The 120,932-nt window shown below is 43.5% G+C and overlaps 5 protein-coding genes and 1 long non-coding RNA gene across 11 annotated transcripts in view; 3 read left to right on the top strand and 3 right to left on the bottom strand.

Annotated features, from left to right (window-relative positions):
* Window positions 1–36,940, top strand: part of CNOT4 (CCR4-NOT transcription complex subunit 4) — a 78,072-nt gene extending 41,132 nt beyond the window's left edge. The window contains exons 4-13 of one of the 4 annotated variants that reach the window (XM_042026894.1): window positions 2,584–2,670; window positions 3,195–3,296; window positions 4,045–4,170; window positions 8,767–8,891; window positions 12,944–13,099; window positions 15,748–15,805; window positions 16,271–16,520; window positions 18,351–18,848; window positions 34,536–34,748; window positions 35,527–36,940. In XM_042026894.1, the coding sequence (XP_041882828.1) occupies window positions 2,584–2,670; window positions 3,195–3,296; window positions 4,045–4,170; window positions 8,767–8,891; window positions 12,944–13,099; window positions 15,748–15,805; window positions 16,271–16,520; window positions 18,351–18,848; window positions 34,536–34,748; window positions 35,527–35,828 (1,917 nt within the window). In that variant the 3' untranslated portion in view covers window positions 35,829–36,940. The remainder of the gene's footprint in view (window positions 1–2,583; window positions 2,671–3,194; window positions 3,297–4,044; window positions 4,171–8,766; window positions 8,892–12,943; window positions 13,100–15,747; window positions 15,806–16,270; window positions 16,521–18,350; window positions 18,849–34,535; window positions 34,749–35,526) is intronic. The other 3 variants (XM_042026912.1, XM_042026904.1, XM_042026922.1) reach the window with 3 other exon arrangements.
* An 8,774-nt stretch (window positions 36,941–45,714) lies between these two features.
* On the bottom strand, window positions 45,715–53,389 carry LOC121663998 (sushi domain-containing protein 3-like). Of its 2 annotated transcripts, none has more exons than XM_042026955.1 (5): window positions 51,903–53,389; window positions 50,139–50,327; window positions 48,943–49,078; window positions 46,929–47,105; window positions 45,715–46,615 (listed from the first exon to the last, which is right to left on the bottom strand). In XM_042026955.1, the coding sequence occupies exons 1-5, from the start codon at window positions 52,078–52,080 to the stop codon at window positions 46,384–46,386; spliced, it is 912 nt and encodes a 303-aa protein (XP_041882889.1). In that variant the 5' UTR covers window positions 52,081–53,389; the 3' UTR covers window positions 45,715–46,383. The 2 variants fall into 2 exon arrangements, with proteins under 2 accessions (XP_041882889.1, XP_041882880.1); XM_042026946.1 differs by having other exon boundaries at window positions 45,715–46,618; window positions 51,903–53,388.
* Window positions 53,390–58,412: 5,023 nt separating this feature from the next.
* LOC121664016 lies at window positions 58,413–59,407 on the bottom strand. The gene is made up of 2 exons (XR_006015842.1): window positions 59,324–59,407; window positions 58,413–58,731 (listed from the first exon to the last, which is right to left on the bottom strand). It is a non-coding gene; the product is annotated as an uncharacterized LOC121664016 (long non-coding RNA).
* Window positions 59,408–59,614: 207 nt separating this feature from the next.
* LOC121663989 (solute carrier family 23 member 1-like) lies at window positions 59,615–81,651 on the top strand. Its single transcript, XM_042026937.1, has 12 exons — window positions 59,615–59,697; window positions 63,245–63,394; window positions 64,672–64,829; window positions 67,882–68,041; window positions 69,325–69,506; window positions 72,877–72,997; window positions 73,338–73,494; window positions 73,680–73,933; window positions 76,968–77,132; window positions 77,932–78,040; window positions 79,071–79,166; window positions 80,327–81,651. The coding sequence occupies exons 1-12, from the start codon at window positions 59,644–59,646 to the stop codon at window positions 80,593–80,595; spliced, it is 1,875 nt and encodes a 624-aa protein (XP_041882871.1). The 5' UTR covers window positions 59,615–59,643; the 3' UTR covers window positions 80,596–81,651.
* Window positions 81,652–84,944: 3,293 nt separating this feature from the next.
* STRA8 (stimulated by retinoic acid 8) lies at window positions 84,945–99,256 on the bottom strand. Its single transcript, XM_042026969.1, has 8 exons — window positions 99,055–99,256; window positions 97,263–97,338; window positions 95,745–95,829; window positions 95,193–95,345; window positions 92,002–92,284; window positions 90,622–90,698; window positions 88,821–88,932; window positions 84,945–85,263 (listed from the first exon to the last, which is right to left on the bottom strand). The coding sequence occupies exons 1-8, from the start codon at window positions 99,160–99,162 to the stop codon at window positions 85,189–85,191; spliced, it is 969 nt and encodes a 322-aa protein (XP_041882903.1). The 5' UTR covers window positions 99,163–99,256; the 3' UTR covers window positions 84,945–85,188.
* Window positions 99,257–100,225: 969 nt separating this feature from the next.
* On the top strand, window positions 100,226–118,913 carry WDR91 (WD repeat domain 91). Of its 2 annotated transcripts, none has more exons than XM_042026988.1 (15): window positions 100,226–100,396; window positions 102,091–102,270; window positions 103,266–103,473; window positions 104,317–104,399; window positions 106,541–106,665; window positions 108,587–108,764; window positions 109,033–109,191; window positions 111,229–111,443; window positions 111,883–112,033; window positions 113,502–113,596; window positions 113,916–114,084; window positions 114,788–114,896; window positions 116,357–116,469; window positions 117,206–117,403; window positions 118,270–118,913. In XM_042026988.1, exons 1-15 carry the CDS (start codon window positions 100,274–100,276, stop codon window positions 118,432–118,434), a joined length of 2,271 nt encoding a protein of 756 aa, XP_041882922.1. In that variant the 5' UTR covers window positions 100,226–100,273; the 3' UTR covers window positions 118,435–118,913. The 2 variants fall into 2 exon arrangements, with proteins under 2 accessions (XP_041882922.1, XP_041882928.1); XM_042026994.1 differs by having other exon boundaries at window positions 100,230–100,396; window positions 111,244–111,443.
* Window positions 118,914–120,932: the final 2,019 nt, after the last annotated feature.

Consider the following 120,932-nt stretch of genomic DNA (forward strand, 5'->3'; position numbering starts at 1 on the left):
TTTTCTTTTTTTTTTTCCTTTTTTTTTCCTTTTTTTTTTCTTTTTTTTTTCTTTTTTTTTTTCTTTTTTTTTTTTTTTTTGGCGGGGGGAGATGTTGTTCTTTGTATTTGTTTAATAATGGGAGCTTGGTTTTTAAGGTAAAAATAAGCATAAGGACTTTTTAGGTGCTCATTTTCCTAGGTTGGATCTGCTGGCATTATACAGCTATATCATGAATCACCAATTCTAAAATGGGAGCTTGGTTGTATTACAAATAACTGATACACAGTATCACACAAACCTGTAGGGACAGAAGAAAAAAGCCAACACTTGGAAGTATACACTAGGAAGGAACATAAGGATGATGTCCTTAAGAAGTTGTGGGGGAAAAAATTAATAAGAGGAAGACCTTGGAAAGAGTTGGTTTGCTACTCTGCATCATCAGAAATAAGGTTTTCATCTGAGAAAACTGATTGTGTTTAAAATGTTTTATTTACTTCCATCATCGGTCATAGCTGCAGGCGGCCAATGGAATAAGTGCTAATGAGTGAAAGTATCTTGAATTAGAATATGGAGGAAATGTACTACAGGATAAGATAAATGTCTTCAAAATTATGGTGCCAGATTAAATACACCTTATCAGACTAAATTATCTAGAGAGCTCTCAAACAGAAGTGGCTCTTTCTGAGGTCTCAGAGTATGGTCTGTACTTTGGTAGACCAAAGAACAAATGTAAAAAGCTGCTTTTAGTGAAGGAGGAAAAAAACAGGATAAGGGAAGAGAAAAAATCAAGTTAAAACTGATCTGGTGTATAACACTTCAGTATGTACTAAAATATAACAGCAAGTATTTGCAAGCAACTGTCAGCACTGGCTTGGGGCTATTTATCATTGAAAAATGCAATATGAATTTGTTATTGAAATTTGGTTTCTTTGACCAGATGGAGGATTTGTAATTAAGAGAAATAGTGGTAAATACAGTTGATTTAAGAAACTTTTTTAAACCTCAGATAATTCTACACTGAATACTTGAAGTAACTAGGAATGGGTTTATTGGGGGATGGGGATGTGCTGTATTAGGTATTTTGGTAGCAGTATTCTCAGTGACATATGAGAAAATGTGTACTTACTGAATATTGAATATAGCACAAGGTGACTTGATCTCCAAGAAACCTAGCCTGAGAGAGATGAGCTAAAAAAATATACAATATATTCAAGTTTTCTACTTAAGCAGGCAAAACTCTTTCATAAATTGAGATTATTTGGAATGGGAGCTTGGCTGTTATGTGCTGTTTCTGGAAATAGGTCTGTGGATCATAGTGGAGTACAGGTGGATGCTCTTGGGTTGACATGCTCTTACGAAACTTGTGAAGGCTATGCTGTCATATTGTGCCAGGATTATAGTCTGCAATATGCTTGAGTAAAAGGGAAGTTTCTTCAGGATTGTCACTCTCTTCTGGATGGATGCCTGGAGGGTGGGTGTAGTATGTTTCAAGAGGGTGTAGACCAAGGGAAGAGCAGTCAGAAGAGACCAGTGAATGACTGGTTGTCTATACAATGTGCCCTGTGGTTCTTTGGGATGTTCCAAGTGTGATGCTCTTAGTTCTTGAAGATATTGATGCTTGCTTGGGAAGGGAGAGGTGGTAGTTCAGTTCTTGGATCAGTACAGTTTAACTGCCCTATCCAAGATGGAGTAGGGGAAACAAATCTTCCTTTATAACCTCTCAGATTATTGTCTAGAACTAGAAATGCCCTTATTTTGTCTAGCTTCAGTCTGAGTAGTCAGTACTTTTGCATCTTCTTCCATCACAGAAATGGAAAAAAAAAGGCTTTTGGTGTAAATGTGTCAGATAGTTCATTGGCACACAGGTAACGGTTATTCAGCAGAGTTGCTTAATATGCTGGTGATGTTCTTGCTTTGCACAGGGTGCCTAAATGATGTCTTAGTACTAACTGATTCCAGGAAGGGCAAGACGGGTATTTTTTTTCCTTTACAGGTGTGATAGTCACTCATTCATTTTGGCATGATGTTGATTCTGAAATGTTTTTTCTTGCCCCTGGAAATTTTCCTATATTGTCGTCCTCTGCTTAGTCTGGTCTTTGGAAAACTTGTGACCACTTGAGCTAATTGGTTTACTCCCTTTTTCTTTGGAGTGTGGGGCAAGGCAGTCAGGATTCAGCATTTTGTAGCTAGTAATTAATATAGCTGGATGCAAGTTTAAGGTGTATGGTTATGTGGAAAACTAGAATGAACTAGTGATTTTTATTTTTTAAAACAATGTATAAAATAGATATATACAGGAACTTCTTATGCTGAATGGGATATATTTTGCCAGTGTGGGGTTTGGGTAATCAGAGTACTGAAAGGATTTTTTTAAAATACAACGTAAAATGTGGGATATTTGTCATTAAAATTCTGCAGTGGCAACACACTTTGTATTGCAAGTAACTGTTTTTACGTGGGAAAACAAATCTAAATCTATATGCTCCTCTTTGTAGGAGAGACCTGTTTTTTATTAGTTAAAGGTTTTTAGCTGCACAGTTTCACAGAAGAATAAGTACACCTCTGTAGGAATTATACCACTTGAACTTTCTTTTCTTGCAGGTTTTGAAACGACCAGAATATTTTGGGAAGTTTGGTAAAATACATAAAGTTGTCATTAATAACAGCACATCATATGCAGGCTCACAGGTAAGTCAGAGGGCTTTGTAGTTTTTTAATTTTAATTCCTTTAGAGAATACACATGTGCAGAGGGAATCTAGGGCTCCCTATTTCTGATTAAGCAATAGGTAAGAGTGAAAAAAAAAAAAGGCATTGCAAGAATCAAATTACTGTTAAGTTACTGGGGCATTTTCCAACCAGACTCTCAAAGCTGGATGCAAAATGCAGCACAGAAAATTGGGAGACAGGGTGAGAAACTTTAAAGCAGCAGCAATATGGCATTTAGTCACTAATCTGCATTTTGGGGGTAAAATGCCTTTTAAGTATTTTTAGAACAGTCATGCAACATACTGATGCATTTCTTCTTTTCTTCATTCTTTATGCATCACATACGAGTTTTTATGACTTCTGCCTTTTTTGTCAGTTTCTTGTTAAAAACATTGAGCCCTGAATATACCAGTTTATGAAGTGAGCGGCTAAGAAGGTGACTCAATGATCAGATCCGTCTGGGGAAAGAAGAATAACAAGTAAATAGTGTATGTTCTCTTTCTAGGGTCCAAGTGCCAGTGCATATGTAACCTACATCCGGTCAGAAGATGCCCTCAGAGCCATACAGTGCGTCAATAATGTGGTGGTAGACGGCAGAACACTTAAGGTGGTAATATTTTTATGTTTTCATGTGTATGTTCGAGACCACTAGTATCAGGGCATCGTATACAACTTTGTTTGTGTGGATATGCTTGTATTGCTGAACAAGAATGTCCAGTGCATTGGCTTTTGACTTCTTTTCCTGGTAATAATCTCAAAGTGGGAGTTCAGTGAGCAACCAGCAGGCAGTGTTTTGGTGGGTTAGCAGGTAACTTCTTAAAACAAAGTTTGAGAGAAAGATATGTACCTCCTCCCCATCCTCACAGTGGCTTTTCTGTTGTATAGCATAATAGTACAGTGTGAAAACTCACTGTTTGCTTTTACAGAACATTTTTGCAGTCTATAAGCCATACCTCTCAAAAGCTCCCTGGGAAATTGATTTTTTTTTTTCCTTTTGGTGTCTTTGTAAACAGGTGTTCAGGCTGATTTGGCCAAATTGGTGGCTATAAAAAATCTAGTTAATATTTGTTTCCTGACCCTGCTGCTTGTCTCCTTATGATTATGCAAATATTTACTGAGGCTCTTACTGTGGAATTTATTTAGATTGGATGAAAATAAAAATGCATCCTAATTATCTAATCCTCAAGAATATGTAGATTTCTTACAAATGGACTTTTTATTCCATCTGCATCAAAAATGCATTATGATGGAATTTCAAATCTTGAGGTAACTTTTTTTAAATATAACTTTTTTATCTTATATGGTTTAAGACATTCTTAACCTCCAGTACTTAATTAATTTTTTTTTTCCTTCAGGCATCATTAGGTACAACAAAATATTGCAGTTATTTTCTAAAAAATATGCAGTGTCCAAAACCAGACTGCATGTATCTACATGAGCTAGGTGATGAAGCGGCCAGTTTCACAAAAGAAGAAATGCAGGTAAGTGTAGTGAATGGGAAACGCATGAAATGTGGCATGGATGTTTTACTGTCTGTGATTTAGTCTAATGTGTGCAATGTGTTTGCTGAATGTTATGGCAGTGCTGAATTTTGAACTCCAAGAGGTGATCAACCAGTTGGATATTGCAAAGAACAGGTAGTGCAATTTTTTCTATTGCATGCTGTTTTTAAAGTCTGAGAAGTCAGGTGAGTATTCATGAGGCAAAAAGATGGAGATTAAACTCTTAACCAAGAATTCAAATAACCTGAGCTAACTGCTTCCCCTTTTTTCGTACTAATGTAAGGTAATGTTATTTTAGATCTGTATGAAAGAAGCTACTACAAATATGGGTTTTCCTGTAAAATTGGTGTGTGTGGACAGTTACCATGGATTGACTCTTGTGCTGTGATTGACCATGCTGTCTGAATCCCAGTAACCCTTTTAGCCTATGAAGTGTTTAGAAACCATTTGCAAATAAAACATTGAGGGTAACTATAGTAGTACATAAAAAACAATGCTAAGATTTTTTTTTTTACTATCTCAGTATCAAAATACTTACTGTCTAGGGTAGGGAACCAAGTAAATGGATAGCTTTACTGTCTCAAATGTGGTGGATTCTGAGGTCTTTAGGGTCTGGCTCTGTCCCTCTACATGAGGTATGGTAAAGCTTTTAAACTCAGTCTCAGGTATGCCAGCCTTTCATCCATGCTGTAGTTCTTGCATGTGGTCTGTCCATGAAGCAGAGAGTCTTCACCCCTAGTGCCAGCACAAATGTTGTTCTAGTAGAATTTTTTTGATGTGTTAGGCTGCTGTAAGCCAGAAAATAAGGAAGAATGTTCATATCTTTTAAATACTTTCTACAAATTATTTCTGAGGATTTCAGCAGATAATTGCAATAGAAGGAAAAATTCCAAGGACAAGTTGCAAACCAGGCCACCTTCCCTGTTTGTTTCCCTGTATTTCTCTCACCACCTAGATCTGTTACGTAGACATGTTTGAGGGTATGTTCTGTCTGGTCGTCTTAGTTTTTTATAGAGCTGTCAGCCATGAATTTATTTAATCCATTTTGAACCTGTTGGTACTGCCAGCCCTTTAGTCTTTTGTGGCAGCAAGCCCCAGAAATTCACCAGCTGTTTTGTAAAGTGCTTTCTTTTGCCAGTGTTAAACTGCTCTCTAGTTACTTTTGTCAAGTGTCCCTTAATCTTAGCTTTGTAGTGCTTGCTGAAAGCAAAACCCCTTATTCACCTTATTCATTGCCTTTGTGATGTGGCAAAACTTCATCTAGTATCTCCCACCTTTCTCTCCAAATCATAGTTTCTGGGCTTTTAAACTTTTTTTTAAAGCAGTTGCTTCATTTCTGTGATAATTTCTCTTGCACTGCTCTGTATTTTCTAGCTATGTCCTCCTTGAGATGCAGAGCTCAGATGCATGATGTGGGGGAAGCCAAGTTTAATTTCTCAGTTCTCAGTGTCTTATATGTAGTGTGATATGTGCTTCTTAAAAATTTTGGTTTAGTTTATTTGAAGTGGCCTTTTTAATGATACCCAGCACATCTTCTGAAGCTAGTGCATAATCAACTAACAGTTTCAGAGGTCTGTTGGCAGTAACCTCAGCATTTTTTTTTCTGAGCTGTAACAGCCAGTTCACAGACCAGTAGAGGGTTACTATCATCTAGACTGCTTTTCCCTTCTTGTGTCATCTGACATGTCCCTGGTGAAGCTGATTTGCCACCGTTCGCTTGTTTGCCAGTTTCTCTGTGATTCTTTTGGAGCTCTTCATTATCAGCATGGCAGTTTATTACCCAAAAAGCTTGATATTGTCAGCAAAGAACTTGCTTTTCAGTCCTTTCTCATGCATGCTGATGGTGTTGTATAGAACTGACACTAGTCATCAGTCCTCATTGCTTGCTTCTGCACCCTAAGAGTCTACCTTTGAACCAGCTTCAATTCACACAGGAACCTTTTCTCTCTTCCATGGCAGATTAGTAAATAACTGGTGTGAAACCTTATCAAAGATGTCTTTTAAAGTTTTGTGGATCCTCTTTATTTATGCTTACTGACTCTATAAAGAATTCATGTTAGTGAAACAGGGTTTCCCTTTAAAATAGATATTCAGATTCAATCCCACTGGCTTGTGTTTACCCATGAACTTCTATTTTAAAAAATTATTAGTTAGTAACCTTTGGAAGGATGAAGATTTACTTAGCAGCCTGTAGTTCATAGAATCTTTTCTACAGCCCTTTTTGTAGGAGTCAGTGGCAAACTGTCAGTCCTCTGGCCTGACTGCTGGTTAAAATTGATAGGCTACATACCTTGGTCAGGATTTAATTTTCATGTATGAGTTTCTTCAGAAGTCTTGAGTGGATTTTACTTCGTCTGGGTGGCTTGCATGAATCTTCCTTCCCTGTTCCTTGTTATATTGCTTAAACTTTTAAAAAATTTCTTATTGCTTTCTTAAAAGTAATTGGAAATTACACAACTGCCAAGTACATTGTTCTTTCAGTGTGCCAGCTTTCCTGCATTTGGGTTAGTGTCAGTGAATTTCCAGGTCCATTTAATGAGATTGAATGTTCATTGTTGCAGACTTTGACTCTGTATTTAAAAAAAAAATTGTCAATGGATGAATTTGTATTCTAGGTTAAATAATTAATAGAGCTAAATATTGTAGCAAACTAAAAAGAATTGGTTGAACTCCAGGAAGTGTCTGAAAGTGAAGCTGGGAATTGTAGGTGGGTTGGAGTTGCTAAGTTTGGCCTCTGGGTTGTCTGTTATAAATAAAACGCAATTACTGCAAGCTCCTATATAGGTTTTTAATCTTGTTTCTTTCTTGCATTTATGTGGCAAGTAAATGAATTTAAGACTGACCTCTGATGTACCTGGCCGTGATATTCAGTCTTTTGTCACTGAAGCAAGTTGAGAGATCCAGAGAGGTTTCTTCTTACTCAGCTGCTTAACGTTTGCAGTGCAAATCTGTGCATCAACCTAGCTGTAGTCATAGTTGGATGGTGAAAGAAGCTTTTCCAGGGTGCAGAATATCTCAAGGTGTGCGTTTAGGTGAGCCATACTATAGAACCACAGTTTTTCCTACTACGGGTAGCAGCTTGGGTGTAGGCACTGACAAAGCGGGTAGGATGATGCACGCACCGGTTATTTCAACCCTTCCTGAGAGTTGTATAAGTTGACTACATAAGGACATTTTCAGAATCAAACAGTAATGGAGAACTGGACAATTAAGTAGCAAAAGAATGGAGGTATAGATAGTGTTTAACTTGAAGTGTTCCGGTGAGATATGCAGTTGCTCTTCTAAAGGAACCCATAAGGGAATATAGTTTATCAGCAGTACTATTTTTTGTATTTGTCAGATATTCATGCTTAATTTTTTAAGAAAAAACATGCTATATTTTTAGGTTGTAAAATTTTTCTAGGGGTATGTCCATGTTGCCTGTGGACTAATTCCATTCCTGTTCCAACAAAATATTAAGGAATTCAGTAATGTAAAAAAAAAAAAGTTTAGTTTTAGAAGTACAAGTAATGTGAGAGCTTTTAAATCAATACTGAAAATGTCACAGATAATAACTTCCGTGTTTCAGACTTAAGATTCAGAAGACCTGACCATAAATCTTGGCACTTGTTTCCTTTGCTAGAGGACATCTTCTAGTATCTGGAAACTAGATAAAAGCTATTGACAACTTCAAATTCACTGTTTTATTTTGCATCTTGATTCAACTCATAACAATACTTCACTTGCAAGTAATAATTCTTAGGTTGGAGTGTCATAACAACCTACAAAAACCATGAATGCTCATCTTGAATTTCAGATGTTACTTTAAATATTGGGGGTAGAAGTAGATCTTGCTGGTTTTATTTTATATATTAAGCCACAGAATGTTGTCTGCAAGCAAGACTAAAAAATACTCTCTTCACTTGTCAGATTCTAGTATTTGGGAGTTGGATTGGACCTCCTCAATTTCTGAAAGCAAAAAGTTGTTCTCAATTGATTCAGTTAACTGAAAGAATATTTCAATTCCTCAGCTATTAAAAATGATTTATCAGTTATTGCTTAAACCTCAGCTGTTTTATTAAGCCAATATAAAATTACTTTCATTTTGGAAGAAGTTTTTGTTTAAAAGGAACTCTTTGTTCCTTCCCATCTTCTGAAAAGCTTAGTATGGTTGATACATGAAACACAGACTGCCTTAGAGATGTAGCTGTTTGTGATTTCTAAGGTGTATTTGTGAAGGTCTTGATTAGAACTGAGGAGCAAATTTTCATAAGGTTGTAGGTGTTTTTCTGCTTTAGAAGTCTCAAAAAATTATAAATTGGTAGGTACATCCAAGTGATTTCTAGGCAACCTTTAGAGCCATTGAGATCACATCTGTGCTGAGAGTGAGAAGCACTGTTTTGAGTTTGAAAGGAGTGACCTGATGAGTTATAAAGGCTAAATTACTAAGCTTTGGGACGTATTATATATATGGGCATATTATTTATACTTGGGGTATATTATTTATACTTGGGTATATTATATATTAAAAAAATTATAACTGTAAAAATATATATTAAACCAGTATTCATTCATTGTGAGTTTCTCTTTCCTTAGGCGGGAAAGCACCAGGAATATGAACAGAAACTACTGCAAGAATTATACAAACTAAACCCCAACTTCCTCCAGTTATCTACGGGTACAGTTGACAAGAACAAGAACAAAGTGACAGCACTGCAGAGGTATGATGTGTAACTACTGATGCTGGACTGCCTGGTTATGCTTTCTGATTATTCCAAGGAAAACTTTTATTCCTGTTTGATCCCCCAAGTTGCGTACTCTTTTAAGTACCTATTATATTATAAAATCTGACAGGTTTTCTCTGTGGAGAGACATATTGTTGTTTAGGACTGGTATTCTCCAATTTAGTGTTCCCACTGAAGCCACTCCAAACCACACACCACTTGCTCACTCCTTCCACTTGCCTTCCCCTGCACCAGACAGGAGGGGAGAATTGGAGGCACAGAAGGTAAAGGTCAGAACAATTTCCTGGAAACAGCAATGAGATAAAAAAACAGTAACAGTACAAATGACAGAGGGTACAAGAAAGGAGTGAATGGTTCACAAGTGATTGCTCATCCTATGGAAACCCCCAGCAGTACTGACCACTCCCTCTGCCAGGCTATGCTGACCCGTAACAGAACCCTTCCCCAGACCCCAGAAAATTACCTAAGGTGGTACAGAATTGATGCCTCCCGTGTCCTAGCCATGCCCCTTCCTGGCTACTGCAAAAATTTAACCCTGTCCTGGCCAGAACCAGGACACATGCACCACTTTGTTTTAAAACAAAGTGAGTGTATGTCTTAGGAAAGAAATGTGTTTCTGCATTTGGATCAATAGTTCAGAACAAGATATTCTTATTCTGGAAGAAGACCTTGTATTTTATATTTGCAAACCAAATGTATTTGTTAAAGACCAGATGCCTACTTTCTTGGTATGGTGTCATTATGAGTGCAGTCTGTATTCTTATTTCTGAGACACCTTATAATCTTGATATGCTTTTTTTACATCATGATTTATAGTTCAGTCCATATATTTTTTACTATGTTGTAATTACAGATATCACTTATTATGGCTTGCTAAAATAATATTCTGTTGAAGTAGTTTGTTAAGTAAGTTGTGAAAAGATTTCTGTCCATACGAGTATACAGTCACACAAAGATAAATTAAAGTCTGAGGTTACCAGTCCTTAATTATTCATTCAAATGGCATATTTAAGATAAAGAAATAAAAACTGTTGACAATTTCTTCCACTCATTTTTGTAGGATTTTGATGAAGGAGATGGGGAGAGTGAAATGTGAAGGTTAGACTGCACTTCATACGTACCTTGGCCTTGTATTCAGGGTTTGTGTTGTGTGCCAGTTTATGCACTACTGAATTTTTCAGACAATAGTTTGCCAGTGCACTGCTTGCACAGCTTGTACAGTGCACTTGCTTGCACAGCAGTCTAAGCAAGAAAGTGGGTACTGTATCTAAAATAATATCAGTGGATCTTGAATAGGCAGAATACAATTCTGAGAACTGGTATTCCCGCTGGTGTACTGGGGCTATTTTCTTTAATTTCTGGAGGCTGTGTCATACGCACTTTGACTGCAAGTGGTCAGGGCTTCTAGAGGGATCTTTTTTCTTAAGGACAGTGCTGCTCCTTGTTTCTCAGGCACTGGCTCAATATTGACTTCGAAGGTAAAGTACAGCAAGCAAAACAAATACATCGCTTCTTGAATTTGGGAATTGATTATTTTGTTTGAAATCTGAACTAATTTTAATTTGAAACCTAGTTAGATCCCAGCAAAACAAATTATACCAGCGAGGGAAGAATGCGCTATCTGAAACTACAGCAAACTTTTAAGCCTTTAGGAAGCAATTAAGAGTTGGAGCTTGGCCAGTCTGTGGTGCTAACATTTAGCACTTATGGAAAAAGTGGGATGTTGCTCTAAAGGCAACAAGTGGTAATTTCTGGAGGTAATTTCTCTTGTCAGTTGGACAGCATAATCACAACATGGACACTGTTCTTTGCTAATGCCTAGGTACCATCTTTAGGGTTGTAAAGTGAATTTCTTGCAGCTGAGATTTTGACATATTTCTTCAAGACCCATCTCAGTACAAAGTGTAGCTGGTGCACTGGTGAATGCACATTGTTCTTTCACAGTTTCTACCCAACTGGATTCTTGTTTTTGTAGGATTCATTGATATGATACTCATATTTGCAGCAGTTTGTCAGAGCCTCTGACAAATCTGTACTGGTTCTTGTGTTTCTGGAGTGCAGGATTTCTGTTTCGTTATGGAATTGAACAGAAGTTGAGTTCTAAGTAGTAGATGCTTAATTATAAATATCCAATAGTAGAAAACAGTTTGTTAAACTCCGATAAGTGTTTTTCTACAATTGCTCTAATTTGAAAGGTCCTACTTGCGGACCTTTTTGTTCCTGCTGAAGACACCTGGTAAAATCCCCTAGGGCCACTTTGTTTACTCATCTCTTGGTATGTTACTTGAAAGTCATGGTGACTGCATTCTCTTAAAATTGGAGGTATATTCCATATTTAAAACAGATCAAGCTTTTTTATTTTCCTGATTACGTTTTTCTGAAGAACTGAAATGAACATTTTCTTGTGCTACAAAAACCAGTTAAGCATGTGCTGATCTTTAGGAGAACAGCCCTTCGGAGATACGCAGCCAGAACTTAACCAAAACAAAAAGGCCCTCCCCCACACCCAACCCCCCCCTGCAAACATAAACCAATTTGTCTCTTTCCCTTTCTCCTTGGATCCAAAACTGACTTTCAACTGGCATTTTAAAGTTAGTTTTAGTATAGAGATGGCTTTGCATGGCAGTGAACATAAATTTGGATATTTAAAATAAATCTGTTAATGGATTGACAGTTGTGATATATCTGGATTACAGTTCATTTTTGTACAAGTGAGAATATTAAATGACAGACATGCTGCTGCTGTGTCATCATTCCCTGATGTTCTATATCTAATCAACTCACTATCTCTAACTTACTCCAAATGTGTGCAAAGCCAAGATGAGATCTGTAAATCAGGTCAGGATTCTCATCTATGTACATATGGTATAGGTAGTTGGGAAAAGATGGATACAGAATAGCAAATCTTAAAATACTGAGATTTGAGGGTAGCTACTATTACTGATTTTATCTGAATAGGAGTAGGAAATGTTTGTGTTGCTATAAGCAGTTACTGAAATTTCCATGTTCTGACTGTGAAATCAGTAAATTGACCTAAAGATGTAGAGTAAATGTTGGACCATGTAATAGGAACATACTAATGTAGGGGAACATCAGGAGGGACATACATGTTAAAAATTTTTCTTTGTTAAAGCTGCTTCCTTACAGGACTTGGACACTAAAACCAGCTCCTAATAGAAGCAAATGAAAAGCTACAGTTAACATAAAAGAACTTGAGAACACAAAAGCAGGTCTTTTATAATAAGATTGCAGGGTTAGCAGACAACACTGTATTTGAATCCATTTGGTTATAGACTCTATTCCATTTTGCTTACATTTGTACAGAATATAACTATTTACAGCAAAAACTTGGGCTTTGAGTCCTCTCTTGAACTTTCTTCAGTTCTAATGTGTACTCTAAAATGAAATTTAATGTTAATTTATAAAAGGGAAGTAATTATGGCTTTAAACTAGAAATGAATGGAGCAGTAACTTGAACAGTGTGTTTGTCTGGCTGATCTCATGGTCCGTTAGCAAAGCTGTAGACTCTTGTGTAGGTGTAAAACATAAAACTTCATCTGTTGTGGCCAGGCTTGATAGGGCCTGGAATAGAAAACATATATTAAAAAAAGAAGGACTTAGCTTGTGACTTACAGAACTTAAAAATAGTTATGGGCTAAAGCAAGTAATTCTAAATGAGGTATGCAAAGGTCTGGACACTTGAACTGTTGATGGCATTTTTCATTTTTATTTACATTTTTTTCTTCTCCCCCAGATGGGCACATTTGAACTTTAGCATTGGCAAAGCAGCTATCTATTCAGCAAAGAAAACAGACTTCCCTCTGGTTTTCTTTCTACCCTACCTATCCCACTAATTATTTTTTAAGTCATCACCATTTAAAATCTGAAAAATAATATCCAGATAAATCTATTCTTATGGATTGTCTGGCACAAGGATTTATTTCCCCAGTGTTTACAATTTTTAAAACACTTTCTTCATAACTTGAACTCTTCTATTTTTTTTTTATTTTACTCTTGCCTTTTTCCAGACCCAACAGTAATAGCAAAGATGCCTGGCCATCATTACAGAGTTCAAGTAAATCAGCCAACGGTTTAACAATGGAACACAGGAAAACGCCTCCTATATTAGAAAATGGCACAGACCCAGAACACATGACTCCAGATGGTGCAGACTCAGATTTCGGGTAATTGCACTGCCTTTTATACTTCAGATAGCTTGCTTTCTCTCTCACTGATTGGTGTGGAGGGAATGATTCTTCAGTCTCTCTGGTTGGAGAGCTGGATTCAAATCCTGATCAGGTCACAAAAAGCTGGGCTTAGCATGGCCCATGTTAAAAAGACTGATTGGCAGACTGTGCAGGGGAACCCTAACATGAAGTTAGTAAGTGACAACACAGGTAAGAGCTGAGTGGAACAGAATAACCAGGGGATCAACAGCTTGTACAGCTGCACAGTCCCAGTCAGAGCTGAGCCCTTCCTTTTTTTCTATACAGAAGCTTTCACAAAAGCACATGCTGTACATCAGGAGGCTTGTCACTTGGAAAAGCTTCAGTAGAGGGAAGTTAAATGTTAGGGCTAAAATATCTGTCGTTTTCTTCTAGTGATGTGTTCCAGAAAGACAACTCCAGAGCAAAGGGTTCCCCAATTACCACTTGGAGGGACAACAGGGCAGCAGATTCAACTGAGGCTTCTTTGTGTAGCGGAAGTAATTCATCTGCTTACAGTAACCTCTTATTGCCAGCCAACATTTTTTCTTTTTTGATGCCCTTCTTGAATAGAACCGGTGTCCTCTTCTACCTTACACATCACTTGCAGTTCCAGTTTTAGTCTGTAGTTGTGCTGGTTTGTTATTTATGGACCCCTTTAGGTAATACACGTTTGGCTCATTCAGAGGTTGGATGGGGGAAAAGCAAGGTAAACCCTAATATTTCAAGCAGTGGTGCTGCTGAGTAAGTAGCCAATCTTCATTTTAAATCAATATTGAACCCATGCATTAAAATAGAGAGTGTTGCTGAAAGTGGTACCTTCTTGTTAGGCTAAATAGCAGTCCCATTGAGGAGTGATCAGAGAGCCTGTGAATTGCCTCTCAGTAGCAATGTGCATTTTTCTTTTCTTCCTGAAAAGAATGTATTAAATGTAAATAAAAATATTATAGTCAATAAGTCTTGTTCGTTCCTGAGGGCTGGAAGTCTGTCTTGCAAATAAAGGCTCCTTAGGCAGGTTCAAGTATAACAACCATTTTCATCATTTAGATTGTCAGTAAAAGTTGTCTTACTCATAGCTTTTTAGACTGCAGTATTGTGACTGTTAGCTGTAGGGAAAGAATTTGACTGGAATATCAGCTCTACAATCAGAATTGATTGTGTATTGAAGAGTCTACAGCAAATTTCTGTGCTATAGGTATTTAAAATTGCTAACCAAAAGCAGTTTGTTTCAAATGGAAGAGCTTTATTCATGCTGTGGGACCACTAAGTAGAGAGTATTTGTAAATCTTCACTGGAGTAATGCAGTGGTTTTTCTTTTGTAGTCATAAATATTTCATAATTTGTAGTCATAAATATTTCAGCTTAATTTATCTGTTTGAGATACTGACCCAATCAGTGCTCTTTTTTTACAAAAAAATTTATTGATGATTACTCTTACACAGTTTCTTTTAGAATGGAGAAGTAATTCTGCTGGGTTTCGATTAGTCATTTTGGGGTGAGGGGAAGAATTATCAGTGGAAGCAATCTTATGAATTGTTGACCTTACTGTATGGCTGTATGCCGTAATTAAACTTTGCAGCAGCAAGGGCTGTTTGAAAACAAAGTGTATCTAGAATCTGAAGTCTGCACCCAGGTAAAAGAAATTGTTACATATATTTTTCCTGTGCTAACATCGTAACTGTAATTTGACTTGTATCACATTGGGGCCTCTTAATGGAACTGAAATTCAAGTTCTTACTTCTGGTGCTTGTTTGTAGAATCTGTGTATTGGCCTGCGCAGCTTGATGTTTGTGCATCTTTTCTTACGGGTAGATGACAAAGAGAGTACCTTGAAGTTGTGAAGCAAAGATTTTAGTGTGAACTTCAATAATACCATTTCATTAGTGCGGTATTTAGCATAATTAAGGCAACTCACAGATGCCCATAAGAATCTTGAATCCTGAGATGTGCCATTTATTTCAAACAATAATTTGCAGTGAATGGCTTTCTGAGGTGGTTTTCTGCTGTATCTTAGTATTATCCTTATTATTGGCAGTTTTTTGTGCTATGTTTTTTTTCCCCTTCTGTCATCTCAAACCTCAATTTTTTTAACTTGGGACTAATGTCTGCTGGTTAAAATCTTAAAGGCTGGTGGGAAGCTTAACTTGCCACCAAGACTAAATCGTTAATTTAATGTTTTATCTCTCCCAGATTTATTTAGGATTTGTATGGAAACTGAAAACTTGTGTATTTGGAAAATAGATATTTTCAAGTTTCTTTACAGGAGTATCATAGATGGAACTGACTGTTACAAAATACTGCCGTAGGATAGAGTTCTGGCTTTTTGTATGGTATAGAGTAGCTACGAACATGTTCAAAACTTTTCTTTTATTCCTTAAGGTGGTCAGTAAGCAGCGTGGAGGGTGGTGAAAAGAAGTATTACAGTATATGACAAATGATTGGAATGCTTATGATTAAAAAAGCAGTCTCATAAAAAAAATAAGTGGACTTTTTTCCATCTTAATTCCTACTTCTTAATTTTGCTTTGTTTTTATTTTAAGGCTTGTCTTCCACTGCAAAAGCAAATGTTGATTTTTCATGTTAAATACTTGAGTGTCTTACTGTCTTTTTCCCTTCCACTTTTGCAGCCCTATCGATAAACCTTCAGATTCCCTCAGTATAGGAAATGGTGACAGCTCTCAGCAGGTAAGACACAAAGATAAGTGCTCTGAAAGTAACAAGTGGGTTTGAGGACTTAATGCAACTTGCAGTTGGAGAAGCAAGTATTTTCTGAAGTGTATCATAATTGGGCATTAATCCATTGGGAATGGATTAATGGACCAGGAGGTGGTGGAGTCTCCGTCTCTGGAGGTGTTTAAGAAAGGACTGGATGTGGCACTTGGTGCCGTGGTCTAGTTGACAAGGTGGTGTTCAGTCATAGGTTGGACTCAATGATTTCAAATGTCATTTTCCACCCTAGTTTCGTCTGTGATAATTTTAAATAAAATTTTAAAAGCCTATCGCTAAGTTGATGTTTTGTTTGACCTTGTGCTGAGCTTTATCTTAAACCCAATTGTGGCCAAAAGTTTTGAGGAAATTTTTTATCTGAATTAGTGAATATTTTATATATAAACTCATGTCCTAATTTTTCTCTTTTTCTCTTGCCTGTAGATAACAAACAGTGACACACCTTCACCACCACCTGGTTTAACAAAACCCAATCCAGTTATACCCATCAGTTCATCTAATCACAGTGCACGGTCCCCTTTTGAAGGGGCTGTAACAGAATCACAGTCACTCTTCTCTGACAACTTCCGGCACCCTAACCCCATCCCTAGTGGGCTTCCTCCATTCCCCAGCTCTCCACAGACTTCAAGTGACTGGCCCACAGCACCAGAACCACAGAGCCTCTTCACATCAGGTACATCCACAAGTTACATGGCTTGGTATTGCAATTGCTTAAACTTGTATGGAGTTGTACAGGGCTTAAAACTCTGTAGAACCTGAAAGTCTAGGACTTATTCCATACTGTGTTTTCCCCCCTTAAAAATGGCAAAAAGATTTGTCACTTAACTGCAAATGAATTGCACTGACCTAAGGGTTTCTTCTTAAAGAAACTTTACAGAGCTTTCAAGCTGCATGGCTGAATTGAGAGTACTTATTTTAGTTTTTCTTAGCAACATGTATAGGATGTCACATGTATGCTTTAATATTTAGTGTTACAGGTTTTTATTGAGAATGGGGAAAATATAGGGTATCAGTATATATTGGTGTGATAATCTGTAGTTCTAATATCAGAAGCTGTTCTGTAGAATTCAGAATTTTCTTTAGTATCCTGCATAGTTATCTGAAGGTGCCTAATCTTTCTCTTTCTGAGGTCAGATTCTATGAATTCAGACAAGTTATGTTTAATTTCATCACCTGAAAGATACCTGTATTTTCCAGGTACTTTCCTATGAAATACCATGTCTCATGCATGAAACATCGTTTTAGTTGCAATGATAGTCTTGGGAGTGGTTAACAGTATTTAAGAGCTCACAAATTGTAAGTCTGAGGGAATTGTTAGAAAATTAAATTAAACTGTATCAGTAAAAAATGGAATTCAAACAATGTTATGACAGAGTTGGTTTACTTAGTGATTAGTCATCTTCTGATGTTTATCTTGCTCCTGGATATCATAATTTTGTTTGTAAACAATATTTATTACCAAGGAAATTACTTGCTGCTAAGGTACTTGATGCAGCAATTTTGTGAGGACTAAGTAGCAGCGAGAGACAATTTTCAGGTAGTAGAGATCATAGTTAATATAAAGTTGGTTGCTGTTTAAAGGACAAGTTCTTGTTGGTCTAGCAACTCTTTATCTATCAGCATGGATTTTAGAGTGAAAACAGAAGCGTAGATTCCTTCTCCAAGAGGATACTGAACCTCCTTAAAGCGGCAGACCAGGTCCCTACCAGCAGAGGGAGTTAATGTTGCAAGTGATGCTACCCTATACTTAGCAGCTTGCTTGACCACAATTTTGAGGAAAAATACTTTGAAGATAGACCCAGGCCTGAACAAGAAACTTAACGCTATAATGAAAAGAAGTAGTAATTGAAAATGAAGACAAATTCTGATAATATTTTTTGCAGCACTGCATCACAGTATTTAACAATATCCTGTGATGCAGTTCCCTTTTTTATTTTATCATTGGGTCTCCTCAAGAATTTGGCTTGCTTCTCTTCATAATGGTAGACAGTAAGGGATTTTTTGAGGGTTTTTTTGTTTTGAACAACTCCTCTGAGGCCCTTTCTTTTGAGAGGGAATGTCCTGCTTATCTTTCTTGCACAGCATTAATAGTGAAAGCAAAATACTGAACTGAGTAACAACTTGATTTAAATTCTGTTTGTTCACACTTCCATGAAGTAATATGGGATAAAGAAGGCTCTAAGCAAGTGTTCGTTGGTCTCTTTCTACTTGGGGTTATTCCTGAAAATACTTAGGATAAGGTTTTTCTATAGTTCAAAAACAGAACAGTTCTGCAGTAAAAATGTTATTTGCTAGTTCTAGCACTTCACCTTTAGTAGAAATCTGTGACAGTTTGTTCTCAAAATGGCATTCTAAGGTGATGAGTAATGTGTCTTTGGGGAACGTATAAAGTAGTATTATGTGAAAGATAATAGACCACAGTCAGATACACAGGCTGAAGTTTTTATATGGATAAATAATTTCTAATTCTCGTTCTAAATCCTGTTCCTTTCTTCTCCAACAGAAACTATACCAGTATCCTCCTCCACAGACTGGCAAGCAGCTTTTGGGTTTGGTTCCTCCAAACAGCAAGAGGACGACTTAGGGTTTGATCCCTTTGACATCACCCGCAAAGCCTTAGCAGACCTGATTGAGAAGGAACTGTCAGTCCAAGACCAACCTTCCCTTTCGCCCACATCTCTTCAGAACCCTACCCCACACACTACAACTGCCAAAGGGCCAGGTTCTGGATTCCTGCATCCTGCTGCACCCACAAATGCCAACTCTCTCAGTAGCACCTTTCCAGTCATGCCACAGAGGTTTCCACAGTTTCAACAGCATCGAGCAGTTTACAACTCCTTCAGTTTTCCAGGCCAAGCAGCTCGCTATCCTTGGATGGCCTTCCCACGCAATAGCATCATGCACTTGAACCACACAGCAAATCCCACCTCAAATAGTAATTTCTTGGACTTGAATCTCCCACCACAACACAGCACAGGTCTGGGAGGGATCCCTATATCAGGTAGGTGAATAGGGACAGCCATGAATATGACTTAATTCATGCTCTCAGCTTCTCTGAGTCAAAACAGGAAAAGGGAATAGCCAGCAACAAGCAGTAGACCTAATCTCTTGACTGTCATACTAGGTTTATGAATGGAGGGAGGAATGTTGTTTTAAATAGGTCCTTTCCATTAAAATGAAGTAACTGGATATTTAGCCTTGTAAATACTGAGCTTTATAAGGAAGGTGGAGTATTATGTGCCCGCTTAATTTTGTGCCAAAGCAGATTGGTATTTTGGTTCTTCACTCTTGCCAGACTGGCTTTACTTAAGAATAGGCCCTGGAAGTGCATTGTGACTTTCATGTTGGCATGCAGATGTTGACCAGAGTTCTTAAAGTCGTGCAAAAAACTGTAATGATGGTAATTTGTGCCAGATGTCCCTGCTGAGTTGTTCCCTCTTGCACATAACCGAATGGCCGCACAATAAACATTCAGTGCTGTTCATTTCTGTACTTCAGATGGCCTTAATATTATGCTAATCTTCACTGAATGGATGCTTGCAGTGTGTGTAAGAGGATTCATCCTGGTTCTGAGGGTTGTGATGTTGGAGAAAAATAAATGTGCAGTCAGGCCAGTTCAGGCTGCCCTGAGTGGATTAATAGGCTCTTGCATCAAACATTACAACTAAGGAGCTAATTGTAACAATAATTGTCTTGATTAAAAATTCATTTCTGTGGTTTGAAGTCCTTCCATACTCCAGTTTAGCTTGTCCCAAACACTCTTCTTGTAACAGGGGAAAAAATTGTATTACATGTATAACCAACTGCAGGTAGGAAGTCTCTGTTAGCTCTTTGTAGCCTTGAGGTAGAGAAAACTGCCTCTTGAGATGTTGCCAGCATTATTTTCTTTTCATGGGCTTTAGAAGTACTAGCTTTATTATAAGAAAGTGACCTAGAAAAAGTTAGTGGTTTTTTTGATGCTGTAGTACAAGAGCTAATTTTGGCTGTTACTTTCCTGTACGTTGTCCTCTTTGAAGGCTTTTTGCAGCTACAGTACTGCTGTAGGGTCTTCAGGCTGATTCAAGTATAAACCTGGTCCAGACTACAAATGCAAGTAGTTCAAAACTCTTTATGCTGGCAATGGCAAAGTGTTTAGCCTAAAATGACTGATACTGGTTGCACTAAAAAAAAAAAGTTGTTTCTGGCATGGAGTAAAAAAGTACAGCATCCACAGCTGCAATTTTGCTCACTTTCCCCTAAACTATGTAGAACTTTCAGAAAAACAAGAAGATACCACTTTTCAACTCTACTGCTCAATTGTAAAAACTTCTACTTTGAGGAGTCAGTAACAAGACTCTTATGGACTGGGGGACCAGAAAAATCCTTTAGTGTTGAAAAAAATGTGTTCATAGAGATTGATTCTAGGTTTGCAAAAGTATTGCATTATTTTAAGTGTAGTTAACAGTTTGAAAGCGGAACTTTTTCTGTTTGTAGAAGACTTGTAGATCTCTTGTTCAGCTTCTGAAGAGCAGGTTGTGTGGTGCTGGTTGATGCACAGCCCAGGCCATGCACTTCCCCCATATGTTTTAAGGTAACAGAATTGATATTTATGTTCTTTTTATGTGTGCAACTGTAGAACCAATTAATCTAAAAATATTTTTGGCAAACACCGTGCTAAAACCAGAATAAACATCAGCTGTAGTAACTATGGAAAGATCCTTTGAGTTGGTTTTAATCTCTTGTTATGGAAAACATTGTTAGTTGACTGGCTGACAATTAGATAGCAGCAGTTGCTGCACTGCAAACACTTCTCAGCTGATCTACGTGTCAGCTTTGATATATTTTGGAAAAAGAATCATTTGCACAAGGATAGATTACTTCGTCTTTTTTTGCTGCCAGAAATCAGCTGAAGTCTCAGTTCTGGTTTAGTTTGCTGGGTTATGGGTTTGTATTATTTGTATTTATTTTAGTGCTCTAACTGCCTCAGAAGTACAAATAATTTTAAAGTCAGGAGATGACCTCATAACTCATTTTTTGTGTGCTGACTTAATAGTTTCCAATTTATTGATTATTCTTTTTTTTAACCTACATCTAGAGTACAGGTCTCTCAATGAATCCCTTTTATATTCTGTTTGAAAAAAATAATTCCTGTTCTTTGTTTGCTTTTAATCTATCAGTAGCAAGTAGATAATTACAGAATTTTCCTAGTTTCCTCATGTAATTTACAGATACAGCTCTCTGGTGGGGTTGGGGAAAGAAAGTGGTTTCCAAGTGCAGAGAACTCTTGTGTATAAGACTTTATTTGCAGTAGTTTGTAACATACCCTAGCTGACCTGCTAGAAAGGCTGTGTGTATCATAACAGCTGTTTAGCAGTATGGAGCAGTTAGTTGTAGTACACCTGAAGCTCCTTTTTCTTGGCTCTTTTGTTACTGCATATTAGGGTGTTTTAGTGAACTTGGCTGGTTCAGATATAACAGGAAAAGAAACCAAGTGCAGGTGAAACTTCACACTCTCTCTTGTAGCAGAGACCCCTCTACTGCTGTAAAAGTCACATGTTTCTTAAGGTCTTTGATCACAGTTTTTCACAGGATTATAAATTCCTAGAGTAGCTAATACTGGACCAGTTACTGGTAAAAAAAAAAAAAGGCAGGGTGAGAACAGGCACATTAGTCTGTCTGCCTGTTCTATTTAATCAACCCTTTTGAACCTTTTTATTTATGTCAAAACAAGCAGATTTAATAATCTCTATAAATTCATGTGTTAGTATAGTATTTTCTAGGCTTTCTAAACTCGAGTTGATTTCACTAAGTGTATTTGTGGTATGGAAGCTTGTATGAATGAAGAAAATGGTGTCTTTTAAACTGTTGCTGTTTCCGCTTTAGGCATCATTCACATCACTTTGAAATGCTCATGTGTGACATGTTAAATGTAATTTGCTGAAGCTACCTTTTGTTTATTTGAGAATCAGAGCTGTGCTGTATTCATAACCCCACAAGCTGCAGGCAGGGCTGTTTTGTGATGTGTACCCAATTGAAATGGAGGAACACAGGCACTACCTTTTTTTTTTTTTTTTTTTTTTTTTTTTTAATTAAGTTCTCATTTAAAGGTAATTTCTTTGTGGAATTTGGTTGCCTATTTCTCAGAGGAAGTAGTATTTATTAACTAATTCTGTGGTTTCCAGTGGAATTACACAGTGACACATGATTGACTTCATAGATTTATTATGCATGTACTTGAAATGTGTCATATTCATCAGGCGTACATTTGTCCCCAACCCATATTTAAATGAACTTTTTGATTGATTGATTCCCAAATAAGTTTTTATTTTTTTCCTTCCCCCACCGTATGGTTTTGTAAACTGTAACAGATGTTACATGTTGTTATTTTCAGGGACAATTTAAGCTTATTGCTGCTCTCTGGAGTGGGATTGATTAGATGGTTTACTGTGTAATTGTAACTGTGCTTCAGGAGAACAGTTCAGTGACTTCTTCATGGACAGTGTGATTGTTGCTACAAGCAGTCTTACCCTAGATTGTATGCAAACTGTCCTAAGAATATTGGCCAGTAGCTATGCTTTGTTCTGCAGATAATGCCAAGGGAAAGATTGATTTACTGACAGCACCGTGGGTGGCTGTATGCCTTTATTTTTGTGTTACTATAGGATAACAGGAAACTCTTTGTAATTTGATAGCTAGTACACCATCATCTTTGCTACCCTACTGCCTGTGGTGTGTTCAAAAATAATAGGTATAGTATGAGATCATAGAGTAAGGTAGGAGTCACATTAACAGTGTGTTTTGAGACAAATGCTTACAACCTGAGAAGTATGCATATTAATAATTTGCAAATAGAAATGTATAGTTTTATTTCTTGAATTTACTGAGTGGTTGGTAGTCATTGATTTTGTTAGATGGAAATATAGTAACAAACTCAGAGTTTAAAGTATTAGGAAAAAGTTTAAATGGTTAGTCCACTTTCCCATCAGTTTTATGCAGAATGAAGTACTTGACATTTTGAAACACTGGCTATTACTTCATTTATTAATTTCATAATTATCCTGAATGTGAAAGTTAATTGTAAGCTCTCTATATTTGATAATAATGAGGTACTTCAAACTCTTCCAAGACTACTCCTATACAATAACATGTATATATTCTTCTCAAACAAATCATTGAAACCCCTGAGTTGGAAGGGACCCACAAGGATCATCAAGTCCAATTTCTAACTCTGCACAGGGCAGCCTAAAAATTAAATCATAGGTCTCAAAACACTGTCCAAATGCTTCTTGAACAGAGGCAATTTATGTATATAATACATACATTAAAAACCTAAGTTAGAGGAAATTGTCAGGTGGACACAGATAGAAACCATAAAGAATTAAACCCTGTTTAGGATAGGGGGAAAAATGTTCTACTCTGTCTTTGAAGATAACCACTGTAAAGTTCATCAAGATATTTTAACTATGCAACTGACTGATATGGAAACTGCAATAGGTTTCTGTGAGCTGTTCCTGAAATTTCAAAACATGGGGGGTTGAATGTCATAAGTCTGTGTAATAGAATGTAATGAAGAGTCAAAATTTTATTCTTGTAAGACCTTTTAGTTTTGATGTTGTAGCTTATATCTGTTGAATATGTACATCCTTATTGATGGTATTATGTATATTTTAAGATGAGACAATAAATGGGCAGACAGCTCTATTAATTTTGGGTGTCCCCCAGCAGTGTCCGTGGTAGTGGTGTTGCATTCCTTATCCAGACATAGATTAGCATGTGCGTTTTTGTGTCATGGCTGCCTTTAGGTTTTTGTGAAGCAGTAGCTGGTAGCAGAGAGGACAAAGCAATGACAGTTTTATTAAGAAGGCCCAACATCTTCCCACTTATTTTAAGTCCTGAGCTCTTCCATTTCTGAGCAATTTATGGTGTTGCATCTGCTCCTGCTTTAAATTTTCTGGGCTCTATGCCCCCAGCCACTGAGCTTGTCTTGAACATCAAATCCTTTCTGGCCTAATGCTACCTTTTGGACAAGATTTTAGTGAAACAAGGGAAGATCCCTATATGTTGGCTGTGGTCATATTATTTAGAGACTTTATTTACAAAAAGGGATGAGATACCAGAACAAGGATTAACATGCTTTCTCTTTAAGATTCCTTGTCTGACTTGATATTTTCCCATAACATAACTGCATTTCCATTTGAGACACACATTTTTAATTTGGTCTTTGTCTTTTTGACTTTGCTCTCCCTGGGTTGTTTCTATCTCCTGAAAAAACGCAAACACATACCCCATACCCTACAGTCTTGGAAGGAAACAAAGAATTTGTGGCATAGCAGCTGACATTTTTCTGTGGTCTCAGGATAATAATTTGCTATGGGGTTTTGGGTGTGTTCTGCTACTGTGCCTTTTTAAAAGAAGGTTTGGGCCATGTGGTGTGGCTGTTGAATTCAGCATGCTGTAAAAATTAAAATTCTCTAAGTGCTGTGTAAAATATGCATTTAATCCCATACCCTAGTAACAAGCAATGTGACTTAAACAGTGGTGCCTCACATCCCTTTATTTTGATGCCATGGTCGAACATTTTCCTGTACTTTTCCTCTTGACCTGACAATAAACCTGAAAGTTTTAATGCCTGTTTTAAGTATTGGTTTCCTTACTCTTTACAGTAAGAGAGGCATTAGTCCATTAATTTTGTGACCTAATGTTTTAAAGAAGACCACTTGCTCACTTGATGGTCTTCCTTGATATTTAGCTTTCCAACAGCAGCTGGACAGATAGCATGGCAGCTGAATGTCATCTTTTCTGTGCCCTCTGGTTAGATCTATAGCTGCCTACAGCTGAAGTCTTTGTCTGATTAGGTATAAATACTGAAAATAGGAAATCCGGTGAACATCTTGGCTGATACAACTCATAGTTATAGGTGCCACATATGGCATTTCCAAAGGCTTGTATCTTTTCCAGAGTGCAGAGCAGCTCCTCTCAGAAGTGGATGTTGCCGTGATAACAGGGTCACTCTTCATTTGAAACTGCTCTGAAATTGTAAAATGAAAAGTACTTTCTGTAAACAGCCCTCAGCCGTTACCATTATTGCTTTTACTGATTCTTGCATATCCTGTTTTCCTCAACAAAATGACTGTTAGTACAGCCTTTGCCATTGAACATTTTGTTCTTCTTATCAATCCTTATGCTCACAGCACCCCATTTTTTCCATGGAGGTTCTTAGTCCTCCATCTTTCCTCTTCAGGAGATGCTTTGTGTCTGTGTGTATCCCCACCTTGAAATTCACTCTCCTTTAACTTCCCATCATAACTAATTTTCTATTTCACTGGTGAAGAGGAAGTGTTTGGCACAATATGGAACTAATCTATTTTGAAAAGAAACTTTTGGCTTGCTCATTTCTGTTTCCCTGGAGGAGTTTGGTGGGGTTTTTTATGCACCCAGGTTTAAACTAAATTAAATTGAAATGGGATTTCAGATTAATTTCCAAAATACTAAATTGGTGTCAAGATTGAAATATCCTGTGGATATTCCTTTTCTTAGCTCTGGTGTCTTGTCCCTTAACTCCCATACACTTCCTACATTCGCTATGAAGGCCTGGCTTCCTTGGTGTAATTTTGTCATGATCTCTGAAAGAACTTCATCCACAGCACCTGTCCTTTAAGTCCTGCTACTTCTCCATCTGTTTCAAAACCTCATCTCACACAACCCACCCTTCCGTCCAGTGCCTTTTCAGTGCTAATACTTCAACTGTTTTCTAAATCCTGCGGAATTTTTTTCCTATGATTATATAGGTGATACTGTTTCAAATAAGGCTTGATACATAAATATCGGTCTTCATCTCTCTAGCTTGGTTTTAAGCTCTTACAAATTTTTTTAAATCTTTGATTGCAAGATTTTTTTTAGGCATGACAGTGAAAGACAGGCATCCTGCTTTTTTGGGTAGCAAGATGACTATTTTTAAATGTGTAATTTTATTTTGGAAAAAGAATATGTATGTGACAAAGGAAAAAGTGGGAAAAAGTCCTCCAACTTGCTCGCAATGTATCAGAGGAATGACTAATCACATTAACTCCATTACATTTGAAATAAATTTGGGGTTGGCTGAAATAGGTGGCTGGAGTAGCTGAACCAATTTGCATTCTGGACGATCAGTCCTGACAGCTTTTTTGCTAACTTTCGAGAAAAGGGGAAAAGCCAAGCAGACAGGAGGTATTTCATATCAAATTTCACGGCTGTTTGTGTCTGTAGTAGTGTCACCAAAGGAGCTTCAGCTACACTAAATGTTGGATTTTGCCTGGGTTTTAGGGATGAGAGACTGCATTTATTGTTAATAGAACCTCTTTGAGACTGGTTCACCAAAATTTAGCAAGGTTGTTTCCTTTTCCAGGTAACTGGTAAGATCTTGGGATGGCCCTGCAGTACTGTAAGAGGCAGTTCTGTTATCTTAATAGAGTGTCTCCTTCCTCCAGCAGGCAGGTGCTTAGCCTTGGGATGCTGTGTTCTCTTAGATGCTTTTCTGATGTCACTTCAAACTATGCAGTAAGTCACTGGCATGAGTTAAAAGGTGCAGCTGTCTTAGTGATGTTAAAAACATGGCATTTTCCTTTTAAAGACTGGAAACGAGTGCACTTGGCACTGCCACCTCAGTGTCTAACAAAAGGCTGTGCCTTGGCATGGACCTGAAACTTTGGCTCTTTCTAAGTCCATTTAACAAAATACCAATAATGACTGGTGCATTTCAGCAAAAAGTACAGGTAATTAATTGGCTTTCTGCATAAACTTTTTTTTAAGTGCACCAGCTTGAAAAACAACTGAAAGAGGAAACATAATCTTTATTTAAAATTGTGTTGGGGGTGAAGCATAAATGAATCCTGAAGGAATAGCAGCAACTAAAAAGAGCAGCTCTGCAAATAGTGTTCTTCCTCCTAGTACTGCCAAATCACATATAAGGGCAAAAAAATATTTTCTTTTCCCCATCCTATGCCATCTCTTGGTTCCTTCTACACAGCCTCGTTTGAACTTCATCTTTCAGAGAAATTACCTTAAAAAAATCCATCTATTTAAAAAATAGGTCGCTTCTATTAGAAGACAGCATCTAGTAATCAGAATGAATTTCATGTCATGGAAGGTGAAAGCTTGGCTTACTTGCAGTTTATCTAATTTTCCCACAGAATTATTGAAATAATCTACAAATATATATCAGACTTAATTTGTCAGACTATGCTTTCATTGTGCTAATGCTGGTCTTGTGGTCTGAAGTCAGAGGGTTGGTTGATTGGTTGGATATTCCTGGAATCCAGAATTTCTGTAACAAGATAGGCTCCTGCTAATTGTTACTATAGCTTTGAAGATCTGATTTTTTTTTTCTTTGCTATTTCTAGTTATTGCATTGCCCATAGGGCAAATTTCAAATACTTTGTTTTCATTTATGCATGTATCTATCCATGTACACACAAGTACATTTGTACATGGGGGCTTTTCATTTGAAGTCAAAGTTGGTTTGTTCTATTGACAAACAGGGTCACCTGGTGAGATTGAACCCTGATGCATGATGTGAGAGGAAGCAGTTTAGGTTAAAATGAACCTTTTTTTCTCAGATGAATGGAATTGCACGCTTTCTGAGCTTTTTTATCAAACTGTTCTGTATGTAGGATTCAAGTATCTATTTCAGTTGTTTCAGTATCTTAAGTCTTTGTGCACTTAGTTTAGATTCATGGTAATAATAAAGATTATCAGCACCAAAACCTGTTTTCTTATGGAGTCAGCAACAAAAAATAGTGAGATTCTCTGGAAACATTTTGTAGAAAGTCAGGTATGTTTTTCAAAGCAACTTAGAATCTCAATTTGAAATTTGCTTATAGATTAAAATTGGGTTGCTGGCTGCCATAATTATGGTTCGGTCTCTTGAGTTGTGGTAAATGTAAGTCAATCACAAGAACTCTCCAGAATACTTGATGTGAAATTGCTTTTCTCAAGCCTAATAAAATTCTGACACTGTACATGCAAGCAAATATGAGTCTTCTTACTGTCCCCATACCAATGTTGTAGAAGGGATTTCCCCTGAAAATAAATGACATTTTCTGACTCATAACACTTACTTAGTCACAGAAAGCTTAAAAGTTGTACTGTCAGATCATCATCAAAAAGGAAGTTTATTTAGAAAATCTTCTTTTTCCCCTTTTAAGTGTATACTTTAGAATTAATATATTCTGCTTGATAGTTTGGCTAACTGGCAAGTTAAGTTGCAGTTGGATTTGACATTGAAGAATAGTGTGTTTCTGTTTACATGGCTGTCTTTTAAATTGATTGGAATTATTATAACCATGGAAATCAATATGGTATAGAGATAAAATGTGCTTTCTTAGCATTATTTTAAAGCTGAGGGTAGACTGGTGTCTCTATGTGGCTTTTGTCAAGGCAGACATAAGAGCACACACTAGTCGTAATCCATAGTCAAGAGAGGTAGAAAGATTTTTTATTTTCTTTACTGCTATCCTTATACCTCTTCACGGTGGCTGTGGCTTACTGAGATTGGCTGCTTAGCAAACAATGACAAGGCTGTCTAACAAACAATGACCATTCAGGCAGTAAAACAATTAGCTATACAAGCAAAAGTATAGTTGCTACATATTATCCACAAGTTGTTCTTTGTACACTCTTAATGTCCTATAACAAGAACATCCTCTCCTTGTGTCCAGAACATCTTCTCTTATTGATTATCTTCTTGGCCTTGTCTGTGAGTTTCACTGAAGCTGCAAAATTTCACTGTAATATTCCCACGAGTAAATTCTGACTGGTTTCAAGTCTGATTCTGTAAGACTGTCAGTCCAGCTGTCACTCTCATCATCTCTTGTCTACCAAAGCCAATTCTGTAGGTGTGTGTATGTACATAAATTGTATGTATTTGTGCATCTTTTGTTTCCCCAGCTGTTAGAGCTCCTGACTGTAAGACTTTCATTTGAAATTTGCACTGTGAAATGACACTTAGAAAGCTGGGATTTGTGAATTGTCGATTTGTTTCCCATGTACAGACAATGTTTGTGGGGCTTTTAAAAGTTCCCTGCAAACAGCTTTACTTTCTAGTGCTCCTGTCACTTGACATCTCCCTAATATGATGAAGTGGCTACTTGTATTCCTGACAGGCAGCATTGCTGTTTAAATGTGGACAGTTTCCATCTTCTCTAATCTACCAGTGACATTCTTAGGCCTCTGTGAATGGATGAAACTTCATTGTTTGGTTTAAGCATTGTAGGATTACTAGGAATCGTAGATATAGAGAGTCAGTGAAGTCTGAGAGAGAAATCCTTCAGGTCATAGAAGTTTAAATGGGATTTTATTCATCGTTTAAAAAATTCCATGAGCAAACAAGCTTATTATTCATACTAAAGTGAAACAGGTATGGTTCTTATCATAACTGTTTTGTTGATGTTTACGCATACAACCTTTGGATGAAAGGCTTTTGAGTTTATCTAATGTGGTGGTCACAGTTTCTTTTTTGGATGTGACAAATTGTCCTTTCCTTCTCTTTCCCCCTCAAAGAGAAGTACTGGACAACTGTTTCCAAAACAGAAATACCAATAGTGGAAAGTTATTTTGAGGTCAAAATAGAGAAGCCTCAGTCACTTCTTAGAATAGGGCAATGGGCTGTTTCAGGGAAAACACGTATGATCTGTGCCATCTGTGAACATGGTAGCTAGTACAAGGTAGAGACTGGGACCAGAGATGTCAGCTTGAAAGAGCATGCTTCTCTGATGGCCCTATTTGTTTCTAATTGAGTTGAAAGACTCTTGGTGAACTCCTTCTGGTAGTCTTTCCTGTTCTTTTTTTTTTCCTCTCATTTTTCTTTGGCTTCAAAATTTATTGTACAGTATCCTTAAAGATTTCACAAGGGCCTTTTTACAGCCAGGTTGTTGAAATAGCTATTCTGTTACTGAATACACCTCGATAGTCTCTTGGCTTCTTTTGTTTCCATTCTTTGCAGTCAGGTAGGTGGCATTGCTTAGAAGTTGTTTTTTTTTTTCTCATATGATGATTTTCCTCTGATTTTATTTTGTTTATTTGAAGCTTTTCTGTAGTTGACACACTGTTGTGTGTCTTGGTCACACACATGACATACTTAATGGGTTCTTTAAATAAATAATTGCAACCTAGATTTTCAGGACTGCTTGCTTTTTGGTGGGACTAGAATATTGAAGACTCTTGGCATAAAGGTATTTAATGGTTATACTCAATTAGCATAAAATTAGGCTTTTGTAATGCCTTGGAATATAATTTTGATAGAGCAAAGAAATACACTTGCTTTACACTTAATGTAACAGTCTTGTGATCTTTCCTATTGGTCATATTTACTTAAGGATGTACTGGGTGAATTTTGCTTTGGATTTTACCATAGGCTTGTATCAGAATTGGGGCAATAATTTGAAATGGTCTAGTCACTGTAGAATATTCATTTTAGTGGGCTTATCTCACACCAAGAAAACTGGAAGTTGTGCTGTCCCATCAATAAAAAATACAGAGTATGTCAACGTCACTGAGTTTGAAACACCTTTGGTCTTCATTGCAGTGTCATTGTCAGAACTTTGAAAGTCACGGAGCAGCCCCTGTCAGTGCAGCAGATGCTTGTGCAAGCATCTTCAAAAGTACTGATTATGTACAACAGAACAGTGTTCTGGCTTGGCCATTAATCCTTGTCACTGCCTCTCCCCCAAATACACTGCTTTGCCTGATGTGAAGAAACAACGTTAAGGTATTGCAGGTAGAGAATGAGGTAAAGCTACCGGCCTGTCTGGTAGGATGTGATAATGGAGCAATGATTTTATTTAGAAATTCATTTAATGACTATTTTTATACAAATTAATGTTCAGGCTTCTCAGTTGTATTCTTTTTCTTAAGTTAACTTCAAATATTTTTTTATTCGGATTGGATGGACAAGTTGCATTTGTGATGAAGCGCTTTTTTCTTTTGTTTTCTCATTCTAAGACAGTGGTTGACTTTCCAAGTTTTACATATAAATGCTTTTATTTCATGTTGACATACCACCTCAGACACAGGAAAATTTCAGTGCTAGAACTGTGGGATCTGTTCACCCCTGTAAACAAAAGTTTCCACTGGACCAGACAGGATTGTGAAATTCACATCAAGGGAAGACCAGTGTTCAGGGTGTGTATTTTGAGACTGTTTTTCATGCGAACAGTGGTGCTTTCATTGGTTATTCTCTCTTTTGGGAGACAAAGCTAGGGCATGAGGGGAGGAATCTCATATTTATCTTGGTTTATAAGATACTTTCTTTGCAGTCATCTGGGTTTTACCTTGTTTTCTTCTCTGTTTTCCCACTATCAGTAGGCACACTCCTTTAAGCCTTTTAAGATTAGCCTATGGAAGGAGACAGCATTTCCACTCCTTGAGCGAGGGAAACACTGTTGGATTGGTTCTCACACCCCTAGGTTGTAATGTCCAATTGAGAAGTCTGCTAATAGTCAGAAAATTACTCCTTCCAACTCAGTTACATTTAGAAGTAGGAAAGGTAATAGGCAAATGCCCTTTTTAATAGATAATTTGTATTAACTGAGAGCTAGCCTTTTCTCATTTTTAACTATGGTCCTAGCTTCATCATGAAGCATAGACTTATTTAATAGGAAGAACAAACTAGCTTCATCATGAAGCATAGACTTATTTAATAGGAAGAACAAACTAGCTGCAGGATGAGTAGTGATTTCTGAAGAAATTACTTTTCTTCAGTTGGTAGAAGTAACTTTTGTTTCTGGAGTGGATTTGCATTTTCACTTAGGCTGTTTAAAACCTGCCGGACTCCAGCAAAGACATGCTGGTTTAGTTGTTCGGTTTGGGTGTTGGTGTATGATACCTGGAGACTGCTCACGTTCTGTCTGGGTGCTTTATCTATCTGGTGTCCAGTAACTGAGGCCTTGGAGAGTAGTGCAGGGAGTGTTGAAGAGCACTACGTTCCCTATTGGTCCCATCTACTTCAGTGCCTTAATGCATTTTAATCCTTTAATGTATCCCATATTACAAAAAATAATTGTGTCATTTTTTCTTAAAGGCTGAGAAAGCTTAGATCAGGGGGGTTGGATTTGGTTTGGTTGGTTAGGGTTTTTTTTTGTTTTGGTTTCATGTTGTTGGGGTTTTTTTTAGCTCTGTGCAATTATTAGCCAAGCTGGAAAACTTTGTTATAGACACCTGAGTAACATGATGCTTGGGCTTTTTTGTGTCAAGGGACAATGTTTTTGTCCTAGCTTGCCTTGCAGCCCCACAAACACACCCGTTTGGGAAAGACAATAAATTTTTTTTAATTCTCTGTTTTGTCACTTTTGTACCCAGGAGCACAAGATTTTATTAAACTAACTTTCTTATAGCTAGCAAACAATAAAGTTTTGGTAGATACTGAATGCTTTTGGGCCTTTCATCTCTTGACTTCTGTGAATCCAAGCAGATTTTGTACAGACAGTTGAGGTAAAGAGCAGTCTCCCTCAGCTTCTTATTTCCTGTTGTTCTGTGTTAGAGAGGGTACACAGCAGTGGTGCACTATGCCTGCCTCTGACATCAGTGTCTCTTCACCAGAAAGTGCCAGCCTTTTCCATTCCATGAGAGTCTTGTATCTAAACCACTTGCTACCTTTCTTGACCCTTATGTGTGCTGTATTGTCTCTTTTGAATAGAGAAAAACATGACAAAAACATACATATTTTCTTAGCCCAAGGAGGCCTAATGCCCTGTGACATTTATTTTCCTATCCTGTTCCTTATAACATCCTGCAGGCTTTGTCTTCATTGGACTTCCTTGATGACGTGTTGCAGGTGTGTCGTTTACTACATGTTTATTTTCTTACACAAGAGTTTTGAGGGCATGTTGCGGGTTAGTGAAGTCTGTGATTGAGACCCTTGCAGATCCCTAGCTCACAGGTATTGAGATGAGTATGTTTGCTCATGCATGGACTCAGTAAGCATTTTTTGTGTGCTTTTTGCATTGTAGTAGAAGTGAATAATTAAACAGAGCTGTGTTTCTTTGCACAAGCTTTTTAAAGCAGTGAGGAAAAAAAAGTGGAAACTAATGGTGTACAGTGCAGAATTTGTTACAGTTATTTCTGTGATCATAAGCTGGCTACTTTTGTTCCAAAAAGTTAATTTAGGATTTGTCTCGAATGGGCTTATGGATGTTCAAGAGGATTGTGAGCAAATATCTCTTGAGGACATTTTCTACTAATACTTTTAAAAATTATAATTTATTATTTTTAACCTCAGGATTTCAGGTTTCAATGAAAAATGTATGGCACAGAATTCTTTAAAAGCATTTATTTTGTGCATTAGTACTGCAAAGGAAAAAGCAGAAGCTGTGAAGGACAGGATTTCAAGAAGTAGGTTTTTTGTTTGCTTTGGGGGTTCCCCCCCCACCCCAGTTATAAAAAGGTAATTCCTCGAGACATCACTTTTTTCTGAACATTCAGCTTTACAAAAACTGCCAGGGCAGGTTTTGATAGCAATTGAGACTGCTTTCTTTACTCTCCAACATAAGGTTGCAAGTTAGTGATATCCTCTAATTTTCCAGGAAGACATAAATCTCTTCTGTTGTTGAAGAGGTAGCAGTATTGTGAACGTATCTCTTTATAACAATTTTGATTGACATCAAGGTCCTTTCTTCAATCAGGATAGGCAGAGATGTTTTAAAAAAAAAAAAGGTTGTATTGTAGGTATTTGTCAAAAAGACAACCATGTGCCAACATACTGCCTAACACTTCCTTTCCAAATAAAACTGACCACAAGTTAATAAAGTATGACTTCCTGTAGTGGATGATAAATACTGGAATGCTCATGTCTGGTTTGTCCTGCTTTGAGATACTTAAAGCAAGAGATGGATCGGAGAACCGGATAGTGTGTTCTAGATAGCGTGGTGTAACTTTTGTATTGAGGGATCATTTGCTGTAGTGCTAATAGCCACATTATCCTGTTGTCCTTTCTCTTAATACGTCTTGAAACTTTTAGGCAAGTAGTTGAGACTTGACTGCTTTGGTGTCCAGCTGGTTTGCTTCTTACCAAAATTTTGAGGATATTGCTATGTCGGGAATTATTCTGAAAGGTCTCTAAAGAATTTTCACTACTGTTCTTCAACTGCAAGAGGAAATTTCACTCCCTCCAACTTCATTACCATTTCCTTCGGAAGAACATCTCTAGGGCTGTGAATGAGCAAGCTATAACAAAACAAAAGACTTCTGTGATTTTCCTCAGCCTCCCTGGTTTCTCACATTCAGTTTCGATTGCAAAGCCCTACCTAGCCTTTCTTCATTTTGATATACGTCAAACAAAACAACCCTTTTGAGCCTGCTGCCCATTAATACAGCAGCCGAATTGCAACAGAGATATTCTCATCAAGTACCTGGTAGACTTTCCCCTGTTAGTAATAGAGGGAGAGCCACTGTGTCCTTGATTATTCGAGTCTCTGAACCAAAATGGGGAAATATATATTGGGGGAGGAGTTAAATCTTTCTCCCATTCCCTTACACTTTCTATAAAACCTGCCAGCCCCTCTGAGTAATTAATCAATCATGGAAACATTGACCCTAGTTTTTGGACAGGGAAAGTATTAAATGCTTAGCTTAAAAAGTAAAAGCAAAATCCCATACCCCACCAAAGACGGACATCTGTTTCTAACTTCAGCTTTTTATTTTTTTATCTTTCATTTTTTTTTGTTGGTAAATCTCCCAGACAACAGCAGTTCTGTAGAGAGTTTAAATATGAAGGAATGGCAGGACGGGCTAAGGGCACTTCTACCGAACATTAACATCAACTTTGGTGGACTGCCCAATGCTTCTTCCCCCTCCAACGCCAACCACAGTGTACCAACGTCCAACACTGCCACCACCGACAGCCTGAATTGGGACAGCCCTGGCAGCTGGATGGACCCCGCAATCATCACAGGTAACCGTTTCTCACTCCTTCAGCTCCACTGGCAAACCATCAAATGGGTATTTGGCACAAACTGATTTACATCTGAAAAAAAAAAAAAAGAAAAAGTCAGTATGCGGTGGTCTCTTCCAGCTTCCATCCACAAAACCTCAAGGGTCCAGGAATTTTTGTGGAATCTCTAGGTATAACAGAGCGTCACTTAGGCCTTTGCAATGCATGCCCGGGACCTTTGCAGGCAGTCAGGTGGATCAGCCCTTTCCTGTAGGGTCAATCTATAGGTGTCCCTTCGGCTGGATGGCATGTCCGGTATGTGCGTCGCTGGTCCTGAGGCACTGAAGGCAAGCACTGGACTTTGTTATTTAAAAAGGGACATACTCCACTTGTTTATAAAGCTCTCTTTTATAAGGCTGTCTGGTTGTGTTTCCCTGTTAGAGAGGCTGAAGCATGATTCAAGTAGGCAGAGTAAAAGGTGAAGCATGTAGTGTACTGGCAGCTTGGTGTGGTAAGGTCACAGTGACAGGGAGGCAGTTCTTGAGCAGGATGTGTGATAGAAAAATGTGTGTTTTATGAAGAAGTGCTCTGAGGGTGAACTTTCTCCTGTCTGGATTTAATGTTAAATGTTTTTGCGGGCAGGGCACTTACATGTAATAATGTAAAATGCATTTTCTGTACAAACTAATCATGTTTTTTCATTGTTGCTTTTTGCTAGGTTAAATTGACCTCCTTCATGGTCAATTTATTGCTTCTCCTCTGACTTGCCTGTATCCCTGTTTTTTTCTTCTTTTCTTAGGTATCCCAGCCTCCACAGGAAACAGTTTAGACACCCTTCAAGATGACAATCCTCCACATTGGCTAAAATCTCTTCAGGCCCTCACAGAGGTGGACGGCCCCAGTGCAGCGCCATCACAGACGCACCACAGTAACCCCTTCGGCACACAGATCCCTCTGCACAGAGCCAGTTGGAATCCCTACTCTCCTCCTTCAAACCCCACCAGCTTTCATTCCCCACCTCCAGGCTTTCAGACAGCCTTCAGACCCCCCAGTAAAACCCCCACAGATCTACTACAGAGCTCAGCGCTGGATCGTCATTAGGAAAGGAGGAAAAAGAAAAAAAGAAAAATAAGACCCAAAACGTTAGAAATGCAGGAAGTGTCCCACCCTGACTCCTCCCCATGCCCACCTACTGTTCCCTGTCATATCTTTCTTTCTGAAGAATCCAGTTCCTGATCAAACTTCCCCCCCAAATGCAATGCCATCACAGGGTCATGACCATTCTTTTTGTTAAGTTTCTGCAGAACCAGTGTTTGAAATACACTGTTTGAAGTACTTTCTAACCATTCTAAGGAAAAAAAAAAAAAGAGAGAGAGAAATCAAAATGCAGTCTCAATGCTTAAGGAGAATATTACTGTCTTACGTCTTTTGCACATGAGTATTTCTGCCTAGTGGAAAAGTGTCAATCTGCAGTAGGGGAAAAACTGCAATGCAGAATCAAATGCAAGAACATGAAAAAGGTATTTAATTTAAATGAAGTTACTGGACATGTGGGGCAAGCAGTGGCCCAGCATTTATTTTGCATTCAGTGTGGCACTACACAGGGAAATTGCTATGTTGGGGTTGGTTGGTTTTTTTTGTTTTTGAGCAGGGGATTTTATTGCATCAGTCAGAGTTTGACATGAAGTGTGTTGAAAGACAAAACACAGCTATGAGTAACTGGCATGTTGCTAAAGAGTGGTTTAAAGAGGGGAGAATAAGATTTTTCTTTAATTTTGGCTTTAGATTTCAAGTAAACTTTAATGTTTTAAAAGTATTCACAGATTTAATACCTAGCGTATACGTAATATAATTATAAGCAGCTGAAACATGAGTGATATTTACTTCAGTCTTTCTGTCTCCTCTATCAGTCTCTCTTTCTTTTTTTTTTTTTTTTTTTTTAAGAAAAGATTCACCTGATTAGGGCACTCTGGGATAGCACTGCATTGGGGCCACATGATCACCATCAGGAGCAACCTCTGACCTCCTCTGCCTGCAGCTTTTACTTAACCCTGTAGTTTCTGGACGTTTGTGCAGTATTGAAAAGACAGGAAAAAAGAAACAGATAAATAAACATGGTTATAACCTGACGCTAAAACTAAAACCAAGGAAATGTACCTCTTTCTTCAGAATTAAAACTAAAATCTTAAATAAAACAGAAAACTTGATGATGACTTCATGTTTGCTTTTTGGTTTTTTTAACATTGGATTTTTAATTACTGCATCTGGTAAAAACCGTATGCACTTGCATGTTTGGGGTTTTCTTCTTATTCATCTAAACCAGAACTACTTTATCATTGGCAATATTGCTTTGTATGCTAACTTATGTATTGAAGAGTGGAAATAGCGTAACACTTAAACCTTTTAAAGGGATTTTGTTGTCTTTACTCATGGCAATGGCTAGAGGCTGTCAGTCTAACTGTTACTGGTGGTATCCTTTTAAATCAGAAGCATGAAAATCTTGTTTATATTTTCTGAATTAAATGCCATGGCACTCAGGGTAGATAGTATGCCATAATATGCCTGAAAATATAGCAGAGAATTTGTTATGACTCCCTGGTTAGTCAGCAACCTTGCATAAAGGTGTAAAATATTGTCACTCCACAACAGGGGATGAAGAGCTCTTGATGTACAGGCCTCCAGTAAGCTTTTATAATTCCAAGCAGACATATTTAAAACCTGCAGCCTTGTGGTTGGGCTGCTGATTGATGTAGCTTACGAGGGTGGCAGAGAGCGTGGAATTCTAAAGATGCCTGTGCAGAAGGATTTCTCATGTGGTGTGAGCTGTATAGTTCAGGCTGACAGCCTGATGAAAATGTTTGCTGCTGGTAGGGGCAAGGAAGGGAATTTCCACTGATGAACTGTAAACACCTAAATGGGGATGTGGCAGGGGAGGAACTGGCTTTCAGGAAGTGGGAACAAATCCTGAATCAATCACTGGACAGAGAAGCCAAGTCTTGAATCTGCACAGTGTGTTTCTAAATATCCTGTTATGCAAAACATCACTTGGTGACTATGTGCTTTTGCTCTTCTCTCACCTGCGTTGCCGTTTTAGTGCTGTATTTATTACTCTCTGTATTATGGGCCTGTGTGTACTGTTTCTGAACTGGCAGCATTGCTGCACATGAGTCATGTGCCCTGGTTACTTGAGGGAATGTGCACACCCTTTGATGCCAGTGCTCCCCCAAAAGCAAACTATGTTTTTGTCACCCAGTCATCCCCTGTAACTGCTGGTGGTGGAGAGAGAAGTGCTGCAGGCTGGAATGGCCTCATCTGTGGCAGTGCCTATTGGTGCCCCTGAACTGGGGGTGCAGCCCAGCAGGAACTGTCAGCTGGAGGTGCTGGTGAAGATGTAAATGATCTTTGGTTTGGGGCTTTTTTGTGTCTCCTTCCCCAGTTGCTAGATGTTTTTCCACCTTTAATACTCTGTTTTAGAAGGGTGCCCTTCCTGACCCTGAAAATTAGCAAGCCTCCCAAAGTAGTTTGAACTGCTTTCTATGTACCACAGCAATTCCTGAAGCTGCTGCCTATTACAGTTTTTTACTTATCCCTTTGTTGCAGTTTAGGAGGTGCTGTAGCAACCCTGTGCCCATGGTCTGCTGCCACTAGAAGCCAGGCTTTAGCTGCTTGGGAGACGCTTACTCCCTGCTGCCATGCAGCAGCTTGTGTGGTTGGCCTACCAACAAACCCTTAGCCTTCAGAGAAAAGTTTGCAACGAGAATGACGTTTTTCCTTATGGTGCTGCTTTCCCAAGAAAGACTTCTTGGTGGGTAACATCAGCATTACAGCAGCAAAGTATATCAGTGATCAGACTGATGTGTGTTGGGTGCAGTTTCTGTGACTTTTAGCCTAGTTTTGTGTATTATCTGATGCGGATTCCTGCATCCCCTCAGTTGGGAACCAACCTGGTATTTCACTTTGTTCAGCTGTGTGAAGCTCAACTGGTTTTTTCTGAAGTTTTGGGTTTATTTGGTTTGGTTGTGGGGGGGAAAGAGGGGGGAGGGGAAGATGGGTTTTGGGGTGGTTTTTTTTGTTTGGTGTTTTTTAAAATTAATTGATGGAGTTTTCCTATGACAAGAATTCTGTACAAGAACGTTTATTGAAAAGAGAACATGATGTGATCGTCTCAGTGCATGGTCTGTTGTTCTTACATTGTACGGACGCTTGCAGCTCTTTCATGCATTAAGCAAAGAATAGTGCTTGACTGAAAGGCTGGTGACCAAGGATTAGCAACACATTTGGTAGATGATGTCTGGTGAAGACAGAAGATGGGACAGACTCCTCTTCCAAAAAGTGTTTGGGTGTGTGTTGAGGGAAGGAAGGGAATTGTTAGCCATGAAAATGTTGGTACGAGAAGCTGTGTGGCATTTTCAATAAATTTACAATTCAGGTGTAGTAATTTGAGGGTGAGCAATGCTGGATTGATAGTGTAAGGGTTCCTGCCCTGTGGCTTCACCCCCCCCCCCCCCACCTTTTTAATATCTAACAAGAGAATGATGTTTTTCTAGATTACAGTAAGAAATAAAATTATACCTTCTGGCTGAGGTGAAGAGCCATTGTATGCATTCCTTTTCCTTTAACAACTTTCATTTCCTACTTGGAAATCGAGTGTCAGCAGGTATGTGCCATTGTAAATGCAGTGTCTTGACAGAGCTGTTTTGTTCACACTTAAAATAGAAAAAATGTAGAAGGGAGAAAGAAAAAAAAAAAAGCTAAACAGGGGAAAAAGGTTAAATGTTGGGGGAAAAAAGAGAATTAAAGCCACTTGCAGCTGGCACATGCTCAGCATGTCCCGGGTTATTGTGAAGTTCAGTGTTCCTCCTGTTGTGAGAGCTTCTGGCAGTGCCCTGGACTCCCTGTGCCTGGCACCAGGAGTCGGGTCTCAGCCGGTACCAGGTTTTGACCCAGCCTGATGCCTTGAGCAGCAGGTACTGGCAGTGAGGGAAGGTCTGGTTATCTGCTGAGCTGATCCCAGGTGAATTCACCCTCTGGCACCCCCTGCCTCCTGCAGCTTCTGAAATGCTGTGGCAGTGACCCTGCTGGAGCAGGCATTTCCCTGGTGCTGACCACAACTGACTGGGTCAAGCTGGACCTTTGCTGTCCCTGTTCAGGGACTTCCTGACCTCTGAACTTTTGTTTTGCTTCATCATAGACTCTGTTGTCCATTAAGTTTTTGGGGTTTTTTTTTCCCTGAGGTGCTCTTTTAATCATAAACATCAGAGGTGTTGGATTTTAGGGAAAATGGGGGATGGGTTTGGCTTTGCGGTTTTGTTTGCTCTGTTTTAGTTTGGGTTTCTTATAGTTTGGTAGAGCTGGTCATGCTGCTTTGGAGATTTTTGGCTTTTTTTCTTCTGGTGGGAGGGAAAGGGTCATGCATCAATTGCCGTTTTTATACTTGAAAGGGAATTTAGAAAAATACACTTGAAAAGTTTGTGAAGCCTGGGTGCTTCTTGTTCATGCCTCTCCTCAGAATGTGTGGAAGTTGCCTTAGTTGCAAAGGAGCTTGGCACCGGTGTTGGTCTCTAGCACACATAAATCCATTGCATGGCAGGTGTTGTATTGCCTGGGACTGATTCCCTCTGGGGAAAACTGTTGTGCTGGAATAAAAACTCACTGCTCAGAACTGAGGTGTGTGAAGAAACTGAGAAGTGGCAGGCACAGTGCTTGAAGGGTTGGGGGATTGGAGTTGTCACTGGCCCTACTTCAAGGGCTTGTAGGTACTTGTAACGTCTTGAGGGGGATGAACTCTCCTCCAGTCCAGCTCTTGGTGACACGAGTTTTCAGTGTGGCCAGAATGTGTACTGTAAAGCGGTGTTTGGCATGAGTCTGTGCTTTGAGTGGTTGTTGCTTTACATCTCCAGCAGCACATGGCTGCATGGTCAGCTGTGGAAGTGCTTTCCACTTCATTGGTGTATGGTCATCTGTTCGAGCTGAATGCTGATGCAGGAGCTGTAAGAGCTTGTGCTCCTTCCTCTTTGCCCAAATCTCAGTATCTTTTTTCCTTCTTTGGGATGTTCCACTGATACTCATGCCTAACGATTCTTAGCTTTTTCATGTATTTGTAGCTTTGCAGATTTTTAAGATATAGTTGTGTGGTGGCCAATTGACCTGTGGTACGAGAGAGAGAGAGTTCTTGATAAGACAATCTCTGGTGCCAAAGACTTAGTGGTTATGGTGAGGGAAAGAAGCCTCTCCCAGGATGCCTTGTTCGGTTGTGGTTACGTACCCCAATTCTGATTCCCCGGTTGGCTCCTGTGTTAGCCACAGCCCTGTACTTAAGCTCGAGCTGTCACGTGTTCAGGGTCATTTGCCTTTAGAACCCTTCACAAGTTGCAGCAATAAACTGCTTTCCGTGGAACTTTAAGCAAGGACCCTTCTCAGCTCCTTGCCGTCGGCTTAATATTACTGAAGCCATCCTGTGTCTGTGTGCTCATAAGCCACAGAGCCATAGGGGACTAAGTAATAAGAGGTGCCCCACGTCAGGCACCATTTAATACCGTCCCTGCCCGGCTCCGTGGGGTCCCGCGTGCCCCCACAGACGCTCGAGTGGGCTCAGTATTACAGTCGGTAGCAAAGAGTCGAGAAGGGCATTTGTGCAGCAGGAGCATTTATTGCTGCTACACTGTCAAACGGTGCAGAGGCAAATACAAACATGATCCCAAAGCTCCCAGTTTTATCCGGGGGCGGGGAAAAGGCAGGACTAGGGAACAGGGACCAATGGGGAGCTCTGGGGGAGTGGCGAGGGGGTAGAGGCCAACAGCCAACCGGGGAATCCAAACTTGGACAGATTAACACGACAGAACAATGCATCCTGGGAGAAGCCCCCTTGGCCACCCCAACACAAAGTGGCTCCTGTGGTACTAGGGACCCGTCTTACTGAGAACTCTCTGTCCTTTGTAATGTATGTTCACATAATTGTATGGTTTCTAGTACTTTTCCTGCCCTTTCTCACGTTTTAGAATAATAAGCGAAACCTTTCTAACACATTCTTGAAATTCTGTTTAGTCTTATTCTTAAAAAGAGAATTTCTGACAAGGACATCTTGTTTTCCACCAGAACTTAAGAGATGTAACAAGAAATAGGGCAAAGAAGCCCCTGGACCAACTCCAAGGGGCTGACCTAAGGGTGAGTTACTGGAGCAATTGATCTCCTGCTGGATGTGCCTGCTAGATATACTAATTAATTAACCTTATAAAAATTATAGAAATCCTTTATCACGGGTGTGCATATAGCCATATCTGTGCACCTGAAAGCTTTCATTAAAGAATTGCTTTTTATCTTACCACTCTTAATATTGTTGGGAAAGTTGTCGTCTTTTGATTCCAGGCAACAATAGGAAGGAGCTCTTGAGTTGTGGTGACCATAAACTCTCTTAATAGTGGTGACCATAAACAAAGCTTCTAAAGAGTAAAAAAGTGAAGTATCATCATAGCTTTGGGTTGCAGTGTAAGAAAAGGCATAGCCTCAGCATGCTGTGATCTACATGCAAGAGTACTGTATGTGAGCAAGATCTTCATCTTCCCTTCTTTCTGGGCTTTGCCTTTTTTGCCCTAGACATACTTCTGTAACGTTTTTGTGGCAAAATGAAGGCTCTTGAGATGGAAATCACTGTACAAAGTTGTTGCCATATAAATTCAGGGAGCTAGAGTGATTTATGGGGATGCAGGACTCCAAATTGCTGCATTGTGGAGGTTTGAGGGGAGTTGGATGACCTGGCAGCTACCGATTTGTTACTGGCTTTACTGATGAAAAGCAGTGGTCTAGGGTGGTCTGATGCAGTAACTTAGGTGTGGAAGTCATTTGAAAAGAGGTGGTGTCACTGGAGAGGAAAACAATACAGAAAAGTCCTTTTTAATCTAAAATCCATGGGAGAGTGATCTGCCTGACATATTATAGTCAGGAGGTTCCATCTCCTGCAACACAGATGAGTCTTTCAGTGGGATACAGGCATCACATAGTTACTGTTGGTGTCTCCTGTGAAATCTTGCTGGATTGCTGTTTCTTTTTCCCAGTCCTCAGACTTAAAAAATTGACAAGTCATGTGTCTGTTTGAGGTGCATGGAGAGAGAATGGGACTTGCTCAGCTCTCTCCTCTTCTTACCAGCACTTAAAATGTTACTCTAGAAAGCCTGTACTGCTGGGAAGGTGGCCATTCTTTTCAAGCTCACAATGAATATCTTTTTTAGAGTTTCATGACTTTAGCATTTGGATGTTACAAGTCCCAGCATTAATCTTGGCCAGATCTCCAGAGGGTCTGAGACCTCTTCTGCCAGTGCTAACAGTCACAGGAGGCTGGTACACCGACCTTCACTGGAGAATTTAAAGTTGTGACCAAAACTTGTTCAGCTCTTTTAAAATAAGCATGCAGGCTAAGGTTTACAGTGTGAAGTCTGAAGCTTAAAATCCTGTTTTAAAAAAGAACCAACTGAGGGTGCTTTGTTGAGACACTCAGCAGAAAGCTACTGCTTGTGAGGTTTGCCTGGGACAGAATGGGCAGTGAGCTGGCCTTGCAGCTATCTCCATCCCTCTTCAGATGGTTTCCTTCTGTTCCAAGGTCTACCACTCTGTAGGATATTGCACGTATATAATTTAAATCAAAAATAAAAAAAGTGATATATATATATCATTAAGTGGATGGTGGCTCCAACAGGAACCTCTGAGTAACATGGTAAGAATGCATGGGATTATAGCCTAAGAGGTTTGCTTCTTTCAGTTTACAAATTACTTAAAGCTTGTATATAGTTGCCTTCCTTCTGCCTCCTCCTTTGGTAAATAAATGCAAACTGTGCTTCTTGTTGCCTCACTGATGGTGCCTTCCTGAGTTGAAGCTGGGGGTGGCTCTTCACACTTTAACTCAGCTCTTTGCTGTGCTGGTCCAAGGAATTGAGGCAAAGAGTAAGAGGTCGATAGGGAAACTTGTAGTAGAGCTGATCTTCCTGCCCTTAACCTTTCTTCTGTTGGTTGTCCTGCTACTTGAGATGACTTTTGAGGAAGACCTGGCTGTGTGCTCTTCCTTGCTGGAGAAATTTGGCTAAGACAATGTTTTGGGATCAAATAGTTTTGTTAGGAAGCTGAGCCTTGCATACATGCAGAAAAAAAAAAAAGTCAGGAAAATGTTACTCCAAGGAAACTTCTCAATTTTGTCAAGTAAATAATTTTTTAAATATCAGTTGTATAAAATGCTTATTTCAAGTTGGCAGTTTTCTCTGTGTGAAAAACTACTGTCAGTTTTTTATTGAAAATGGTAACTTTTTGTCATGACACTCAAAATCAGCACCTTTCTGGACATGTTTGGCAAAAGATTTTTGTATCTAAAATGTGCATCGTTTCGGTTTGTAGTGAAAGCAGTTGTCAATCTCTAATATCATGTAGCAAAAAAATCACACTTTCAGTTTCAAAGCCTCACTCAGATCCAAGGAACAACAAACTGAGTCCCAAATGTATTTTTTGAACAAAAATCTCTTTGGAGAGAGAGAAAATTGTAGTGAGGGTTTTTGGATTCATTAAAACATAACAAGGGAGAGGAACAGAGAAAGAAATGGATAGGAAAAGTCTCATTCCCATCCTATTCAATGTTTCTTCTGGTTTTTTTCCTGATTTTGTCTCTTAACAAAACAACTCCTCCTGAACAAGAAATTGGGGAGCACTGTTGCTACGGCAAATCCTGGGCTGAATTCCCAGCCATGAACCCTATTTCAGTGCAGCAGAAGTGGAAGCATAGTCCATGGGTATGACACCAATGTACTCATGAGAGCCCAGAACACCTACAGCACTGTGTCCAAATTCACGGCTTTTCCATGAGAAGTCTGGGCAGTCTTGTGAGCAGCTAGGAGGGGACTGAAGAGCAGCTTACCTTGAAGCAGGATTATTCCCCTCCCTGTGCATTAGACTTGGCTGGAAAAAGAGGGAGGAGAAGGTAAGGTTAGGATGTGAGCTGAAGGGAAGCTCAGAGCAGGTCTTGTTTTTCCTGTCCTTTCTAAGGCATCAGTTGCCTTAAGAGAATGAAAGATTGAAAGATTTTTTCTTCCTTCTTGTGCAGTTGCTGGTTAATGGCCACTGTCTGCATCATCATTTTCCAGGGATCTGTAAAAGTTTTACCACCTGCTTTCTCCCCCTTTAAAGCCAGCCCCCAAAGCAGACTTTCCACAGCTTTTCCATAAGTCATGTGAAAAAAAATGACATAGGAGGTGAAATTGGGATAGATTCCTTTATTATTATTAGAAATATTAGAATATTAGAAATATTGTCCCTAGCCCTCACTCCAGGGAAAAGTGGCAGTGGTATCAACATCTACTATCAAACCTTGTCTTATCACGAGGAGGTGCTACCCTGCATCTTTTTAAGGCTTCTTTCCTTGAAATGTGATGCAAATGTTAACAGAAATGAAACTGACTGAGACTCCCAGCCTTTGTAGCAGGATTGTTGAGTATTGATTGTTTAGATCCTTGAGCAGACAGGACGTGCTGGGGGTGCCCATTCTTATTCCCAGCCCCATGCATGCAACAGTTCTTGGGGCTGCTGGCACCTCCTCTGACTGACACCACAGTGCCTCCCGAGATATCAACAGCATCCCTGTGCAGACGTGATGCCACATTACTCAACAAGTCCCGTGTGCCTAGAGTGCCTCGGGCATGCTGCAGAGGCATAGGTCTGTCCTGGGGTGCAAAGGGGCGAGGTGTCCTGAAGCTGTCTGGCCAGGCTCTGCATATGCTGCCTGGAACGTGCCCCTGGCCTTCCACCCAGGAAATGCTGGACAGAAATATGGGGTCACTGCTTTCTGAACGCAACTGATGGCACTTAGATTAGCTCTTTAAGTCTTGCTATGGGTCCTGATACACGTGATTTGAATTTCTAATGCTGGAGAGAAGGAATGAAAAACCCCCAAAAGGTTTGTTGGGTTTTGGGTTGGTTTTAGTTTTTGGGGGTTTTTTTGGTTTGGTTTTTTTTTTTGGAGTTGGTTGGTTGGTTGATTTTTTTTTTTTTTTTTTTTTAGAGGGCTGTTGTTTTGTTTGTTTGCTTTCAGATGTGCTAGGTTCTTTGTATTAAAGATAAATTCATGTTTTCCCCTTGACTGGCTAGCTTTGCACTCTTGTCAATACATCTTTCATGTCTAAGATTGTCTGTATAGAAGTTGGAAGATATGGTGAGTTCTGAACGCCAACAAAAAAAATATTTAGGTCTCCATCTATATTCAAGTGCAATTAATTGTAAATGCTTCCAGGTATCTAATCTCATTCTTTGTTCCTGGTAACTGTTTTCACTTTGAGCCTTTAAAAGAGCCCTAAACAGAAAATCAGACTGATGTTCAAAACTGGAAAGTCTGCAAACAAACTTTAGGTTAAAATGGGGTTACTCAGATTTGGCTTTATGCAAAAATAATCAATTAAGAAGCTTATAACTCAGAAACTCCTGTTTGAAATGTGCACTGCTGGACAGGGGAGGGAAATAAAAGGATTATATAAAAAAAGTCTTTCAGCATGAAATGTCATTTGTTCTCCATTTGAAAACCCAGGTACATTAATTGGCTCTTCTGAAATCCTTTCTTCCTGAGGTCAAGGAGTTGATAGCGTTAAAAGAAAAATAAAAAGGAAGAAAAGCTGAATGGCAGTTTAAATTCTCAGAGCGGCTTCCCGCACTCGCTGAAGCCCTTGTGTTCCTCCACGCCGCTGCAGTAGCGGGGCAGCAGGTCCCTGTGCGGGCGGGCCGGCAGCAGGGCGCTGCCGGGCAGGTGGCCGGGCAGGTGGCCGGGCAGGCCGCTGGCGGGGCCCGGGCCGGGCGGCAGCGGCCGGGGCACAGCCTCAGCCCCGGGGCGCCATCTTCCCAAGGGCAGCTTCGGCTGCTGGTCAGGGCTGCTGGGAAAGGCAAGCGGGAGAGGCCATGGTAAGGGGGCTGCAGCCCACCCCGGCGATGCTGAGGCAGGGCCAAGGGGAGTCTTGGGCCTCTGGCTTCCCTCCCCCTTGAAAAAGAGCAGGTGCAAGGCTTCCACTGCTGATAGGTGCTAGGTGGGGAGCACGTAAGAGGGTGAAGCAGGGGTTTGACTGCCCAGGAGATGTGAGCTTTTTTACAGCTGGCTGCTCCTGCCTCCGGGTAGTCTGGGAGCAGCTCTTGCCCTTGTGTGAGGAGCTTGGGGGGGCAGCGGCAGGGAGAGGTGCTGAGCGGTACCTTTGGAAAGCCAGGTTATTGCAGCCTGCGAATGCCCCTGGGAACACAGAGCTGGAGAGGGCCGAGAGGTGGTAATCGCGCCGGTGGTAGTGTTTGAGTCTCCCGAAAGCATTCCTGCCCCCCTCGGGGGCGGAGGGGTCACGCTTCCGTCCTCTGCCTTTCCTTCGGTGCTGCTGCCTGCAGGGTGGTGACAGAAAGATGCCCATGCAGATGCTTTCCTTGTGCTCTGTGGTCTGGCTTTTATTTACTCACACCCCTGGAAGGATCTGGCATGTTTGTATCCTAAGACAGCTTAGGATGTCACCCAGTGATTTTTACTCCCTTCCTCTGCTCCCAGAGGAAAGGCCTGATGTCGTTTCAGCCCTGCACAAAAGGGTTGCATCACCTAGGGAAGAGCAGGCCCGTGGGGAGAGGTATGACTGGTGCCTGCTGAAAGACTGAGATGCTCTCTCTTGCTGGAAGGGTTTGGGTTTTTTTTCCTCCTTGTCCTTGTGCACTTCTGATAATGAGTTAGGCTCTTGATTAAAGGTGCATTCCTAGGCTGCACGGTCCCTAAGTGTTACTTAATCCCTTGCCCAGGATACAAAAGAGGTCCTGCTGGACTGTAGGGTAGGCCAAGAAAACTGGGCAGTGCTGCTGCAGAGATGATGCTCTGTGAGTGAGGTCTTGGCACCTCTGCTTGTCCAATCCTGCTCCCTACCATGACTTTTCTCCCAGTTCTTTCCAGAGGAGAAAGCTCCTTCTTTCCCTCCCCCACCCTGGGCTGTGTGCAGGCAGCTGCACTGAACTTAGCCTCCAAAAAGGGATACTCCTATCAACCATCTTCCATGTATTGTCAGTTCCCTTCTTCCTCTGATAATGGGGGGCTTTGTGTAAATCACCAAGCTAACAGAATTGTAGAATAATTTGGGCTGGAAGTGACCTTTAAAGGTTGTGTGTCCCCACTGCAATGAGCAGGGACACCTTCAACTAGATCAGGTTGTTCAGAGTTCCATTCAATCTGACCTTGAATTCAGGGATGGGACATCTGCAGCTTCTCTGGGCAACCTGTTCCAGTGTTTTACCACCCTCGTTATACAAACCATCTTCCTTATATTCAATCTTAGTCAACTCTCCCTCACTTTAAAATAATTGCCCTTTGTCCTATCATAATGGGCCCTGTTAAAAAGCTTGTACCCATCTTTCTTGTAGGGTCCCATCAAGTACTGGAAGGCTGCTGTAAGATCTTCCTGGAGCCGCCTTCTCTGCAGCTGGAATGCCAGCTTGCAGCCTTTCTCATAGGAGAAGTGCTCCAACCCTCTGATCATCTTGGTGGCCTCCTCTGAGCCTTACTCAAACAGGTCTGCATCCTTCTTACTTTGGGGACCGCAGAGCTGGGTGCAGCACTGCAGATGGGGTCTCAGCAGAGCAGAAGGGCAGAATCCCCTCCCTCACCCTGCTGTCCAGCTGCTTTGGATGCAGCCCAGGATACAGTTGGCTTTCTGGGCTGGGAGTGCACATTGCTGGGTCATGTCCAGCCCCTCACCCACCAGAACCTCCAAGTCCTTCTCAGCCGGGCTGCTCTTGATCCCTCCATCCCCCGGCCTGTGTTGATATCTGGGGTAGCCCGGACCCCGGTGCAGCACCTTGCACTTGGTCTTGTTAAACTTCACGAGTTTTCCATGGTCTCACTTCTTGAGCTTGTCCAGGTCCCTCTGGATGGCATCCCATTCCTCAGGCATATAACAGGAGCACCCCCTCTGCAATCAGCAGCAGCATCCCCACTGCCAAAAACCCCTTCCAAAGTCAAACATACCTTGGCTTTGGAGCAGTGGTTTAACTTCTCTTATGCTTGGTAGTTTCAGATGTGTGAGCAGGAGGGTTGTGAAAGAGCACGGGTGGGTCCCAAGTGTCCCGAGTGGTCGCAACCCGCGTGTCTCAGCAGATGGCAGCAGCGACACTCCTTCAGCTCCCGCAGCTGCTCCTCACTCCTGCGAAACCCACCCCACCGCTCCCACACCACCTCCATACTCACCCCGCGCGGCTCTTCCTCGCCCTGTCCCGCCAGCAGCACACGGCGAAGGAGACGGACAGTGCCAGGATGACGGCTCCGCTCAGCAGCGAGGCGGCCACCGCCACGCGGGACCCGGTGTCCGAGGGCTGCGGGGCGGCTGCGGGCAGGGGGCGGGGGCGGTCAGCAGGGCCGGGGAAGGGGACCCCCCCTTACCCCCGGCCGCCGTCCCCCTTGCAGGTAACCCCAAAGTGATGTTACAGAGAGTATTTATTAATAACCCTTAAAAAAGCTAATGGTGAACGTGGGTGATGCCATGCCGGCTCAATACACCAGAAAGTTAATGGAAAAAAACCCCATATTAACACGTCATATTTTCTTCAGATAATTCATATAAAATAATAACACGGGGCTGAAAATATCAAGCATTTGATGTGGCTTGCATAAAGCGTAAGGGTAGTAGAAATTAAGCCCGAGAAAATGAAAAAAGGTTAAACAGGAAAAATAGAAAAAAAATTAAAATGTAATAAAGTTAAAAAGGGAGAAAAGTTTAAAAGGAAAAAGGGAAAAAAGTTTAAAAGCATAAAAAGTTAGAAAGGAAAAAAGTTGGAAAATATAAAAAAGGCATTTAAAAGGGACAAAGAAAACAGCTGAAAAGAGAAAAAAATTAAAAAGTACTAAGGAGGGCCACTTGCAGCTGGCACATGCTCAGCATGTCCCGGGTTATTGTGAAGTTCAGTGTTCCTCCTGTTGTGAGAGCTTCTGGCAGTGCCCTGGACTCCCTGTGCCTGGCACCAGGAGTCGGGTCTCAGCCGGTACCAGGTTTTGACCCAGCCTGATGCCTTGAGCAGCAGTTACTGGCAGTGAGGGAAGGTCTGGTTATCTGCTGAGCTGATCCCAGGTGAATTCACCCTCTGGCACCCCCTGCCTCCTGCAGCTTCTGAAATGCTGTTGCAGTGACCCTGCTGGAGCAGGCATTTCACCGGTGCTGACCACAACTGACTGGGTCAAGCTGGACCTTCGCTGTCCCTGTTCGGGGTGGCGGGGTCACCCCACGTCCTTCTGCCCTCGCTGGCTTGGTCAGAGTGAGGCAGCCCCCGTGTGAGGGCCGGTGGCTGCACGTCCCCACCCGAGTTAGCGAGTGTATGGCGCTGCCCCCGCGCCCCGCTGAGCCCCTGGGGCTGGGCACAGGGGCCGGCTCCCGCCCGAGGGCTCCTTACCCTGGCACTGGGGTGGGGGGTGGCTCCAGGACGAAGTACTCTCCTGGCGGAGGCAGGCGAGCCTCTCGCTGCCCACCAGCTGGTATCCCTCCTGGCACCAGTACACGAGCACCGAGCCCAAGGAGACGCCTGAGCCTCCTTCCACGTAGTAGTATCCATAGCGTGGCGGGGGGAGAGCTGTGCATGGCACTGGGGGAGAAGGGGACACGTTAAGCGTAGGTGGTGACAAAGACCCCCCCCAGTGATGCTTTCGAAAACGCTGCCAGGCCCTGTGTCACTCCTGCGGGACCTGCAAGTCTCTGGGATTTTTTAATTGGTTGGTTTTTGTGTGTGGGTTTTTTTTTGCATTGTCCATAGGAAATACATTAGAAACTCTAGCAGCTTTATTTGAAAAATAAGTTTTTCAGTTGCAGACTCTCCAGTGTGAGCAGCTACTGAACAGCAGAAGTGAGACTGGAAAGGTAGAGGTTGGGGAGAGTATGCAGAGAGCAATTTTTAGGAAAGAAAAGAAGAGAATGTTTTTTCATAAGACAATATTCTGGGAGAATATTGTTGGTTGGAACTCAAATCAAAGAAATATTACTCTCTGCTAGAGAGAGCTGCTTTTTTCATCCCAGCCTTTAATTTTTTAACTAGTTTGTAACCCACAGCTATTCAGACCTACTTAGTTATTTTGCTTAGACCATCTCTTCTGCATTGCACTAATACCTAGGGAGAGCCAAAAGTGAGGTGGGCTTCAAAAAGAATGCCAGTCTGACTGGGTGCTTGCCAAAACCCCCCCTGGGTATTCCACCGTAAGGCCAAGAAAATTTGGTTACAGGTATCGTGGCTATCAATATCCTAAATGAAAGGAAAATGCTCTGATCAACTCTAATTTAATCAAGCTTAAAACCTGCAGGCAGAAATGTGCTTTATCTAGCTTAGGGGGAGCTTCTGTGGGGAATTCCAAGTGGAATAGTAAAGCTAATGTGAGAAAGAGGTTTCCCTCTGCTTTTACTGAGGTGGTGAAGGCTTCTACTCCAGTGGGGCTGATAAGAGACACGTCAGGTTGAGTAAGATCAGACTATGTCTAATTTCAGCAGTGCTGTTAACGGGTGGTGCAGAGGTCTATGAGTTGATTCAGCGGTGCCAGGGAGGCTGCTGAATGCCTGGACTGGATCTCTTCTATGGTTACATTGTCCAGCACTGGTTGCCAGGACCTTCCCGCACAACCACCGTGATTTGGAGTATGACATGGGCTCTCTGAGCTGCTGCCAGCCCTGGGTGGGTGGTCACCCCACAGCAGCCCTGAGGCTGTGTACCACTCGCTGGGGAATGGTGTGTGCTTTGTCCTGGAAAGTGGATTAAAGAAAAATAATCACCCTCAGCATTTGGAGATTATTTATGCTTTAAAAAAAAAAAAAAAAATCTCCATTTCTTCCCAAGGGTCCCAGCTCAGCCTCTAGGGATAGCGATGTGTTCAGTGCACCCATACCCTGAGCAGACAGCTGGTCCATCATCATATGCATAGATGTTAACACGAAGGAGGACTTTACTTTCAAAGGAAAACATCAACTGTTGAGTTTCCTCCCTGTGCCTTCTGACGGCTTCTGATGTGACACATCTCTCCCATATCACAGAAGCTTCTGTGGCCCCTACGCATGCCTTGGGAGTGCCGCTGTGCCCTTCATCACCACGTCCCTGCGCCCTTCCCCCTGTGTGCCTGCACCGTGGGGCCCCAGGCAGCCCGCAGAGGGAGAGGCGGGAGATCGCTCATTTAAGTACCTGAGATGTTGCTGCGCACATCGGTCCCGTTGGCAACGTCTCTGGGCAGCCCCTTTCTGATGTGTCCTGCACCGAGTGAGGCGGTCCCGGGCCCAGCAGCATCAGTCCAGGCAAAGCTCAGGCAGCTCCAGGGCAGCAGGCAAAGGATGATGCATTTCCCGAACCTTTGTCCCGTCATGGTTTGGGGAAACACAGCACCATTGGGCGCCTGGCCGCCCCGAGTGCCTGCGGTTTCCCTTTGCGTCTGAGCAGGAGTCAGCTGGGCTCTTAGTGCATTAAGCCCTGAGCAGCAAAGCTAGCAGCCGCTCTTCCCTCCGCGTCGGCACAAGCCCTGTGTCCCTGCTCCTAGCACTGCCAGCCGTGCTCTGGCCACTCGGCTCCAGAGCCCCGCGGAGAAAGAAAACGGGTGTGGGAAAGGGAGTGAGAAACAGCAAACCCGTAGGATCCATTCTTTACAGCCCCCTCTTGCAGGGACTGGCTGTTAACCTCTTTCCAGGTGCTGGAGCTGCACATCAGGAACCCTCCTCCTTCTCTTCCTCCTCTACCTGCCAAAATCCATGCTCGAGCTCACTGCTGAGACTCTTGAGCTGCAGACCCTCCTGTGCTCGTCTCTTCCTTCATGCCAGAACGTAGGGCTAGTTTTCTGTGGAGTGGGATATGAGCCATGGGAATCAAAAGGGTATCATAGCAGCAATTCTGCCAGCTTTGCCACTATGGGAACTGCAGAGAGATCTGCTTTTCCTTTTCCTTTTCTCTGCTTGGCATCTCTCTGCTGTCATTTCAGACTCTGATTATTTTATGATGTTTTAAAGCTGGAGGGGCTGTAGTAGCAACCAGCTCTTGCCTCCTGGAATGTAGGTTGCTCCTACCTGCCCCTACTTGCCTGGTCACTTGTGTACACCCATGAAGAGAAAAGACACTGCACGTTGCCGGAGAGCTTAAGAGCAAGATGTTTTGGAGCAGGCAATGCCTTTGTGCCAAGGCTCTCCCCAGAAGCCAGTACATCAGCTGTGTGACCAGCAGGACTTTGGGGTGACTTTTGGAGCATCCCCTGCTGTGGCATCCCCTTCCTTGCATCCCCTGGAGCTCCCCTGCGGGTGTCCTTTGCCCCTCCTGTACTGCATCCTTGCCTGTCCTGGGCCAACCTAGAACTTCCTGCAGGAATGAGGATTAGAGGCTGTTATTCACTAGTAGCATTGGCACAAATACAGCTGTGCAGGGAGATAGGTCAGTTTTTGTTCATTTCTCTTTTTATATCTGTGGCCTTTAGCTGTAGCCCGTGTACTTGGCTGCCTGTGGCTGCCCCAGTGGGTTCTGAGGGGGGGAAATGTTACTTGGGATGTGTGAGCAGCTTCTATTTCTAAAGCCCAAGAGTGGTCTTAGTGTGCTTTACATCTTAGTGTGCTTTACTGTAGTGCATAAAGGAGAAATAAAAATGTCAGACAGGCTCAAGCTCTTGTCACATCCCATCCCAACACAGGCATGCAGATGAGGGTGTCTGCAGAGTGGAAGGGAGTTGTGGGGCCAGGCAGTGGCCGGACCTTGCTTGCCTTCCTCCCCAGCACTGGGACCTGCCCTTGCTCCCACTTGAGGTAGTTCAGCAGTACTCTGGCCTCCTTGCACTTGCAGAGAGGTTTCTTGTCACCTCCATGGGACTTGGCACGTGGGAATGCCTTAATCCTGGCCTGTTTGTCCATCCATCTCTCAGACAGTCCTTTGTTTGGTTTTGGTTGGGCTGGTACTTCTGCACTTCTCTCCAAGGGATTTACTTGATTTCAAAATAAACCTGTTTCAACCTCCCATGACTCATAATGATCTGGCTCAGAAACTACTTTAATTTCTTCACTTTTCTGGTTAATCCTTCTTAAACAGTGACCTTTCCTTGGCTCCCCCTGGAGAGCAGACCAAGGAGGTATGTTCCTCCTTGGCTCAGTGAATACTAGTGGTTTCTTGGGGGATTTTGGTTTTTTTTTTTTTTCTTTTTTTCCGTCTGACTGCAGGGATTTTGCAATGTGCAAATGTGGGTTTTGCTTCTGCAATGAAGGTAACAGCTTTGAGGCAGACTGGGCTGTGTGACAGTGTAACACTGACGGTGGAGGAGCCTGCCTTGGGGCATGCCCTGGGTGCAAACCCTGTCATCTCCTGGCAGCCAGGAGCTGGAGCTCAGGCAGCCCCCTGGGCTCTGGGAACACACCTGTCCAGTTGGACAGGACCGACCCTGAAGTGGTCTCTCTGTTGAGCCTGAGCCTGGAATCTGTGTACCTTCTCCTGCTGGGGCTTAGGAGCTGGTCCCTCTGCTGCCGATGGCTGGAGGACAGTGGGAAGAGCCTAAGGCAGAGTCCCTCCCTGCTGCTGGGTGTGTCCCTGCTAAATAGCTGGGGACTGAGCACATGCCAAAAGCGTGGCCTTCAGCAGGGGCCGGCAGCAGTAAGCTTTGTCACATGTGTGCCAGGGAATGAACAGGCTCAGCAAAACCCCCGTGACATGATAACCACGCTTGTGCTCAAAATGCTGAGTAGATGACATGGATTAACCCTTTGCTAATGCTCTTAAGAGCTAGTCCTGGGACTGAGGGAGATAAAGGGGCTTATTATTACAAAATCAGTATCCTGCTGGAGTGGGATTTCAGTGCTGTTCCCAGTTCCTGCTTTCCAGAGGCAGACATCTGCATCAAGCAGGAGAGCTGGGCACTAGAGCAGGGCACCAGGCTGATCCTGCAGGGAGTGACCCTGGGCTCAGGAGAGGAGCCTGTCCATGCCTCAGGTCAGCAAGCCCTTTCCTTGTGAGGAAGGCTAAGAGGAAGGAGGAGCTAGTGGGGAAACTGTCATGGCCATGAGGCTGCAGCTGTCCTAGCTCCACGGTCTTGGCTGGGGTTGTCCACCTTTCCGGTATATTCCCTGTGGGTGATCTCCTTCAGGGGCAGCTTCTCCATCACAGCAGCCTGTAAGGCAAAGCTCAGCTGATGGTTTTCAGAGCTAATTCAAGTATCTCTTGTGTTTGCACTCATATCTCCCTGCTGGCTGATAGGGCCGCACTGAGGGGTAGAGCTTTCCTGAGGCACAGTGGCATTTCCCCCTACCTTCTCTTGTGCCCCTTTGAACCTTTTAAATCTCCCCTCTGCAGAAGTGCCCCTCTCACACACTCCCACTACTGAACTCTGAACTACAGAGAAGTTGTGGATGCCCAGAGAAATTGTGAATGCTCCATCCCAGGAAGTGTTCAAGGGGTTTGAAGCAACCTGGTCTAGTGAAAGGTGCCCCTGTCCATGGCAGGGGGCTTGGAACTAGGTGACCCTTAAGGTCCCTTCCAGCTGAAACTACTCTAAGATTCAATGAACACACAGGTACTAATTTCAAGTCAGTGACCATGGGTATCCTCCTTCCTTGCAGAAGGTTTTGCAGACAGAAGGACATAGAGGTGTTTTATTAAATTAGTAATTGCAAGTCACTTGCTTAGCTCTCTTGCTAGTCCATCCTTTGTGCAAACCAGCCAGGGCTAGAGCTGTGGAAGAACAAACTGTTCTCCAGAAAGATGATTGCAGTCTTTGGTGTTTTGTTGGAGTTTTTTTTCACAAAGTCTCTAAGACATGCCTCTTCTATACTGCACTGCTTTTATTTCATAGCCCTGAGTTCCCTTTAGACACACCTTTATTCAACTCCAGTAGCTGGAATTCAGTGCCACAGGTCTGTGAGAGCACTGTGGATGAACCTGCTCTCTCAGCAAGGGCCTTGGCACAACTCAGTAAATCTGCACCTCCCCGGGTTACATGTGCACAGCCCCGCATGGAGGGAAGCCTCTCCTTCAGCTTTAGACATCTTCATCTGTGCCAGTCACTCCTGGTTGGTTCATAATTTGGGAAAGAATATGGTGCTAATAACATCAAGGTTGTGGGTTCAATCCCCATATGGGCCATTTACTTAAAAGTTAGACTTGATGCTGCTTGTGGGTCCCTTCTAATTCAGAATATTCTGTGAAGCTGTGAATCCATCCCACTTGGGACTCCAATTTCAAGGTGCACTGGAAGTTTTAGGGGTACCCACTGAAGGCAAAGGGAGCTCCTGTTATCAGTGCCTGCACTGCAGTTGCTTAAAGTCAGAGGGAGGATTTTCAGGCACCAAACCTGCCTGTAGCCACTGGTAGTGGATAAATCTGCCAGCATGCTCAGATTTATCACCACACAGATCTTTTAAAAGGATGGTGTGAGGCAGGTACTTGCCACATCTATATCAACCAGTAGGGCCTTGGAAGTTGCCACGCTGGTGTCACCCCAACTGCAGTTAGGCAATCTAAGGAGTGAGGGAGACTTCTTGACTGTGGAGGCACAACCAGGGACAGTTTAGGTTTGCATCTCAGGGTGACATTACAGGTTGATTCATTATGGAACATGCCCTGGAGGAAGACTTAGAGGGAGGAATGTAGCATAAGAGAGAAAAATGGCCCTGTCAGGAGAGTTGGGATACATATGGTCCAGGCACTCCTTGTGGAGACAGGAGACTTGGGATCAAGCCTGAGTATTTGCACTTTGTCTCCCATGTTCCTAAGCTTGTCCTTGATTAGCTGCTTTTAACAGATAAGTCTCCATGTGTTTATGCCCCTGAGAGGCATAAACTGAGCCAGCTTTTACTGTCACGAGCAGCTGGCCAGATCATTTGACTGATAGCAAGAGATATGCCAGGCACACAAGTCTAAAGGCACTCTGTATTATATTTTTTTGTTATCTTTCCTAAAACATTATGAATAACTTGAAAAGGGTATACCTGCCCATTTATACTTAAAAGTCATTTGTACAATGAGTAGGCTGTTGTCAATAATCATTAGTTCACAACATTGCTGTTCAAACATGTGTTTTTGGTAATTGAATAACTCCTTGTTCTGAAAAACCTCACAATTTAGTAATTTATTGCTAATCCTGTTATATATACTTAAATATGCACCTAAATGTGCATATATACGTTATGTATACAAACATTTGCCTGTACACAGAGACTTCCTACTTTTCTTGCTTATTTCAGAAGGCAGGATATTCCAGGCTGGGGCATTTCACATGGACCACATAAATTTCTACTTTGACATGTACATTGTACTATTTCATAACCTTCATCTAGATTCCAGATTATTAACCTGTTGGCCAGAGGCTGGTATTGTTGAACTTTTCATTCCTAACAGGCCTACTCTAATGTTCAGGCTTTTGGCTATGTAGGACTTACTTCTTGTGTTTTTCATTAAAATCTACAAACTCAGTACTCTAAGAAGTGCAATTTTTGCACTGCAGGATTTCCCGGGAGGGCAAACAGGTTTTCTGCTGAGCTTTTCTTGAGAAAAAGGATTGTTGTTGTTGTTATTATTTTGTTCTTCTCATCCTGTTCACTTAATTCTATTTGTGTGGGCAGTTTCACATGCTAGTCTAGATGACACAGGTGTTGTTATGCACCCATGCCTTTGGGATGTTACACCAATTTATACAACTTGTTTAAGAAGCCCTGGTTACTGAGTACCTGGGTCTCATCTGAAAACAAGGTTATGGCAGGACTGAGGAGTCATTGAACAGATGCTGGGCTGAAATTAGGAGGTAGGAGACTTTCTTTAATGGGAGGTTGCATAAAAATTTACTGGGAAGATAGACTAGCCCCGGAGGAATACTGTGCTGTGTCTAGAACTAGATGATCTTTAAGGTCCCTTCCAACCCAACTCATTCTATGAGTCTATGATTCTATGATCTTCCAGGTCTCTTCTAATGCTAACCATCCTATGGTTCAATGATTTTGATGTCTTTGAATTTATCTGTCCAGCAGGTCGTAACTTCACTCAGTGTTTAGGGCGATGTTGTCCTATCTTTAATGCAGTCCTGGTCTCAAGAGAAGATCTGAGAGTACCAAAGGTCTGTAGAAGAAGTAGGGGCTGGGATTTATTTCAGTTCCACTGCATCCTTTGTGGAAACCAGATGTTGCCAATGGCTGGTCACTAAGTGTGGGTGATGACATGCCCCTCTCTGAAGGAGTTTTTTGCAACTGGTCTGGGAAGCTCACTGCCTTAGGAAGCCATTAAATTAAACAGAATTTAATCTAAGCAGGGGAGGGGTGGGGTGTCCGGAATGGTTTGATGGAGCATTAATGCCATTTGCTAATTGTTAAGAAATGGGTAACTATGCTTTGGGCCATCTGATGGTCGTGAGCTAGGATCCTTAGCTGCATGGGGATAATCAGATGACCTGAAGTAATCTTTTTTCAGTCTTATGTTTTCTGTACCTGTCTGGTGTCATGTTCTGATGACTTGTGTGAAAGGAGGAGCCGCTGCCTGAGCATTCCAGGAGTCACACATGCTCACCCACCCCTCACCCAAGACTATAACAGCTGAGACCAAAGTCATTTCACAGTGAGCAGCTCCATGAGCCAATGGGTGTCCCTTTACACACACACACACACACACACACACACACGTGCTCTCAGGTGCACTTCCTCCTCATTCAGGCTCAACCATAGGTTTCCCACAACAGAGTCGCAGGCATCAGAATTTATAAAAATAAAGAATTTAACAGAATGGTACAGCAACAGGTCAGCTTGAGCTGAATGCCTTCAGAGAGGGACCATGAACAAAGAAATCCCCAGGCAATTATATGCTTAAGATTGCATACCTGCCCTTCATATGCTCTTAATGCACTTTTTTAGTCCAATGGTGATTTTTGGTCTGTGTCTTCTAATATCTTATTGGATTCCTTCTCTGTCTTCATGCAGGCAGGCCATTGCCTAATTTTATTGAGTTGATGGTTGTAGCATCTTTATCTTCTGTTTTGCATTTCTTGTGCACCTGTTCTCTGGCAGAACATGGGTAACTAAAAAAGTGTTAGACTCAGGATAAATATTACAACTAAAGCATCAGGGTATTATCAATATTTTTCTCATACTAAAGACAAAACACAGCACTGTACCAGTTACTAGGAAAATTAACTGTTTTTCAGCCAAAAGCATATGTCAGTGAAAGTCCACAGCTTGTGCGCCAAGGCTTCTGTAAATCTAGCTACTCATGCTAAGCAAGTAAAGCTAAGCAAACAGCATTCTAAATCACACAGTATTACAACTATGACTCATTCTATTTAAAACTTATTTAAGCTAAACAACTAATATATCTCAACACGTGATCGTTGATTGCTGCCATAAATAAATTCACAGAAAAGCTTCATTCTTTTCAGGCTGTAATAGGAGTACCCCACAAGATGACAGTGTTTGTACTTAAGCCAAAATACACAGTTATTTACATATGAAGGAAGTGAAACTATCTAATAATTGAATTTCCCAAAGGTGATGACAAAGATCTTTAAACAGGCCCGACCCACACAAAAAAATGCAAGTTGCTCTTGAAACAGTAATGAAGCAACAATTTCCAAGGCTGTGCAGTATGCCTCTGATATCCTCTAGCATCCTTACCTATGGATGAAGTTTTTTCTGTCGTGAGGTACTGATTAACTCATTCCAGGGAAGGGCTGCTTCCCAGTTTGATGTGAATGCCGGTCCTCTAATCAGCTGGAGGAGTCGCTTATCTAAGCCAAAGAAAAGGAAATGCTTCTGCGATACAGCTCACATGAATAGCTAGGACTGAGCGCTGTTTGGGTCCTGAAATCCAGCTTCTGCATCTTCTCACCCTGTTTCTTTTAGAGTGGTTTTGACTGGACGGAGTGGGAATTTGGGAGGCTTTCCTCTTCTGACTGGTTCTTTTTCAAGGCAGTCGGTGAAGGCAAGTGGAAGGCATGACCCCCTCCTCAGACAAAGATCTCAACGGGCTAGATAACTCCAGCTTTGTGGTGAGTCTGCTCTCTGAAGGGGAATTCTTGCATAAACAGGTGCAAGCCCTGTGAAAGGAGAAGAAAGGGAAAGCCGGGGGCTCGGGCTGCTGCAATAATTCTGGTGTGTGCTTAACTTCTGTCTTGGCTCTTAACTGACAAGAATCTTATTGACAGGAATGATTTCCTCACTACAGCCTCTGCTGCTGCTGCAGACCCAGCATACTTTCTACTCTCTGGCACTCTTTTAACTTCTTTACTCTCCATTATTTCTAAAATGATAATGTAGATTAATGGCAGTGCAAGTGTATCTGTACTGAAAAGCAAGTGAGCTTCTGGCTGTGTTCCTGGGTAAAGCATTTTATGTATTAATTAGAAAAATTATAATAGAAATTTAGCCTAGTAAATACCGTGTTTCTTTGTCTTCTGGACCTATTTCCAGTGAGGCGAATTGTCAGAAAGGTGGGTGAAGAAGGGATTTGGGTGTCAGCTGTGGAGGGCACCCTGGAGAATTATAGCAGTGTAGTAAAAGCTGTAAATGATGTACCAGTGCAGGGGTGTGGGGTACACTGAGAATGCTGCTAGCTATAACAGCCGTGAAGCAAGGTCCTGGGGCATGGAAGCCCCTTTCCTATCCCACAGCAGGGGTCACCTCCATTAGAAACTAAAAACTTTGCTTATTTCCTGTCAGCAGGTGTGAAGGAGTGGGGTCCTGCAACCATCTCACTACCTTGGTACAGACCACCTGTCTATGCTACCTTGGAGGAAGCATTTAACCTCCTAGTGTACAAATCACACATTTCTTGGGTAGCCCTCAGTGAGTTTGCTATGTGCAGTGAAGGTGTTGTGCCAGCTGTGAGCAGAGCCTCAGGGAAGTGCTCAGAGCCAGTCAGAGTTTTCTTTCCTTATTTTTAACAGGCTCTCAATTTCAATTTGTTCTTCCGTAACACGTATCAGACTTGTGAATTCTTATGGTCTGAATCATCCTAAAGAAGGTAGAAGACAAAGGTCTTTTACCTGTGGTTCAAGCAGTTCAGTTCCTGACTGCCTTCCTGATGCACTTACTTAAGATGCAATTGAGGGCCCTCGTGCTGTGTCTGGAGCCTGAGGCACATGGAAGACGTACTGGTCCCCTGAATTCATGGGAGCAGCTGGGCTGAGAACCCCCAATAGTGGTTTCCCTTCCCTGCTCCAGACTTCTCCTGCTTTGTCCTCCTGACAGCATCTCAGCATCACAGGCTGGCTGAGGTCGGAATGCAACTCTGGAGGTCACCTTCTCCAAACCCCCTGCTCAAGCAGGGTTGCCCAGAGCCAGCTGCCTAGGACTGTGTCTAAACAGTTTTTAATATCTCTAAGGGTGGAGAATCCACAACCTCTCTAAGCAACCTGTGTAGTGTTTGGTCACTGTCACAGCAAAATAATGTTTTCTGATTTTAAGATGATACCTCCTGCATTTTGGTTTGAGTCCCTGTCTCATCCTGTTATCTCCACTCCATTCTTTTCCTGCTGAGCCCTGCTTGCTCCCCTCCAGCTCCTGGGTAGGGTCAGGCCCTCATGTGATGATCATGCAGGGCTGTTACTGGCACAGGCTCTGCCTGGCTGGAATATGCCTCCTGGTTAATATGGGGAAAATTGCAATGAAAAGAAAAGAGCTTACTGCTGTCTGCCTAGCTTAGCATTTGTCTACCTATTGTGTTACTCAGGAGTTGTCCCCAAATAACCCCATGCATGGGCAGTCTTAAGTACCTTGCTGTACATTTGTTAATCCATGGCTCAGGCTCTCTTGTTCTGAAATGAAAATGTCTGCACAGGGAGTTATTAAGGAACACCTTTTGCTCTTGAAGTTCATGCTCGAGTCCCGTTTGAATTAACTCTGCTGTCACCTATCTATTTTGAAGTATTTGTAATGCTCCCGGTTTGCCTAGGCTGGATAAATACATTATGTTGTTAAAGAGGCTTCTCTACCCTAGGTATCCCATAGCAGAGTCTCGGGCTTTGAGTTGATTAAGGTAGTTTATTTGAGTGGTACTGCAGTAGAAACAGCTTGAGCTGCATGCCTCTGGGGAGGGACCTTGAACAAAGAAATTAATGAGCAATTATACCCTTACAACCTGAGTTTCCCACCCCTCACACGACAGTTCAGATCAATAACAATATTAGGGTCTGGAGTCCTAGGGATTACACGACCTGTTTTCAGCAGCGTGATCTAAAATGGGACTTTGGAGGCTCAGCCAAGAGAATGGAAACCTGGAGGTGTCAGGCAAATGAATTTGGTGTTAATCTGCCACACCTGCAAAATTTACAACAGAACGCAACATTAATTTTATCCCCGTTCCCTGACCACAGCACTACCTGTTTGCCTCCATCAGTAGGTAGGCCAGGAGTGTTTCTGCAGACACTTTGCTGTGTTGGGCATTTTGGTGTCTTCGTGTTCCCACAGGACTTGGATAAAAAAACAAAAAGAAGTTTGGTGCAGGCAAACTGGTTGAGCTTCTCCAGACAGCAGGTTTCTGTCCCTGCGTGACAGAGCAGGGCATGTCAGCCCAGAAAAGCCCTCTGCTGCCAGCATGCTGAGGACTTGCTGGTTGGAGATGGGTTGATGAAACAAATGCTTTGGGATCTTAATTAGCTTTTGCATCTGGCTCTAAGTGTTGCAGTTTCCCAGGCAGCCTCTCTCCACCCCACTTGTGTGAGTGTGTGTGCGCACAGGGGTCAGGGTGGGCTGGAAGGAGGAGTGAACAACCAGGAGCATTTACTTAACTTAAAAGCTGTTGCAAATGAAGCAAAGCCATACTTTGCTTTCCTTGGCAAAGTGCACCTTTATGTAAGTAAACTCTGCAAGGCATACAGCTCCCTGGGAAGCCCTGGGGCTTCTGGCTGCCTGGGAGGAGACCGAGCCTTCCTGGGTAGCAATTTCAGTCAGCTCCTTTGGCATGGATGCTTGGATTTCCCATCTACTGGTGTCTCTGTGTTTCACTCAGTTCCTCTGTAGGAGCAGGGTTTTCTAATAAGACAAAAGGCAGGTGTCTTTATCAAGATGGAACACTGGTAAGGGTGAGCATAAGGAGATTGGAAGGAGAAGACCAAGGAAGTGAAATATAAAATGTGTTTCTACTCAGTAATTAGTGGCAGCCAGGTGTTTTAGCTTATTTCATCAAAAATGCTGTTTGGGTGGAACTGCTGGGAGGGAGAGAGACCAGAGGACAGTGCAGCTTTCACTGATGAACCCATTGCACACTCTTTCTTGCTTCTGGTTGCAGTTTCTTCATCCTTAGCTAGATTTTAATGATACTAATGCACTTTGTCCAGATGTCCCTTTGAGATTGAGACACCCTCTACTGTTTCTTGAGGCCTAGACACACTAGTGCATACAAAAATTTTCCATATGTGTTTTGTGCCTCTATTTTAATTTCCCCTCCATAATATTATTTTTTTTAATATTGTGGCATTGTTGAAAGCTACATAGGAGGTGTTCCTGCCGGATGTGGAGTGTAGCTGCAAGAGAGGCAGCTGCTGGGCATCTGCAGGGCCGGGCTGTGGCTAACGAAGTGTTTCTCCTGTTGTCCAGGATGAAGATGGGAGCCACTGCTGTTCCTCATCAGCTTGTGCTGCCTGGGGCCCAGAGGAAGGTGGGGGCACTGGCCCCAGTGGGATCAAGCTTGGCTACACTGTCATAGATGTGCCTCCCTGGTATCTGTGCATCTTGCTGGGCATTCAGGTGAGATGGGGAAGAAGGTGGAGGCTGGGAGTAGGTAAAAGTTACATGGCTGTTCAGCCAGTTGATTGGGGTGAAACCTGAATTTGGGAGTGCTTTACCTTCACTGGTCTTGACTGGAGCTGTGAGGGTGGATCTCAGTGAGCTCAAGTCCTTTGGTCCACATCCTGAGCACTGAGTGTTATCATTGTGCCCACAGCTACATTGCACCCTTTGAAGTGTAAATGGTCAGGCAGAGTCCTGGGGCCGTGTGTCATATAGTTAATACAAACATGTTGGGTACCTTGGCTGAAGGTAGCCAAATGCTTCTGAACTTCAGCCTTCCCATGGCAACAAAACCTCAGCAGAAAGGCACACACTGTTTTGGCTGGTCTGTGCCCAGGTGTGTTAAATGACCCAGTGCCACCAATGCCATGGCCAGGTAGGGAGCCTGGGGGAAAAAGAGACCTCAGAGTCATTAAGATAATGATGGACTGTGCTTGGAGGTTGGTAGAATTTTGTACTTTGTTTCCTTAAAGGGAAATCTAGAGTGCATCAACCCAACACATCTGCATCATAATTTTAATAAAGCATGCTTCTAATGAATACAGTGAGTTTCTGAGTGCCACCAGTTCCACCACTGCAGTCCTGTGCTCCAAAGTGAGAGTGACCAAAAAAGGTTAATAATTAAAACAAAAAGAAGTGTGAAAAATTATTTTCAGATTTAGTCATTAACTACAGGTCATTATAGAAATATGTCTGTGACTCTTCTGACAAATACAAGGCCAAATTCTTCCATTCTTTGGCACTCACTTTTTATGGTTATCCATAACTGCACTGTGAGAAAAGCTACTGAGGGCAAAGAACATGTAGCTCCAAATTCCCAACTTTTTACGCCATCCTTTGTGGTGTAAATAAGACGGACTGAAATATTTGCATTCACTTTGCCTGATTGCTCTCTCCCTGTACCTTGGGATGTCCCCAGCTTCCTGGAAAACTATGTCCAACAGCTTTGTCTGCAGGTGCTGGGGATAAACTGGTTGTGTCTGACAGTGGCCAGAGCACTACAACAAGTCTTTGGACATGTAAAGGAGGAGACATTTCAGCGGGTGCATTGCAATTCTTGTAGGTGCTTTGGAACAGCCCCTAACGGAGCATTAAAGCTGCCAAAAAAAAAAGAGAGAGAATGGGTAATACTGGTATTGCCCAAGCACAAATCTGTGAGTTCTCTCAACAACATGGTAATAATATAGAGCCAGTTCTGTGTCCTTCTTCACCCAGTCTTTCTCTGTGGCTCCTAGCACTTCTTGACAGCCATGGGAGGTCTTGTAGCCGTCCCGCTGATCCTGTCCGAAGGGCTTTGCCTCCAGCATGATCTACTGACCCAGAGCCACCTGATCAGCACCATCTTCTTTGTCTCAGGAATTTGCACCCTGCTGCAAGTCCTCTTTGGAGTCAGGTAGGCCAAATGCAAGAACTGGGAATGTGAGCAATTACTGTGTGCTAGGCCATCACCTTGTTGTAAAGTTTATCAGTGAGAGTTGTTTGTTACCCTTGGGCAATCAGGGCCCATGCCAAAGCACCATGAAACTGCTGAGAGCTTTACAGGGCTACCTTGCTGTTCTGAATTTTGCATCTCCTGATACTTCATATACCTTTTGTCGGGCCTTTAAGGAATCTGTCCTCAAAATAATAGAGCATTGCAACATGCAGTAAAAAGTACCTGCTTGCTCCTTACTCCAGCAATCCTCCAGATAAGGCAGGAGCCTTCTGATTTGGACCCAGGGTCAAGAGAGCACAGATTCTACAGGAAACTCTAGGGGAGGGGATAATTAGGAGAAATTGAAGTCCACCTGCCACCACTTAGGGACGAGCTCAACAGCACATCCTGTTAGGTGGTGCCACTTCCCATGCTCAGGGATTTGTGGCATAAAAGGTAAATCCTTTGCTGATGGGCAGTCAGCAGTGAGATGAGCATGGAGTTGCCATTCAGTACCCAGAAAATGAAGCATTTAATGAGAGAGATGACTGTAAGCATTCCCTCTTTCCAGAAAGACCCTGTATCTTTGCTGACCTTGAAAAATTTCTTCTGTTCCCCTTGTCATAACTCTGGGCTTCCTCTCTCCTTCCACAGGCTGTTTTTAACTCCAGTATGGTGGGAACCTGTGTTTGTTGCTTTAAAGACAAAAATTACACATTCTTTGGCTTCTGAATCTGAAGGACTCTGGTTAAAACTTCTGCCATCAAATCACTGGTCAACTGTCAGCTCCACAAAATGTTTTTACCCCTTCTGCTTAATTCATTACTGAAACTTTTCTATCTCTGTCTTAAGAAGTGTCTGTAGACAAACTTCCTGGAGGGTGCTCCCCTCCTACATTGTTACAGGATTAGTGGAGGAAGGAGGGGCACCCTGACCACAAAAAACAGAGAAACTGGTTCTTCAGCTAAATTAAGGCTGGGGTGCATGACCATTGCTGCTGGTGCAAATCAGGAGTTCTGTGTTCTCCCAGGCACCCTCCAAACGCCTCGGTGAATTCCTGAGAGCTGTGATGTCCCCTGGTCTATTGGTAGCTGAGGATGAAAGAGGAGCAGGGAGCCTCTCTCTCGCATGGCTGAATAGCTAATTGAGGTACTATAGATCAAATTAAATGGTAAGGAGTTGTTCCCATGGGATAAACTTGAATGGCTTCTGCCGTGCTGAGGGTACAATTGCCTTGTTGCTGACCCCAGCTATAAGGCATGAGGATATTCATGATGCAATAGCCAAGGGAGAAGCTGACCCACTGCAACCTGCAGCTCAGTCATGTTACACAGCATGAAAAAGCAGCAGGGGGTCCCAGACAGTCACCAGAGCCACTATCAGAGGCTTCTGAGGGGAGACACAGGTCACTTGCCGTTGTGGTGAGCCTTGCTTAGTAAATGCTTGGACATCATGTATTGATTATCAAAACATAATATTGCCTTCCCTAATTCTGCAGCTTTCCCTCTTGCAAACCCCATAGAAAAGAGTTCAGTGTGCCCCATAAGCATCACTTTGGCACCCCATTTTCCTCTGAGCCTACCCATGTCAACACTGAGCCCACCCATGCCAACACTGGCTGTGAAATAGCTTAAGGACCAACACTGCAGGAACTATAAATCTATTGTTAGATTCTAAGTCATGACCCTGAGCCTTCTCTGGTTTTTTTTGTTTGTTTCTTGTGCCTTGCCCAGCAAAATTATTTCAAAGCTTTGACAGTGCTTCAGTTGTGCATGACTGATAAAAATATTTTTTTAGGTGACAGAGACACGGTGCTGTTACAGCTGCGCCATCTCTTGTTTTCAAGAACTGTAGAAATGTCTCTGTTTCAGGGAAAGCTGTGCAAAATCACTCACATGAATTGCAAATTGCTGTCCCATGGCTTGTCTGAGCAGGTGCCATGAGAGCTCCTGGCACAAGGAGAGGTTGCTTTGGGGTTCCTCCTAGGGGTGCTTCCTATACGGAGGAAACACAGGCACCTTGGAGGTTTCCCTTGGCTGTTTCAGGACTGCTGTGCCAGCCCTCAGGCAGCTTAGGATTTTTCAAGCACACTAGAGGAATGGTTAAAAAAACTTGCTCTGCAATGGGGGCAAAATTGTGTGGGGCTTTGAGGAGCCAGTCAGGCCTTTTAGGTCTCTGTCTTCATTTCTTTGAGCATGGAAAGAGAAAAGGCTGGTGTAGCTCAAAGGAGCATTGCTTTGCTGTATAAATTTCTGCATGAAGCTGGTGCTGAGCTCCTCTGCAGATGCAAGCTCCTTGCCAGCCTGAGGGATTCCCAGAGGGAAAGATACTCTAAGCCAGGAGGCATGTGGTGTGGGGGGAGAGCCATGGTCTCATCCAGTCAGTGCCCACAGACCCCTCCATGCAGGTTTTCTTTCTAGTTTCAGTGGAAATGCAGAAGAGGAATTGGCATTAAAACCCTGGTACTAAAAGCCAAGTCACATTTTCTATCACCCTCAGACATGATCATTGTGACATGGAAAATAGTTAGTGCATGTCCTTGTGTTCATGAGCAGACTGTGAAGAAAACCGAAACAGCCAAAGGGGACAGAGGAAGCAACTGGATATTGGCAAGAGTGATGCTGAGCTTTTCTTCAGTGTCTCACCATCTTTATTCCTTGGTGGTTTTCCCTCCTCCAGATTTTTCCTTTGGTTTTTCTACTCTGTGCAGGTCTGTGGTCTCATTGGCCATTAGGAGGACTGCTTTTTCCTTAACAAAGGGTAGCAGGGTTGGACTGTAGCACCGATGTGCCCCTCCTTTGCTGGTATTTGAACCTCAGCTCTTCCCCCATGTCACTGCTCTTGCATGCAATGGGCAGTAATTCCTACCCATGGTCAGTGATGGTGACCTGCCACAACATTTCAAAAGATAATGTCAGAGGCCATGGACAGACTGATTTTTAAATTTATTTAGCTTTCCTTTCTCTCACCCACATGGAGCTGAGTTTCTATCATTCTCACTTGTCATTTTTTCCCTCTGCTCTCCTTCTAGGCTGCCTATTATTCAAGGAGGGACTTTCACATTCCTGGCCCCCACCTTGGCAATGCTGTCTCTTCCCACTTGGAAGTGTCCTGCCTGGACACAGAATGCCACCCTGGTCAATGCCTCTTCACCAGAATTTGTCCAAGTCTGGCAGACACGGATGCGAGAGGTATATTACCTTTTCAGTGGCACCTGCTTTGTATCAGGGCTGTTTGCTTTCAGTAAAGTGCCTGACCATGTCATGACCACCACAGCTGGAGAAACTTCTATCCCCAATGAACCTTGGCCCTCATGCTGTTGCAGCTTCCTAAGCATCAAAAAAGCTGCTGAACAGGGGACATGCAGGCTTCCTCATGTGGTTTATGGTCCCTGCAGTCTCCACTGGTCCAGTCAGATCCGTTCTGTGTGAAGCATGGTTAGCCTTGAAGAAGCAAGGGAGGGAAGATATTTTCAAGGAAAGAACCCTGTCTGAGCACAGGAAACCTAGTTTAAAAAAAAAAAAAAAGCAGGGCAAAACCTACTGTAAATATTAAGGAAAAGGGCATTCTTAGGTAATCAGAAGGGAGGAGGAATGCCTTATTCTACATTGATTGCCTTTATCAGAGCAAGTGACTAAATTTGCCTCTATTGATCCATTTGTTGGTGTGCTTTCCAAACCACTTGTAAAGTGTTGAAAGCTCACAAAGGATTTTGCTGTGCAGCACAGGTTGCTCTCTACTGATACACATAAATTTATCACAAGGGCATGGCTGACATCTCCTTTCATTCACCCAGCCCCTGTGTTTCTCTTCCTTTTGGAGCTGGGGAAAGGAAGGTGCTCAGCACCACAGATGTCCCAACCTGGGCTTATCACCAAATCTGAGAAGGCAGAGAGCAGCCTCACCCCTGCCTGAAGCTGACATTTCAGAATGTAATTGCTGGCTCCTTGTCAGTGATTGTCAAACACTGGGAAGTTCAGGGTGATAAATGTGTTCCCGGAGCGAAACTGATACTCTGGAAAATAAAGAGGCTGTAATGAGTCACTTGCCCCACCAGTGTGCTGAAGAGACCCAAGCCCTTCCCAAAAGGGAGATCAGTAGAGACCATGGCCCTGCTCCTGTTTTTGGGCAAGAGCTTTTCCCCTGCCTTGGACGAGGAGGCAGGAGAGTGCAGGGCAGGTGGTGCATGCTTGGGTGGCCCAAGAGGATGGGGAGGAGGTGATCTCTGGAACAAAATTAGCCCTGGTGAGGACTAAATCCATCAGCCAAAGAGGCAGTTGCTGTGCTGCTGCTTTGGTGGTCCTTCCCACATGTAATTCTCAGCCAGATTTTACTGTTGTCAGCAGGAGGCCTCTATGCCAGTCTGTCACTGGAGACTGAGCCTGGCTCTCATGCTGGATTTGCACTAACATGAAGAAAAGGCTCAACAGCTGGAGCTCCTTCCAACCTCTGTTTTTATCCTCCATTTTCCTAGGTGCAAGGAACTATCATTGTAGCTTCCTGCTTTCAAATCTTCGTTGGATTTTCTGGCCTGATTGGATTTCTGATGAGGTTCATCGGCCCCCTGACGATTGCCCCCACCATCACCTTGGTTGCACTACCTCTGTTTGAGTCAGCTGGGGATATGGCTGGGCAGCACTGGGGTGTAGCATTCATGTAAGTCTCACATCTCTGTGGGAAAGCTGAGAGTACACAAATCACCTGCCTCTAATATGAAACCAAGTGTCGCCGTCTGTAGTGGAATTCCCCTGGGCTCAAGGTTTATTTGTTGAGCACTGACATGTGACAGGCTTGTGCAAGGCAGCCACGTGGCATAGTCATTCTCCTCCAACCCCCAGAAGGCTAAAGCCCTCAGCAACACAGCAAAACCCAAAAATGAGTTAAAACCCCTGATTTTTGTGAAAATCCAAAGTTCATAGGTCAGTAGAGATACAAGCCTTTCCCACATGTGTGCAGTCTCTGTCACAGTTGTCTACACACACTGTCTTACGCACCCGTTATTTAAGTTGAAAAGACATCCTAAAATGACAAAGTTGAGCACTCAGAGTTAGGTATTCTATGTTGAAATAGCTGGTGCTTTATATATTGTCTTCACATGAATAGGAGCAATTGTTCTCTCCAGAGAGGGCCTGGGGGGCTCTGGAAAGGTCTATTTGCACATGTAGCTTTGCAGCAGTGAGTGCTCTTGCAGGGACATTTGTGTGCCTGCCCTTGTGCACGAGTGTAGACTGCAGCAGAATTTCCTTGGTATTTCAGAAATGAGTTAAAAAAGGAGAAATGCCACTGTGTGGTTGCCTTGCAGACTTGGCACCTTCAGCTCCCTAATTTAGACTTCAGCATGGGATAGCATGCAACAGGAGTAAGTTGTTAACTTCTCTGTGGGCTCCCATTATTTACTGGTGCTTTCAGAGCTGATTTTGAGGACTCGAGACACAGGCTTGATTGTAGCCCTTGAAAGACAGCACGCTGTTGGGAGGACATGCGCCAGTACACTTCTCTCCTGGTCTCTTCTCCTCCCTGCACCTGCCCTCCCAGACCCCAAAAGCCACCCCTCTTTTCCACCCCCAGTTCCTCACCTATCTGGTCTCTTCTACCAGCACCCCGTACAATTCCAAGCCCTGCTCAAAACCTAGCTGTCTTTTCACCAGTGTTTCTCCCATCATATCCCTGGCTTGTTGTCCTGTTCTCCAGCTCTGGTGATTTGTCCTAACCCCTTTGCTTAGCCAGTGTGAATTTTCCTCTTCAAACTGTATGTCCTTGCCTGGACTATCTCCTTTCTCTGCTGCTCTTCTCCAGCCACTAGCTCCTAAGCTCAGATTCATGCTTGACTCTTCGCCCAACTGTGCCACTCCATTAATGGGGTCCCAGTCCTTCAGCCTGTGTCCCTACTCTCAGCCCAAGTCACCTTTTCTGTCCTGTTCCTTTGTGTCCCATCTTCTACCTGTGATAATCCCAATCCATTCTTTCCTGACTCAGACACCTTAGCCCCAGCCTGGTCATTGTGCTCTGAGCCATCCCAGATGTGTCCTCTTTTGCTGCCTTCTCCATACTCTGTGGATGTCATTAGTGAAAGAGGGAGAGCAGGGATGGAGAAAGAGGAAAACAGGAGCCATGTGGTCTCAGGCTTGTGTTCAGCCCCACCACATCCCAGAGTTCTTGTGATGGAAGGTCCCCATTGTTGCCACAAGAAACTCCTCTAGTGTGTGGTGACTTACTCGCTGGTGATGGTGCACATACAGTTAATCACTGGGCAAGGCCTGGACATACTCAGAAGGCTCAGAATCTTTATGGTCTGCAAATGCGAAAGCCTGAGATGTTTCTGCTGACTGCTTGGAACCTGGAGTCATTGTTGCAGACTGAGCATACCTGAGCAGATTTTTGTGAGAAACATCAATATCCTTTTCCCCAAAGAACAAGTTCTACTAAATCTCAGATTTCTGCTCCAGGTCATAAGGAGATCTTGTTACTGCTCAAGGCAAAATGACCTTTTCCATGCAGGCTATATGCTATGTCTATTTCCTGAACGTCACTCTTTGAAATAGGTTTGATATATATTTTTCCAAAAATATTTGGCCTGAGGCAGATGTTTCCCATGGAAATTTTCATCCTGAATGGGTAAAGTTAGGTAGAACTATAAGCAACTGAAAATAGAGTTTGCTACTAGATTGTGTCAGGCAACCTGAATAATAAGCAGTGACACCTCCCTGAGACAGATGAGGGTTCTGCAGTGAGTTGTAAGGCTGCTGAGCACCTTTGTTCATGCAAATGCACAAAATGTGTGCTCACACAGTCTCCCTGGGATCTGTAGCATTAGAAACCATGAATGGGAACCAGTTCCTCCTCAGACTTTCTGCCTCCAGTTATCCAGTGCTTTGAATTCTGATGGATAGATAACCTCTGGCTGTATGTTGTGGAGTATCTTTGCAGAGAACCGAGGACAGCATTTTCTTTGCACTGTTGGAATTCTGCCTGTCCCTGAATATTGCACCTACAGTTCGTCAGCTTTTCACATGTGGAAAACACTGTCAGTGCACTTCAGCTGGTACAATTGATTTCTCACCAAATCCTATCCAGATTAATTCACTCAATGTACAAAATTTAGATTTGTTATAAAATAATGAGGAGCCCTTCAGAGGCCTGGCTAACACAGGAAATGTCCATGGTCTTCTACCAGCTCAGCAACTGAAATGGGATGCCCAGTCCCTGACCTCTCTCCATATGTGGTAGCCTCCAGCTTCATCTGGTTGGCCTTTCTGGGTAAAAGGCATGGGGGGCAGGCTGTGAGTGCACCCAGATGTGCTGCTGTTCACAGGTGTGTCCTACAGAAGGGATGGGAGAGGAGCTGCACCTGCAGTTACTTCCACCAGCATGAGCCCCAGGTGCTGCTGGGGGCACATGGGAGTACCTTGCCTTGGAGGGCCCCTCCATCATGCAGCCCTTGCAGACATAGGGCCGTGCTCTCCCCTTCTCGGCTGGCTGGGAGGGCTCTGTGGGCACCATGTACAGCCCCACAGTCCCACTAAGTTTTTTTCTTTTGAAACAGGGATTTGCACAGCCAAACCAAATCCTTTTCTTTTACTCTGTGTCACAGGATCTTTTTGCCCCTTGAAAAGCAGCATAGGTAAACCTAAAATCAGGAAACAATAAATCCTGTATTTCTAGTGTATCTGAATTATACAGGCAGGACCTGAACCTTGCATGTCTGTCAGGTCTTTCTTTTACTTAGGAATCATTTTTAACCTTTCTGCAACTGTGTCATACTCATTGATGCACTACCTGGGGTGTCAGTCTTGAAATAATAAGGAGAAAAGAGATAATTGCAAATGTGCAGGAGCTATCAGTAGATTATGATGGAAAGCTTGTTCCACCTCTGGCTTGGTGAAGTGGGGAGCCACCCTCTGCTGCTGAGAGCCTGTTTTTATGGGTCCTCTGAAGTCCTGGGCTCTTGGGTAGCAGGTCTTCACTTAATGTGGGGACAGCAGCTGGGCACCCACTTCATTTATGGTCTCATTTTCCCTCTTTCTAGGACTATTTTTTTCATAGTTCTGTTCTCTCAGTACCTGAAAAATGTCGCTGTGCCACTGCCATCTTACCAGAGAGGCAAGAAGTTCCACTTCTCTCCAATCTACCTCTTCCAGATCTTCCCGGTAGGTTGGGGTTCCTGGATACCGGGGGATTGTGATGGGGGGACTGGCCTCACCCACCACGGGCTGCCTGGGCTCTTTCCACTCGTGTCCAGATGAGTTAGCACTTCCCAGCCGAGCCTGGGTGGCAAGAGGCAGAGGGGAAAAGGTTCCCCATGGCCTTGATCATTGGGAGGGAGGGAGGGAGAGAAGAAGGAAGGGCCACCAGGAGCCCCTGCTGCGTCTTTGCCTCCATTCCGTGTGCAGGGAAAAGGGTCGGGCAGGGAGACACCTTGTCCACTCCAGCCGTGCTGAAGACACAGCCTTACTCTAACCAGACCCCACTGGTGCTTGTGATGGGCAGGTGCTGCTGGGGCTCTCCCTGAGCTGGCTGCTCTGCTACGCGCTGACAGTGACCAGCGTCCTCCCTGCGGCCCCCACTGCCTACGGCCACCAGGCCCGGACAGACACCCGTGGGGACGTTCTGTCACAGGCTCCCTGGTTTCGGCTGCCTTACCCAGGTACCGCTGCCCCCGCTTCCCCATCCTGCCTGCTCCTGCTTGCACCTCCACTTCTGATTACCAGGGGGAGATGAAATGTCAGAAATCAGGCAAACACCCACGGGCATTCCTGCTGTTCTTCTTCCCCCGCAGCAGATTCAGGGCAAATGTGCCCCACCCACCTGAGCCGAGCTCTTTACTTGCAGGCCAGTGGGGAACGCCAACGGTGAGCCTGGCCGGGATCTTTGGCATCTTAGCCGGGGTGATTTCCTCCATGCTGGAGTCCGTGGGAGATTACTACGCCTGTGCCCGCCTGTGCGGGGCCCCGCCGCCGCCGAAGCACGCCATCAGCCGCGGGATCGGGGTGGAGGGCATCGGCTGCCTCCTGGCTGGGGCCTGGGGCACGGGCAGCGGCACCACATCCTACAGCGAGAACGTGGGGGCCCTGGGCATCACCAAGGTGAGCCTCGCTGCAGCAGGCGGCTGTGGTGGTGTGTGTACAGGACAGTGGTGCACATGAGTGTGTGCTGGACCTGAGAGTGGTCTTAGCCCATCTCCCGAAAGGCACGCTGGAAAATTGTGCCCTGGCACACTGGTGGCCAGCTCAACAGCACTAAGAATGACTTAACAGAGGTGGGCAATGCTTCCCTTTCTCTGCATCTGGTCTGCATAGGGAATTAGTGCACTCACTCGTAGCACCTGGCCTAGGTGAGGCTGAAGAGAGCATGCTACATCTGAGCTAACCTGGACAGGAGAGGAGAGGGAGAGGGAAAGGAGAGGAGAGGAGAGAAGAGAAAGTGAAAGGGAGAATATTTAATAGGGCTTCAAAGTCCACAACTTTTATAACCCAAGAATGTCAATCATGTGAAAGGTAGACTATTTCTTTGGGGTTATAAAATGGGATAGCAAAGGTTTGGTTTTTTATGTCTCTATAAAGTTTTGTGAGTTCCTTGAGTGTATTAATTGCTCTTATAAGGGAAAGAAATTTCCAGAGATAAGCATGAAAATCAGATCATAGATTTTCACTAAGCTTTGCAGCCAGAGGATAGGCTGATAGACATCTAGCTGCTAACTGGACAACATTTTCAAATCATTGCCAAATAAGCAATGTCATGCCAGAAGAGCTGTGAGTCAGTAAATAAATGTAGAATTTAACATACAGCTTCCACTCTATAATATTGCTTATTTCACTGGATTTTATAAACCTCACTCACAATAACCTTTTTTCTCACATTGCAGTGTTAGTGTTTGGCTGAGGTGGCTGCCTCAAGTACCAAGGGCTGTCTGGATGTCTGCATGGAGTCCAGTTTAGCCTGTCACCACTTGTACCTTGTCGCTAGGAAGTCTGTGCATACGAACCATTTACCTGAGCCAAGTCTTTCCTCATGTGTGCTGCACTGTATGTATGGGATGCTGCCCAGATTCATAATTACCAGATTATAGGACATGTATTCTCACAACGTACGCTAAGTCCTCCACATGGACATGCCATCCTTCCCAATTCAGGACAGATATTTCCCTTGGATCCCACTTCTGCTCACTCTGTCCACACTTAAATGACCTGAAAATGAGTGTCATCTCAGTCAATTTAAATCAGTGTGAACACTCTGGTTGAGACATATGGGGGTGCTGAGAGCACAAGGCAGATTTAATTTCTTTTTTATGTGGGAAACATGTTTTTCCATGACAAATGGAAACACAAGGGACTTGTTTCCTCTTCTTAAACAGAGATGTCCAGCACCAGCTGAGGAGTCTTTGGAGATCTCAGATACATACAGGGGCTGACAGATAAGTCAAGGAGAAGCTGCTAGAAGCTGCCAAGATGCAACATCTTACATGGCACCAGGCACCAATATTTAAACTGCTTGATCAGACCCAGTATGCCAGTACTGAGCACTCCTTTCCAAGAAAAGGAGGATTTTAGAGAGATAAAGGCCTCAGAATCGCCACATATTGTGGAGAACCCTGCAGATTCTTCAACCTTAAGAAAGAGAACTGATTTTATTGTTTTCCTGACATAGTTGAAACAAACTCTATAAACTAGTGGTTTTAGCAGAAGATGGTCTCAGTGCTATCACTGGATTAGGTCTTTTTCCTTTAAAGCCAACTCCATATACATGGTAATTCAACATTTTAGCAAATTGAGAATCTGAATCTTTGTTCTAATCCTGGAACAAATAGATCTGTTGGCTTTTATTAATTAACATTTAGATGGTAATAGTGTCCCAAGGTTTTAAGCCAAAGAATATAAAAAGCCCACCTGAAGGCAATGCATGCTTTTGAAACTCCACACCAAATCTTAATTTATCTTTCACAATCAAGAAAGACTTAAAATATTTTAAAGGGACGTGCTTAAGAAATACTTTAAAAGAGGCACTACTAGTTAACTGAGAATGTTTTTGTTGAAAGCATTCACAGGAAGCTTGTCCCGTAATTAGACATTCTTCAGATATTTAAAAGGAGGGATTAAAATATTTAATTTAATTTAATGTTTGCAGAAGATTACAGTTTCCCCGACACAAATGCTGCAAGTTTAGCATGATTGTTTAGGCAGTCCAAGTTTTGGTGTGGGCAAGGTGTATCTTGAATTGGAAGTTTAACAAATATTGCTGCTTTTCTTTTCACTTTCCATATAAACGTCTCTTTCAACCCTTTGTTTGGCAGATACTCTTTTTCTTTCCTAATCATATAGGAAACAGTTACATACAGGTAATGGATATGAATGAAGGGCATGGCTTGGTGCTTCATCCCATCTTTGTTGTAGTGCTCAACCAAGAAAAGGCCACCCTGACTCTTCCTAGGGGAAAAATGAGGGAAAAAAATGGTTTTACTGAAGATAGATGGGTGATGAGATAGTGTTCCAGTTCAGACAGACCGAGAGACTTCCTCACTTCTTATTTCTTGACCATAGAAAGAATCTATCAGATCCCAGACATAAGGATGGATCAGCCAGCCAGCTCAGGTCTCCAAAATCTTGGTCTCCAAGGAATGGAGGGATCATTGTGGGATACCTCATTGAAGGCCACTTTTAGATGACAATCTAAATGCTGGTGGAAGAATTGTCTAGTGAATTGACTGGGGGGTTGCAGTGCCAGGCTTGTATATATGCCAAGATATTTGTAGGCTAGAGCAAGAACAAGCAAGAACAAGTGGGGATTACTGTGCTCTTAATTTAACTTTTTAATTTCAGTTTAATAGCAAACTGCTGAAGTCCTGTCAACAGTAAGAGAGAGGATAACACTGAGTAAATAGGTATGGTGCTCTCAGAGTGCCTTTCATTGTAAATATTTATGGTGCACAAATACTGATGCTTCCCATTCAGTGTCAGCATCCCAGCCCACCAGCAGCTTCATCCAAACCTGTTCCTGAACATGCCATGGAGTGCTAGGGCCAGAGCTGCAACCCCTGCCTGACAGGTTGGCACTGGAGCCTGCCACCCCTCACCTTTCTCTGCCGGTTGGTGCGTGACTTGCCTCCTCTTCCTCTTGCCCCAGGTAGGGAGTCGAATGGTGATCATTGCTGGTGCCTGTGCCATGCTCCTGAGTGGCGTCTTTGGGAAAATTGGGGCAATACTTGCCAGCATTCCTATCCCTGTGATTGGAGGCATGTTCCTTGTGATGTTCGGAGTTATCACGGCAGTGGGGATTTCCAATTTACAGGTAACAGCTGTGTGAGCACGTTTTCATCCGTGCTGAAGGGGACTTAATTTCATTGAAACAGAGAATATGCTGAGTCCAACTCCTGGGCCTAAGCAGGACACCCCAAGAGTCACACCCTGTGCCTGAGAACATTGTTCAAACACTTCTTGAGCTCTGTCAGGCCACTCTGTGACCATTCTGTGACCACTGCCCTGGGGAGCCTGTTCCAGTGCCAAACCACCCTCTGGGTGAAAAGTTTTTTCCTAATATCCAACTTAAGCCTCCCTTGACTCAGCTTCATGCTGTTTGCTGTCACAGGTCATGAGAGTGAAGAGATCAGTACCTGCCCCTCCTCTTCCCCTCATGAGGAGGCTGCAGACTGCAGTGAGGTCTCTCCTCAGTTTCCTCCAGGCCAAGTGACCTCATACGGCTTCCCCTCAAAGCCCTTCACTGTCCTTGTGGCCCTCCTTTGGACACTCTCTAATAGCTTTATATCTTATATTGTGGTGCCCAAAACTGCACACAAGACCCACAGTTTCAAGTCAGATTCTTACCAGACTGTGCCAGCTATAACCACAATATTTATGTTGGCAATTCCTCAGGTAAAGATAAGGGGCTGTACCCAGAGGGGCTAAATTGCAGAGGGCTCCCTGGTTAGGGCAGGGCCGGCTGGCACTGGAGACTGCAGGATCACAAATGCCCCAGCAGCACCAGGGCTGGGTCCACTCCTGATTGCAGTGTTTCCATCCCACCATGTCACATGAACACAACAGTAATCCACAATTTTATGCATGGTAATGTATGAAATTTCTCTGTGCAGTACACAGATATGAACTCCTCAAGAAACATCTTTATCTTTGGATTTTCTGTATTTGCTGGCCTCACAATTCCCAACTGGGCAAGCAAAAATAGCACACTGCTGGAAACAGGTAAGAAGTGACATCAGAAGCATTTTCTGTAGTATAAAATTTAAGGAAAGGCTGATCCAGAGAAGTCTTTAAAAACAGTTTTTCCTGATAAAACACTGAAACCTGTGCTTTGCCTGTTTCTTTCTGTGAGGGCTGTTTTTGTCTTTTGCTTTGATGCAGAGCTCTGATGCAGAAATCTGCTTTTGGTCAGTGACTGCACCTCAGCAGATTCTTCTTGGGCTAAGGATTGCAGAGCACTTCCCTGGGACACATTCCTGGGGTGGGGCAAGAGAATACTCCAGGACTGAATCTTGGTCAAGGTTCTTGATGAATGAGGCTTTCTTATGTGCTCCTACACAATAAAATGCTGGACTTCCAAAACACAAGAGCATACTCCTCTACTAAATTCCATCAAGTTCATTTTATTGAAATTTCCAGTTCTCCAACATCTGCCCCTTCACTGTGTCATGTATGATTAATGTCTTCATCACAAAGGCCAGAGTGTCCTCTCTTAAAGTCTATGTGGTGAGCTGGGTGGGCTGATTAAAGAGCTCTATAGATGGTCTATCAGAATGCTCAGTGCCACTGGGCTTTGCTCATGGCCCTTAGCCCTCAAGGGGAAACATCACACCTGATGAGCTTGTGGTGCAATCCCATGCTAAATATACCCATATTTCTTTGGGAACTGAAGCTCATGCTCCTGTAGGGAACTGTTAGGTGTTATGTTGTGGAGGTGCAGCATGTGTTTGGAGCAGAAGGTGGCTTTTTCTCAGACAGTGCTGTGGTCTGCACTGTTAACAGGCTCTTAATGTATTTATGAGTCATCTCCTGCCCACTGTGGGTCTGTGAATAATCCTGTAGAATAAAACTGTAGGTCTGAAATTGGCTGCGAGATCATTTTCCCTTCCACTGCCAAATCTTACGCTCTGCTTTGGGATTTGCAAGTCTAGTCCAAGCAAGCATGCAGCTTGCAGCCTCTTGGCACTGGGAATGTTGCTGATAAAACTTGTGTCTCCCTGCACCACTATCTAAAGCTTTATTTTTCTGCTAGGAATCATCCAGCTTGACCAAGTGATCCTGGTGCTTCTCACCACTGGCATGTTTGTAGGTGGACTTCTGGGCTTTATCCTGGACAACACCATTCCAGGTAGGATTTGCTGAAATGGGCTGCTAGTTTATGCCTGTCCTAGGGTTTGTTCCCTGGCATTTTTTGTCTTCATGACTCCTGTTCTATGGATAGGAGTTGTGCTAGCAACCATGAAACACCGTGTGACTGCACTCCTCCCAGAGAGGGGTGAGGAACAGGAGACATCACTGAAATGGTCTCTGGCTGGAAAACAGCAGCTTATTAAAAACTGAATAATTTGTCAGGAACATCCCAGGCTGAGGAAAAGGTTTATTTGGCAAATATGTCTTTCAGGGAAAATGCCAGCCTAGAACCATGTTGCTAGTTAAAAGGAGAGAGGAAAGCCCTCTGAAGTGGAAGGAGCCAACATGTGCCTCCTTAGGGGAGCTGCTAAAACTGAGGCTGAACTAAAGCCACAGCAGTGGAAACCAGTAGGAAAGGCTGGTGACCAAAGACAGGCCACCTGCAGCTGGCCCCCACAGGCAGCAAAGAGCCTTGGATTTTCATTGAGCATGGGGAGGGAGGGCACAAGAATAGGAGAGGGAACCCTCCCTTCTGCTACAGGAAAAGAACAGGAAGGAAGGACACTCTGTTAACCAGATTCTGTTACTGTCTGAGGCTTCTCGGAAAGCCAATCTCCCTTTGGCTCATTAATTTTCCTGTAGCCCTCAATCTTCAGTTCCTCTGGGCAGAATTTACAGGTGTGCTCACTCCCTTTCCTAAGAGGGACTTTGCTGCCACAGCAGTTACAGGCACTTAGGAATTCCTTTGGCTAGGGTAAATACCTGTGACTGACTAGTAATTGCTAGCTAAATGCACTCTGAAGTGTCTGGGCAGTTAACATCCAGCCTTGCTTTCCCAGCACTGTATGAACCTCCCCTTTGAACAGTTCTTGGATCCCCCGTGGCAGGTGAAAACTTGTCTTGGTATCTATGATTCCCATGGAAAGCAGTGGAGAAGACTGCTTATCTGGAAGCTGTTGCAGGAAAAGGGGTATTGTCTGGAAGCTCATTAGTGACTATTTGTAAAGACCTTTGGAGCTAGAAGGGTTTAAGTAGAAGGGATTTGTATTTTGTGCTGGGTCTGCTGGGATTTGAGCAGTGGGTGTGAGGCACACAAAGCAGCCCTGTGCTTGAACACCTACTGTTCTAAACACAACAATCTCCCTTTTGCTGTTGCAGGAACACAGGAGGAGCGGGGGCTCCTGGCGTGGAAGCAAAGCCATGAGGGAGGGATGGAGAGCTCTCAGCTTGTTTCCAAGGTCTATGATCTTCCCTTCGGCATAGGCACCAAATACTGCAACGTCTCTTGGTTTCGCTATCTCCCTGCTTGCCCCAAAAGACTTTCTCCTGACAAGAGAATGGATGAACTGAAGGCTGTTGGACAGAAAAACAGTGTTAAAGCAAGCTTAGAAAGAAACTCTGAGATTGGTGCTGATACAAGGATATAAGCACCTGGCCTGCAAGTGAACTCATCTCAGAAACAGAGGTCTGAAACTGTGTCTGCAGCCCCCATCATCTGAGCATGAGCTGGCAGCTGTTAGAGGGGGGAACAGGAGAAGGATAATGTCTTCCTCTTCCCAGCTCTGCCCACTGTACCACTGGTGACCTTGAGGAAGTCAATTTTTCTTCTCTCTTCCTGCCTGCCCACTTCTAGGAAGAACCTAGTCCCTCTTCGGGGGACACCAAAGCCCAAGAAATGCCTAGGAAAGATGTTCTGTTTCCTTCCTTGCACTGACCCTTGGGCACCCTAAGGAGCCAATGGAGAAGGCATCCCTGATATGGGCCCTGTGCTACTCTCAGGCATCCCTTGGGCCAGGGTTAATCCCCAGCACCTTAAAGCAACACTCACCTCTCACCTCATGTTTTATACCTCATCCTAGCCAAGGGGAAGGAGCAGGCACCTCTAGGTCATGATTCATCTCATTCCATATTCCCATAATTTAGTCAGCCAAATGAATGTTATTGTAAGAGAGGCATTTCAAGTTAATGGGATGGATTTTCTTCTGAACCTGTCTCTTCTGCCTTAGACCACAAAGGGCTCTGGAGACCTTACTTAGGTTCTTGACCTAACAGAAAAACCCAGCTTCACTGAAATGTATCCCACCTGGAGTGCTGGGAGGAGTCTCAGGCAAGCCAGTTTCCTGTAGGGCAGCCAACCCTACAAAGATGAAGGAATCCTCATCAAATCTAAAGGAGAAAACATTTCTGCTCACAATCTTGCACATCCCTATGCTACTGCTATGTCCTGTGTACCCTTGCTGTACCTGTTTGGTCTGGTGGGGTGACAAGCACTTCTCTGGAAAACAGGTGTGCAGATTATTGGTCCTATTCCCTATTAGCAGAAACAGCCTCAATCTGTATGGCCACATGCAGTGTGATCACACGTGGTCCTGGTTTCTGGTGGTGTGTAATAACATTGTTGCTGTAGCATAAGCTTGTGTTTCCTTCATTGAGATTTATAACTTCCTTTTTTGTAAGTATAATAAATAAAATGTACACTGTAATGGTATTTCTCAGGTTGGAAGGGACCTCTGGAGGTTATCTGGGCCAGGCCCTGGTCAGAGATGGTCCTGTTAGGCCAGGTTGCAGAGGACTGTGTCCCATTGAGCTATGGATGGAGAGCCATGGCCTTTTTGGGCAGCCTCTTCCAGGTCTGCCCACCCCCATGGTGTAAAGTGGTTTTCCTTGTGTCTAACTGGAATTCCTAATGCTTCACCTCTTGTCTGTTGCCTCTTGTCCTTTCACTGTTCTTCTCTGAGAAGAATCTGACCCTACTTTTCTGTACCCTCCATTGGACAGCTGAAGGCCAAGATACGATGGCCCTTTTGCTGTCTTGTCTCAAGGTAGAACAAAACTGGTGGGTTTCTATGACAGACATATTGCAGCCCTGTTCCTTGGTCCCATACCACAGCTGTAGCAGTAGGTGGCTTGTTTATTGGTAAGGGATATACTGGGGTTTTTTGCTTTGTGTGGGAATGAAGCCTGAATAGATCAATTGTGTGAGTGTTTGAATCTTAAAGGAAGAAACATTATGGTATAAATAGTTTGGTGTTATGGGCAGACTGGAATGCCTCTATTGATGATTGTGGCATTATGTCTTTGAGAGAAAAAAAAATTATTTGTACTTGAAGTATATCTGACCCTGCCTCTACCATGGCAGATTTTAGATAGGACCAGTCCCAGGCATCTCAGCTCTGGTATCTTCATCATCCCCAACCTTGACTATGTCTCCAAATCCATTTAGAGCCAGCCTATGCTCCCAGGCTTCTCTCACAAGTCACACCAATAGTTCCGTGGATGCTGCAGCCATATCCTTTCCCTTCTCCTCATAAGACGTTAGGATGCTGGCAAGTGCCAGAGGTTTACATTTGCTTTAGTTCTGTTAAAAAAAACCCCAAAACATTGGCACAGGTTTACTACAAAAATCATCTAGAACTGGCTTTTTGTTCCCCACCCCAAGGCTGGAGAACATTGCTCATCTGTTTTGCTGTCATCTTGCACTCCCAGCACCTTGCTGTGTGTCACCATCTCATATTTGGCTTGCAAGGCCCCTAGAGTGGAGCTGGGCATGACTTTACAGATCCTGGCATGAGGGGTCCCAGCTCCCAGAGGAAGCTTCTTGCCCAACACATCCTATGGCTCTGGAGGCACAGACAGCGGTGGGGGGTGGCATGCTGGTCTGGGGCAGCTGTGTCTGCTGTTGCTAAGGCTTAGAAGGCAGATTTTCTGAAGTTGTTTACATCCCTATGTCCATCTCAGGCTCCTAAATGCCCTTTAAAATTCCCCCTTTGATGTTCGTTATCTATTTATTAAATACCCTTTTATTTGCCTCAGGGGGGCAATTCCAAATTTTAAAATTATGTAGGCAGGGGTTGGTCTGCAGGGCCACCACTTCTCCCAGCTGCATGTGGCCACTTGAGATTTGGAAACAGCTTTGGCTTTGCTCTGCAGCAACACAGTTTCTGTTTACTTGCTACTTAATGAGAAGATGAAAATCAGAGGATCCTCAAGGCTAAAACTGAACATTTGAGGGCTGTTCCAGATTGCTTGGAGCACAGCCAACTAACTACCTGTCAGCTGTATTTCCCTTTCACGCTACTGAGTCCTGAGTGCAGCAAGACTCACTGAAGTCAGCCAGGTGTGGGGTCACTCTGCTTGTGGCTTCGCAGAGGCAGACAGCTAATTGGCAAGTCCAGATGTTCCTGCTGTTCTGGTGGGACATGGTGATGGGGATTTGCTTGTACCTAGGTGCACTGGCACTAGAGCAGCTAATCAGAGGCTCATTTTCATACCTTTGTCACAAGAAGATGTGACCTGAGCAGTAGGATTGCCTTTTGTTAGGCTCACTGTGTTGTAAAGTTAGAGGCTGCTACCCTGCAGCACAGCTGTCACGTACTGAGTCCTGTTCAGCTAGGTCTGCCCAAACCCCTATCATGGCTGCACTGTCCATGTGCATGGATGTGTCCATGTTTCCCACTGCTCCATCCCTGCTGCCTTTCTGCCTCCAACCCGTTTCCACTGCACTGCCCCAGTAGCCTGCTAGCCTACATATTTCCAGATTTTTTCATGAAATGTTTTCATCAGAACGACCACTGAGTGCTGCTCAGTGTGGGACCTGTGCACACCTAACAGTCACATGCTCAGGAATTAAAGCTGCTTCCCTGCCAAGGCAGAGCAGGCGTCACACACACCAGTGCAGAACAGCCATTGTCTGTGTAAAGTTGGCTGTGCAGGAGAGGAAACCCTGTTCCCGTGGTCCTTGCAGGCCTGCACTCTTGTGAAATATGATCATACAAGAGGCAGAACCAAAGTAATGTGTTCTTCATCTTCTCCTTAATGTCATTACCTCAAACCTGTGCCAGCATGTATAAATGACGCACACTGGAAAGGCCAGGGAATGGCAAGGCTGCACCCTGGAGAACTCTGAAGAGCTCTTAAACCCAAACAAGACCCCTGCACCCCCACTTTCAAACACAGCAGCCTGGCAAACATTCATCTGGGAGTGCTACCACAGCCTCACCCACAGAAAGGGCTCTGTAGTGTTTATTTTTCCCTTGTACTTTGGTACTCAGCTCCACGTGTTTTTGCCTGAATGTATCATGCTTTTATGCACCAGGACAATGCTGGGCCACAGTCCAGGCCTCTTGGATTCAGTCTGAAAGCTGGCTGCTGAAGATGGATACCTAGGCATGCCAGCTTTAGTTTAGGTTTTAAAATAAAACTTCCATCCTTTCTGTTTGTGATGGCTGGTAGCATGACCTCAACAACACTATCAGAACACAGTTTGTTCAAGTCTGCAGAGAGCCTTTAATGATAACTCAGAGATGTGAAGGACTTTATTCAATTTCACAGCACTTTTAATTCCAAGACACTATCTGAGCATCTCTACTCATCCAAGAATTAGATGTGGAAGAAGAGCACAGGGCTGATCACTTGGCTTTACACACTTCACAAAAGTAAATAATCCAAAGTGTATTATTGTGCCTGCACTTTTCTGGGTGACTGGGGAGTGGGTGCTCACTGCTGCTGTCCTCATAAAGAGATCGAAGAGCCTCATCCCACTCTCTGTGAGGAAATCTCTCTTTCCTTGTCAGCCCAAGATGAAAAATTGCACCAGAAAAGTAATCACTGCCAGGAGGTGATTTTTGCAGGTTGCAGTTTGAGACCTGCATCCTATGGGAGTGTGCAGACTGCCACTGATCTGGCCTCCCGGCTGCTCTTCCCACAGCTTATGCTAGGCAAGGTCACTTAACTGTACATGCCCCAGTTTCTCTGTGAAGTGAGGCTAAACATTAAATAGCAATGGGTAAAAACATTTATTAATAAATATCTAAGACCTTTGAAACCTTTAAAAAGTATAAATTACTCAACTGATATATCAAGAAGTACTAATGAGGGAAGGAGAAGTCAATGGTAACAAACCAGTTCAACACAGTGTCTCCACACTCTGCTTAGAGAGGTAGCTCGCTGAAAGAGGTGAAGCTTCCTCATGTGCCCGGTGTACCTGGCAGTGCTTGGCAAAACATTAGTGGAGATACTGTTTAGAAATCTTCATCATCGAAGGTCTCAGTGCACCGCAGCATCACGGTCTCATGATCATAGTGAAGATCTTCTTCCTGAAAGCCCCCCCAAAGTCAAGCAGGATTAAAAAACAGAGGAGTTCATTGAATTTCAAATACGCAGTGAGTTGGTCAAGAGCTGATGTGCCAGCAAATGCACCATGAGCCCTCCCTCCTCTCTGAATCAACCACCAGCATTTGGTAAGTGCCTGAGGTACCTGATGAAGAATGGCTCAAATTTTCTGCCAGTTTCCTTCTAAAACCACATGGCTCCACCCTGTGTCTATTTACATCATCTAGACAGATGTAACTGACTGTGGTAGCAAGGATGTCACAAAACAGGCTATGAAGGTATGAGAGCTTCCTTGAGGCCTTAACTTCTACCAACTTCAGGCTTTGTTCCACTTTTAGCAATAGAAGGAAACAGTCTTCTCTTTCACCAGTTTAGAGAGAGTAAGTGGCTCTTGAGAAATCCAAGTTTAGAAGGTGAAAGTGTTTGTGCCTGCAGTCCATCTAGTCCACCTTCCGCATTGATGCAAGACTCTTCAGTGAAATACTGCTTTTAAAAATAGGTGCTGTTTAAAAATGTATAGCTTAAGGAGCACTAAATACCACTTGCTTGTTAAGTGACTCATCTAAAATCCATGATTTCAAAAGAAAGTGTGCCTTTGAAGACACAAAGGTGCTCAGCACTATTTAGGAAAAAAACCTCATTGAGTTTCATTGAGGTAAAAACTTTGGATCTCAGTCTAAATGAATCCTTTACTGCCTTTGCTGCTAAGCTTCTCTTATGATGTGACCTTAAGACAACAGCTCTTGAAAAATTACAAGATTGCTTAACTAATCTCATGCTCAGAAATATTTCTTTATCAGGTACCATAGAAGCATGCTCCTGTTCTCATTTTGGGGTCACTGCCTTTTTAAGAGCTCTCCCTTTCCTTGTCCAAATCATTTCTCCCCTCCTCTTGCGTGAGTTTTTCTGAAGCTTTTTATTCCAGTGAGGGGCATGCCATTGGCAGCCTTGAGAGCCAGGGCAGCGGCTCAAGAGGAGCTGTGCTCAGTAGCTCTGTGACTATGAAACAGGGACCATCCACAATCCAACAGCAGTAGTTGCAGTTTGTACCTGGACAGTTAACCAGAAATGACAGAACATGGCACTGGCATGAATGACCAGCAATGAAATCCATCACCTCATCAGTTCTGCAGATGAAAGGAAAGGAGACCATGGGCTGCCTTTTGTATTTCAGTCAGGTGCACATCACACGACTTACCTTGGTACTTACTGTACTTGCTGCCCACCTCTGTATCTTCTACAAGGTGTGTGCACAGTGTCCTGGGACACTGCTTTATCCTTGGGATAATTATCCCAACACTTCCCAAACTCCTGTGCTAGCATAGCACCAGCACAGGTACCATGTCAAGGGAAGGGGAATGGTCTGCAGAGGTTCAGTCATACCCATAAGGTAAGCAGGACGGGTTCCTTTCCCTGTCAAGTCCAGGAGTCTCTGATGCTCTGAGCAGCCCAATTTCTGGGGTAAGGTGAGTAGCCTATACTGATCTCTCTGCTGCTGCCTGAGTTGGTGTGTTTCAAGCTAGCTGGAACATCTTCTATCCCTGCTCTGCAACCACTTTCATAACTGTCTCAATCTGTTTGCTTTGAGATGGATCCGAATTTCTGCTCTCAAAACAAAAAATATCTTGTCAGTCATATTTTCTTTTGGCTTTTTTTTTGCCTCTTGGCAGCACTGTCTAGATGTGCAGTACTGCACTCTAAATCAAAACAGATTGTGACCTTCACATTATCTAGCCTGGGTGATTTCTGCTCAAACTCCCTTTTTATTGTCTTATCACAGACAACTAAAAGTTCCTGTGTAAAACAAATGTGTGCAGCTTTTTATTTCCTTTTGGATCCACACAGTACACTCAACTGCCAATTTGCAGTACTTTGGGTTCTTTTGCTGCTTTTCTTCCCATCACTGCCATTCTCCTAGTCTTGTTTTAAATGTGCCTCTTTAAAGCTTGAGAGAGACACTACCTCTTCCCATACCACCTCATCTGGGAGCTGGGAGATGGACTTGGGCTCACATATAACGAAGCAGCCCCAAGCAGAAGGACAAGATGAGACCATGCCAGGCCTGACACTCACAAAAGAAATTTAAAACCAGAAAATGCTATATCTTGCCTAAAGATTTTCTTTCTTTTCTAGGCCTGCTCAGTTCATGGTCATTTACATAAACACAAGAAGAGCTCCGCTCTTACATAGAACATAGCTATTCACAGACCAAAGGGCTGTGTAGATCAGTGCCTGGTCTCTGACAACAGTCAGCAGGTGAAGTTTAGAAAAAAGTGCAAGAATTGGGCACACAGTGTGCTCAGTTTTACAATAAATGCTCCTACATTATAGCAAACTGTGCTGTGAGGTCCTCCTGTACTGGAAAATGAATCTGGACCTTCAGATTTAGTAATTGCCCATGGATTGATGACCCTGGAGTTTAAATATGGTAATTTGTACATGCAAGTATCTTTAATATGTTGTTTTTTCATTTTATTTAGTGCTTTCTAGTTCTTCTGGTGTTAGACACAATGAGTAATCATTCTGTGTACCAAATCCACACCATGTAGGAATAAAATGGTCTTGCAGTACCCCTCAGTCTTTTTTTTAGAAAAGTCCTACTCTTAACAGTTTCTAGTTAATGCCTTTGCCTGTGCTTGCTGCCATTCTCTGCACCTCCTTTAGTGCTATCTCCAAGATGGGGGAGCCAAATGGCATGCAGCAGTTTCTATGTGATAGATTCAGACAGTGGTGCAACACTAGTTTCTGCTTTGTTTTCTGTCACAACTACCCCTCACCACAAACCTATTTTCCTTCAAAGGAGCATCTGTTCAAGTACTAGAGACAGGTGGGAGCTAGGAGCTAGGCAATAGAAACCAGCAAACCAGTGGCTGCTGTGGAGGTACCACTGACTGAACCAAACCTCTGCCTGAGGGGTATCTCCCTTTCTGTTCTTCACCCACAGGCAAGCTCTGAGCCACCTCCTTGGCAGGGAGATAAGAAGGGGAGGACAAACAATGCAAGCACAAAGACTTCTGGCTCAGCAAACTTGCAACAGTAGGCTGAGGTTAAGAGGAAGCTCAGGACCTTTTCATCAGCTCTTTCAAGAACACGAGTATCCTGTTTCTAGGGCCTGCCAGTGGAGGGCTCAGGGCAGGGAACCTGGCACCCAGACAAGCAGAAGGTGGTTCTACTGAGCTCAGAATGAAGCAGCTGGGGGTTGATGGAGAACTGGAAAGTGAGCTTTACCTGCTCAGAGGAGATCACTCAAGCTTTTCCACAAGGAACTTTCATGCAAAGGATAATAATAAAAAAATTTTTAAATTCCTTACATCATTTGCCATTTTGAATAATATTCAAAGCAGTATTCACTCAGTTTGCCTCTTACAAAGGCAATCCTACTGGCATTTTGAAATGACACATCTGAAATTATGAACCCCAAGTTCTTATTTGTAATCATTCTGGACAATATGATCAGAAGCATTGAACACAAAAATCCCTTTCTGACATTGCTCCTGAAATACACTGCTCCTTCTCTAAGGAATCCTTTGGCAAGGCTTACCTGGCAAAACTGTGTATTAGCAAAGAAGAGGTGTTTTAGGAAGTCAGTGACCTGCAGATAGAGTCTCTGGTGATCCTCTGGATTTTCAGAAGTGCAGCTTGCAAATGCTGAACTGAAAATGGAATCAGATACTGTATTTAATTTCCTGTTCCCTTCTCCTTACTTTCTCTCCTCCATATTTTACTTATAAATTTATAAAAAATTCAAATTGTTTTCGAGATGGTTCTGATAATAAAGAAAACAGCCAAGCAAGACCGGGAGGAGTGGTGATGGATGTATTGATGAGATACTGTTTGCCAAGTGCAAGGCAGATGTATAAGAACAGAGAAAAGAAATACAAGCAGCTGGTGTCACAACAAGGAGATCCACTGATACATGACAGCTACAGTAACACTGTTTTGGGGAAAAGTAAATATCCATTAAAATAGACAGCTGCAATGGTTATTTGGGAGTGTATTTGGTAGGGTTGTTCAGAGGAACAGCTTTGACTTCTTCTGTAAAGTTTTTGAGTGAGTGCAGTAACCTGTGTTCATGTAATGACATGTTAGCTGTAACTGGCAGGTTTGTTCTCAGGTAACTGTGGCACAAAAATAAGCTTTTCATTCTGGACCTCACCTCTGCATTCTTCCTGGGATTTTACAAAGTTCTGCCATCACACCTCTGTCCAGAATTACAAGGTGCAGAACAATAGGCAAGAAGAGAAAACAATAAATGTTGACTACTGAAATACTAAACTGATTTGGGACCTAAAACAGACTGTAAAGATTATTGTAATACTCTGCAGTATTAAGAAATACTTAATCTTATTTTAAAAGCAAATGGAAATTATGACCTCATAAATACTATTTAATAAATAAATATTTGTTAAGCTTTTTCATCCATTCAAGTATATTCTGATCAACAGCCAAAACAACCTTATTTTAATTCATTCTCTTCTGAAAGTGCAACCTGGAATGGTGGCAAAAGAAAGAGAGTCACATTAAAGATTACTCTAAATGTTGAAAAGTAAGTAGAAAGTGGGATTAAAACCCCACAGATTAAAAACACTACTTGCAAAGAGAAACAATCCTAACAAAGACTAAGTAGAAAGAATACATAAAAGAGAAATCATAATGTGATTTTCCTCTTGAGGAAAACAACCCTTTTTGTTCTTTGGTCTACTGGGAAAAATCAAAGGCAGTGCCAGCTTTGTATTTGACATGTTCTCTTCCAGGTAACTCATCTGAACTGAAGAGGAAAGAGGTGTTATTTAACAGGTCCTGTGTTTCTTTGGTATTACTGTTCAGGTCAACCACACTTTACCCTGATCGCCTCCACGTGACTGAATTAGAGTACTTGAAAAAGACAAGGGAGAAAATGTTGACAAATTATCATTTCTGTCTCATTAAATGAGAGTACAGTTTATGATTAGCTGATTCATCCATGGAATGCCTCTTGGTCCTCACAGGCCTGGTAAGTGACAGAGAGAAAAGGAAAATATTATGAGTATTGTAAATTGAAAAGACAGAAAGCTGTGCAGAGTAGCCAAGAAAATCAGAAGGACCCCAGTTATCCTGAAGTGATGGGCTGCTCTTAATAAGTGATTCTTACTGATTCTGCTGTAAATGACCATTAGTAATTTCACTTTTACACCTGAAAAGGAAGTATTATTGTGAGCACAGTTGCTGGAGGCTGCTACTCTGACCATTTATTAAAAAAGAGAGCTGGACTATTGTCTTACTCCACAGAGTACTTGCCGTGGAGTACTGAAGTGAGCTATTAACGTACTGTGTCTGCCAAAAGGGGGCAGATTGTAATTTACCTCTGGCTGGACATGCCCTGAGTCTTGCTTCTGTCGAGGAAACCAGCAGCAACATCAAACGCATCTTCAAACATCACCTAGCAGAGAAATCACTTCAGATGTCAGCATATCCAGCCACCTAAAAGTTTTACCCACAGCATAACTTTTAATAATGAAGTCTTTAAAAGCATGATACTCTTTCTTTACATTTAACAGGTATGTTTGCAGCTAGAATAAACCAAGAGGTTTTGTGGAGACAGGAATAATGTGGAATAACTGTATTTCATGGCTGGGAACACAAGGTCAGTCCACTCCCTTAAGCCTGTGTTTCAACCTCTAGGAATTAGGCTTCACATTACATTTCCCAGAAAATCAGTAAAACCCACAAATTGTGTCGGTGCTTTAGAGACTTGACTGTGGACTGCTGCTTATGGCTGGAGGTCTCAGCTGTACCAGCCAGTTTCTCCAAATTCCAGTTTACAAAGGAGTTTGGATGCTCCTTGTGCCAGACCACTAAACTCATTAGTTCACTCTGCCATAATGCAGTTCACACACTTTCTGTGCCAGAAAAGTACCGTACGTGGAACATTCCCATGACATTTCCTAAGGTGACGAGCAGTATGAGCTGTGTCCTGTGACCCAAAAAGAACTTGTCAATGCAATTTACTTATATGCTAAAGGTAAACATCTGTCCCTTTCTTGCGGCTAATGAAATTACACATACCTCTTCGAGCAGCTAGTTCCTTCAGCAATCAGTGCTCCAGGAACCATTTATAGAGTTGGCTGTTCTTTAATCAATCTCTTATTAATAAGTGCCCTGGTCTATTCAGTCACTGACTTCTGCTCTGCAGAAGTGCATGGTACAGGCAGTCATTGGCCCTGTACCACTGGGACTGGTCTAAAAATACTTTCTCTTTGCTACCAAGTGCTTTGATGAAAAAACCCCACCCAACCCAAAACACAGCAGGCTTTGGCAAACTAGGTATCCCTTCTGGATTTAGATAATCTGTGCTCTTTGGAGAGTTTGCAGAGCACAGTAACTGTATAATTCTTGTTCTTGCTTCCTGTCCCTGGAGCAAGGTACGAGCAAATTTAACTGTAACTTGGCACAGAAACTCCGCAAGTCAGTGGAGACCAGCAGGATTACTACACTGCACTACTGCAGCTTGCTAGGTATCTTCTCCTATCTTACTATCTTACCTTGCTAGGTATCTTACCAGGATAAATTTTGCTGCAGACATTTACTCAAAGACTGCTTATTGTCTCCATGTATACATTCATGTGGTCTTGGGAAAGCTTAGTTACAACAACCCTATGTTTGCAATTAAAAGCTGCAGAGCCAATTGGCTTCTGAAGGCTTGGAGTTTCAGAGGCAGACTATGAATGTTGCTGAGCACTTACTTCCTCTGGCGTGGAGACTGAGGAACCACTGGCTTCCTCACTGTTACCTCCGCTGTCCCTCACACTACCTTCAGTGCAAGCAGGCTCTGGGCAAACAGCCTTGGGATCCATGAAGAAATCTCTCTGGCTACAGTACTGCAAGATGCTGTCCCTGCTCTCTTCAGAAAGCTCTTGCCAGAAATGGGAAATAGCTGTGGAGACCTCAGGAAGAGGCACCTCTCCAGTGCAAACAATTCCATGCTCTATCAGCAGGTCCACTGTGTGCTTATAAAAATACAGGTATCTGGAAGGAAAGGAAAGGAAAGGGAGCATCTCTTAAAAGCAGGCTATAAGGCAGCCATCTACTGAAAATCAGCGGGACACTGGGGAGTGGCTCTGATCCATAACTACTTCACTGACTCTGCCTCCAAGACTTCATACAATTACTGAGTGATGCCCAACACTGCTGAAGATTTCACCTGAAATCAGGCTCCAGCTTCAGCCTCAGCCTCAGCAGGACTGCCTCACAACAGAAGCTCCAGGCACTGCAGGTTGTACTGGTCGCACAGGCAAACCTCATACTGGAATTTAATAATTTTTCAGTTACTTGCCTCTGTATCCTGAGCCTTTTGCACTGTAAGTCCCTTTTTATACATCTACTGGCATCGCACTACACTTTAAAGCCCTGGCTGAGGTCATATCCTGATGCACAAGGTGCTATACATGCAGACAGAAGGACACTACCCTAGGTCTGGATGCTCTGACTTAAGCACGGATGCTCAATTTCCTCCATTTTACATCTAAGGAAACACATCCCTAGGACTGACTTCTATGCAGTCTGTAGTGAAACTGGTGGTGGAACATAGGGCTCATAATTTCAACCCAGTGGCTAAATCTCAGAACAAACCTGCTTCTTCTGCTAGCACTGTGTGGCACAGTGAATCAAGGATAATAATGTCTACTTCAGAAAGCAGCACTGAAGGTTATTTTACATTAATTAAATGCTTAGAGAGTCTCAGATGAAAATAAAAAGATCAAAGGAGTACAAAGCAAGAGTTCTATAAACAGCAGTCATTGGTACTATGTTTGGGCTCAAAATGATTCCTTGGAAGATGTCCCAGATGAGCACATTTCCTGATTAACTGAACAATATTGCATGAGAAAGCAACTCAAAAGAGTTCGTTCTTTTCTTTTTTATTTGTAAATATTTGTTCCAGCAAACCAATATTGAAAATATAATTTTGTAGGCAAGCATAAATCTGTTTAAACCCCAGTTTCCACACTCAGGAGTATTTTCCACCACTGCTGGAGACAAAATACCAGAAGGGGAATAAGTGTTCTCATGTAAGGTACTGCACTCACTAAGGTTTCTGTATGTCCAGCTCCAAACAAAGGACCTGGAATTTCTCAAGCAGAACATGAATCACCATTAGACTGCTCTGCTAAAGAAATTAAGCTTGAAGCACGACTCAAATATTTCCTTCCCAGATGGAAGGAGGCAACCACATTTTGCACTGGGCAGAGTACTCTGAAGTCCTACCAATGTAGCTCCTGCTGCTGGACATGGGAAAAAAACCCAGTCAGTAGAAGCTCAAGGCATTTCTGATGCTTCCCAAATCATGTGATTAAATGATCATCAAAAGGCTGTTGCTTTCTTTGCTGAAGAGTCCCTTTCGTTTTATGCCTGTTATAAATGGTAATTTTTTGACAAGAATTAGCTATAAACCAAATGCAATCGGCCCTAGGACTATAGGGTAAGTGCCAGAGTCTACACAGTACAGGCCCTGGTCTGCCTCGTCAGTAAAGAACGTGAAAGTCAGGTGTTTATGGCTCCGTCGTGCACTCTTTGATGAAGCAGATTTTTCTAATCCTGAAAATCTTGGTTCAGCACATTTCAAGGTCTTCTAAACGATACCTTAACTACAGCCACCTCCAATTCTAACGGGAGCAAAAGCAGGAGCAGGCGTGGGAAGCTGGTGCCATCTGCTGGTCCAGCTGCACTCTCTTTTTGAGGAAAAACCCGATGATCCAAGGCGTTTTTAGAAATACACAGCAGTTCAAAGCAAAAGAGAAGAAGGAACTGCAGAAGTTTTTGGCTACAGCGGTGATGCCATGGAAGAGGATGCCAGCTGCAGCTCTGGATTCTCCTGCACTGCGTGTTCTTAATTCTGGAATGGTTAGGGTGAAATGGACTGCTTGATGGTACAAAATAGATTACACATGCATCTATTTCTCATATCTTTACAATCAAACAGTCGTTTATCCTGTTGGAAATGCAGGATAGAACCTCTAATTACCTCCTAGTGTTGTCTGACAGGAAGGGGAAGAACATGGGAATATAATGTACTCAGTTTTAAGGTATCAGTAACTGAAAAAACCCAGTAATTTTACCATTACGACTTCTAACTAAAATACATGGACAACTGACATGAGAATGGTGGTCTTTGACTGTTAGGTCCTGCATCAGGCATTTAGGAGCTTAAAGGGTTTACAGACTCACACCCACTAGCTCTAAGCGTAACACACGTGCAAGTGTTTAGGTTCCCCTCCTCCCCAGTGTTGCAGACATGTTTGCATTGTTGCAGAATGCCTTCTGGTATCTTCCAGACAACCTCTATTCTGCAGCCCAGAGGCTGAGGACTACAAGCTCTTCCTTGGTTGAATCCAGCCTTACCCTACTCTGATCCCAAGCTGCCAGGAGCTAAGGGTCTGTTTCTGGAAGGGGCAGCTCCTCATAACAATGCCATTAGAGGAAGGATGAGCATCACTGTGGGGAAAAGAATGTGCCTAACTCTGGTTCCTGCACCTCCCTGGAACACATACGGTTAGACACCTGACAAGTTCATCTGGTGCAGCAATTCTTACCCTCCTAAAATCTAGCCCCATTGCAGGGATACAGTGGTAAAGCATGGCAACACAGAGACTGACACACTTGAAAGAAATTTTCTTCTTTTTCTTAAGGGGTGAAAAATCCTCAGGGATCTACCAAGGCCTGAAAAGCTGGGGACTGCTACAACACTGAGAGCTCATTCATGTGCAAGCTGTGGGGGCTTAGGAAGTGATCAGCTTCATCACCAGTAGGGCCAAAGTTGCTGGCACAAGGCTTCTGCAAGGCAGGTGCAGGCTCCAGCAGGACTGCATGGACAGCAGTGCCTGGATGCAGTGATTATGCAAACAAGTTAAAAACCTGAGGCTATGTGGGGTGCACCTACCGTTCAAATTCCATTAGATCTGGGGATAAAGTGTCTGAAAACTGGATCAATTCTGGCTTCCCATATTCTTCCGGTGTTTGTTTTTCACATTCTTGAAGCAAATACCAGATGGCAGAGTCACTTTCACTCATATCTTCTGAGCCTGATGTAGTGCTGGAAAGAACACAAGGGAAAAAAGCCACATGAACAACTTCTTAACTGGATTAATAAGGCCCTTGTCATGGTCACTCCAAAGCCCAGAGCCATTCTTCCCAAGCCAGCTTTTTCCTCCTTCTTTTGCTCTGCAGGCAATGAGAAATCCTTGCCAGAGATCAGCTACATAGAAGGGAAAGAAAATACAAGCACTGACTGGAAACGAGACCAACAACATGCTTAGAATGTTTGTGCACTCAATGGGATTACAGCAGTCCAGGTGAAACCTCTTTCTCCTCTCCTCATGATGAAAAACCTCTGCTTGGAAATACAGTAGCAATGACAAAGAAGTTCAGAGATGCTGGGATGGAAGCAAGTGCAAAGTATTATCATCTTTTATTGACTGGTATAAGCCCTTACCTGGAACTGCCGAACTGCCTCCTGACATACTCCTCCCTGACTTCCTCCAAGCTGGATGGGCTCCCATCCTCCAGACTGCAGCTCGCTGTTGTCAGCAGAAAGGTTACTGTCACATCAATGGCACTTTTGGCTTCTCTCTCACCCTCAGCCCCAACCAAGCAGAATACTGCCAACAACTGGTTCTTCACAAGCCAGAGCTTGTCATTAGGCAAAAATGATGTGAAAGAAGGAACATTTGTCTCTTCTACAATGTAACTAGCACTACTGGGAGTTTATGAACACTGAGGAACTTAGAATCAATGCCTTCTTTCTAAAATTGATTTGACAGAACTGATGGTGAAAACAACCAGCAAATCAAAGTCTGGGCATGCACTAGTCAATGCAGTATTTTTTGATTACCTTATAATGAATAAATTGCAAGTAAAAAACCTTGACATCCAACCTGTGATTCACAAGCAGTATGAATTTTGCATATATGCAAGTACATACAAGGGGAAGCTTGCCTCAAACTCCCCTCAGCAAGCCTCACTGCTTGTTATCCCTTCAGTTTTGCTGTCAAACTATTCTTTCTACCTGTGACTCACTTTTATGGGTTATCCAAGGATGTGGGTTCAGATGAGGTTGTTCATTTTAAGCACTGAGACTTCTAATAGATGCAAATTACTGGAGGTGCAAGTCACATGAATAGCCATTTTTTTTCTAGCTGACAGGAATTTGGACACTTGAAGGGACAAAAAAATATGTCCAAAGCCTCTATCCTGTCAGCCCCTAGTTCTGCCTGCTGCCAGTGGAGGCAGTGGCCAGCAGCACTACACAGAAGGCACGTTGTTGGGGGCGTGAAGCCCCGCAGCAGGAGCTGCCACCCGTGCCGACGGTACCTGCTGACCAGTGTGACCGAGGTGTCACAGGCTGTAACAGAGCAGGGTGTGCCAAGCTGAAAGAAAACAAAACTGTAGCATCTCTCTTAACCATTTATATCAGAGTACACTCTTTACCAGAGGCTTCCATTTCCTACCCTAGGAAATCCTTCTAGCTAACACCCCAGTGTGCTGTTGGGCAGTGTAAGCTCTCGCAGGGCTGGGTGCTGGTGACAGCTGTGACTCACACTGTGCCATACGGCTGTGGCCAGAGGAGCACACAGCTCCTGCAGGCTCCGAGTGGGAGCCTAAGGATCCAGCCTGGGCACCCATGCCAAGCCCCACACCTGCCAGGGTGAAGCTGCCAAGGGGACTCAGCTCAAACAGCCTGCTGCCATGGGACAGCAGGAATTGCTTGTTTCCTTCCTTCACCTAGACTGGGGAAGGGGCAGGAAAGACTGAGAGTCAGAGGGGCATTTCTGAGACACAGTGCTTAGTGGGTTGGCAGACTTTTCACCATCCCTTGCTTTTTGTTACAACTAAAGCCACAGTTGGCTGCAACGCTTTAATGGGCTCAGCTGTGTACAGCTGTCTCTATTTAACAAACACATAAAAACCAAGTCCGGGCTCTTTGTCCAAGCAAATACTTGCATACAGTTACCTTTCATCTTCAGCAAAGAACACAAGGTTTGCTCCAGCTTCTGGATAGATGTCTTAGCCTTACGCAAAACTTGATACTAAACATAAGAAGAAAACAGAACTGATTGTTCTCTGCTCTAACTAGATTCATGTTTTAACATGCCTTTGTTGCTTTCTGCATTTTTCCTTCATGTTTACCTTCAGTAATTTCCATGTCTCTGTGAAAACAACTGTGTTGTTTCACTAGCTACCCTTATACATATGAAAAGGGGAAAGAATTAATAGGAGAGTAACTTCAATATAGAATATAAATATTTGGGTATACATTATGCAATACATACACAAACACCCAGTCACACAGACATTTGCTACTTAACTCTGATCTTTTTTCATCAGCAAATGGTCTTGTTTGGATCGTTCTCTTCTTGGAGCATGTCCAGAAATACCATGCTGTGAAGTCTTGTTGGATGCCTACCAACTTAAGGCATAAGATTTTACTAATGATTTCCCATGAGACTTTTGCTAGGAGAAGCCTTTGCCATGTCCCGCATTGCTCTAACCCGGATTACAGCAGTGTAGAACACGGCAAAGGCTTCTCCTAGCAAAAGTCTGGATTAACAGGATTAACTTCAGTGCTGCACATCATTCCTTCATCATCTATACCAAGCACAACTGAAAACATACAGCTAAAGCATTTAAACATACATATCTCCAAAATATTTCAAGACTTATGTGCATGGTGAGACCATCCATGCCTACACTGCAGAGCTTTCATGCTGAATATTTTAGCCAGGCACCAAGTGCTAGGATTACAAGCAACCCTTCTGTATTTAGGCTTTTTGAGATATTAAACTTCCTTTGCCCCCTAGAGTCACGCAAGGGGCACATGACACTATGAAAAAGCAATTTCAAGAACTGGCATGTGAACACAGTCCCCTTAGACCAGGCAAAGGAAGTAGTTGTTTAGTCTTGGCTTCTGAGATCATGCTGACTTCAGGTTAACTTGTATCTTGCTAGAACATGGCAAACTGAACTCTTACCTCAACCTGCACGAGAGCTAAGGGACTCAGCAGGCACAAGCTACATGTAGTGGTATTTAGCATATTCAGGGGACAATTCCTGTCTTAAACAATCATTACCCCCTCTATTTTACAAACTGGAAAACTGAAGGTACCCAATGTAACTAAACAAATCAGTGGAAGAATTGAGAAAATACTCCTGATGTTTACTCCTCTGCCTCAAGCATGGCAATTTCAGTCTTTTCAGTAGTATTTTAAGTAAATTTCATCTTCATAAACAATTTTGCTTAAATAGTTTCTTCCTTTAGTAGAGACCAAGAAACAGTACTGGTGCTTCTTTTTTTCCTGAACTTATTTTTCCAGTGTCTTGAAGACAAAGTGCACCTCCTAAAGCTGATTGAATTACTCCTTTCCCTCTAGCTCCTTCTGTCCCTAAACTCACTGTTCTGATTTCAGAACAAAATGCTGTGACATCAGCTTCCTCATGGGATCCCTTGGTTTGTTTCCAAAATACTATAAAAGAAAATTCAATGCTATAAAAGTGCTGCAAAAAGCCCATAAGGAAAGTACAGATAAGGCACATGACAAACCCATGACCCAGAAACTACAAACTGGACAACTCCCTTACGCTGAGTTGGCAGCTTCAAAGGGAAAGGTGCATGGAGTGAAATTACACACATACTGGCACCCATAAAGACACCGTGATCCTCCTCAGAGATTGAACCTAAAGCTGGTTAAATTGGAACATACTCAGGTATTACAGCGATGCATAGAGAAATAGTCACTGTTCCGCACCTTTGAGGCACAGTTGTCTGACTGGGATAAAACTCTTCCCCGCAAGCTGCTGAAGAGTCTTGCCAGAGGAACCCAGTGGTGTGCCTGTGGCAAGTGCTGCTTTGCCATGCAGTGTTCTACCTCTTGCAGGCGTGACAGGGGATTGAGACTCACTTTGGCATGTGTCTTCCTTAGACTAGTCTCCAGCTGTGTCTGTTGAAAGCTGCAAGGCAACATTTATTTACACTGAATAAATACGTAAGTGAAGAGAAAGAAATCTTACAGCCCATATAGTGGACAGACAAAAAGAAAAAAACTGGCTGACTGACAAGAGTTTATCTTTCTGTAGAAAATCATGGAGTTTGAAATATTCTCTTTCCCTGAGAGATACCTGCCTGTTAAGTACTTACTGAAACCTAATTCACCACTAACAATTAACAGCAACCCAGCTGAAGCCAGCCTCCTATCTCCTGCACCCTTCCCTACAATGATTTGATGTTTCATTTCCATGGAATATCCAGGGCTCGGCTTCACAAAGCACTCCTCTGCTCCCACCGATGTTGCTAAAGGACAAGCTTCTTTACAACACTGATTTTTTTTTTTATCCCAATAAACTGTGACATTGATGTGGGCAACGATACCAGACATACACTTGCACGAGAGGGCCAGATCCAGGCCCAGCCGGGCCTGCTGCAGCTGCCCCGCCGGCCTGACACAGCCTGAGGGGCCCGCCTGGAAAACCCTTCCCGGCCTTTCACTGGATTAACGCCCACTGCGCCGCTACCGACCGCAAGCACAGCCTAGAGGTAAGAGTGCCCGCCCCGGCTGCTCCTTCTGAGGTCGGGAGGGACAGGCCGGCCGGGGGAAGCCCGTGAGGGGCCGCGCCGGGAGCCTCTGGAATCGCTCGCTCGGTCTGTCTGTCAATCCGGCCGCGCCGCCCGGACCCCGCCCCGGACCCCGCCCCGGCCGCCGCCGCGCCCCCGCCGCCCGCGCCAAGCAACACGAGCCGCACGTGGCGGAGGGCCAATCGGCACGCAGCCGGCGCCCGGCGCTGGCCAATCAGAAGGCGGGAAAAACGCGGGCTGGTCAGGCCAGCGCGTGGGGCGGGGGGCAGGGAAGAGGGGGCGGGCAAGGCACGCTGGGAGCTGAAGTCCTCCTGGCGCTGGGCCGCGCCATCCCCTCCCCGCCACGCCCCGCCCCGCCCGTGGGCGGACGGAGCCGGCGGCGCCGCGGGGCCCCCATGGCGGCGGCAACGGAGCGCACGGACGAGCTGGTGCGGGAGTATCTGCTCTTCCGCGGCTTCACCGCCGCCCTCAAGCAGCTGGACGCCGAGATCAAGGCGGACCGGGAGAAGGGTTTCCGGGTGAGCGGCGGCTGCGTCCCCGTTCCGGGCGGGTGCTGGGCGCGGGTGCCCCCCGGGGAGGACGCACTCCCCGGGCGGGCCGCGGGCGCCTCTCCGCGCTCCAGGGGCTGGGCGAGGGCAGCGAGCCTGGCGGTGGGGGGAGCTCTCGGAGCCCCCGCGCTTCCCCGGGGGAGCGGCCGCCCCGGGCCCGCTGGGCTGGGCTGGGCTGGGCGCCGGGGCCCGGCCGGCCGCACAGGCGGGACCCCCGCATCCCGGAGCCGCCCGGCCCGCCCTGCCGGCGTTTCTGGCGGCGGGCTTTAGCCGGTTGAAGGCTCCCTTCCCGCTCGGCTCCGGAGCGGCATCAGCGCAGGACAGGGAGCTCCATCCCCTCGCCTGCCTTCCGAGCCAGGGGCTGCAGTTCGCAGCAGCCGCTGGTCAGCCTGGCCGGCTGTGGACTCTGCGTCCGACCTGTAACCCACCAGCGGATTCTCGGCTTCGAGTCGCGAAGAACGGAGGAGACCGCGTAGTGAGAGGGCAGCCACAGGAAGACATTTCTTTGCCTGCGTCTTTTCTCGGTCATGAGATTTTTATCCAGCGGATTTATAGCTCTGCTCTTTAGTTTGTATGTCTTGAGTACCAGCTACCTGGACTAACGTGTGGAAATTGGCAGACAATTTGCCAGTCTCAAAAATACAGTTTCAGGCCTTTGTGTGAGCTTCATGTTCCTGTAGCAACAGTTTTGGGTACCGAATGTAGTGCTTTGAACAGTCAGAGTTTTCTTTAACCAGTAATACAAGCACTACTTTTATCATTAATAAAGCATGTTGCTTTTATTTTTTAAAACACTAGCACTTTGCTAATGTTTAGCAGTTGGCAAACAGCTGACTTAATTGGAATTATTGTCCAAGAAGGGTCTGCTGGGGTCACAAACTTCAGTTTTCTATATCTGCAGGAAGCCACAGAGATAAAAGTTGGGTATGTCCTAAGATACTAACTGTTGAGGGGAGAACAAACCACATACAAAACAACCTTAGTTTAATTTTATAGAGGATGCAGTTTTTTCTTTTTTTGATGCCTGTCTTGGCCATCAGAAACCACTGAACAAGAAAATCTATTCCCACACCACCATTCTGCCTTATTCATGTTGCAGAAATGATTTCCAAAGAGACATAATGATAAAAAAAAATCCTGTTGCAAAGTTTTATGCCTGCCTTGTTAGTAGATGATGTTATTAAAAATCAAGGTAATTCAAAGATTGCATTAAAGCAGAACTGACTTCCTCTTTCTGTTGGCTAAATACAGGGGTATTTTCTTTTAGTCTAAAAATAACGCCTTTTTTTTTCAGGTACTGCACTTGAGTTCTCAACATTTAATCACGTTATTACTTTTATTATCAACTGACTTTTAAAAGAGGCGGAAAGCTGTGCTTATTTGCAAAAACGCCCGTCAATTGGGTTCAACAAAATGTCAATTTCTGTCAAAATCTGTTTGGCTATGTTCTATCATATTCTTTTTCCCTTCATTTGAAAAGTGCTGTGGAGTGGAAGAATGCTAATACAAAATGCAGAGTATTTCTGGGATTAGGAAATAGCTAATGCATAAGGATTGTATTGTACTACTTCTGCAGTTAAAGCTTCTCAGCGCTAAGTTACAGAAAGTCTTGTGTCTCAAGAGCCCTCACGTGACTGAAGTCTTCCCTGGTTTGCCCTCTTTAGGTGGATAAGATAGTGGACCAGCTGCAGCAGTTTGTTCAGAGCTACGATCTGGCTGCCCTGCGGGATTACTGGAGTTATCTGGACCGACGCCTTTTCAGCCGTTTGGAAGACGTCTATCGGCCAACAGTGAACAAGCTCAAAACCAGCTTATTCCGATATTACCTTGTCCATGCTATTCAGGTAGTACTTGATTGTTAGGCTTCTATTTTATAAAGATCCTGGTTTCTGATACCAAAGCAATAAACTACCCGTGTGAGCCTCTGACAGGCCTGCTGGATAAGGAACAAGCAATTCATATGTCATGGTCAGGAGTGTAGTAAGGAGTTTGATGCAGACTCACATGACAAGCTTGTGTGCAGGATAGGGAAATTCAGGCAAGAGGGGAACATGGTTTTCTGGGAGCAAGATAGTCACACTCCCATAAAGACAGATTCCCCTCAGAAAGGACAGCTGTACTGCTAGCTCAGTCCTGCTCAGTTAACTTGGATACTGGCAGAGAAGACGAGGTTCAAACTGGAACAAGGAAATATGGGAGAGAAAATGGATGTCTTTTTGCTTGCTTTGAATAGAAAAGAATGAGCTTAAAATGGAACAGAGATTTTTCTGTTCAAACCTTGTAAAGTCAGTGGAGTATGTTCTCCCCTTGATTCTTCCTTCTTGATTCCATTCCCTGATGGAAGATCTTTAATGATGGGTGTTGGTGGAGGAGTCAAAATCTAATGCATCTTTCTAAAAGTGTGTTTTTTCGTGTTTTGTTTTGCCATGTGCTTACCCTGAGGTGTGACAGTCCTGTCTGAATAATGTGTCAGATGGAAACCTTTTCAGGCTGCATCTGCTGTAGACTTGAGTAATTTGAATTATACTTTGGTCCTGTATAAGAATGCTCATGTCTCATTGCACTGGTTTAACTGGAAATCAATGTGTTTGGTTCAATTGGTCTCAGCCTTTAAACAGGATTGTGGTGACTAGAAACAAGGTTGGATTAAGTGCATTTGTGAGCTTTTCCTAGTGTATTTGGGATTCTTTTGTTTCCTGATGAATGTTTAACTAACCACTTGTTGTGTCAGATGGTGAAAGTAGTTGTTACTGTGTTCATAACAAAAAGCAAATGTTCCTAGACCTAACCTGGTGGCACTAACGGAAGTGTGAGCCCTGTTCTTCTTGCTGTGTTTCAGAATGGCCGCAATGACAAGGCGCAAGAGTTTTTCCTCAAGCTGGCCTCCGAGCTCCAGAACCAGGCAGAGTGGAAGGATTGGTTTGTCCTGCCCTTCCTCCCTGCTCCAGATTCCAACCCCACCTTTGCCACCTATTTCTCACGCCAGTGGGCAGATACGTTCATCGTGTCCCTGCACAACTTCCTGAGCGTCTTATTTCAGTGCATGCATATCCTTTTTTGCAACTAATAGTTAAATCTCCCTTGCCCTGGTGTTATACTGTTAACAGTCATGCCAAGAATATAGTACTACAGAACTTCCTGTTTTCAGGTGATTTTTTATAGCCAAGACTTAATAGAAAGCTGGTGTTTACCAGAGGATGTTGGAATAGTTACTGCTCAATTATCTGATGATATGCTGTATTCCCTGGGCACAAACAATCGTGGTCATTGCTGATGCTGAATCATCCCGATGCTAGTGACTAGAAATCTTGTGCACATCTTGTTCTGAAATGCTTTTACTCTTTGCTTGACATAGTACAAACAGGCATACAACCTTGGGCCATAGTCCATGACTGTACTGGCATCTTCTCTTAGATCCTTCTTTGGGTACATTATGTTCACAACATTGCCTAGTGACAGCTCATTATAATAGAGCAGTTGATTGTTGGCAGAAATAAGTGTTTTGCCCCACACTACAGAGTTCTGTCTTACTCGTTTGTTGATGGGCAGGCTTATGCTGCAGCTGGAAAACAGCTCATCTTGAACTGTTTCTTCAGTGTACAGTAAAGCAGTAACAGAACCTGTCTTGTCCTCCACTTCTGACTCTAAAAAGAAATAATCTAAAAATCCTTGCAAAGTCCACATGAAATAGTTTGTGCAACAGCAAAGTAAAAAGTTGACTTAAGGAATTAAGATGTTGCTAATCTTCTGGTCATGCACATACTTTTTGCTGATTGTATGGACTGGGCAGCTTTGTTTTTACAGGTAAACAGCTGGTATGGAGTGCTGGCTTTTAGAATTAAGCCAGGTGCACACAAGTTACTGCCTCGATTTTCTTTAACATTGCTTACCAGTTCCAGTCATACTGAACTTTGAAGCTGAATGTCTCAGGAGCAGTCTCATACAAGAAGAAAATGAATCGTTGCGGCATAAGGTCAGAACTGAGATCACTTTTTAGCTGCTGACTGATGCTGTGAGTTTTGTAAAATTGGTTCCATCAGTTCGAGAATATTGTAACTGTTCAGTTTGGTGCAGTTATTCAAAGGCAGATTCTTTAAGTGTGCTGTTTTATTTTGATTTATCTTTCAATCGTCTCCAGCAAGCTTAAGGTTGTGATCATATTGTGAAATGTGTGTTTAGGGTATTCCCGTCCCTCTGCTGGAGGTGATTGTCCCCCTTCCCTGTGCTGTCTGACAGGTGACTGAATACTATACAAACTCCTTTTCTGTTACACTGCAAAGCCAAAACAAGGTGAAACTAGTGGTAGGTTAAGGGTGTATGTCATAGAATTATAGAATGGGTTGGGTTGGAAGGCGTGTATGGCTGATTTTGTGAATAGTATTCCGTCACTTCCAGGTTTTAGCTGATAGAGCAATAGAAGCTATAGAAACGGGCAGTAAGTTCTGGCAAAGAACCAGGAACTGTTACTTTTGAAATGACTACTTCACCATGTTTGATGTGCACTCAAAGCAATTTAGACCAACTAATGGAAATGTGAATGTCTGTTTCCCAATTCTAGATCTTACAGTAAACCATAAGAAGGGTCAATTGGTTCAGACAAAATATTGCCCAGCTTCATGTCTTGTGTTTGACAGTATCATCAGCAGATACTTAGGAGAGGGTGTAACATGGGTCAGTCATTTCTGAGTATAACTTCCTATTAGATTTATAAAATCTGCAGTTTAAGAACTTTCTAAACTATAGATCACATGTGGATGCTCACGTACAAGTAGGAAGGCTTATTCATGTAAGCGGAACTTTAATTTCACTTCCTCAGACATACCAAATAAAAGCTGTTTCTGTATAAATACTTCAGTAAAGTTTGTGCTTTGCCTCCTGTGTTACAAAACATTGTTGTATGTTGTGCTTTCTGCTTTTACTGTTTTAATAGCTGTTCAACACTATCCTAAAAATTGAAGTAAAATAGAATCATTGATTTCAAAAAGGAGGCAGTTTTGGGGGAAAAAACCTGAGGTTTGTCACTGTATTGTATGGAGCTAGTTCAGTCAGACATTGACAGGAGGGTTCTGCAAAGATGGTCAGTGAATAGGGACAGCAGGATAAGAAATAGAAATTTTTGAAATGGAGCTCTTTTATTTCCTCCAATTTTGTATTCTTTACTTTTAGTCAAATTAAAGCTATGGTTGGTGTTCTGCATGTTGGTTGATATCATTTGCAGTCTGGATAAGAGTTTTCTGGCAAATAGAGCTAAAACTAGACTTTCCCTTTTAGAGAACTCCTCGGGTCAGAGGAGGAATCAGCTACCTATAGAATACAGGTTTTAAAAAAAGATGTGAATAAATACTGAATTTTATGGTAGCGGAAATTAAGTACTGATTCTGTTTTATGCTGCTGGAACAATGCAAATACATAAATAGCAAGCTAGATTTCTAAAGCTCATTTTTCTTCCTGTATTTTCTTTCCTTAAATACAAGATAAAAAGAAAAAGAATTATGTCTGAAAAACAAATGTACAGAAGCAGAAAAGCCTGAGGAACTCTTTGTGTGAATAAGAGTCACAGGCATAAACCACATCTGTTCCAGAAAGCTGCATCCTGAGGTTCCTCTCTGCTGAGGAGAAAAAGAGACAGTTTTCTTTCTCCATAATGTGGAGATAAATCTCATTGTCATGCTTGGGAAGGAGTTGCACAGGGTATGGACCTGGATTTCAGGGTGACCTTGGTGCACCCTGCCAGTTCACCAAACCCTTGGCTGTGGGAAGAAGATTACCTTCTAGGCTCCGTGCCTGCATTGCCCTAGCCTCAAACTGCCTTCACAGAGAGGGATTGGTAAGCTCTGCCCTGCCCAGCTCTTGTTTCCCAGCACCACTAATGTCCCCACAGCTACAGCCCGAGGAGAGGAGTGAAGGGTTTTAAGTGGCTTCAGTTTCATGTGCGTAAAGTACCGGTTATTTTGACTAATTGGACTGATGTGGTGCTCAGCCGGTCAGAGCAACTTTTTTCCTTCCCCACCCTTCCAGGGCTGTTGAAATAAAAGGAATAAACAACTTCAGTGAGTGGGAAGGAGGTGAATCTCAGTGACCCTGTGTTCACTTGGCTCTTTTCTCGTGTTGTAGCTGTTTGCTCTGCAGGCTGAATCCTCCCGCATGAAGAAAGAGGAACTGGAGGTGGAACAAACAGTTACGCATCACAAGTTGCCTGCATATGTGGCCAACATGGATCGACTAGGGGACTCTGAACTGTAAGTGCCTGCAGGAGAAGAGCTGGGGACAGGCTTTGCTGCTTTTGTTAGGTCAAGGAGGTTCCTGGAGGGTCATTTCCTTGTCCCCTGCCCTGGGAGTCAATGCAGAAAGACATCCTGGCAGAAATTATGGTGACCTAAGTAGGTTTAATGGAATTCATGACAGGCGTCTCTCCCATCATTTGGGAAGTTCTTGCAAACCAGTGAGAGCCCAAACACACATGGAAATGATTCTGCTCTGCTCTCAGCATTGCACCAAGGTGTTCTGGGCATCTAGCATGTTAGCAGTACAGTACCCTGCGTATTGTTCAAATGAAGTGGACTGTCTCTTGATTCCAATTTACTGAGTGCCTACAGTGCCATAGGTGAGGGCCCTATGTTGTTTTGTAGATACTGTTACTGTATGACCCAAAGGGATTCTTGTTACACAGGGATGTTTTCTTGCTTTTGCAAAGTCAAGGGAAAAGGAGCTTCTCTTCTGTGAGGCTCAGTTATGCACAGAATTCCCCATGAACTTGCTGCAGTTAAAAGTGCATTTTATGACTACATCTCTTGTATGCCTATCTCTGGAAATTAGGCAGCATACACAGTGATACAGCTTCTTTGATTGCTATTTTTTTACCCCAGTGTCAGGCAAAGCAAGTCTGTGTGTTTGGATTCACTGTGTTACTGAGGCTTTTCTTTCCTTTCTTTTAAAAGGATCTGAAAGCATATGTAGCTCAACTACAAGTTACAAATAACGCTGTGGCTCAAGTTTCTCATGTGCTTCTTTCACTTGTATTGGGACAGGAGCAGGATTGATTAAATTATCCTGTTGCTGGTGACAGATAGAAGTTGTAGCAGGTACTGCACGCAAAATGTTTTAACCTAAAAGCTGTCTGATTCAATAGACTTAAGTGTCTATTGAACTTATCTTGGTAATGGCTCTGCAGTCTTTGCACAGGACAGGCTACAGAGTTTAGTTTGTGATACATTTTTTTTAACTATGTGGAAAGCCCTGATGCTGTCTGCATGTATGGATGTGTGACATGAGGGATGGGATAATTTATTCCTGTATTTATTTTTGTCCATTTGAATTAGAAAAACTTGCCTAAGAAGTGATATTTCTTCTGTGTGCAACTTGTCTCTTAGTCTGAGGGCCAGTTCTGTTTGCTTATTTTCATGTCTGTGCTTAACTCAAAGCCCAGGTTTGGTAGAACAGTTCCATCCTTGAAGAGTGGATAGAGACAGTGAAGCATATTGTATTCCTCTTCCTCTTGCTGCCACTCTGCTCTCAGAGGAAGCTGTAGCAGAGTGAAGTCAGATGGTTGTATTCTGGGAAGCAGCTGCTGTTTTTGGCATTGTGGATTGAGAAGGGAGGTGTTTATAATCATGGAAATGGGCTGTAACTCTCTTATTTTCTTTGGGTCTGGATTTTGAAATATTGAGGGCCTGTGCTGTAAAACTGTTGAACATAACTTGCTGATTATCAGAGTGTCCAGTGAAACACTGGATGCTGAATGTCTCTCAAAGTAGGTCTGTTTTATGTTTTGAATTGGGAATCCCATCTGAGTAAGTTCTACAGAAATCTGAATTCCCCTGCCTTTCCCTTAGGGTCTTTCTAAACAAACCAGATGGAGTGGAAAGAGTTTTAGGTGGCTTTAGGGTTTACAGTGGATTCAGCAACAGTTTGATCTCACTGTCTCAGTGGCATCTCTGAGAAGTGAGCTTTTGGTTACAGTAACTATAATGACCTGCTCCAGGCACTAACAGGACATTTTCAAATAGTTTTTAAATGCATAGTGGTGCATTGGCTTGGAAATGAACATCTGTTGTCCAGTGGTTCAAACAGCTGCCACTTCACTTAACTGGGTGGCCTTTGATCAGGTTACCTCGCTACACTTTCATACTCTCTTTGGTGGTGTTTTGTTTTTTTCACTAGTGATATGACCTGCAATCAGAGGAGTACAGCACATTCTCTTCAGTCCCGGGGAGGCTTTCTGTCCTCTTTTCTCTCCCAAAGTAAAAAGGGCCCTTCCAGACCAACCCATTCAAGTGGGGCTTCTCCAACGCAGACTGGCAATATGCTGCTAGGGAAGAAAGAACCAACAAATAACCAGGTAATTCTCAACTGAAAGTTGCTCAGTCTCCAAGGAGTTAACTTGCAGCATGGCACTGCTCCAAGGTTTTGCTTGCACCTGAAAAATTAAATGTCCTTTCCTGCCTTGCAAACGTATGCTGGGCCTGAATGCAGCACAAGAACAGCGGCTGTCTTCTAAGAGCTTGTGGAGCCTTTGCAGGTGCTTCGTTGCTTTGCTGCTGCTTTTGCTCTTTGTTCTGCAGCCTGGTACAAGCATAACTTTGCCCAATCACTTCTCTGCCTTCCAGAGTGCCAAAGGAAAAGAAGGAACAGTGAGCTGTAAGGACGGAAAGATCCCCTTCAGTGGTTTAGTGGCAGGCGAGTCCAGTTCCCTGCAGCAGCGGCAGAAGCGCTTGCAAGAGCATGGGAAAGAAAGGAAGGAACTGTTGTCGAAAGGGACCTTCCAGGTACTGGTCAGCACTGCAAGGCTCGGAAGCAGAAGGCTGGTATTTCTGTAAAACTAAGTGGTGAAACAAGTGCCAGTGTTTCCTTTAAGCTTTGGAATTGCTAGGCAGAAGTAACTGTATCAAAGGTTAATGTCTGTAGTTAATCAACTCCTTCTACACTTCGTTTGTTTCTGTGTCCCTGGAAGGTAATCAGTACTGGCATTTCAAATGGAAGAAGAGTTGTCCTTTGTCTCCATGTTTTTCAACAACCTGGTCCTGAGGCTTCATTAAGGTTTCATTCACTTTTAATGGTTGTGTTCCAATATCTTGTTAAAATCTCCATTCCTCAGTGGTAATGAACTTGGCTCACTCATTCAACCAAAGTGAGTTCTGTTCCTGTAGGTTCCTAGGCTGATTTATGCAGGCTCTGTGTGGGATGATGAAAACTAATGGAAAATTTTCCTGGATAGGAGTGGAAGTTGCTTTCTTAGCAACATTTTCTTTTTGGAGTTTTTTGCACTTTATTGTTGCAGTTTTGCCTGGGGGTGTGCCCTGCTTTAAAATCTAATGAAACAATAAAACTGTGTCCTGGATTTTAACTGCTGAAGGTCAGCAGACTACTTCTGTTCACCTGTGTGTTGTCTGGCTTTTAGCAGCCATGTTGTCAAAAAAAAATACAGAGCACAGGCAGCATCTCAGCCATTGTTATTTTGTCTGTATGAGACATTCTGCCGTGTGGAGAGACAGTGCTGAGGGACTGTTGCCCATTGGCCAATGTGTGGCCGTTCTGTGTGTGGGAGTGCTATTTTAAAGAGATGTTACTCTCACTCAGCATTCAAGGCCTTGAGAGAACTTTTTTCTTCATGCTTCATCTAAAACACTTTCAGCACTGGTTGGAAAATTGCAAAGCCCAATTTCCCAGTAAGTTTCCTTTGACTTTCCTTTTTCTATGATGTTCCAGGTTAAGGCAGTGATTTTTGGGCTGTGTAAAGATTGGTTCTTGTGCTGTTGGTGAAGCTTGATACTCTTTAACTTTCTCTTGTACTCAAAGCATGTGAGCAAAAAGGAAACTGAAAGGTGGCACTGTTTCTTTCACGTGAATGTCATTCACTGGTTGTTACCTCCCCACACTAACTAGCAGAATAATTCTTGGATTTATTTCCCAATCTTTTCCAGCTCTGTGATTTCAGATGATTTGATTATTCAATGCTTGATCTGTTGGTTACGATGTGAGGCTACTGTAAATTAGGCAAGCATGTGTTACAGAACAGGAATTCAAATCCATCAATACCAATACCATTTAGGGACACTTAGTTTTCTTATCAAAAGAATGCTAGCAGGTGATTTACCTCCTTATGTGCTGTATCTGCTTCTTGTTCAGCTTCTGGTGGCAAGAGAAAACTAAGCTGCTTCCAGATATTTCTGCCGTGCAGATCTTGTCTCATCCAGATACTTTCACCTCCTAAAACTCCGTTTGTTCTGTCTGCCCTGTCAGATTGGGTTTTAAGCTTTTGGACTCATGTGTCAGCTCTACTGTTGTCATCAGTCAGTTGGCTGCAGTGGTGGCTCCAGTGTGCACCGTCTAAAATCTCTGGCAGATGAGGATAATCCATCCACTGGGGTTTGAGATCCAACAAGTTTTTGTGCAGGTTTGCTGAACTGCATAGTATACAGACTTAACTTACATTGCCGAAGACAAGAATTCCTTGAAATATTTTGATTTACTTGTGAATCTGTGCTCTAATGGCCCATCTAAATGGACCTCTGATATACCTCTGGCTGAAGTATGCTAGAAATATTGTGGTTCCTTTAATTCTTACAGGAAAGTATATAGCTGGGCACATGGAGGGGGATATAAGGGACTCAACAACTAAGCAGGTCATATAAAATAGTGCAATTGTGCAACACATGGTCCTTGTGCTCAGAAAGGTCCCTGACAGAAGGAGTGTTGGGCTGACAATGCTTCTGTTTTGTTGCAGCTTCTTTTTTTTTTTTCTCCCAGCAGGCTGGGATAGCTGAGGAGCTTGATATGGAGCTGCTTCCTTGTATTTCACACAGGATTTCTTCCTTCAGGGCCAAAGTGCTGAGAAGAAAACAGATACTAGCATAGCTGAGGCAGAACCATGCTCAGATCTGCATGCTGAGCAAGCAGAGACTTCAGCCAAAGTTCCTGGCAGCAGTGCAGAGGCTGTGGGGGTTCGGCAGGAACAGCCTTTCATCGTCCTGAGCCAGGAGGAGTATGGGGAGCACCATTCATCCATCATGTACTGCAGGTAATGCACTGGCAGAAGAGGGCTCTCTTGTAGAAGCCTCTGCAGGAGGATCAGCTGTGTCTGGCCTCTTTCTTCCAGTCTCTGTTCTGTCCAGCACGTTGGACATGTGCTCTCAGTTGTAGGGCAGTCAAGCTGGTGTGACTGAAAATAGCATGTAGCTTGTGCAGTGAGAATGGACAGAGATTTTTGTGACTGGGCAATGCTAGCCAGGAAGAAACTCCCTTGGAAAGCAGGATGGTATTGCTTAAGGGCATTATGCTTTACGTCTGGAGCTTAGTGCCCTTCATTGTGCCAGTTACTGTGAAGAACAGGAAGTGGTGCAAAGAAGTTCTGATTCCTGCAGAAGGAACTCGTGTGTGGCCAGGAAAGGAAGGATTAGCGGATTGCATCTAAGAATTTGAAGCAGAAAAATATCCCAACAGTTTCATTCTACACACAGGGTTGATTGTTCTGGACGGAGGGTGGCCAGCTTGGACGTGGATGGGGTCATCAAAGTCTGGTCTTTTAACCCCATAATGCAAACTAAAGCTTCATCCATTTCCAAATCTCCATTGCTGTCCCTGGAATGGGCCACCAAGCGTGATCGGCTGGTGAGTAGTCTGCATGTGGAAGCACAGCAGATGATTTGGGGCTGTGTTGCTACGTGTTGCATGTTCACTTCTAGACAGCTGTACTGTGGATAAGATTGAGGCAGCGGTTAGTTTCCACTTTTAGTGGGACACGGGGAACCAAAGCCTCTAGGGTCTAAGAAAAACTAGAGTGGGGAGTGTATGCTTTGTATTGAGCAAGGAGTTCACCACCACTTGCCCTGAAACAGAAATTCCCAAGCTGCAGTGTGGGTACAGCTGCAGGATAGAAGTTGTTCCTTTGAGAGAAGTGCCTGACTTCACATAGATCACGCAGCAACTTGTAAAGACAGGCAGAGGCAACTGAGTACAACAGCCTGTGGGAGGCCTGCAGCAGAGACCTGTGGAGCTTTACTCATACCCCGAGCCAGCAGCAGAGAGGGGGAAACAGGGTTGTGGGGGTGGCATTTTACTTGTGCAGGTGTGAAAAAAGCTCCATGGCTAGTTTTAGACTGTTGTCTTAAGAGCTGAGGGTTTGTGTGTGCATAAGGAGCTTGTTTAAATAACATGGCAGTTTAAATGTTTCCTATATCCCTTTTTCTCTAGTTCTGTTACTAGAGAGGACCCTTAAATTATATGCATTCTTCTGAGTCCTAGAACTGTTGCTAGTGTTTCATGCCCTCCCTTGGCAGATACAGGGCTGTATGAGAAGGCTGGCCTGCAAATGAGGCGGCATTTTTCCCATTTTGGCACTGACAATGTGTGGCTTGCTAACCCCAAAATGCCACCTGTGAAGAGCTGGTGCTACAGCTCATCTCTTCTTTTGCTTTTAGAAAGCAAGCTGTTGATGCAGTTTTTGTGCTTTGTTTGTTGTGATGATGTTTCTTCTGCTTTGTGGAATTTATTTCCTTCTTGCTAATAGAAAGATTCTTCATTCTGAAATACATGTGGGATTGATCAGCAAACTAGGAACTGAAGTGACAAAGATCTGTCTTGCTCGATTTTTCTTTTATAATGCATCTCTCTATGATTTAAATTTTAATTGAAATTGTAACACCACTGATAAAGCATGTGTGAGCTCTTCTGGATGATTTCATCCTCCCGTGGGTGAAAGGAGTTGGCTTCCACTTGATTTTCTCTTTAGCAGACAGTTAACAATCTTAAGCCTCTCTGTCCTTGGCCCCTAGATATTGAGATTCCATCCATGTTTTGCATCCTATAATGTTGAGCTGTGATCTAGGAAGTGGCATTTATGCCGCCTTGGAGCCTATTAGATCTTTTTCTCACTGGAAGGGAGGGTTTTAGCTCTGACTTCTGTGGCTCTGGGGTAGTCCTACTCAGTATGATTGCACAGGAAGACAGGATGTACCATAATGAAGTAATATTTAGTCTGAAAGGATAGATAGAAAAAAATTATTAAGTCTTGGTGGTTGTTGGACAGCATCATTGTACTGTTCACTCACACTCTTTCCATCTCCCTGCTGGTTTCAAGCTATTGCTTGGCAGTGGGGTTGGGACGGTTCGTCTTTATGACACAGAAGCAAAGAAGAATCTCTGTGAAATCAGCATTGATGAAGACATGCCCAGGTAACTCTGGAATACTGATTTTTATATATAAATATAAATAAATTGTGTTGGTTTTAACAGTGAACATCTCAATGTTCCTGCTGCTTTTCTGCAACTGCAGGACAATCCAGCCTTCATCTAGAGGGCAGTCCCTGCCTGAGCAGCGTAAAACTGCTCAGTTAAATGGGAGACACTCAAAATATGTCTAAGCACATGAATCCTGCCCTCCTTTACAGTGCACCTTGTCTTGCGGGGTCTTAATGGGAGAGCTCGTAGGTGAGTGTTTTGCTTGAGGCAGCTGCAGGAGAGAGGTGATTCAGACCATGTGCCTGTGTTTCAGGATCCTCTCGCTTGCCTGCAGCCCAAGTGGTGCCTCCTTTGTCTGCTCTGCAGCAGCCCAGAGCCCCATCTCCCACATTGACTTCTCAGTAATCAACTCTGGGGGCAAAAGTGTGAACCAAGTTCCTGGGAAGCTGCTACTGTGGGACACTAAAACGATGAAGCAGCAGGTACTTGCTGGGTTTCTTTTCCTTTCTCAGTCTGCTTGCTGAGAATGAGTGTCTTCTGTTTCAATGTGTAGGAGCCCTCTTTCTAAATTTTGCTGACTTTCTTTTCAACACCCTTCTTTTTCCTCCTTCTTCCTTTCCCCTCTGTCACATTCAGGATAAAAATAAATAATGTAAGTAGCTGCTGGATTGGGTGAAATTTTTTTGTTTTATTGGTGCGTTGGGGTTTTTATGAGGGATTCTTCAGAATAGTCCATGGCCTTGTTTCTATCCTGGTTGCACAGTTTGTGACTGGAAATATCCTGAGTGGATTGGCTGATGCTTTGCTCAGGCTTTCTCCAGTTGAGCTATACTGAAGGGGTTTTGTTGCTGCTGTTTCCCCTGCCTTCCTTGTTTTTAAGTGAAGTGCTGTCCCTGACATGTAGGAGAAAGCAACATACTCAATCTAATGCCTGCCAGAAGCTGGTTTTGCAACCTTGAGGCCATGGCTGAGAAAGCGATGGCTTGGCTGAGATGAATTGCTGGTTTAGTGTCACACTAAAGTGCCGCTGCCAGACCTTGAAGTCTGTAGTTATTAGAGGTATAGGGCTCCAAACCAGAGTTCTTGTTACTAAATACTGTCTTTTCTTTCTTCCTTCCCCTGGAGTTCAGCTCTTCAGCCCCCCCAGCTCCATTTCTCAGCATTAATGCAAATTTTCCCTTTCAGCTGCAGTTCTCCCTGGAGCCTGAGCCCATTGCTATTAACTGCACAGCCTTCAACCACAATGGCAACCTGCTGGTCACCGGGGCTGCAGATGGGATTGTTCGTCTCTTTGGTATGGTGGGAAAGGACCTGGGGGCATTGGTTGATAGCCAGCTGTGAGGCCAGGTGGCCAAGACTGGCATCCGGGCTTGTATCACAAATAGCATGGCCAGCAGGACAAGGGAAGTGATTGTCCCCCTGCACTTGGCACTGCTGAGGTTGTATCTCAAACAGCATGTTCAGTTTTGGACCCCTCACTACAAGAAAGACATTGTGGGGCTGGAGCGTGTCCAAAGAGCAAAACCAAAGCTGGTAAAGGGTCTGGAGCACATGAGGAACAGCTGCAGGAGCTGGGGTTCTTTAGCTTGGAGAAAATGAGACAGAGGGGACACCTTACTGCTTTCTACAACTACCTGAAAGGAGGTTGTAGCCAGGTGGGTGTCAGTCCCTTCTCCCAAGTAACAAGGGATCAGACAAGAGGAAACAGTCTCAAGCTGCATCAGGGGAGGTTTAGATTGGATATTAGGAAAACTTCCATCACCAAAGGGATTGTCAAGCACTGGAGCAGGCAGGAAAGTGCTGGAGTAACCATCCTTGGAAGTATTTAAAAGATGTTGTAGATGTGGCACTTAGGGGTATAGTTTAGTGGTGCACTTGGCAGTGCTAAAGTAACAGTTGGGCTTGATTATCTTGGAGGTCTTTTCTAACTTACGTGATTCTGTGAAACTGAGTAGTGAGGTGGCCCCTAGTCCTCAGCTGGCTGCCCCTAGTACCCTTCTGCCAGCAGGGAGGCAGCTGTGGGATATGCTTGAAGACCAAGGTGGAAGCTATTGTCTCTCCTCCACAGGAGCTCTCAGGAGTGAATTGACATAGACTTTTTCTGGAGGACATTGGCTGGAGACCCTGGTAGTACTGCTGGATTTGTTGTTTCTCTCCTGCTGAAGAGGAGAGTTAATTTGCCCTTAAGCTGTGTGGTCTTGGGCTGTGTCAGGTAGCAGTACCACTAGAGGCTGAGTTGTGTGGAAAGGAATTAATGTGAGACCTCACATTTAAATGCAAGGGCTTCACATCAGTCCTACTTCTGTGAGCAATTTCTCTTTCTCAGGTTTTTGTCCTCTTCAGCCTGTGCTTGCAATAAAGGCAGTTCATGCCTCTTACCTTTGAATGGAGAATCTGCTTCTGGCACAGGTCGAGGCTGCAGTCGCAGGTCTTTGGGACGACAGAGCTGTCAGCAGCTGGGAGGATGGGCAGGATTACTAAGGGAGGAGTGCCAGTAGTGCTTGGATGCAAAATGTTTGCAGTTGACAGTGAGTGTGTGAGCAGCCCTGTAAAGCTGAGTAGATACAATGATTTTTGTGGCCAAAGTGAAAGCCATGTGTGGGAGTATAGGCACAGGGGGCTGGGAACTGGATTGGGCTCCCCCAGGCTGGTTTGGAGGGCTGTCACAGAGAGCTTGGGAACATAAAAGGCCTCCCTCTCTTCACCTCAGCTCTGTGTGAGTACAAGGAGTGTTCAGTACTGTTCTCCCCTCAGATATGCAGCAGCATGAGTGCGCCATGAGCTGGAAGGCACATGATGGGGAAGTCTACTCCGTCGAGTTCAGCTATGATGAGAACACAGTCTACAGCATAGGCGAGGATGGCAAGGTAGGCTATGGGTGACTTCCTACTGGTCAGCTGGCAGGGAGATCACTTCTGGAGTCTTCTCCATATAGTGAGGACAAGCATAAAAATACACTCAGATCCTGGATGATCTGTGGGCTGCTAACTGTAATCCTAGGTGTGCAGTACCACCCTGCTCCATGCTATCTGCAGAGAGAGTGGCTGAAAAGTGTATTAATAGTTGGAGCTGTCTCGGACCTTGTGTGCAAATCCTGCTGTTGGTGACATCCCCTTCCTAGATAGTCCATGTGAGGATGACCTTTCTCTGCCCCTGAGATCACCACATTTGAGATCTGGGATTCACAGGGAAGCAGATCCTTGACCACTTTGCATATATCTCCTTGTCCGCAGCTCCCTGTTGTTTATAATAAACAATTCAGTTTCTGCAGTTACATAGCCTTCAGCAGTAGAGGTGTGGCTCAGGGAGGGACCTTGGTTGAGGAGTTAAGCAAGTTCTCACCAGAATACTGCATGCAATGTGGAAGGACACATAGGCAGTAGTGCTAGTGGAAGGCAGGGCATATCTTTGCCTGGATACTAGGCACTCTTACAGCGTTTGCAGTCTGTGTTTTATTAATACAGCCACTTAGATACAGATGTCAGAATGCCCTGTTCTGTTTGTGAGGAATACCTACTTGACTTAAAAGCAAAAAAAGGTGACTCTGCTTGCATCCCAGTTAATTTCATTATGGGCTTTTGTCATCTCTTTTTCTCATTCCAGTTTATTCAGTGGAATATCCACAAAATTGGCTTGAAGGTGTCTGAGTATGACCTTCCCAGGGAAGCTACAGGTCCTTTTATTCTGTCTGGGTACAGTGGCTACAAGCAAGTCCAGTTCCCACGAGGACGGCTTTTTGCTTTTGACTCTGAGGGCAATTACATGTTGACATGCTCTTCTACTGGGGGAGTAATATTCAAGGTAAGTCTCAGAAGTGGTGGAGAGTACTCTTAAGTATCCATACAAGCTTTTGTTAATTGTGAGAGTGCAACATCAGCCACTGGAAGTTCTTAAGCAGCACCTACTCATCTTTGCTCTGTGAAAGTTGCTGCTCAGTTTCACACAGTGTGCACTTTAGCAGTGTGTGGTGTACAGCAAGTGTTTGGGTCCTCTGTAGGTAGCTGGAGTATGTGTGCTCCTTCTTAAAGCTTAGGTTTTTGTGTCCCAAGTGCCTAGGACAAAGTTTTAATTACTTTTTAAATATATGGATGCATGCCAGTTCAATGCAAAATGTGTGATTGTTAACTGGTGCTCATCTTCAATCTGCCTTCTGTGCCTGCTGATTCTATGTTAGACCCAGCCTGATTCTCTTCCCTTATTGTGTACTGAAATTAAATGAAGGGTAAGGCTGAATGGTTCTGGGTGCCCAAATTTCGGTGCTTCAGTAGCAAGTGTTACTGATCACATGCTCATGCTCTTCCAAAGCAGATTAGATGACATTTGTACTTTGCATCTGGGGCACTCAGAGCACCTGAACTAACATGAGCTATATCTCAGGCTTATGTGCTTCTCATCAGTGTGTGCTCTTAGCCTGCTTTGTTCAATTACTGCAGTTCAGCTGATGTCAAAAGTTGAGCTGCTTGAGAACACCTGCTTCTCTAGTGAGACTGGAAACTTCCTTTCATGTGTGTGCTACACACATCTCAATATCTCTCTGATTTTCTGCTTACTTATGCATGCTGTTAGAGATTCGGAGTCTCTATCACACTTTGGCTTGTCTTGTCAGGTGCACTGCTCCCACTGCAGAAACTTACCTCCTTAAAATCTTATGCTTTCCTTCTTTTTAGTTAAATGGTGAGGAAAAGGTTCTGGAGAGCTGCCTTTCCCTGGGAGGACACCGAGCTCCTGTTGTCACAGTGGATTGGAGCACAGCCATGGACTGCGGGACCTGCCTCACTGCTTCTATGGACGGGAAAATTAAATTAACAACCTTACTGGCTCAAAAGTCTTAACCTGGACAGTACTGAAAGGGGAAAGAGCAATAGACTTGACAAAACCAGTGTTAACTCACAGGAACAAACTGCATGGGAGAGAAGGCAAAGCAAAGTCCCTCTTCTCATTGTAGCTTTTGCCTCTTGATAACTACATTTGCCAAACTGCTGTGCAACAGAATGCCAGTATGGGACTGGATCAGTGGCAGCACTGAAAAATAAGTCTCCACTAATCCATTGAGGCAGCTGGACTTCCCTCTGTTAGGGAGTCTTGAGTAGCACGTGGGTAGAAGGCTGGGGTCACGTCAGGGTTTTGCAGAAGGTGAGGCTGGAGAAAGCAAGCATGAGGCAGCACAGTGCATGACGATAAGATGACTCAAACTGGAAAGGCTGATGAGAAACCAGAGTATTCTTTGGGTATAACATTTGTTGTTATGATTTTGTTAGTTTGTTTTTTATTTGGTTTCTTTTTTTCCATAAAAAGAAAATATTCCCTTGCACTTGAGCTCTATGCTTTGTCGAGCAGTTGCTGCAAAACATGGAGGGTGGCTAGGGCAGTGATGTGCCAAGTCTCCTGCACGCAAAAAAGGCCCTTGTGCTTTCATGAGTGCTTCCAGCACCACGCCAGGGTGAACCAGACATCCAGGAACAAAAATAACTCTTGTTTGGATGTATTGTGTTACCTTGCCATAGGTCTCTGCTACTAACTAGAGCAGAAATCCTGAGTCCAACTTTGAAATATTTGCGTTGGAGTTCAGAAGCTCCATAATGCCTAGCAGCTACCTGATGGCGGATAGGAGGAGGGAGGCCAGAACCAGTCTGGCCCTATATAGAGCTCTGTCACTGGAGCTGTCTCCCACTAAGCCCCCCAACATCAGGGCAAGTGCTGTGCTCAGGTATTGCATAGTCTTTGAATGGAGTAAGCAGATACATTTCATCTGCTTACACATTGCCATGGAGCTTTCTGCTGCTTATGTCCCTGGCCTGTTCTGGGAGTTTATGGTACTGTTGTTCCTTGGCAGAGCATACACTCTGCTGAAACTGAACAGCCATTTATGAGCCCTATGGGTAGCCATACTCATAGACAGCTGTTCAAGGGCAACACTGCTGGATACTGAAATCCTCACTACAAGCATATTCATGCTGCAGCTATCTATTGTCCATGCAGTATCTTGCTCCTGCTGACTACAGTCTCATCTGATACCCCACCTTCCTGTTCAAGGACTTCCAAGATTAACAGGTCCCCTGGCAGACTGACATCTAAGTACAGGGTTTCCACCTCAGTGGGATGTGATGCTAATGATGCAGCTGCTCTTCATGCCACTCTGAGGTAATGTCTCCTCAAATCCAGTGCTGACTTTGAACTGGCTTCAGGAATTCCCATGGTTAGTCTGAGAGTTTAGAGAGCTCTCAGGTGGCAGCCTTTGCTGGCCTCTCAAAAGGCCAACAACGATTGCAGCTGTATTCCAAACCCTGCAGGGTTGACTACATTGCACAGGTGTTTTAGAATTTAGAATTACAAAATTATAGAATGGTCTGGGTTGGAAGGGACCTTAAAGGTCTTCTAGTTCCAACTCTGTGCTATGGGCACGGACACCCTTCCACTAGACCAGGTTGCCCAAAGCCCCATTCAATCCAGCCTTGTACCAGGGATGTTACTTTCTTCCAGATGTTATCTTCCAGCCCTCACAGAGGGTCAGTTGAGAGTCTGGAGAGGGACCACTTTCAGGTTTGCTTCATAAGTAGGACTAAAAGCAAAACAAAAACCCCCGACCAGGGAAAGAAAGTATATAAAACATGCTCCAGACCAAGGCTGCTATGCAAAATTATGCATTAGCACAACATGGATACTGTGCCAGAAGCCTGGAGGGAAGGAATGAACATGTTTTGCTAGAACAATGCTCAACAATGCTGTATTCCTAGAGGAGCTTTTACCCCGTGCTTTGTCCGGGCTCCCCTCTCTCCGCTCTTCCCGGCACGAGCCCCCGCCGCTCCGGCAGAGCGGTGCCGCCGGGCCCGCCGCGGCTGCCCTGCAGGGGGGGCCTCAGGCTGCGGGCGCGCTCGGGGCCTCACAGCGCGGCCGTAACGGAGCGCTCGGGGCGGCCCGGCCCGGCCCGGCCCGCCAGACTGCCCGGGGCCCGGCGGCTGGCACGTCTCGTTCCAAACGTGCCGTCTGCTCCGCAGCTGGCTCAGAGCTATGATGCTCCTTGACGGAACATCGAGGGATGCACGGCCTCACTGGCTGCCTGCCTGCTTGCGTCGCCTCCCACCCCGCCTGATCAGACGCGGGGCTCTGTCGTGACGTGGGTTTTAGGGCGGCTTGGGGCTGCTTTTCCAGCTCCCCTGCACTCCGGCTGGGCGGGGAAGCAGCCGCGGCGTGACGGGCGGAAGGCGCCCCGGCGGCACCGCCCCGCTCGGAAATGGCGGCGGGCGCACGGCGGCGGCAGCTCCCGGCCTGGATGGGGGCGGCAGGGGACGAGCGGGCGGCGGCGGCGCCGTCCCCCGGGGCCGGGCGGCGG

This window comes from Corvus kubaryi, unplaced genomic scaffold (genome assembly GCF_017639235.1).
Source record: "Corvus kubaryi isolate FWS band 111438036 unplaced genomic scaffold, C.kubaryi_AGA036_p1.0 129, whole genome shotgun sequence".
NCBI classification, from domain to species: domain Eukaryota; kingdom Metazoa; phylum Chordata; class Aves; order Passeriformes; family Corvidae; genus Corvus; species Corvus kubaryi.

Excerpts from the sequence above, each read along its gene's own strand:
- LOC121663998 (XM_042026946.1), bottom strand. The coding sequence starts at position 52,080 with ATGACGGGACAAAGGTTCGGGAAATGCATCATCCTTTGCCTGCTGCCC. Across the intron at positions 50,328-51,902 it reads TGTGCGCAGCAACATCTCAG|TGCCATGCACAGCTCTCCCC; the intron begins GTACTTAAATGA and ends CTTCTCCCCCAG. Across the intron at positions 49,079-50,138 it reads CCCCCCACCCCAGTGCCAGG|CCGCCCCGCAGCCCTCGGAC; the intron begins GTAAGGAGCCCT and ends CCCTGCCCGCAG.
- LOC121663989 (XM_042026937.1), top strand. The coding sequence starts at position 59,644 with ATGACCCCCTCCTCAGACAAAGATCTCAACGGGCTAGATAACTCCAGC. Across the intron at positions 63,395-64,671 it reads GCATCTTGCTGGGCATTCAG|CACTTCTTGACAGCCATGGG; the intron begins GTGAGATGGGGA and ends TGTGGCTCCTAG. Across the intron at positions 77,133-77,931 it reads TGGGGATTTCCAATTTACAG|TACACAGATATGAACTCCTC; the intron begins GTAACAGCTGTG and ends TTCTCTGTGCAG.
- STRA8 (XM_042026969.1), bottom strand. The coding sequence starts at position 99,162 with ATGGCAAAGCAGCACTTGCCACAGGCACACCACTGGGTTCCTCTGGCA. Across the intron at positions 95,346-95,744 it reads AGGCAGTTCGGCAGTTCCAG|CACTACATCAGGCTCAGAAG; the intron begins GTAAGGGCTTAT and ends TGTTCTTTCCAG. Across the intron at positions 88,933-90,621 it reads CAGGGCATGTCCAGCCAGAG|TTCAGCATTTGCAAGCTGCA; the intron begins GTAAATTACAAT and ends TTCCATTTTCAG.
- WDR91 (XM_042026988.1), top strand. The coding sequence starts at position 100,274 with ATGGCGGCGGCAACGGAGCGCACGGACGAGCTGGTGCGGGAGTATCTG. Across the intron at positions 106,666-108,586 it reads CGACTAGGGGACTCTGAACT|TGATATGACCTGCAATCAGA; the intron begins GTAAGTGCCTGC and ends TTTTTTCACTAG. Across the intron at positions 112,034-113,501 it reads CCACCAAGCGTGATCGGCTG|CTATTGCTTGGCAGTGGGGT; the intron begins GTGAGTAGTCTG and ends GCTGGTTTCAAG.